General features: G+C 39.2%; 4 protein-coding genes and 1 long non-coding RNA gene across 8 annotated transcripts; all 5 read right to left on the bottom strand.

Moving 5' to 3' along the window:
- Positions 1–76544: 76544 nt before the first annotated feature.
- On the bottom strand, positions 76545–97481 carry pcdh12 (protocadherin 12). Of its 2 annotated transcripts, none has more exons than XM_067600058.1 (5): positions 93857–97481; positions 89201–89289; positions 85719–85870; positions 77631–77795; positions 76545–76982 (listed from the first exon to the last, which is right to left on the bottom strand). In XM_067600058.1, exons 1-5 carry the CDS (start codon positions 96722–96724, stop codon positions 76726–76728), a joined length of 3531 nt encoding a protein of 1176 aa, XP_067456159.1. In that variant the 5' UTR covers positions 96725–97481; the 3' UTR covers positions 76545–76725. The 2 variants fall into 2 exon arrangements, with proteins under 2 accessions (XP_067456159.1, XP_067456158.1); XM_067600057.1 differs by having other exon boundaries at positions 89201–89292; positions 93857–97479.
- A 2319-nt stretch (positions 97482–99800) lies between these two features.
- LOC137188808 (uncharacterized) lies at positions 99801–104701 on the bottom strand. Its single transcript, XR_010929530.1, has 2 exons — positions 104085–104701; positions 99801–100821 (listed from the first exon to the last, which is right to left on the bottom strand). It is a non-coding gene; the product is annotated as an uncharacterized lncRNA (long non-coding RNA).
- A 7769-nt stretch (positions 104702–112470) lies between these two features.
- On the bottom strand, positions 112471–120688 carry gm2a (ganglioside GM2 activator). The gene is made up of 4 exons (XM_067600053.1): positions 120462–120688; positions 119555–119707; positions 116576–116758; positions 112471–115250 (listed from the first exon to the last, which is right to left on the bottom strand). Exons 1-4 carry the CDS (start codon positions 120546–120548, stop codon positions 115095–115097), a joined length of 579 nt encoding a protein of 192 aa, XP_067456154.1. The 5' UTR covers positions 120549–120688; the 3' UTR covers positions 112471–115094.
- A 2560-nt stretch (positions 120689–123248) lies between these two features.
- Positions 123249–133023, bottom strand: LOC137189922 (phospholipase A and acyltransferase 4-like). 3 transcript variants are annotated; one of them, XM_067600056.1, is made up of 6 exons: positions 127846–128044; positions 127575–127651; positions 127129–127190; positions 125564–125681; positions 123883–124112; positions 123249–123450 (listed from the first exon to the last, which is right to left on the bottom strand). In XM_067600056.1, exons 3-6 carry the CDS (start codon positions 127129–127131, stop codon positions 123322–123324), a joined length of 480 nt encoding a protein of 159 aa, XP_067456157.1. In that variant the 5' UTR covers positions 127132–127190; positions 127575–127651; positions 127846–128044; the 3' UTR covers positions 123249–123321. The 3 variants fall into 3 exon arrangements, with proteins under 3 accessions (XP_067456157.1, XP_067456156.1, XP_067456155.1); XM_067600055.1 differs by lacking the exons at positions 127575–127651; positions 127846–128044 and adding an exon at positions 132939–133023; XM_067600054.1 differs by lacking the exon at positions 127575–127651.
- Positions 133024–136509: 3486 nt separating this feature from the next.
- On the bottom strand, positions 136510–139278 carry LOC137188806 (phospholipase A and acyltransferase 4-like). The gene is made up of 5 exons (XM_067598393.1): positions 139228–139278; positions 138779–138829; positions 137941–138061; positions 137392–137663; positions 136510–136933 (listed from the first exon to the last, which is right to left on the bottom strand). Exons 2-5 carry the CDS (start codon positions 138797–138799, stop codon positions 136826–136828), a joined length of 522 nt encoding a protein of 173 aa, XP_067454494.1. The 5' UTR covers positions 138800–138829; positions 139228–139278; the 3' UTR covers positions 136510–136825.
- Positions 139279–144179: the final 4901 nt, after the last annotated feature.

Genomic DNA, 144179 nt, shown 5'->3' with positions numbered 1-144179 from the left:
GCTGCTGCTTGTCATTACTTTCAAAACGAAAGACTGAAAGACTGAAAAAAGATTAAAACTGGTTTATGTTTACACTGAAAAACTACTTCTGTTTTTTATTGAATTGCATCCTCTTTATGTATTATACTTACAGTTTGCATGTTGGGTAATTTGGTGTATTTAACTGTCAGAAGTTGTCATTGCTGCACTTCAGGGACAAATAAAGTAATATTGATTGATAACATTTGATTCTATAAGATTATATAAGCATTAAAGTTCTTTATTTACCTTCGAACAGTAGTTTGTCAACAAATCTTAAAGGCCGCGCGAAATGAAAAATAAATTTTAATCCTGTGTCTCCGTGTTAATTGTTCATTTATCTCTTGTTATATGCTAAATATATGTCCAAAAACTTAGTGTATCAGAGTATTTTTACATTAAAAGTCTGTAAAACACTTTCAAATGTTTGCTGACTCATCCTGGACGTTTACAAAAGTTCATCCAATCAAATGTGACTTTGAGCGAGAAGCTAGCTTGTTTTTTCTGTCAGTTAAAGAATGTTTATGTTTATTGTTGTTTAGTTTTTTTTGCAAATTAACTACATATGAACCCAAATACAATGAGGACACTTACTACTAGGGATGTGCCCGAATACAAATACGTTATTCGGCAAAGCACAAATACTGTTTTGTTTTTTACGAATATTTGTTTAATACAATTTTTTTTTAATTATTTGTTTTTGGGAAGAAAAAAACAAAACATGTTAAATACCAGCGAGCAGGTCGGTTACAGTTGCTATCTCAGTGTCTCTCCTCTGCTCCGCTGTGACGTCTATCAGCAGGTCTCAATGAGGGGAGTCACATCCACCTGCTACATGACGCATATTTCTTAATTTGGACATCACTTTAATTTTTATCTTTAATTTTCTAAAATTATAAGCATAATAAAAACAAAAAACAGGATTTTTTAGTGTCTTTTCCACTTTTATTCGAATACAAATACAAATAATTTTGCTGCCTCAACAAATACAAATACAAATACAAATACTGGGCTCTCTGCACATCTCTACTTACTAATTAAACCAGCCTAACACTGTTTTTCTGTTTTTTCTTATAATTTGTACCAAACCGCACCACTCTTCCTGTGAGATGTTCTAAAAATGAACCGTTAAACACCTGCAAATTCAAATTTTCATATATGTTACATGATAAGAAATAAACAAGAACCATTTGATCTCATACCAGTCTCAATACATGTGAGTGGTGATATGGCAGCGGCTGACCATGTTTTATTGTTGACCTGAAGTTATTACTGTTTGCAGTGGCTACAAAGCAAAATCCACCGCCTGAAGTCATTCTGTGTTTGTTGTTTCTGTGGTTTGAGTCCAGCAGCATCCTTCTCTCACATATAATTGTTACATGAAGGTGATTTCCTGCATGAAACACTTTACCTGTTCAGTGCTTCAGTGTTCAACAGGTTTTTAGAAACCAGCTTGTCTTAATAAGACATCTGTTTAACCACCTGCATTTTATTTTACAGATCTCACCATCTTAATGAACTTTTTTGGCATATTCACTTTATCTCTCATGCCTGCCAATCACTAATTCTCTTGTCATTTCAGACTCTGCCATTCCCTCATCATCCAGCGAGTCACCGACCTGCACACCTGCTCCCCGTTCCCTCGTTAGTCCCTCACTACTCCCTGCCGGCTGGTCTGTTGTGCCACCATAGTGATAGTGTTCCAGTCTCTGTTCATGTTTGTATGCTTGCTACTGTAGTTGATAATTCCTCTGTTTTTTTGGTTTTTGCCAACCTGGATGCCTGCTTCATTCTTAATGTGTTTGCCTCTGCCGACTGCTTTGAACTTAGACCAAGTAAAGAACAAGTGTGTCTTAAAACAACAGTCTGGAGCCCAAATGAACATTAAACATCATTCTTGCTGTAATCATTCCTCCTGTTCATACTGACCATTAGAAGATCCCTTCATAATGACCTTACAATGGAAGTGATGGGAGACAAAATCCACAGTCCTCCTTCTGTACAAAAATGTATTTAAAAGTTTATCTGAAGCTAATATGAAGCTTCAGCGTCCAAATGAGTCAAATCAAGTAGATATCTTTCAATGTTACAGTCTTTTTAGTGCCAAAGTTCCTCTTTTTGTTACTGTACTTCCACCTGCAGCTCAACAGGGAAACACTGTCCTGCTGAAAAGACTGTAAATGTGTCAGATATCCACTTGATATGACTAACTCAGACTGCTGAAGCCTCATAGAAGCTTCACATCTACTTTTAAATGACTGTGTGGACACACTGTGGATTTTGGCCTTCATCACTTCCATTGAAAGCACATTTAAAGGATCTTTTAATATCCAGTATGAACAGGAGGAATGATTACAGCGAGGAAAAACCTCTTTCACTGTTCATATGGACACCTGACTGCTGGTTTAAGACAACAATTTGAAAAACTGTGAAGCTATTCTTTAATGATGGCTGCATTGCATTAGATGAGCCAGTTCCAGACTCTGGTGTTGTGCATTCACATTTATTCTAAGAAATAAATATGAATTAAGTCGGACTTTAAGCTGTCACTTTAGCATGAAAACACTGCTAGAAACTGCTGCAGCTGAAATGTTGATCCAGTTTTATTACCATAGAAATAACAGTAATGAAACACAGACAAACAAGCTCACAAATGCTAAAAAATCCTGCATGTAATAGAAGTGATGTGAGCAAGATATTCTTAGGAAATACTAAGATCTAAATCTCAACATTGTGGACATCAACCCAAACTACATTAATCCGTATGAATTTCACATTTAAGGCATCTGCACTAGATGTTTAAAAAGAAATCTTTATTGCAAATGAGCTGCATAAGAATAAATAAATAAAAGAGATGTTGCTTGTTAAAACAGAGTTAAACACTTTTTGCCATTTGTCCCATTTACTGGCTGGCTCTACTAAGAGTTTCATTCATTATTTGGTGATTTTCTTGTTGCTCGTACAGGCGACTCATCTCGGTTCAGCTTCACGGCTTCGGTTTTTAACTGCCAGTTTGCTCTCTGGCTGCAGATGAAGTGAAGAGCGTCGGGGCTGAATGTTTGTTTACATCGTTAAAGACACATGAAAAGATAAAACGAGGATAAACAGAAGAGAGGCCAAAAGATTGCTCACATCACTCTACTATCAAAAAACATCTTATCTTCAACATCACATCTTATCTCTCTTCTTTACCTTCCGCTCAAACCGAATGTCGACACAATACAAACCGTCTGAATGTAAGAAAAACCTTTTTTGCACCCGTTCCTTTAATAAAGAAAAGATGTTCAGCGACATTCGGCTTTGGCTTTAACTGAACACTGGAGGCTTTTATTAAAATAAGGATAAAAAATGTATCAACTCTGACATTTTCCTCCTCATCTTAAGATGCTCTATAGCGTAGCACGGTGGGAATGTAGGCATGTAGGAATTTTCATCCATAGACGGTCAGAAATTTTCAAATCCTGAATCGTCCTCCGTGTCTCCCGGAGGAAATTCAACAGACATGTGGAAGCCTGAAACCTGTAATTCTTTAATTAGTAGGATGGCTGAGAAAAAATCAATCAAGTGAGGAATCTGGCAGCTGTTTAGGAGACGTCATTAAATAAAAAAAAATAACACAGTACTCCTTTTTCAGCGTGGCAGACTGCTTCAGGTGTTGGCATGTCTAAAACTATTTTAAAGGAGACTTAAAACTTGGGGAAAAAATATTAATAGAAGAAGAAATAACTTTTGTTTTTGTGCTTTTGTGACATCTTTTTTTTTTTTAAATGGATACATTCAGGATGCTGCTGTTTCTACTTTGAACAAAGCAGTTTGAGACCATTTTATCTCTTCACACACACAGTTGTGTTTCCTCCACCACGGACCAAAAAACTGCTTTTTAACTTTTCAAGAGTGAGTCGCAACAAAGGACAGCTGCTTTTAAATGCAAAAAAAAAAAAAAATAGCAGCGTGGTGATAAGCGATAGAGCAGCTAATTGTGTCCTGGGAGATAAAGACGCCTGCAAAAGAGAAAAGAAGAAACTCCCTCTTGGTTATCAGCCTACTTCTGAGACTGCGGCTGGCTTGGAGTTTCTTCTCTACAAAAAAAAAAAAAAGCTTGTTAAAAGGAAATAAAAAAGGTGTGAAGAGGCACAAAGGGCGCTTATCCACCTTTCAGTGAGCCGACAAAAGGAAAAAAATCTCAGCTCCAGCTAATTACAACCGAGGTGATGAAAGAGACGGAGGGAGACAGAAAAGAAAGAAAATCCCTCCTTTTTCTCACCTGAGAGAAGGTGGAGAGGTCAACAGCCCCCCCCCCCCTCCCCGAAACTCAATTCTGAGCAGGGAGAATTGGGAAGGGGAGGGGGGGGGGTGATTTGATGGACGTGGAGGAGATTAGTGGACGCTCGTCTTCGTCGTCTTGCCACCTAAGAACGAAAAAACTAAAACTGTCTCCAAGTGAAATGAAAGCAAAGTGCCCTCGGAGCTTTTATCTGTCTCTCTTTTCCCTCTTAAAAATCTGACTGTCGCTCGTTTATTCGAGCTGTTTGAGAGTGATTTAACCTTGTGAAGATTTTGAGATGTTTGAGACAAATAAAGGCTGGGAGGGGGGGGGGGGGGGGGGGGGACATGGGGAGCAGGTCCAGGCAGGTTTTTCCTCTCTGAGTCGTAGAAACTGGGATTGTTTCCAAGGATCTGATGTCTTTATGTCTTGGCATGATGCAGCGTTTTGTGATTAATATTAGTTTTTTTTTTTAAGGATTTATGTGTGTGTTCCTCCAGCCTTTTATGTTCCGCTCAGACGCGTCTGAAAACCCCCGAATCACAATTCACATTGATTTTTTAAAAATGGACTCTGAGCTGCAGCCAAAAAAAAAAAAAAAAGGGAAACTAAAAGGCATTTTTATCAAGCAACAGAAGAGAAATCCACTGTGTCGTAATCAATCAATCAGACTTTAGTTACTGTATGGTAGCAAAGGTTTTACCCTGCTGTAATCGTTAGGGGACAAGACCCCCCCCCCCCCCCCCCCCCCCCCCTAATGTGCTTATAATAATGTAAGTGATGGGGGACAAAATCCACTGTCCTCATCTCGAGCAAAAGTTTATTTAAAAATTCATCTGAAGATAATATGAGGCTTCAGCAGTCTGAGTTAATCAAATAAAGTGGATATCTCGGACAGTTATAGTCTTTTTATTATAAAATTCCCTTTTTTGTGTCTCGACAGTGTTTCTCTATTAAGCTGCGGTGGGAGGACTGTAACACAAAGAGGGACTTTGGCACTAAAATGACTTTACATTCTCTTGATGCTGGTTACTTCAATGTTTCTCAATTTAACAAACAAACTTTTAGCCGTGGAGCCAAACGAGCTAACTTACTTTGGGATAAACTACCACTGCACATACAGGAAGTAAGCTCCAGTAAGACTTTCAAATCTAAGCTGAAAACATCTTTTCTCTGTTTCAGTCAACTGTTTTCCTCTTCAACAAGTAGTTACCCAACCTGGTAACAACCTGTAACAGGGTCAACTGTGCAGCATATGCATTATAATTACACAGTATTTGTAAATCCTGACGTGCTACTCCACCAGGGTCAACATGTGGAACATTTAAGACTCAGTTCATTGTACCCCTACGTTCACTTTAAGTGATGTCCCCCACCTTTACCTCTCCCCTCTCGTTGTTGTACTTCATGGGAGAGGTAAGCGACGTATGCTAACACATTTCTGTGTTATTTAATTTGTGTAGGAGCCTGGAGGAGTTAGCATCACAACTGACCCGGAGGATTTCTTTTATTTACTTCTGTCGTCAGTTGTGGTCAGAATAAACGGTCGCCTCCAAAGACATCCTGGTCTGAGCGTCTTCCTTATAACACAACGCTAGAAACCACCCGGTTACACAGACGCTCTTTAAGTGATGTGCACTTTAAATAAACTGAAGCTGAAGTTATCTTTTAAAGATCCTTGGTAAAGGGTCCTTGGTATTTTGCTGACCTTGAAATCGTCCAGCCCGTCTTTTCTTCCTGTTTATGTGGGAGACGTCGAGTTAGCAGCTCATCATAGACTCTTTTACAACTTTCATCTTAGCAAAAGTAGCGTTTCATGTCTTTTTTCATCTGTTGCAGTGTAATATTAATTACTAAACTTATGTGACCATTTACAAGGTGAAATACATTAGAAATATGGCAAATATTTTTTTTATTTCTAACATTATTATAGGAACAAACTGAAGAAAACACCTACTCCATCTGTCCTTGGCTACAGATTCGTGGTGTCATGTTTGCAGATCTGAACGATCCAGAGAAAGAAAACTGGGCAAAACTATGAAATTAAGAGCTAAATTTGCAATAAACTGGAATCATCTTTTAACTACATCAGACTGACAGCAGCAGGCTTGTGAACATTAACACCTCTGAATCAGAGCGAGCAGTTGAAAAACAGAGAGCAGCGGGAACAGCAGCAGCAGCAGAATCCATTTCCCAGCCCACACTCAAACATACATAACAAGCCTCAGTCTACCTGTTGTAGTAGTAGGCGGAGACAGCAGCAGCGGCGGCGGGTGCTTATCGCTGACAGCACGGCGAGTGGGAGCAAGAAGAGGCCTCCCGGGTCGCAGCTCAGCCGGTTTGTCATCGCCGACACCGCGGAGGAGAGACTCTCCACGCTGTGAGCTGTTATGACTAAAAGACCGTCATGAGGGGAAATTTGGGGGAGTTGGAGAACGTTTGGAGAGGCTCGGCCCTCGCCGGGCTTCCTCTTCAGCTGGTAGACAAACAGCGGTGACTGCGGGTCCGTCTGAATGACTGTAAATAAACAGGAACATTCAGCCTCTCCACGCTCCACTTCTTCTTCTCTTTTTCAAGAGTCAGCGCCCCGATGTCACCGTTAAATTATCTGTGACTGCGGTGACTTTTCTTATATTTAAAAAAAATGTTTACGTCCTCTGTGTGAGAGTCATATGACATCTGCTGCCAGCCCGTCAGAATCATACAGCGCTATATAGTATATAATAAACCTCCCTGCACTTCACCCACACGCCTGCAGCCACACATTCAAAAGGTCAGACTCAACAACGTGCACTTTAATGCTCTCAAAAACACATAGAGGCCACTTTCTTCTCTCTCTATTGTTCCGTTAAAGGAGGCTGCTGCAGGTTATGTCACATGACTTGGCAACAACAGCAACATTCAACACTCCCAATTACTGATATCACACACACACACACACATAATCTTATTGAAGTTCCATTTTGTCAAGTTCATTGATGTGCCAGATTAAGTGTGACGTCCGCTGAGAGTTAAATCCTGGGACAACCAATCAGCACATCAGCCCCTAATTTAATTAATAACTCCTCAGTCTAATTAGCAGACGACGGGCTGGGAGGAAAAACAGCTGCAGTCACCTGGGTTTCTCCACTCCTTCACTATCCCCGAAAAGATGAAAACGACAAGATGAGTCTCCGGGGTGATGGCGAGGGATGTTTGTGTGTGTGTGTGTGTGTGTGTGTGTGTGTGTGTTTGCGGAGGTGCTGATCAACTGTAAATCCTCAGGGTGTAACGTGCATTTGCTAGCAGCAGGAAAGCTGCGGTGGTGTTATCTGTTTGGCGGTGACAACGTTCGCGGGTGAGGGGGAGAAAAAAAAAAAGCCGTTAGGTTTACCGCCGGGATTTGATTGACAAGTTGTGGAGCAGCAGCAGCGGCGGCGGTGGGTGGCGGCGGCAGGGCCTGTCGACGCGCGCCGTCTGGTTGTGTGAGTAATTAAAAGTGATTGAGTTGGCCCTCTCACATCCAGAGGCGATAATATCATCGGGGTGCGGAGAGAAAAAACATCAGGGCAGGAGGAAACATTTCCACACCTGGGCCCAGTGTCAAGTTTTATACTCGACGGGGTTTTCTGTCGTTACGTGACAGAAGCATCTCGCACTCGCTTCTCAAAAGAACATCTGCAACATCGACACATGTTAATGAACTAAACTCCACGTCTATGTCTCTAATAACTCTAAACTTACAGCTTCAAAGTAACTACAAAAGACTGATAAGAGACAAAAAATGACCGTATATTACGGTACAAAAGCGAGACTAACGGTAAATAAACTTGTGTCATTTCATGATTTAGAGATGTGCAGGTCAGCAGAGGTTAAACGACAGGATAAAATGTTGTCAAGTCTGTCATAGAACAAGTTTTAGATATCTAGATTGCATATTAGAGATGTCCCATTCCTAAAAATCAGTATTTTTATCAGCATATTTTAAACAGCATCACATAAACACACATCCTTGATGTGCTCCACTGTCGTCCACTTCAGCCTTCTAGTGTTGCAGTGCTGCTCTCCTTTCACAACAGCCTGCAGTGCAAGCATATCGCTCATATATGTGATTAACACTTAGAGTGTGTGAAAAATTATTTGTGCACATTAGGCGAGTGATTGATTCTTGACATCCTAGACTCAGACTTAACTTTTTCTTTTTCATTGGCAAACAGTATCAGTGTAAAAAAAAAAACATTCAGTTCGCAGCTCTGTCGCGACGTTGACGGAGGCAAATCATATCAGCTGTCACTAATTAACGCTAATTCTTTGCATGACTTTATGACAGACTAACTCGTCAACGTGTTAATCTCGTCTGTCGTCGGGGTTGTGAGGGAAGAAGCTCCGCTCTGTAACACCGCCGTGCGTTCAGAGATGTTTCTGTTGTTCCAACAACTCCGACAGAGTGAGACGTCTTCCCTCTCCAGAGGATCGAGTGTCACGTCGATTTCAGGAGTCACATTCTCCACTTCAGACTTTCTCATTCATATCACTTCAATCATTTAAGCTGATCAATTTAATGGTTTTGAACCAGGACATTGGGTATTTGGATTTAGTAGCTTGTGAAAAATGTGAGCCAAAGTCAGATGGCTACACCTGTTAGCTCCATGTGCCAGATACATATCAAATAAACATGGAATATCTTCTGCTGCTGTGTAAATGTGCTTATTGGATTTGACTCAGCATATACCTGTTAATAAAGGATTGATGCATCCCTGTTTCAATAATATTCCTGTGACTATATTTTGACATTTTTTAGATTTTGTAAATCTACAAACCGCATCTCACTTTGCTGATCCAGGTCAAAGATTTGACTACATGTGCACATTAGTATGTATGTCATATGTGCACAAATGCAGTCCAGGTAGAGCTGATGACATGTTTCATTTACATTTAAGTGTCCAAGGAAGCCACACAGCTGAACCATCATGCACTATACTTGAATTTGGTAAAAACTAAATGAGATTGAGCCATTAGTAATGTAATTAATTGCAGCTGTGTTTTTCCTGCTTTGACATGTCAAATTGTCTGCTGCGAAAAAGGTCGACTGCAGGTTTTCAGTTCAGTAAAAACAAGGCCTACAAAAGGATTGTTTGTGAAGTAAAAGCTAAGCAGCCACCTCTCTGTCAAGGAGTGATCACAGTATTTTAATAAGCTCTTAACCAGTAAAATACACAGACTTGCAAATCACCAAATCAGCGCTAAGTGAGAGCTGCTGACAGGACAGCAGGATGACAGAAGTCAAAATATCTGTATCTGTATCTGTGAAGAACTTGAAACTAGGTTACATGAGAATTTTATTCTTTATCTCTACCCCTCTGAAGCTTACACTGAAATTGGGGCTTTTGAACCATTGTTGTAGATATAGTTCAAGTTAACAAAGCATAGAAAATAGAACATTTGTAAAAAAGACCCCAGAAAATCACATGTCCCTGAGTCACTGTGGATGGACACACTTATGTTTCTATAAATATATCTGTACAGAGAGACAGCTAACTAGATACCAGAGGTGTGCCTGAATACAAATACATTATCCGGCAAAGCACAAATAGTGGGTTTTTTTTTTTTTTTTACGAATATTTGTTTCATACAAATATTTTAAAAATTATTTGTTTTGCTATTTGCTGTCTATCAGCAGGTCTCAACGAGGGGAGTCACATCCACCTGCTACATGACGCACATTTCCTAATTCGGACATCAGTCCCGGAGTTTGGGATGTTCCCCAGAGATAAAGCTGAACTAAAGACACAAATGAAGCACTCTCACTTATTGTAACACTTTAATTTTCTAAAATTAAAAGCATAATAAAAACAAAAACAGAATTTTAATTTTAAGCCTCTTTCCACTTTTATTCGAATACAAATACAAATAACTTTGCTGCCTCAACAAATACAGACACAAATACAAATACTGGGCTCTCTGTACATCCATACTAGATACACTTCAAACAATGTTGTTTTTGATTGGCTACAATGGTCTACATCCTTACTTATTAAATGGTTATGGAACAAAACCCAAATTGTCTAAAACAGCAACTCTTTTGCTATTCTCAATAATAGGTAATAATAGATAATAGATATTCATGATCAACAATCTTTGATACATCAAGTGTTAAACAAACAGAAATGCCACTCTCAGATCAAGCCAGCAAGGTAAAAAGGAAAAAATAAGACCAACTTATTATATATAAATATATCAAATTTATACTCTCATCCCTAAACAAACCTACTTTGAATGTTATCTGTATCTTAACAGACAGAACATCTCATAAACTGAGGTTGGTGCTAAAAAAAACAAGTGTCCAAAATGGTAAAACTTCATCCTCTGGTGACCATGAATACCTCCAGCAGGTTTCATTGAATTCTGCTTGTTAAAGCTGCGGACAAACCTGAAGACGAGTTGAAACATACAAAGACTGGATTTGTTCCACCAACTGGCACCATTTTTCCTAGTCTTTGACAGTCAGGAAGGAACACAAACCTTACGACTGAGTAATCACACAGATAACACACTGAAACACTGCTCAGTAACCACTGGAGTTCTGGAGGAAGACGACCCTGCAAATCCCGCAAGAATGCCAATTATCGCATGTTCTTGTACCAAAACAAACATGTAGGCAACCAGCCGCTTGGACTGTTTATATGCAGTGCAGTTTGAGCTGAAAAGGCAGGACGGAAAAGAATAAAAGAAGCTCAGAGTTTATGTGAGATTCTGGATGAAGAGGCATGAGTAATGTGACTGTAATTGGAGGTGAGTGAAGTTTGTAAAACTTCAGGTTCTGGTCGGCTGTGTAGCTCTTTGATTTGATGTTATAGAGACTTTTATTCGCCTTTACAGCTCAGTCAGCTTTTCCCTCAATTTCGGTTGTCTGGTGCTCTCTCACACCACAAACCTTTCTTCTTCTTTTGTTTATTTACGGCTATGAGGAAATCAGTCGCCGATGTCAAATGTCAAACATGTTTAAAAAACTCTTTATGAGAGCGACTGGATCTGAAGACTCCGGATTAAATCTTTACATAATCACACACTATATGATTTTATTAACACCAGCTGACCCAGATTGACTCCCATTAAATCATATTTATAATTGGCTTGCCATGTGTGTCCCCGCTTTCAGCAGATATTCTGCTGTCGAACGGGTTAAAAGACGTCCCTGTGCTCAGGTTCTGCCACCAGTCAGACAAAAAAAAAGAGCACAGCACACTGAGTCTGACCTGGCAGGGTGCATAATTTGCTCATATTTCTCCCAGGAAGGTATCAGCAGATAGAGAATAAAATCTTCCATAACAATAAGAGAGAGAGAGAAAAAAAAGGATTCACTTGTTAAAACCGCTGAGCTTCCACCGAGCCTTCGGACCGACTCCGCTGTGATGAAAACCCTCTGATGGGCGAGAGGCCTCCACCTGCTTTCCTGCTGAACAAACAGTTAAATCAGAGCGAGCAGGAGACGGTGAAGTGCCCACCGCTCGCCTCCTCCGTCAAGTTGCTTGATGTCGCCTGAAGTGTAAAACAGACCCCGGTGACTCGCTGTTATGGAGACGGCAATGAAACTAGCGATGGCTCTCCTGACAAGCTCCTGCTTCAAAAGAAAATCTCTCTCTCTCTCTCTCTTCCTCTGTCCTTCCTCTAGCTCTCTCCACCTCCCAGTCTCCCTCTGTTTCTCCAGATGCATGTGAGCTAAGTGTACAGGTGAAGTGGGAATCGCTTGAAAGGAAATTGAAATATAACAAAGTTGGCGACTGTGGAGCGGTGAAGACAAATGTGCAGAGTGAAGTGGCTGCTGGACTGGAGGATTATTATTATTATTATTGTTGTTATTATGGCTCTTCTGAAGGTTGATGGATTCTGTTTGCTCTCGTTTGCAGACCTGCAGCTAGCAGGCAGGATGCTAACAAGATCAGGAAGCAAAAAAGGATGCTCAGTTCACCAGAGTAACCAGACAGCACTGGAATCCAACCACAACAGCAACCACAGAGGTGTTGTTAGGATCTAGAAACACCGTCCGGCCCAGAAATCTTTAGATTTGATAATTGCACCATTTCCTGAGTAAAATGAATATAAGATGTGAGACACTGTGCTATACCGAAAGGTTCCAGTCAGGTGCGTAGACCGGCTCTCACAACATGAAATCAAAATAAACAAAATGAGTGCAATCTGAATTCTCATTCAACTTCATTATCATTTTTATTTTCAGCAGCGGGAGTAAAACCCTGAGAGTTGATGAAGCAGTCATATGCTAGATTGAAACCTATGATGCCGACGCTTTGTTCAATTTTGGAAATTGACCAGGCTGCTCTCATAGCTTCTGCTTCTATTGTGTGACAAGGGCTCCTTCTGAACTGTGACAAACTGTGTTAACTCTGTGTCTTATCTGTCTATCTGATGCTCTCCTCTTCTTCACTCCTCCAGCAGCTCTTTTGGTGTCTTGTCTGTCTGTCGCGCTCCTCATCTCCTCATCTCCTCCTGTTCTGTTCTTCTCTCTCCTGTCCTGCTCATAAAAAGGATAAAATCAGCATTTGCCAACCAAATTTAACCAAATATCTCATTTTTAGATTAGATTACAAACACATAGACACACATAGACTTAACCAATTATTTGAACACACCAACCAATACAAAGGCAAAGTAATGTCATCCCACTTTCTTTCTATGCTTAGTTCATGTTCTACATTAATGTCATAGTGAGTGCAGGCTAGCTAGACCAGTGGTTCTCAAACTGTGTGCCATCGCACACTGGTGTGCCTTGGAATTAATCTTATTTATGATGATTTACATATTTATTATCATATGTAACAGGGTGACTTGGAAACACTAGTTTTCATAAATGGTTTGCCTTGTAACAAAACGTTTGAGAATGACTGAGCTAGACTAGCTAGCTATCTAAAGAGCCTTGTTCTTCATCAGCCTGAGCTTGTGGCCGAGGCAGCGTCCAGCAACAAGAGAGAACTCGTCTCCACCTCCTCTAACGTCGTCTGTGCCTCGTCGCCTTCATCCTTTTTCTTTTTGAAAAAGCTTCCTATAGCTTTCAAGTCTCACCTTAGTGAATTAGCTAGCTAGCTAGCACCAGATGCCAACAATGACAAGCCCTGTAACCGATGTGCTCTCTCTCTCTCTCTTTCTCTCTCTCGCACTCACACAAATTGTGTATGTGACAAGTAGTTAGAAGTAGATCTGCTGTTGAACTGATAAATGAGTATCTACCACAGTATTTGCTATTTTGTGTGGACATCAGTGGACATAGCATACTTTTTGTGATTTTGTCATTCATATACCATCCATGTAAAACATGGTCAAAGTTCCAAGACATATGTACAACATATGTAAAAATGCTGCATTCATGTCAAAAACCAGGGCTTCAGGCCGTCAAATAGCCGTCTGGTCTGTAGTCTTTGTTGTTCCACAGGCTGTTTGCATTGACCCCTCACATATTTTGGATGGGCTTTGGGCTGGAACATGTACGGATGTTTATATCTTGATTAAAGAATGGGAGAAGCAAAGAAGCAAAATCTGACTACTGCTGTTTGTTGCTGACAGAACAGAAGAGAACAGAACAGAACAGAACAGACTGTCCTTGGGTTCCTTTCAGATCGGGTCTCTTTTTATTCATTTATGCATACAGTATCACTTTCAGGTAGGGTTTCCAATGGTTTGATTGGACTTACCTTTCTTAGCCTAATGGAAAGAACACCTGACTGTTTATCATGTAGTAGCATCATATAGATACAACTCTAAGGTCACCTTTTAGGTTTTAGCATGTGGTCTTGTTGTATTGAGTTGCATTAGTCTGTCAGATTTGTTGTCCTACAGATGTAAATGTTCATACAGGAACACAGTGGGTCAAACTGTAAGAGACCTTTGACTTTATTGAAAGATGTAAAAAATATGATGTACAGTGTGTCTATGAGACTAAAACAGATGATATATATACACAGGAGATGCTGGAAGAATGTAAAGGAATGGGTTTCCAAATGTTTGTTCATAACTGACATAAGTTACTAACTAAGCAACCACAGTTGACAATAGTGTAATTGATTACATGATAGGGTCACCATTGGTTTAAGAAAGGTAAGAAGTTGTACTGTATGTGATGTACAGTTTGATTCTTTGTTGTCTGATTAGCGCTGTGTTGTTGAAGAGCTTTTTGATGTAAATCCTGGAGGGATTATTATCGTGCAGATAGTCCAGTAATAGACCAGCTAAACCTCACAGTCACAAACTCTGCAGAACAGGTACAAATTGGTAAATGAGATAAAAAAAAAAAAAGATGAGTTTATAGGAAACATACAGCTTGACAAGATGGATAAATTGTTGTCATGTCAGTGGATTAAATAACGAAGGAGGTTTGTGGTATTATGATTAATAGTGTGAAGATTACATTTCCTAAAAAAAATGATAAAGCAGAGAAAAATCCTGACATACTGTAAAAAAACTGTGTGGTTTAATAAGAAATGCAGACAAAAAAGACAAGAACACCTACACTTACAGAAAATACACAGAAGCTGAATGTGTAATGACAAAAAGCAAAGAGTATAATAAAGAGTTATATAAATCATGGAGAGCATATAGGAAGAAATTTAGTGGAGACTTGATGAGTATGAAGTCTATAATCCCAAAGCTCTACTGAAAGATGCTGCAGTAAAAGTAATAAACATTCTCCAATTTCAACTAAAGACTTTCACAAGCATTTTAAAAGATTGTCTAACTGTCTTAAATACTAATGTCATTGAAAAAGAAATTAATTATTTTATTCTAAAACTAAAACCCTGAAAAGCAGCGGGAATAGACCGAGCCTTGAACGAGTATATTAAAAGCACTGCATGCATTTTTATGTCCCTATATGTCTCTTTGTTTAACAAGATTCTGGGCTCTGGCGTTATCCCTGAAGACTGGCTGCTTGGTTTAATTGTGCCAATTTATAAGAGGAAAAGGTGACACCGGGGGTTGTAACAATTACAGAGGCATCACACTTGTCTGGGTAAACTGTTCACAAATGTATTAAATGCAAGGTTATGTAAGTTCTGTGAGGATAATTCTGTCCAGAGGGAAACTCAGGCATTATTTAGAGGGAGTTACTCCACCATTGATCTTGAACACATGCTTGATTTGTATTGTTTTAAAAAGAAAAGTCTGTTTTTATTCTTTCATTGATTACAGTAAAGGTGTTTTATACAGTTTGGAAGGATGCACTCTGGTACAAACTGTAAAAATGCAAAAGCAGGTTAATTCCTGGATGTAGTAATGAATATGTACAAAAGCATCAAATCATGTATTTGTTAATGGTATCATTAGTTTATCATATGGTTTTTTGTGAGCCCAGCAGGAGTTAGACAGGGTGAAAATTTATCACCACTGTTGTTTGCATTATTTATGGACGACGTCGAGGACTATCTACTACAGAACGGCTGTCAGCCTATTCATTTCAATGACACCGCGATAGATGGTTATATCCAGCATATGCTGCTGATGTTTGCAGATGATACAATTATCACGTCTATTATAAAAGAAGGGTTACAGAGAGCGATAGACCATATGTGTGATTTCTGTGAGAGATTAAAATTAAAGGTTAATAGTGACAGTTTTTGGTAAAGTTTGTATGCAATGGAGAAAATGTAGAGATTGTCCACTGCTTTAAATATCTCTGAGTCATTATGAATTATAATGGTTCATTTAAGAACCATTATATCATTGAGGAGCCTCCCTGCAATGTTTGTGCCATTTTCTGTAAATGTACATTTTACTTACTTGTAGATGTCACATTAGATCTTTTTTACCCCAGATGCATGCATGTGAAATGTGGAGGTTTGAATAACAGATATATTAGAAAAACTACACCTCAGATATCTTAAGTAAACCCTTAAAGTTAAAATGACAACCTGCAATAATATAATATAATGGAGTGGACAAAATATTAGGAACGCTTTTCAATATAATGCACTCCAGTACACCACCCACCACCACCCACCACCACTTCAATAATGGACATAAAGAAGAATTATCCCATTTCTGACAATGTCATCAAAAACTGAAAATGTATAAGCTTCGTAAAAGTGGAATTTATGGCAGAGCTGCGGTGATGTACTGATGGTAAAGTTTGTCTGAAGTTTGCCTCATCAGCTAAATGTACAGGCAAAACAAAAACTTTGGACACTTTCCCGAAGAGAGGAAGATTTTTCATCAGTAATATGAAATGAACCACGTTATGTTCATTCTGTGTGTGTGTGTGTGTGTGTGTGTGTGTGTGTGCGCGCTCCTCGTCTGTAACTGCTGCTGTCAATAATCCTCCAGCATGACAAACAAATCGCCTCCTGGGGAGAAACGGCGATGGATGTTTCTGGCCCGGCCGCAGTCATCAGTTCTGCTCTGCCACCTGACACAGCGACTCTGGAACAAATGGCGAACCTCCAACCAACAAGATGAAGAAAAAAAAAGGGAAAAACATTCTGTGGTCTGCTGCGTCTGACATGTCAGCGCTTTTTCCCGGCAACGGCGCCTGTCAGTCACATGCACAGGAAGTGGAAAATGAGAGAAAAAAAAGTGCCTTCATGAGCTTCGTAGAGAGATGTTTCGGCGAGCGGTGAGGGCGCTGTGGTCCGCGGGCAGCCGGCAGACTGCTGAGGCGGCAGGAAAAAAAAAAGGAGGCCAGCTGGGGAGGAACGTTGGGAGGAACACGACTCTGCCGCCACCGCCGCCGCCACCGCCTGAATCCGCTGACCGAGCAAGGCTTTGAAATTAACGTTGATAAAGTAGGCTGAACCCCCCTCCTCTGCCTGTGTGCTAAATCACAGCGGGGCAGGCTCGCTCGTCATCAGACTGAATGGGTGCAGCGGCCTACATGTTAAAAATACAGAGAGAGCTCCGGCGGGGCCACGGCGCCCCCCCCACCCCCCCCCACCCCCACCCCAACACACCTGCAGACTGAGGGAGCAGAGAGACGAGGCCTCTGAAAACTAACAAAACCTCAGAGAAGTGCAGGAACAGAAAGAAAAGCAGGCACTTGCAAATTAGCTACAAAAACATCCTAAACTCTCATACGGGCTTTAACATCTTGAAGCCATATTTTCCTTTTAAATTCAATCAAAAATCAATGTTGTGTGAAGTGCCACGGAGCAGACATGAAGGTTGGCCTTTTAATTAGCTTTTAGGAGAAACAGCCTGTGTACAAAAGGCTTTCACAGAGATCATCATGACTCATGAGTGTTGGATTGTCTGCTCTCCAGCAGCTTTTCAGCCTTATGTGTTGGCTGCAGGCGCACAAACAGTCGAACCCACACACTGACAACAAGGAAGGGAATGTCCACGATGAGGTTAGCTGTGCCAAGAAGCAGAGAAAACTTTTAATTAAACATTTTACTGTACAAAAAGTGTCTCGGCTAAGTAGCTGTAATAAAAAAAACCAAACAAACAAACAGATAATTTGTTGTTAAATCTTCAAAAACACACATGACAATACTCTGTAGTTTTGCTAAGCAGATATTGAGTCTCAACTCCGACTGGTGGTCCAGCAACCGGAAACATCTTTGGAAGAAAGTTTACTGAACACAAAGTTTGTCCAGAAGAAACTAAACCGAAGAGAGAGAGAAAGAAAGAAAGTGAGGTTTAAAAGAGAGGAAGTGGCAGCAAATATATATTTAATTTAGATACAGAAATCATATCGTTGTCTCTGTCCTCAGCCGGGAGCATTTTCAGGTTTTCTCTGCTGTCGTGGAGGTCAAAGGTCAGATCAGGCTGTACCAGGAGCCAGTGACATCAGAACACTGGGGTCGCTGCCTCCACCTGCTTCCTGTACATACGTCATGACACGATCTCAGTTATTCATCATGTAAATGTGCTTTGTGGACTTTCTGCTGAGCAGGCAGAACATGATGTAAGAGCACAGAAACAGCTAACGGGTATTAATGACGTCAAGTACGGCAGGATATATTACTGAACGTCCCACAGAGGCAAAGTCATAATCCTTCACTTCCACGAGGGACGGATTCAAACTCAGAAGGAGAAACAAGCAGAATGATTAAAAAAAGAAAAACCAACAGATGGTGAAATAGGTCAACGGTTCTTCACCGGTGTCAGAGCTGTTTAAATGTTGCTTTTTACCTAAGCAGCGCAGCCTCATCAGCAATCAAGCCTCCAAACGAGGATATTAAACGAGCACCGCGTGTTTACATGGTTTGCAGCCCCCGCAGCAGCAGCAGCAGCAGCAGCTTCTCTCCCATGGGGGCTAATAAAAGAAGAGGTGGAGGCTGAGGAGGGGGGAGGGGGGGCACCCAGTGGGGATAAACACGCCTTCGGGTGTGGGTGCACGTCGAGAGACACGGCGTGACCTTTACAGCGCTCGTTGATGAACGTCACCAGCTGAGAGTTTGCCCTTTTCCCACCTGTATCTGAAACCCCGCCGAAAATAATAATTCCCTTCTTTCCCTCCCATCTCGCTCTCTCTCTCTCTCTGCGCATCGACTCGGCCGCGTTCTGCTGAGCCATTAGTGTAATGAAAGAAAGAATAATTCAAACCAAGTTATGCTGACTATACATTAGGAGACATTTACACACACACACACACTCACATTTATCAACAATCTGTTATAAGTCGTGTGTTTTTCTGTGTGAGAGGTGAGCGCCGCGCATCTTGCTGAATTGCATAATAAGACTTGCAGAGGTTTTTTTTTTTTATCACAGACTTCTGCATCCTGTTAGAAACTCAAAATAATGATCCGCAGCACTTCTCAGTCTTTTTTTTTTTTTTTTTGTCTGTGAAATTCACCAGTGGCAGGTTTCACAAACATCTGTTAGGTTGCTTTCACACTCGACCGAAGAAAAATCATGACGCGCCGTCGCTTTTTAGTCTGTTTTGTGTTCACACCGTCTTAAAACAAATTAACTAAAAGCTGTAAATCATTTGACTCACAAATGAATCTCACAAAGAAGAAGGTGGTTATGAGCGTCATTAGTCAAAACTGCGGCGTTAATGTTTTTAGTAACACCTGTTCCTTTCCTCAAAATGTCTGCTATGAAAAAAAAGCCTTTTAGCATCTTTGGAGCCACACCTCCATACTAGACTAAGCTAACACGTACATGTTAAAGACAAACAACCTGCATGATCTGTGACATTGACCAAATTAAGTGCTCTGACTCAACTTCCTGTCTACACCAGAAGTGAGGTATGTTGCTGAGTGTACGTTGACAGCTGCTGTTTGTGATCACTTTGTACCTGCATCTGCACATTTTCAGGTCTGTGTTTATATTCTAGGGCTCTACTGGATTATCTTTGCATGATTTACAGTTTTAAAAAACTCCTTATTTATCTTCTACTGGCCCTTTATGCAGCTCCTCGGTTCAGCCTCTGTCTGAAACAGGAAGTTTTAGCTCCTGTCTCTTTAAGGCCCCGCCTCCTGATGAGCCCACTCTGCTCTGATTGGTCAGTTCCAGAAGATGGCCGACTTCCTCCAGCTAAGGAGGCTACATAAACAGACGGTAGCAGTCGGATTTCACTTCTTTTACATTCTTTCTCGTTCTTTTCTCAAATGCGATTGGACAACATGAACAATCCATGAAACAACTTCAGCAACAAAGATCATGGAACGGCTGGCCGTTTGTGGGCATGTGCAAACAATGTGACATCATCACAAGGAGGAAGTAGAGGCAACTTTGCAAATGGAGCGTTCAGAACAGGTTGAATTCCTGACTTTTGAGTTTCAGGGAGCAAACGTTCACCTCAGGTTTTGGAACTTTGACCATGTTTAACATCTAACATTATATAAAATAACATAAAGTTACAAATAGCATTATATATCACGTTTAAGAGACAAAATCATATATGGAACAAGTGCAAAAAGGGGACCATCTTCTGAAAACTAAGGAGCAGATTGATCCACTTTTAGCCCGGCTGCATCAGAGGAAGAACAGAGAACTAGCAGTTACAGTATTTCCTCCTCTGACTCGGAGCCTTTTTTTTTCTGCAAGCAGGTTTATTACATAAAAGATACAGCTATACTGTATCATGTGAGATAACTCTGCAGCTCCTCAAGGCTTTACTCCACATTGAAGACTCACACTGAAGACGCCTTTACATTACTTCAAGTGTCTTTTTTATTGGCTTTAGTGTCCTGCATCATCACCTCCTGCAGCTCTTTTTGTCAAACACACCACGATCTCCTTCAAGCTGCTCGGTAACAAAAATCCCCGCTGGCATCCTCACATCTCAGCATCCAAAGGTTCAATCTGCTCAAACACACACACACACACACACAAACACACACACATACACACCTCCTCCCAATTGAAACCCAGCTGCCACGCATCAGTGATGGGCAGGTCAGCCGCGGCAACCGCAATGAAGGACAACATCATTAAGCTCGATATCAGTGGCGGCAAAGCAAACAGCCTGTCCACTGTCATCAGGGTGATGCATTGGCACTCGCCGCCAAGAGGACGTTTTAATTGTGTCCAAACAGGCACACACATGCTGACATGCAAACACACACACACATCCTCCCAGGACCCCTGTGTGTGTGTGTGTGTGTGTGTGTGTGTGTGTGTGTGTGTGTGTGTGTGTGTGTGTGATGCTGCAGTTGGGTGTTTTGCAGAATAAACCTTTGTTTTGTGTGAGGCTGATGTTTTCATGCTATTGAACGCTCAGTCACACACACAATACATGTTGTCTGAGATCAATTTTGTGGTAACCTTGTACCGATGAACTTTCCCATGATGCATTTGGTGGCCTTTGCTGAATGGAGCCGAGAGATTGTATACATAATGACAGATGAGAGTAAATCAAAATGTTCTGACTATCAAATTAGGGCTGCAGAGAATGGCTGTTTTTACTATCAATCAATGTTATTTTTTTAGTTCAGGGATACTCAAGTACAGGTCTTAGAGGTCTACTTCACTAACAAAGACCACGCCATTTGAACGGTGTAAAAAGTAGTTTTGTTTGGATTGTCGAGGATTGGATGAGGATAGTTTATGGTGGGCTAGATGGGGGTCGATGAGAGGGATGAAGGGAGGTCGATTGCCGGGGGGATAAATGGGAGCCGAAGGTTGGTCTGGGTCGTGTACGGTGGGATGATGGGGGTCAAGGAGAGGGATGAAGGGGTGATGACCGGGGACCAAATGGTATCACAATGAAACTGGAGCGTCTAGGAACCCAGGGGTCGAGACTCAGGGTGGGGGGGGCATGTCTCAATGAGCCTTCAGCTTCGTCATCCCTCTGTTGTTCCTAGTATAGGACAAGAAGATTTACTTATGTGGAAGTATTAACCCTAACTGGCATGTCTTTGATGGTGGGAGGAAACTGGAGCACCCGGAGGAAACCCACGCGAACACGGGGAGAACATGCAAACTCCACACAGGAAGGACCTGGAGCGGCAGGGCGGAGGTGATTGAATTAGTGAGAGAGAGAGGGGCGTGGTCTTGTTCTTGAACTTTAGTTGTAATAATAACTTCATTTAATGAATTTCCACTGCATCAAAGCTCCAGTACAGGTGCATGACATGATGATATTTCAGTGCAAAAAGCCCAGACCTCTGTACATGAACAGCATTTCTGTATTAATGGGAGAAGCAACACCTTTTTTCTGTAACAAAGACCTTAAACATGAGCATAAAAAGTGAGTGATGGTCAGGTGTTCATTAGTGAGGTCTTTACTGTGTTTATTGTTGAAAATATTTGATTTTACAATTATTCTGATGGAGTCTGGATATCAGGACTTCAACTGGTTCAGTTTTGTGGTTCTTACCTTCGTTTTTTTTGGGATAGTTTTGTTCAGAACAGGCTTGTTTAGTGTCATAGTGGTGTTTTATGTTCACACTCTTCATTATTCATTGCAAATCAAGCACAATGATCTCATACTTCTGCATATTTTTCAGTCCAGTCATCGTTAAATGCATGCTTTTTACTGTCTTTTTCTTTTCTTTTTGTATCTGAATGAGATGTTTGACTTTATCAACCAGAGCTCCAACATCAGACAACAACCGAACTAACTGCAGCGGCTGAAAGATGACAGGTGAGGTGATGTGATGGTGATGTGTTACTCTAAAACCGTCCGGGCCACATTGTGGTTAAATGTTGTTATTCAGTCCGGCTACAGACCGGAGTCTGCCTGTTGAGTAGGTATGTGTTAGTCTGTGACGTGTCAATAATAACAAATACTCTTTAAAGGATCAAAGAATCCAAAACAACTTAATCATTCTGTCCAACAGTCCAAAAAACCCAAAGAGATTCAGTTTACAGTGATATGAAATGGAAAAAAGCTGCAAAACATGATGATGTTTGGTATTTTTTACTGGATATATTGTGTTATTGTGTTATTAAATGTACACATGTACCATCCAGAAATATGTCACAATTAAATTTTAACTGAAATTTAAAAAAACTACTTACTTTTTCTGTAAGGAAATAAAAAATCAGGATAAAAACATTTTTGATGTATTTGTGAAAACAGCGTCTAAACCTCGAGCTTCTGAAAAAGAAAAGTCATTTCCTGTCAACCAACCAGTGTTTTGCTCAATTGATTGTTTCACCATTAACACAAATTACAATTATTTGCATATGTAATGCATCAGAGTAGCAATGAATGTATGTAAATAAAATAAATGTTTTTAGTAACATAATATGCATGTCATTAATTATTTTAAATTGTCTCCTAGAAATTACATTTATATTCTACTAATTTGCAACAGCAATGACATTTTGTAAGCAACATAATGCCACCAGGATTTGTCAAAAATAATGCAGAAATATTGTTAATTAACGTATCTGGCAGGTTGCAAGACATTGATACTGAACATATCTGCACAATCTTTCCTCAAAGACCAAATGTATTAAGACATATATAAATACTCTGCTTGGAACAATGTGTGTCTAATATGGTTTTTCCACAAAAAAAACTACAATAATCCTGTTAAATCCTTTAAATGGCATCAACTCCTTCACCCTCATTAAAAATCTGTAAATATTTTTCATTTCAAAAGTTTTCCTGCTGGACACAAGATGTCTGGAGTCTTCAAGTTCCTACATCACACTTGTGTAAGTTGCATACTGGATCACCATTGGCTCCAAACTAGTCGTGATGTCACAAATCCTGCTCACAGGCCCGACCTTTAAACTTTCAGCGGACGAATGTAAAAACAGCTTTCTGTGAGCAGCTAAGTGAAGCTTAAACATCTGTCTGTAGGAAGAAGAAGAAGAAGAAGAAGAAGACGAAGAAGAAGAAGACATGTTGGAGTCTTTAACCTTGAGCAAAGGAATAAAGTGATGGTGTTGCTTAAACTACACACAAGTCTGAGGATGAAAACCTCAGTCCCTGGTGTCAAAACCTGCACTTTTTTATGTCTACCATCCACCCCGACCCCTATATGAGAACGACCTTTTCCTCAAGACATAACTGCAAATTTGCAGTATATAGGGGTTGTTAGTTTTCCAAATAGTTGTTGGACATGTGTAAATTTTGGCCCGATGGAGGAGGAGGAGGTCAGAAAAATCACTAAAGGTCGCCCTCACAGCATCAACATGAAGTATAAAGCTGTCAAGATGTATGAACACACTCTTGAAGCTGCAGAGTTCATCTCAGTCGTGTCAAAGTGTCTTTAAATAACTGCCAATTTATAAACCCAGAAAAAAAAGCCAACTCCCTACAAAATGATCAAGTTCATTGGTAAATTGGACGGGTCAAGAATCCAAATTAGATCAAAGCCGTGAGCTTTCCAGACTATCTAAAGCACTTTATTTGGAGACCAAGGTGAAAGTGAGCACATCTGAACTGTTGTTAATAATCCCACATGGCTTTGATTTAATAAGACTGACTAACCTGGAGGTTTGTTTCCAGCCTTCCTGATAGTCTGACTGCTTGTGTCTCTTGACCCGTCAGACGTTTTTTTTAGTGATGTCACCATGTTTCCAGATCTCAGTGACCAACTAGATGAACAGGATGTTATTACTGATAGAAACGATGGACAAAATATGTAAATGGGGACGAAAGTTGTGACAAATAGAATCATTCTTTTGAAAAACACTATATCAGCTGATATACCAGTATCGGTGTATACTGTCAACGAATGAAAAGATGTGTTCTGAGACAGAGTAGTGAAGGGAATATATTTCAACTGTAAGACGTCTTGTTCAAGTTCATCAAATTAAGCGACCAAATACGTGGTTTGACCATGTGACTCCAGGACGACACACAGGAGCATTTTCTGATCTGGCGCCCCCTATCGGCAGTAATCGGCGGGACAAAATCATTTGTCTGTGCTTTTTTTTGTTCTCCTCTTGGTTGCATTTATTTATTTTATGATTTGTTTCAAAGAACTATTTTCTAAACTCTCAAATATCATGGTTGGGCTCTAAATACAATAAAACATGGTGTCTCTATTGCTTTATGAAATGAGTTCAGTGCAAAAATATATATATTTTCTGTGTTTTCTCAAAGTATCTAAGACCGAGACAGAAATTTTAAGTATGTGGACACAGAGGACTTCTGGCCAAAATACTAATCAGAATATACAAGAAATAAAAAAAAAAATGCGTTGATGCAAATGCATTAGATTCGCTGCAGGCCAGTGAGTAAAAATATTCCAGCAGTTTGTTTGTTTTAACATATAATTCCTGTTATTTTCCCAGACGTTGTTCTCATTTGCATATCAGACTGAAACAACATGAGACCTCCGTCCCTACAACAGACGCTGACAATGATCCATTATTATACAGAATAAAACAAAGGCAAGGTCGTAAAAATAAGCATAATATCTGCAGTGTTTGTGAAGATTGCATGGCTTTATGTAAAAATTGTACCATTATTTCCCCAGCCTTCTTCAAAAACAAAAGGATAAATATGTCCATTTTCCCAACTTTAGTCCCATTTCATGCTGTTCCCTTGCTTTTCATTTCACGCTCTGCTTCAGCCTATTTATAGATGAGACGGAGAAGGGAGGCCATTACTGACAGGAACTGTGTGTGTGTGTGTGTGTGTGTGTGTGTGTGTGTGTGTGTGTGTGTTTGTGTGTGTGTGTGTGTGTGTGTGTGTGCATCCATGACATACATCCTAAAGCAGACTCACAGTCTGCATTGTGCATTTTTGTCGGTAGTTTCCCCTAAAAATCTTAATTCCAACGTGATTTTAGTGAAATGCGACTGAGATTTGAATGTTCCTTCTTTGCTATGAGCAGATATCAGTTTCATTTTGGTACATTTAGTTCTGGATCAGGTATTAAACCTCAATACTTTTGGTAACTGAAATATGTTTATAGCCACAAGTATCAAAAACTGTCTAGTACTAAAATTTGGTTTTGAATATCCGGTCAGATTTGTAATCCTGTTCACTAATTTTGATTTACAGAAAAGAAAATTGGCCAATTTTAGACTATTTTATTGTGGAAAAGTTCTTGTACAGACAACATTTAATATTTGAGCACCTTTCCAAATAAAACTCAAATTGTGTCTTATTTAATCACAATCATTTACTCACACAGGTGATGAGGAGTCACTAAAGTAGTGAATAAACTGTATTTCTCTGAAGATAAATGCTGATTGGAGCTCTCTCCGGCTGATTGGATGATCGGCAGACTTGTTACTGTTCAAACAAGTATGAAATAAAACAAAAAAACATCCCAGAAAGACACCCTCATGCAGGTGCAGACACCTTTTCCAGCCTTTTAATTGGCAACACTGTGTGCTAGTGACCCCCCACCCCCCCACCCCCCCCTCCCCAAACAACAGACTACAGACCCCACCCGTTGCTACTCATTCACAGGCTAACCCTGCAGCTCCAGAGCCCCCGAGGCCAATCCCAGCTCCACCCCTCCTCTAGATCTCCCACTGTCAGATACCATCAAAAAACCTGACCGGGGCATCAAAACCTGTGGTGTAAACGTAACCGTGGAGACAGCTGCAGCATCATTTTCTTGTATATTTACTCTGATATCTGCTGTCGACTTTGACTCGGGAGTTTTTTTTTTTTTTTTTTTCCACTTAAATTAAATGTGGCTAATAGCGGTGGGTGGGGGATTTTCTTCCTGGCGGTTTTAAAAAACCACCACACTTACTTCCTATTACACTTACAAATATTGAGCTCATGCATAATTTAACCTCCCGCTCACATCCAAAATGCTGCAATCGACTTCATTATTTATTTTAACGGCACTTCAATAATTTATGCCTGTGTGTATGAGAGCCATCAGAACAGACTGCTGCTCACTTAATTACCAAGGCTGCCAGCTCGCTGAAGTTCTATTAGCCAGGATTAGACCTCACACACACACACACACACACACACACACACGCACACACATTATTTATTGCTTTCTAATGAGGAAAGAGTTAGCCGAGCTAGCACGCAGACTCTCCTCTGTGATTATTTAAAGTGAGAGCAGATGCGAGGCTCGTCACGCAGCATCTAAGATATCAGGGCAGGATTGGATGGGATGACCAACGCACACGCTCAGATCGATATAGGATTAAGCTGTTATGTCCACTTAGAGCTGATATAATAGGAATAATGGATTCCAGTGGGAGAGCACTCTGATTTGCTCCGATTCAGGGGTGATTTATGGCCGCTGCTACTTTAAACGGGCCGCTTAAAAAATGAGACTTTTCATAATAAATACTTTCCAGAGTGCCGCAGATCAATTGTGCCCAGAGAATGATGAAGACAGATGGTTTTTCTGTATATGGCTGACTTGTTGCAGTAGACTTATGTACTTTACCATCTATGCTGCCTGGAAAAGAGACCCTATGCAGGGGGAAGATGGATTAAGTGGCTTTTCATTTTGAGTGTTACTTAGAGACAAAAAAAAAAAAAAAGAAAGCAAAGAGAGAAAAAGAAAAAGGCTCTTGCACTGGTTTGACTTTGGATGTCTGAGAGGTCTGACACAGCACAGTTTGTGCAGATGAGATGACTTTAGTATCAGATTCATAAAACCTCAGGAGGAAAAAAAAAGAAGTGAAGAAAGGAAATTAAAAAATATCTACAGTGTATGTATCTACCCAGTGCTTGAATTTGAATGACTAGACTAGTAGCCTATATAACATGCACATGCAGCATCAGAGACCAAGAATCATGCATAAAGAATGATTAAAATACTAATATTAGTTAATCTGCCTGTACAGCCTGCACATTTATAGAAGTGATGTCATGCTTTAACCAGAAGCTCAGAGGTCTGTTGAGTGCTGTGCAGCTGAGTTTTTTTTTCTTGCAATGTCACTTAACATTATCACTCAAACATAAAGTCATGTGTTATTTACCTTTATTCAACATTTTCGAATTGCTGTAAGCGGCAGCAGCAAACAAATCCCAGTAATATTAACTATGATTCATGCCTCTGCTGCTGCATGTCAGGAATGATTTGTGATATTTTTATGATTTGGCTACTTTAAATTACTTTTACCTGTATGTGTCACTATAAATAATGACATATCTATTGGTGATACTGCTAAATATGGCTAATAGTTAGAGGTTAGAAAGTCTCTGTGCTTCAGAAATCATTATTTTATAGACATTTTTAGAAACATGAGAAAAAAAGACACGTTTATACTTCATGCATCTGAGGTAGATCAGATAATTATCTAAAAAAAAGCCAATTGTGAATGCAACAAAGAGACATTCGACACAATTTAAATCTGATTTCAATTTTTATTCTAGCTACACTTTGAAAAAGTATAAATCCATCCGTTCAAAATACGTAATCTTTACTCTCAGGGCCCTTTTTTACACCCGGCGCAAAGCGGCACCAAGCGCAATGCAAGTGTCTTTGCTAGTTTAAGACCGACACAGTTGTTATTTTCCTGTCCAGCAGCCACGTTGTTTAAATAGTAAATGCACTTGCACCCATCAGAGCGACCATGGGCCTGTTGGTCTTAAAGTGAGGTGTGGTCAGGCACATTGTTAGCACACTGTTATCTTGACCAACAAAAACCTGGTCTGAAGTCAATGGTCCAGTGTTTCACTGTTATTTTAAAGCCACATTATCAAGAAAGTAATACACGGCTACATGTGCAGGTGCACAACATGCTTACACTTGTTACACACAATGAGGTGAAAACAATGATTAAACTAAAGAAGGAAAGAACTCTGGACATCTTCTAGCTGCAACCAGCAGCAGGATCAGCACCTTGGAGAGCTCATCAAGTCCTCACAACTGTGTATGATGATTTTTACATGATTAAAATTAATGATTTAATTTGCGAACAATATTTAACAAATATTCTTTAACAATTTTGAGATTGTGCTCATAATGGATCCATTTCTTCTGCAGAGAAGTGTTCCTTCTTACTACTTGGCAAATGCACCATTATAATAGCAAGGTGCAAGTACACCTGGCTTTTAAAGGGAACGGGAGATGACATTCTGATTGGTTTATTGAATGTTACGACCACAACACACTCATGATTAATTAAGAGACTAAAGACAACCCTTTTGAATCATGCACCTGGTGCTACAACCATTTTTTTCTGCCATTAAACTAGCAAAAGTGGATTTGGACACACCCTTAATGCACTTAGATCATTAAAACGGGGCCCTCAGTGTAACGACTTCAGTAAGTAATCTATGGAAGCCACTCACAGCCTCTGCAAATCTGTCTGACACTGAAATTAGCTGTTATTATTTACATATAAAGAGAATATATTTCAACACATATGGCCATATAGAGGAGATAACATGCAGAGACCCCTCTCTGATCTATACGGATCAGAGTATCATGAATGAAGCAAAACCTTTGTCTCACTCGTAGTGTATCCATGCAAATCTTTCATGTGTTTGTATTAGCCTAAATAGCTGTTAGCTACATGTAGATAGCTTAACAGTTATGGTTGTAGTGACTAAGCTGCTAAGTGCGCTACTGTTTCAGAGTTTTTAAGCCATTACCAAAGAGCTTCAGGTGCATCACCATCACTCTCTGGACTGGAGTGGTGCTTGATCTGATTTGCATGTAGCCTGGGATGCAAATAATGGACACTGTCAGTTTTGTGATGAAGATATTGAAGATGCATATGTGTAACTTAAGTGTAAACAGAAAGTGGGTTAAATCTGATCTGCATTAAATCTGGATGTGAGACATTTGAAATGAATGTTCTTTTCCAGCCACTTTTCAACTGAACTGCAGCTGCACATGTTTTCCTCCTTTCTCACTATAGCATGAGCACTATTATTTAGAAAATAGCAGTACTGACTATAGTACTCAGCTGGACAGAAATGTAATGTGCTGGTGCTCTGTAGAGGTGAGTACTGGCCCAACACAAGCAGTGTGTATATTTATGTTAAATACACATCTTACATCTGAAGGAAATGCATCACCACTTTAAAGAAGCCAGATGCTCTTAAAATGTGTTTTCACAGAACATTTCAAAGCACATACATCACGAAAATGAATGTACAAACAACATGATCCATGTAAATGTTAAATTGTACCACAATTCCTCACTTCTGTGTTTATTTGTGCAGCTGCAGCCAGTCTCTCTCCAGTATGAAGACCTGTACCACCCCCTCTGCCCCCACCCCACCCCCTCATGCTGTCATCAGCGTCTCATGAATAATCCTATTAAATGAATAAATGAAAAAGCAAAAAAAGAAAAAAAAAATTACTACAGGCTGGTTATAATGGTTTGCCAAAATCTCGTTTTGAGACATTGAACCTCATTTATCTGAGCGGACGCCGCCGTGAGCGCACTGATGCGGTAGATTTAATTTATGGCGCGTTATTAGACATTATCAGGCCGGGGATCCTGCTGCTGAATAGGAAATAACAGCTGTCCCTTTTCTCTGTGCAGAGCCAAACTGGACTGTATCGTCTTCACAGATAAGATGGCTCTGACTTTTTCTTCTTCTTTTTTTTTTCCTCCCAACACACCATTGTCATTTAAGGACATTGTATTTTCCTAATTTATTTCCTTTGTCACTGCAGGCACAGATGACATGTTCAGGTCTGAAGGATTTGGATGTTACAGCACGGCGGGGCTTTTCAAATTGAGAGAGGCATCGCTCTCCCGGAGTGCATTTATCTCTGAATGTTGAATGAACCTTCACAAGTGCCATATTTTTTTTTTTTTTTTTTTTTTTTGTGCAACAGAAAATTCATGGCAACAAAAGATTCCTGACGCAAAAATGAGACGGCGAGCCACAGAGACAGAATTATATTGATAACTCGGAGAATAAAGCAATTTCTTTTTTATCATAGTTTCATATTGCACCCTGTGCAATGGCCCGTGAGGTAAATTTACTCTTGGAGCACTTCTCTGCAATATTAGTCCTCCTCTCTCACTCTCTGGCTGCCATATTTGCTCTCTAAAACCAGTCCTAATGTATCAATTGTTCTGATCTGGCTCTGCTGGAGTGTGAACAAACAAATTGGATTGTGCCCCCGTCCCTCAAATAGCTTTCCCCTTATCCACCCCCGCCTGGCCTACAGAGGCTGTTCACTACATATTTTCATGGAACATCTCAATCCAGGCAATTTCTCTAACACACACATACACACACACACATACACACACACATGCACGCGTGCAGTGAGACCTTTAAAACCATTTCCCAAGGTCAGAACAAATGGCCAGACTGTAGTGGCGTATAATGATAAAAGCAATCAGAGCGGCTGCAGCTAAAGTGCCTTTCCAAAAAGACAAAATGGCCTCTCCATCCCCGCTGTGTGTCACTCCTTCAGTCTGCAGGGGAGGCGGCATGGCAGGAGCATCGCCACGGACCGAGCCGAGCTGTTTCGTAACGCACTCCGGCTTTTATCTGGATACAATAAACTGCCGTCTTAGAGGATAAAAGCAGGCAGACGGCAGACTAGTCTGAAACCAGAAGTGTATTTATTCTCTGCTCTCAGACAGAAACTGCAGTACATGAGCTGTTCGGGTTCATGTATGGTTTGATTCATTGTCATATGCACACACAATGAGTGGAGGATCCTCCCTTTGAGCTAAAAAAGAAGCTTTATTTAACGATTTTCCTCCTCAACAGAAGCTGATGGACAAACACAGCGGCTCTGTAAGGAATGATTCATGTTTGACCTGCATCTGCACCGCTGCTGCTTTCTCTGCATCTCATTTCTAGTTTTCTAACCTTTCAGAGTGGGCAGAAATGGTTTTGTATACCAGTTGTAGATTGGATTTTTCTTTTTTCTTTCGGTCAAATCCATGTCCTGCCCCGGTGTGTGCGGCTAGTACCGAGGTGTCACGACCCTTTTCAACCCGTATTTTTTCTTGGTTTTCAGCTCTTTTATACAGGCTTTGTCCCTACATGTCAGATGTTAGTTTCAGGATGTGCTAGGTCACTTAGAAATGTCATCATTTGGCATGTCAGCGCTACTACACAGTCCATGTTCGAGGACCATTTTTATGAGAAAAAAGATGCAATTTGAAAATGTGTTTTTGCCTGTATGTGCTCAGGTTTGATATATCTTTATATGAATGGATAGAAGAGAGAGTCGTTGTTCTAGAGAGCAAAGAACCGTGTTGATGAGCCTCATTCTGAGCCTCCACAAATTAGAAAAGCAATAACAGTAACAAAACAGTATAATCATGCACTAACCTGAACTACACTGACTGGTGATTGTGTACTGGAATTACTAACATACCTGCAGTAAGACAGTTAAAGGACAAGTGTGTCGATTTTCTATATTTTCTTTATTCTCAACAAATCTCATGTGCAGAGCCAAACCAACAATAAACTGATTCTACTTGTGCATTGTGTGTGTATCCAGAGTCTGGTATATCTTATTCCTCTGTGCTGTGGACCTCTGTATGTTTTCAGTCTCCAGAGAGTAGTTCTGTGTAAGGCAGACACCACTGAGCATGTGCGGGAATGTGGCTCCATTTATAGTGCTTTGTTAGCTTGTCGTGCTACATATTGCAACCTCTTGACTTTATACTAAAGTTCTTTACGATGTACAATGTAGCCCGCCTTACACAGAACTAGGGATGCACGATATTATCGGCACGTCATCGGTGTCGGCTGATAAAAAAATGAAATATTGGCATTGGCGAATTCTGCCAATTATGAGAGGTCGATATGTCGCCTTCCCCTCCGCTGCCTGACTGTGTCACCCCGACGGTCCCGGTGTTTCCTCCACAGGCTCCACTTCACTCAGCGCCCGTCAGACCCGCTGCTTCTTCTCATTTTAACCTGAATAACAAACCGGGGCTCAGTGCTCCGGTGGGATCCATGTGGAGAGCTGGGGCTAACATTAGATGTGAGGCTAGCAGGGCGTTAGCACAGCCAACTAGCCTCCCAGCTAACATCCAACTAACAACCGGCGGTTAGCAGCCAGTGTATTAGGTGCATTACCACCACCTTCTGCTCCAGAGTGTGGACCAGATATTAAATCCTACACATTAATCCTGTCTGTCTAATAAACTCAAAGAAAACTCAACTGCTGCACCCACCTAGCAGGTTCATTAAAGTTTTAATGCTGAGCTCCTGAACTCCAGTCTTCCTAAGTTCTTCTGCATATCTTCTGCAAAAAATCCAATATCGTGCATCCCTACACAGAACTACTCTCTGGAGACTGAAAACATGATCGCTGTTATTAGTCTTTTTTAAACACAGTCGTTTCTAAACAAACTAACATGACCAAACTCTTCACTCAACAAAGACATCAGGATTCATCCTCTGGAGGTGCTAATGATGCATAAGATGTAAAGTTTGTCCTGCGGGTGGTGCTTTAGGGTCATGGGGTCATTAAAATTGAAAGCAGGAATCTGGAAGGTAAATTTAACTGAAACATTTCAAGGTCCCAAAAGCAAGGCTAGCAGAAACACACAGAATATCTGTAGCAGATTCAAGTGTTTCAAATTTCATCTCAAACTTGTGAGTGACCCCAAAAGCACGGAGCCATTTTGGTTACAGTCGTGTGCGTTCTCCACATGAGGCGGCCTTCAGGCTCCACTGGCGGCCACTGAACCAGATGAAGTCGGGACAAGTTGTTGACAAGTGAACACATCTGAGTTCATCATCTCCGTTTGCTCAGGCGGAGGCTGCACAGGACCATTACCTGCCACAACCCATCCATCACACTGTGACCTGGCCAAACGGTAAGCACCATATAATAACTTCCATTGATCCGTGCACTGATTCCTGCCCCCCCCTCCTCCCCCCTGCACACTCACACACCTCTCCTCCATTTTGCTCTCCGCTGCCTCTGTCCATCGCTCTGAAGAAGAAGAAGAAGAAAAAGAAGAAGAAGAAGAAGCCATCAGAGAGTCTCGCCCGCTGCCAGCCGGGCAGCCGCCCTGTCACAGCCTTAATCTAATTGTGGACACGTAAAGATTCACATTAAGACGCTCAATGAGGCTTGGCGTAACAATTCTCTTCACAAGCTTCCTGTATCATAAGTTACAGGAAAAGCCCGCTCCTCTGATTAAAGCAATTTATCATCTGGCCCATTATTAAAAGGCATCCTGTGACACGGAGAGTTATCTCGCATCGCTGCGTCGCGGCCGACACACAAAGCTCAGAGGCTGCTGGGAGCTTGGAGGAGCAGAGGGAGTACTTTTACTGCAGTTTTACTGCAGTTCTGTGCTTCAGTCCAGTTAAAAGTTCTTATACTTTACTCAAGTATTTCCATTTGTGGGGATTTTGCACATTTTCTGCACTACAGAGGGACATTTTTAACATTTAACTTCTTACCGTAAGACTCATACTTTACATGTAATGTGATAGATATGAGCGTTGTTGGCTAAAAATCTCCACTGAAAAAGTTAGGGAAAGCTTCATTGGAGGAGGTGAAGGTAACCCAGCACATATTTGCACTTAAAGTTTTTATATTGACAGTGTCTAACGTGTTGGTCGTGGCTCGTAGTGATGAACCTACAGAGAATTATCAGTGACCCTGCAGCTCCTCTCGGCTTTACGGAGCTTTATAGTGAGTTTCAGCTCATTGTTTATCTGCCCGGCTGCAACTTTACTGTTTTGGTTCACTCTCAGCGCTCTCATAGCGTCGTTTTTGGCTGCAGCAGGCAGCTGTTTACAGAGAAAAAGCTGTAAAAAGCCACTGTACACTACCTGCTCAGCACCAAACGGCAAACAGACACAGTTAACTGTAGACTAGCTGGTGAACATAGTGGAGCATTTAGCAGCTAAAGAGCCAGATAACACGACAAATGAATGATAATGTTGCTCCTTAACTGCAGAATGTGGAAATAAGCAACTGTTTGCTAACAAGTTCAACGGTGATATATCAGTGTTGTGTTCACTATTTGTTTCTGCTAAAAACAAATGGTCAAAAAAACTGTTACTGCAGGTTTGAGGAAAAGATAAAAGAAAACATTTTCAGACAACAAACCGATGACATTGTCCTGCTGTCAGATCACAAAACTCTTCTATGTGTTGTTCCAGACATCATATTTAGTATCTGGAGGACTTGTTGCAGTGTCTGACAGCACCTTTAGTTCATCCTGATAAAGAGAAGTAGATAAGTCGGTCTCAAATGAAACTACAGATCATCATACACTACATGGCCAAAAGTATGAAGACAGTGAGTCTGCAATGAGGAGACCACTGCCTTAAATTCAGAGTTGTGGCTGTTGTGAAAGAATTCATCATGTTTGTCAGATTAGAAGGAAGCAAAATGCATCAAACTAGATGCTTGTTTAAGAAGCCATCATTCAAAATATTTTCATATAAACTGATGCACTAATGTTCTGAAAACAACTCGACTGTAGCAGGAAAAATCCCGACCTCACTGTTTAACCTCGGTTGAAATTGACACTCGTATCTTACATCAGTGTTTCTCCAAAGTGAAACGCCTTTATTCCACCTCGTGTCATCTTCTGCTGTGTGTCTCAGCAAATAAGAGCAATTGCTATAAACTAAAGCATGCTGAGACGCGGAGAGCGGCACGCGCGGCGTCGCCAGCCGCTCACTTCCTTGGCAGATCGAAGCTCGCCATGCGGACAGCCCGCTCTCCAAGTTAGAACCGGAGATTGGACGAGAAATGAAAAGCGATTTGCCAGCCGACAGACAGACAGACGGACACAGTCAGGATCTGGACGAGCTGTCAAGTAGTTGGTGCTTCTTCATACGAAGAGATAGTTAATTTGACCCAGCAGAGAAATTGATTTTAACTCTGTTAAATTAAGTCTTCTGAGGGACTCGGGGGCAGCAGTCTCATGGGTTCATTTTATCCCGATGTGGAGATGATGAGGAGCTGCGCTGCCAACGGCAACTTTGTCAAGAGTCTACTGACATGCTGTACTCGCTCACTTTCTCACTCTCTAATTGCACACACACACACACACACACACACACACAAGTTATACATGCACACAGTAAACCCGTGTGTAAAAGGCAGGAACTGTCCACCTTTTGAAAAATCATTGCCGAGCCCCGACCGGCGAGACATCAGTCAGCTGAGAGCAGATATGGAGGAAGTGAAATTATCATTATAACACCACAGTGGAAAAATACTTTCACAAGTCCTGCAGACACTGTTCAACTTCAGGTAAAGTAAACAATTATTATCAGTGAAATGTTCTCAAGTATCCAAAATACTCATTATTGTGTAGAAGATTAGTTCAGTCTTGGTGAAAACCATTTATCTCAGATGTTTATGGTTTCACATCAATTAAAGCAAAAAGTAAAGAAGGAAAAGAAACACGGGAAGAAGGAATGAAGAAGGGAGCGATGTGAGGAGAAGAAAAGTTGGAAGAAATGGAAGTAAACAAGAAAATAAGCAAAGATGATGAAAAAGAAAAGTAACAAGGAGACAAAACAAAGGGGAAGAAGAAATGGAAAGTGCAGGGAATTAAGAAGGGAAATGAAGAAATGAAAGAAACTACTGTAAATAAGAAGAGAAAGGAGGATACGAGAAAGGAAGAGAGTCCTGGTTTCAGATCAGTTTAGGAAGAAAAACGAGGGAGGAAATGACGGGGAAAAGAAAAAAGGAGAGTAAAAGGAAAGAATGAAGGAAAATAAAATCAAGAACAAGGGAAGAATGGAAAGAAAGGAGTGGGGAATGAATGAAGAGAAATAAGGAAGAATACCAGAAAGGAAGACAGTCGTAGTTTCAGATCAGTTGAAGAAGGAACGAAACAAGGAAAAGTAAAAAGTGAACGAAGAAGAGAAAGACACTTCATATGTCCAAACAAGAGACAAAGATTTGTCTTTTATCCACAGAAAAAAAGAAAATGTTGAGACGATGGTGACAACTGTAATCCTGGTGTAGTAACTGTGTGGCATCGGAGTCTTTATAGAAAAAAAAAAAAAGAGGAAAAATTAGGAAGGAAAAACATTAATTAATTGATATTTATATGCAAGAAGAAGAAAAAATGAAAGGACGGAAAAAAAAATAAAAACCAGGAGGGAAAATATTGGACAGAAGAAAGAGAAGAAAAGAAGACGATTATATCAATGATATTTCATACTTTACATGATGTTGAATGTGAAGCTACAAAGTAAACAATAACTCCAGACGTCAGATAAACGTAGCAGAAAGTAAAAGCTCTTTTTGGGGGGAAGCGGTGGTGGCGGTGGTGGCGATCCCTGCAGAGAAGAGGCCCCTGCTCCAAATCAGCTGATCAGGATCGACAGCACAATCCACACATATGCTGGACTAATGGGGCAAATCAGCGTCGAACGAGGAGGCGGCGAAAACAACCACATGTGACGGAACCGAGGGGGAGATCATGAGGTCTGGACGTGGAAAGACGTCTGACCAGAAATTGGTTTAACGCTGCGCTAAATTGTGTTTTTTAAGCCGGAAAGGAGAAAGTGTTTTTATTTTAATCTGTGAAACTGTCTGTGTTTTGACCTCCAGCATCCGCAGACAGAGACAGCCGGGTCGAGTCACGTCCACTTTGTCTCAACAGAGAGACGTGAACATACACGAGGCTGCTCAAATTAGTATTTTCACATGTTACACGTGCGGCGGATGCAACAATAGCAACACCTGTCCACTGTCATTTATCTTATGTTTTATTTGACCTTTTGCTTTTAGCTGGATGGTCTCTTGGGATCAGAATCTTTTTTTTTAGGAGAGTCCTGAACAAAATGGCAGCAAAATTATGTTCTCCTGAAACAAAACACACACACACACAAGAAGAAAGAGAGAGGAGGGGAAAGAAGGAAGTAAAATATCAGGTAAAAACAACTGTTTGGATTAATTTAACTAATATTTGTCATTTTACTTTTCTTTTTTTTTATAATAAAGTCCAACTGTGATGACATTAATCCCTGGTCAGGTTCTGGTGAGACTTATAGCCCCGTTCACACCTCGTATCTGTATGTAAAATGCACGCTGATGCAGGTGTAAATGGGCTTCAAGGTGAGTGAGTAGCTTTTAGTCGCTGAGAGTGAAGGGAGCAGATGGTAATACCAGAGGTCTATTTGTACCCTTTTACCGGAAAAAAAAGGAATTCTGCAGTCGCTGTCGGTGAGAAAGATGGATATGAAATATTATGTTGGTTGCCGGCTGATGTTATTTTCTCGCTTATAGAAAATCCACATTTCTAGTAACTGTAACTGTAGGTTTAAAACCGCTGATGCAGATTGAAATAAATCACTTTTATCACGCTTCAGAGGAAATAGTCTCCAAGTACAGAGGAGTTTGACAGCAATTCAATTGTTATTTTTAAAGACATTTTTGTTTTTAGAGTTTTTTGGAGTAAACTTGATCTTGTATGAATGTTTTGTAAAGTAGCCGATTATATAATGTAAGGACGAAAGGTCAAAAGTTTAATATAATAACATGGAGAAGGCGCCTGTAGTGGGTCAGCAGAGCGTAGTCTTAAAAAATAAACACAACAACACAAGTTTATATTGTGGTGAGATTGTCTACCTGATGATTCCTAACTGTAAGGATTAAAAACAAACTGAGGATATACACATGCAGAGAGGACAGAACATGTAATAACCTGCTGGTGGTTCAGCTAGTAGATCCTTCTCTCTGCTGCTTGTGCAGTGTGGTTTTAGACGTGAGTCTGTCTGTCACAGTTAGTTGTAAGTTTCTTCCATAGACTGTATGTAAAGATGGACATAGTGTTGGTTTGCACTGCAGCCAGTTTGACGCCCAGAGTTGCAGCTTATAGTCGGCGCCATCTTTTCCATTTGGTCCTTCCCAATAAGAGGTGCGATGTGTTGCCTTTCATGGTGTGGAAACACCACGCCATCTTGGACTGAAGCTAACGCTAGCTTACTGGGAACACCGAGCAGTGCACGCTTGGGCTAACGTAAGCTACTTTAGCTAAATTGTGCTAACCATTGATTGTATATACATATGGAAGATGCGTCTCATCTTCATGCCGTTATGCAAATGTGAAGCCAAAATATCTCCTTTCCAGGAGCGGCCATCTTGCTTGTGTGTCATTTGGAGCACTTGAACATACATTAGCATGAGAAGAACAACCTCAAATAACAGACACCATGTTTGAGAATAATGTATTTGACGTGTACTTTGATTTTTTTAGTTTGGCTCATGTCTCATCCACTAACACAGAGGGGACGGGATTTATGATCTATACTGCAGCCAGCCACCAGGGGGCGATCCAGATGTTTTGGCCTCACTTTTGGGGACCTGCCATGACGTCCATGTTAATATACAGTCAATGGTGTTAACAGGTCAATATTACTGAAATATTGCAACATAGTCCGCGTGTGAGTCTCAGAGCCGAGGAGAGCAGCAGGGGAACCAGCTGTCAATCACAGCTGTCAATCAATGCCCACATGGCAGATATCAAAGCTGCTTCAGATCTTATTAACAGAGCAATAATTTCCAAAATGACACTCATTAGTGGGCTTTAATTTAGTGATTGAGGCCAGAATGACTCGTTGAAAAAAAATATGGACTTGATATTTCTAGTGAGAAGAACATTGCACTTAAAGGTACTTAAGCCTCGAGACATGGTATTTGCTGCTTGGTGTAACATTAAAATAATAATTTCAAAGGAATGGCCTGCATGCTGTGTGTAACCGGGTTGCCACGTGCACCACGTTTGCACTTGGAGACAGTTGGAGCCCACGGAGTCATGATAATGCATCCATGGAGGTATCCTATCATGAGCTGAAGGGTTGGACAAGAGAGAGTTTTGCCCTGAAGGTGCTGCTAGATCAAAAATCAATACCATTTATTGTCTGGATCCCTGAATGCATTCCAATGTTCCCATTCTTTAAAAGAAACACATTTTCTTATGGAAACACATCCTATGTGTCCTTAAATAACATATCTAGAAACCTATTATGTGTGCATCAGTTAGTAGTCTTCCTTTTCTTACCTTTGTTGGTGCCATTAACTGTTAATCTGTTGAATAGCATGAAACCGTGAGCAGGAATATGTATCGTATGGCTAATGCATTCTTGTAAATGCACGACATAGAAACAAAACAAGAACCTGCTCATAAAAACATTGTCCAGCAAAGATTATTTTTTCACGGAGACTTAAAGATTTTTGCTTTGTGAAGAAGTCAAACACCATTTTAAGAATAAAACTTAGCTGGTGAAACCCTTGCTGGTGGCAGCAGGAAGACATTGGCCTCCTCTGCTCCAGCTTCCTGCAGTTTGCCTGGTGTGTCGTCTTTTTCAGAGAAGAAGAAGGCGTAGACGGCGGCGTTAATATTTACCCCGCTGAGGAAAGGGCACAACACTCTGCAGAAGCTACAGATGACTTTAAAATGTCATTTTCTAGTTCACTGCCCTGTAACTCTGCTGCTGCTTTAAAGAAAAACAAATACCAGCATTTAAATCACAGCCGCCTCAAACACTCAGGAACACTCACAACTGCAAAATGTCACAGAAACACAGAGGACGCTTCTGATGTTTACAGGGTAATCCAGTCACAGTTTATGAAGAATGATTTTATGAAAAATCCAGCTGTACTCGTCGTTGATTTCCTTCTAGTTTGATGATTATTTGATGAAAAACACATTTTCAACCTTTTATTAATCAAATAAAAATACAGCTGTGTATTTAGGCTTATAGGGTCTAAACTGATTCACAAATAGCAACTATTTATGTTACCAGTTTCACATCTGGTTCCACACAATCAGACCACAAACTGCAGCCTCCGAAATGAACAAAAATGGTTCCCTTCATTTTAGTATTAGTAATTTATTTCACTTCAGTCAGATGACACAGCAATTCCAGTTTTTACGATAAAACTGTTGATTTTAGTTTTATACCATCATCTGTGCACAAAATAAACATGCCGACTTCTAGCAATACCTGGACAAAAAAAAAAAAAAAAAGCCAGACTGAACCTGTTCTTCCTTCCCAAATGAAAACACTCTGACATCTCAATAAGCAAAACTAGCTTCAAATATTTGCAGGCTTTCACCAGGAAGTTGTGTCTTGTCCTCAAACAAGACATTTCAATATATTCAAGTGATTAATGTGGATTTTGGAGGACTGATCCTTCATTCTCTGAGCATGTCAAAGAATATAATGGAAAAATAACACTGAGTGCAAAGGAATACATAAGTTTAGTGTTGCAGGTGCAAAAACTCGGCTACATGTGTTCTCCTGGACTAGCATAAAGAAAATACAGAAGTCATTTTTGTAGAGAATGTCATAAATAAACTCTTGTTTTACTTCAGAACACAAACTAATTTGAACAACGTACACTTAATTGTGTCCACCTAAAGCTGAAACTAATGCAATTTATCACAACAGTCACAACAATAAATCATCCCTTCATGAGGGTTAATTATGTTTTAGTTCTGAGATGTTGATTCAACTTTTATTGCCTTTTTGATGCTGTATGGTTTGTGCTTGCATAATATTGAGGTGCTTCTAATGTTAAGTCCAGCCAGTAGTAGAAACTCCTTAGTACAACACAATACAGTTCAACATCACAAACTACAGCCTCACAAAATGACCATTAAATTGAATCAACACCTCTCTAAAACAGTGTAAACAAACATTGAACATCAACAGGCCATTGAGGCTCATACAGGCAGGATTTATTAAGGCACCGTTGCATTAGACTGCATTAGTTTTAACGAGGTGGAGCTAATAAACTGACAGCTGAGAGTATTTGTTGTGTTGTGTTGATGCTGCTTTAATTTGACTGTTTACTACAACTGTAAATGGTTAAAACAGTGAATCAGCTGCAACTGTGGAGCAGTGAGTGAGACCAGGAGCACAGTTTCACAATGCACATGTTAATGTTCACATCAAAACTAGGGTGACCAGATGAGAATGAGCGGGGGAGTTGGGGGATGGGTGTGGTCACGTGGCCACAGTGGGCGTGGCCTCCAGTATATTACCTTCAGTGTCAAGGAACAGTAAAATACATGAAAGTCAAAATTCAACGCTAAAATGTATTATTTTTGTTCATGAAGTCAACTGTCTGTCATAAGAAAAAAGAAACACAATGACTGTGGTGTATGTTACAGTGTGGAAATCATTATACGTTACGTAAAATTAATTTTATTATTCATTTCATCAGGATGGTTTAACTTCCCTCAGTAGATGTTTTAGCACTACTGTACACAGCTAAAAAAAAACTAAAACAGCCATAGTTCATGTTATGGCTATGGACATAACAGTGTCCCATTGTTTCACAATGATCAGTATTAATGTTTTATTAGGCTATAATTAATCAAAACTCAGGTTTCGTCTAAGTTTCAGGACAAACAGGAGAGGTTTTTACTACAATTTGGGACTGTCCTGAATTTTTTGGGACGTCTGGTCATCCTACACCTAACCAAGTTGTTGATAATCAAACCGTCCTCCTATCAGTAACTGAACTATAATTAAAAGACACTTACCAACACTATATTGCATTGGATAGCAATATTGAACAAGAAAATGTTCGTAAAAACACAGGAGTAACGCTAGCTGGTTAACTAGCAGCACTGTTGATCACTAAACATAAATTAAAGGAAGCTCACAAACATGTAGCTGCTGTTTTTACTGACACTGTTTAGCTCTTGACTCTTTGTAAAGAATCTTCTGTCCATCCCGTTTTGTAGGACGCATTTCAGTGTTGCCAATTTGTTTTGACAAAAACAATAATTTAGCTGCTAATAATAGCAAAGGAAGCTACTGCTAATGCTAATGACTTGTGGGTTATAGTTAAAACTGATGCTAAAGTCACTTGAAAGGGAAATTCTGAAGCTTTAACTTATTTACACAATCATTCAAGTCGTGCTGTTTAATGGCGTGAGCTGAGATTGGTTATTGATACCTCACACTGCAGTTAATACCACACATGCCCCCTCAAGTTTAATAGGTGTGACACCTCTGAGTAAGACAACCTCATAATGGAGGTCAAAAGATCAGAGACAGGAAAGGAAAAGTTAAAAGGTCCAAAAAGCCCAAAAACATTCATCAGAGACTGACTTCAGAGTGTTTATTTACCTCTTTCCCTTCTTGCAGCAGCACAGTCACACCACCATCACTACTAATTGTGCTCACAGTCTCCATGGTGAGAGCTCCAGTCACACACGGTGGCAGCAGCAAGAGTTTGTCGCTGTCTCATCTACAAAACAACACCTATTATATCCTCAATGCACACGTGCAGTCTGCCTGGTGTGTCTTGGGGTGGTCCAGGACTCCCAGGCTGGTCGAGCCGTGACTGAGGCTCTGCCTGGCGTCCATGACGACCGAGTCCGACCTGTCACTCATCTCCTCATGCCACCGACAGCCAGCGTCTCTGAGGCTGAAAACCTCATCCTGCTGTGACTGATGGGAAGTTCAGAGGGTGTGTAATATCTCTGAGCAAACATTTCCCTGGTCAAGCAGAACGTGTCGCACTGATCCGAAGAAAAGGGATTTCTGTTTGGTTGGAAATCCTTCATCTTATTTTCCAGTAAATCGATGACAACCTGCAGTGTGTGACGGACTGAATCCAACCAGAGACATCTGGAAGAAACTAAGACACACCGACAGTCATTACACTCAGAAATTAATGTCATTTTCTAGTCAGTTTCCTTCAGGGGGAAGATGTGTTGTGTTTGATTGCAGCCACACACACAAAGTTTCATCTTTCATAAGATTTTAACCCTTCCCATACTACTCTGCAATGCTGGTTGTTGCATAAAGGAGATGTACAGTTGTTTTTTTTCTTTACACTGACATAAGAAACCCTTCATTTTGGAGTATAGAAGGATATCAGGGAATAGCTGTGAGTCTGTTTACCTCACTCTCTTCTCATTCTTTCAGACGTCCACCTGCTAGGTTAAGGTATAAACGAGTTTTTGTAATGACAATGTATGAAATATCAGTGCGTAATGTGTTAGTCATTGGTTGTAGTGATGAACCTAAACAGAATTATCAGCGACTCTGCAGCTCCTCTCGGCTTTACGGAGCTTTATAGTGACTTTCACACATTGTTTACCTGTCCAGCTGCAACTTTACTGTTCTGGTTCACTCTCAGCGCTCTCATAGCATCGTTTTCAGCTGCAGCAGGCAGCTGTTTTCAGAGAAAAGGCTCTAAAAATCCAACTGTACACTACCTGCTCAGCACCAAATGGCAAACAGACACAGTTAGCTGTAGACTAGCTGGTGAACATAGTGGAGCGTTTAGCAGCTAAAGAGCCAGATATTTCCCTTAAGAGTCGGTAGAGAGCAAAAACAGAACTAAAAGAGAGTGAATATTGGACTTACATTCACCAGGTGGACAGAAACACGACTCCAAATGAATGATAATGTTGCTCCGTAACTGCTGGATGTGGAAATAAGCAACTGTTTGCTAACAAGTTTAAAATATCAACTTAAAATGTGATGTTAGTGTTGTGGTCACAGCTTGTTTCTGCTGAGAACAACTGGACAAAAAATCAGTTTAATGCAGGTTTAAAGTGTTGGTTTTCAGGTGTCATTGATGCTGTTTATTGAGTAAATTCTGCTACATCTAAATTCTTACCAACACATATAAACTCCTCTAAAAATCAGTAAATGCGGAATTAAGATTTTGTGTTTTGCTACACTCATCTGCAACACTGCACTCATGAATGATGTTCCTGACTGTATTTTAGCTAAAAATAGTTAAAAATAACAATAAAAGTAATTTCTAAACTTTACTCATGTATGACTCCTTTTTTAGTCACTGAAGTTGTAACAAATTGGGGTAAATTTGGAGTCATTAGGGACCTGTCTGTTTGGTTTTGAGGAAATTTAACGTTTATCTCAGCTATTATCATTAAGAAAGAAGCACTTGCATTAATTTGGTCTCCTCCATCAGCATTGTGATATGTGTTTGGGGTCAGGTGTGTCTCATTTCTACAGTCCCTCCAAAACTCAGAGCAGCATTTAATTAAATTACTTTTACAACCCCACCATGTAGACATGGAACAAATAGCCCGTTAATCTTTTCACATTAAGATGAAGGGACTCATTTAAGGGAAAGAATGGCTTAATGTGATCTTTAGTAGCCCAACATTGAGGTTTTCCATGTTGCATATCATCCTCAGACTTTTTTATGTTAATGATAAAGCATTTTAACAACTTAATTTAAAGGCTAATTGAAGCAGCATTTCTCTTAATCTGGCAATTTAAAGACAATTTGAAGCACTAATGGAGCCTGAGGTTATATTAAAGGGTTTGTGGATTATGGAATGATCAAGGCATTTTGAAGCATTTTGTTAAAGGAGGCATATTCTGCACATTTCCAGGTCTATATTTATATTCTGGGGCTCTACTGGAATATCTTTGCATGATTTATAGCTCAAAAAACTCCTTATTATCTTATACTGGTCCAAAGCTATGGAGCGGACGGTGGTTTATGTATATGTATATATCAGCTTGCAGCAAGGTAGAAAAAGTGTTCAGAGCAGGTTGAAGCCCTGACTTTTGACTTGCAGGGAGCATTTCTATATATGTTCACCTCAGGTTTTGGAACTTTGACCATGTTTAGGATAGATATCCAACATCATAACAGTATATATGTAAATAACAGGAAATCACAAAAAGCATAATACATCCCTTTAAATGATAGGACTGGCATTATCCTATCCATCCTTTATCGACAAGAAATCCCATAAAAAGACAAAGACTTTACTACCCTGTCTGTAGCAGCTCCAAGCCCACTGGCTCCTAATTAAGATATAAATCTTGTGCAGTCTCACAACTGCATAGTTTCATTTTTAAAAACAGCTCAGTAATTTCCTTAAACAGCTGGGAACTGTAGTTTTTAGCAAATGTTACTCAAACAGGATGTAATAAGGCATTTGTTGGGGACTATTTTCAGCGGCGGATTAATCCACATTTGGTGCTTTAGTGAGTATTTCTGGCAGCAGGATGGTGTGTGTGGGACTGAGGTAAAATAAACTACAGCAGGTATCTTCATGGTAATAAAGGAGCATTTCACCAGAGGTGTGGCTCATCGATGGGTTTTTAATAGTTTTTGGAGCACAATGGAGGTGGCACAGAGGGATAAGACATCAGGCTTTGGATACACACACAATACTTGCTAGTTTTGGACTTTTCATTTGATTTGTTGATAATGTGGAAAACGTAGACTATCAGCAGAGTTTCACCCATTCTCTACTTTAAAAAGGTGTCAGGACTCTTTATACAAACCATTTCAGCTAACGAATAAAGACCAGAAGAGCACTTATGTTGACAGTGTATATATTTCTATTGATTCTGGTGCCTCGGTAATGTATTTCTTTATACCTAGCCATGAATAGTTTTTGTGTTTTGTGCCTGTAAACGTGCAGATATGAAAATCCATTTCCTCTGTGGTATTTAATCATTTTCTCTCCTCTCCAAAGGCCAACATAGTGTACGTTCACCTGAATCACTTCTCTGCCTTTGACTTTTGAATGTTTTCCTTGATTCTCGTCATTTCAGAGTTGAAGAGGACCAGAACAAAAATACAGAAATCTAATGAAAAGACTCCTGTGAATACAGATAACGTTTCTTAAAGCTCTGAGAGGGAGCAGATGTTTCTGTGTATTAGTGTGATTCAGTGGAGATGCGGTGTGTGTGTTTGGCGTCTAAAGGTTTGAATCAGGGTCGTTCTTAGTTCTCCTTCCTACTCGATTTGAAAGAATCTATTGTGTTGATGGCAGACCTGGTTTTTCTAAAGAGAGGAAGGAGAGGTGGAAGTGATGGTGAGATGGTCTGAGGTTGGTGAACTCCTGACCTTTATCTGAAACCGATCAATGAAAAGCTGGTGAGAAAGTCAAATGGTCACAAGATATAGATCAGAGTTTATCAACTAGCAGAGTCATCTGATGGAAAAATATATCTTCATACACAGGTGTGTTATCATTTTATGAGCCATTAGTTGGTGTCAATGTCTGGCAAAAAAGTTGAACCAGACTCAACTTTTGCCGCAACACAACCCGACGTCATCTGGCAAGGTGTTGGGTCGGCCAATCACATAAATGCAAGCGCACATTTTGGATGTATTCAACTGTTTACCTCACTATCATCACAACAAAAGATAAAACCGTCATGATAACTTTCCAGAGTTGTTAAATCCTGTCTGTTAGTATTATAAACTGCTCTGCGGCATTTTGGCGTCTGATAAGCCTTTTAAATGTATTAATCTGTAGCTCCAACTGGACTTCCTGGATCATATTTCATTGTCTCACTGGTACCTCAAACAACACACCACCGCAGCCTCTGCACTGTTTTAACACAGAGCTGTTTTCAGTCTGAATGCTGCCTTAGTTTCCAGTGATCACAAAATAATTGTTGAACCCGCAGTAACAGTTTTTTATCCACCAGGGGGCAGCAGAAACAAGCTGTGAACATCTTTTAATTGATATGTTGAATTTGTTAGGAAACAGCTGCATAATTACACATCCAGCAGTTACGGAGCAACAGTCAGTGACAGTGATGTTATACTGTACAGATCTAAATACACATCCAAGGTACTACATCATCTAGAATGAAAAGTCTACAAGCAGACTGTCTATTTAAAAAAATGGCAATATGCTTTATATACAGTATCAACAAAACATGATCCTAATCTTCAGTTTATGAGATGTTTGACCTAAACAGCCTTTATAACAGAGGCTTAACAATAAGTTATTATTAAGATGCATTATAGGTTGAATGAAGTACCGGTCTGTGTGTAGATGTTTAAATGTATCTGTTGTAAATGAGTAACAGTGAGAAATAGAGAAAGATATCTTGACACTATTTATACAATATATGTCATTAAGCGAGCGTTCAAATTGGTCTATCGCTTGGATGTAAACATTGGCCTACTTTGAAAAACAAAAAACAATTACAGTTAGTCACTGTGGTCATGTTATTTTACCAAATGGGGTTAGAACCTCCATCTTTATGTTGGTCCATCAGCACTTGACTCTTCAACTCCTCCAGTCTACCTGCTCACACTCATTTCGAAAAGCTGACCCAACTTGTCATGTCATTTCCCGCAGATATGCAGCATATTAATATCCTTTGCCTGAGGATGACTACAAAGCTTACCTCTCAATCACGGGGGGCGCTAATGACGACGACCAGGTGTGATCAGGTGATTGATAGGTGGCATTTAACTGTGATGGAGCCCAATATACTCTGTCCTCACACCAAAGGCCCGCAGGGAGGAGAGCGAGCCACAACCTTTCAATAATCGAAAGCCTCTCGCCCGGTGAAAGGCTGATCCTTTTGTTCTAATTAACCTGTGAAATGAGTTCAGCAGCTCCCTCTATACCCGTGGCGTAAATGCTCTAATAGTCTGTGAATGGTCGAGTGAGGGAAAGAATGCCAAGAGGTTGAAGGTCCACCGGGCGATTTTCAACAGATGCTCTCTGTCTCTGATACCATTAGCATCAGAAGAGACGGAGATCAGCCGCAGTTTCATTCAAGGAGTATTAACTCCGAAATGAGACTTCTTAGATAACAAAATGACTGACAAAAGCAAGTCGCTGTTGAATATTACCAACTCTATAAAGACTCCATCATTTAGAAACAACCTGTGATTAAACGAGTGCTCTTATCGCTTTAATTATGTTGCTTTTCCATGAACTTCACTTTTTTAAAGGAAATTATGAAACCAGTGTTTCTGCTTCTGCTAAGTTGATATTTAAGTGTTTCAGCTACTTCTGTAATTAACATGAGTTATGATGCAGTGAAAATGATTGTGGAGGAAAGAAGCAGCAGGTGGGTTTAGATTATACTTAAATGTGACGGACACTGTCTCTAAATGGGTACTTAGCAGCCTCCTAACATGTAGATTAAAGGCACTCTAGACATACAGTTGGGAAGTTATTGGTAATAATTTACATTTTATGGCCAAAATTATGTGGAGACCCTTGTCCACATATGTTTCTATAGCCCCTAAGTATCTTCCAACACATTTAAATTAGCTTATAAAACCCAAAGACAACAACAACTCTTAAAGAGGGCTCTGTTGAGTTTTGTTTTGAACAAACAACAATAATACTTAAATTAAACCTGCATTAACTGATTTTTTTGCCACCTAGGGTAGTGAACAAAACACTGACATATCTTCATCTTTTAAGTTGATATGTTGAACTTGTTAGCAAACAGTTGCTTATTTCCACATCCAGCAGTTACGGAGAAACATTATCATTAATTTGGAGTCATGTCTCTGTTCACCTGGTGAATGTAAGTCCAATATTCACTCTCTTTTAACTCTGTTTTTATTCTCTACCGACTCCTGAAGGAAATATCTGGCTCTTTAGCTACTAAATGCTCCACTATGTTCACCAGCTAGTCTACAGCTAACTGTGTCTGTTTGATGTTTGGTGCTGAGCAGGAAGTGTACAGTGGCTTTTTAGAGCCTTTTCTCTGAAAACAGCTGCCTGCTGCGGCTGAAAACGACGCTGTGGGAGTGCTGAGAGTGAACCAGAACGGTAAAGTTGCAGATGAACAATGAGCTGAAACTCACTATGAAGCTCTGTAAAGGCGAGAGGAGCTGCAGAGTCGCTGATAATTCTCTGTAGGTTCATCACTTTGAGCCACAACTAACACATTACACACTGACAGCTCATACAGTGTTATTATAAAAACTATTGATTAAAGCCACTTTAAGTGTTACTCACCCTAATGAACTGTGTGTATCCTTGAAGTCTAACAAAAGCGTATTTGCATTTCTTTCCTCACACATTTCCAAAGCGATTTCTTTTTAGTATTTTACATCCTGCATTATTTACATCCATATTTACTTGCTTGCAGTCTTCTTCTTTCCTGCTTTTGCTGGTGCATTGATGCATGTCTTGGCACGTTACAACCCCCTGTAGATCAGTGGAATAGTGTGAAATCATTGGCATGTCTGCATGCATTAGACAAACAAAATGCTACTAGAGGTCAGGCACTCCACAGTGTACCTTTAACTACTATGGAAAAGAGACACTCCACTTCTGAAACACTTCCAGTGGACACTGAAGCCGCCAGAAAGCAGACAAATGCAGCCAGAACACCACACAGCCATGTTCAGTGGAGTTCCAATTAACGAAAATGTAAATTCTACAGCATACAATATGTGCTTACAGCTTTGTAACAGCAGTTAAAGGAAGGCTCCTGCGCACAAAACCAGCTTTATAAACAAATGCTCTTTCCAGTCTGGTGTGGAAGAACTTGTACAACTTTATATGTCAGGTGTTTTCTGTTTTTTTGTGGCCATAAATGATAAATGCAGCTTTAATGGGATAATAAAACTGTCACAAGTGAAAATAGTCCGATGTTAACTGTGTGTTGTTAACTACTGTTAGCATGTTGCAGAGTCTTAAAGTTGTGTCAGTTAAGATTTTTCCATTAATTTCTGTGAAGGGTGAGATGAGTTCATCAACACTTCATGCAGATAACTGGAGTCCATCTGGCTCTGAGGTTTCCACCTTTTATTGTACAAGAAAACACACACATGCACACAGACAGAAGCAGCAGCAGCAGAACAGCAGCTCACTAAACCATAAAACCTCACTCATCCTTGATAGTTTTGATATTCTGGAGTTTTTCAGCACCATCAAACCCCAGTGAGCTTGTATCTATTTCTGCAGACGGGAAGCAGCGAAAGACTCGCAGAAAAAGAGAGGAGACAAGAAGCGAGGTGGAAAAACAAAACAAATTCTCCGACATGATGCCTGAGGCAGAGAGGCTCTGCAGGCAGACCGGCTCTCCTTCATCTTCCTGCCGAACTGAGGAGAGGATTTTCAAACGCCGTCAGAAGCAGAGGGCAACCCTGCTAACAGGGAAGAGGGCCGGTGGCGACGCTGTTAGTGCAACGTGCAATCCGTACAGCAGCTCATCTCTCCGCGTGTACAGCTTTATATTTATACCCTGTTACTGCAGGAAGGCCTATGGGCCACCTGACAACACCACAATATGTGTGTGTGGGAAAGGAGACAATTGGCTGTAGGTGTGAAAAACAGTATCCAACAGAACTGCCTAACTGAGTAGTTATTTTAACCCCAACAATGACCTGTCCTTAACCAAGTTGTTTTTCTGCCTAATCAAACGTCAACCATTGTTATGTCAGATCAGGAAAGGAGTTAATTGTTCTGAACAGCAATTATATTACATTTGTAATTAACATTAAGTTAACACCTAATGAAACAACACAAAGAAACACGCTCATTAACACACATACAACATGAGATTGCATATTAACCAATGCAACACTAGAATGTACGCAAAGATCCTAGAAAATGAAAGTGATCTTGTTAACATGACAGCAGTTTGTTAACATTACAACAATGTGGGATGGTAGGAAGCTGATTTTAGACTTCCAGATGGATCTTTTGATCTATTTCTTCTCTGGTAGATGCTGCACACACACACACACACACACACACACACATACACACACACACACACAAACAAACACATGCAGATATAATCGGTTGCTTTCCAATCACTAATACCCAGGGCCGTCTCGTTAACATGCAGCTCTGGTGAAGGTTTGTTTTGAGTCCAGATACAGCCGACAATCCAACATTTACTGGCATAAATCTGCTGCTGTTGGCGCCTCAACCAGCCAAACAGAAATATAGATCCCCCCCCCCCCCCCCCAACACACACACACGCTCTCTAACATTTACACTTGCATGCACATTACCTTTGGCTGTTATTATCACATCGCATCCACTCAGTGATTCGGTGTTTTGGTTGAGTGGCCAGGGGCTTGAAGTATTGAGTCCTATTACAGCGGTCCGAGCAGAGCGGGACAGCATCAATGTAAACTCGGTAAACACCGGGGGGCCTCTGGTTGTTTCTGCTGCTCTCAGGCAGCAAAATGAGCACAGACTTCCAAATGTCATTTGGGGTTGCTGGGCAGATTAAATAGATTTGTATACGTTTGGGGGGAAAAAAAGAACAAATCTGATAGAAGAGCAGCTCCTGGCTGTTTGGCTGCAGCTAATAAAATTGGTTGTATCTCTGTCTGGATTGTTGAATGGATAAAAATAAACAAGCACCAACACGTTTTTAAATCCTCATCTGCACATAACTTTCATCTAAATCGTCCTCCAAACCCTAACTTTTGAAGAGTAATTCAAAGCTTCATCTCAAAGATCTTCCAAACATTCCTCTATATCCAAATTTCCTTCCAGAACTTCACTCCTTTCAAACATTAACCTTTATCCAAACCTCCTGCTCCTCACCTGTGAACCCGAGGAGGAAGGAGACCACCAGTTTAAGATCTTGTTCATTAATTTATTGCAAGTTTGTTTTTTTGAAAAGGTTTATTTTTTTATATCATAGCTTTGCTTTTCTTTAAAATCGTTTTGTCATGGAGTAGAAGGTAAAATCAGCAGTAAATGCTGAAAGTATGGAAACCTGATCACTGTAATCTCAAAAATGTTTCAGAATATTTATTAAATATTGTTCAAAAACTCAATCATTAATTTTAATCATGTAAAAAATCATCATACACAGTTGTCAGGACTTGATGAGCTCTCCAAGGTGCTGATCCTGCCGCTGGCAGCAGTTAGCAGCTGTCCAGAGTTCTTTCCTTCTTTAGTTTAATCATTGTTTTCACCTCATTTATTTCCCCATGTGTTCCTCATGTCATCATGTATCTGTGTCTGATGTTTGCTGGGTTCTTGACAGACACCCTCAACCTGACGGGTCCGTTTAAATACATACGTGTTTGCCATGATTTGGTCAAATAATTAGAGAATTTCATCCGTCATTACTGTGATGAGCTAATTCTGATAAATATTAGGACTAACCATTATTATATGTATTTTTTAAAATATGTTGATGGACACTCTTTCATATTGTAATCCTTTTATTTGTAATCTTTTATATGTCTGTACGCTGCTGCGTGTCCGTGTGTGTGTGACAAGCAGAGTGTATGTTGTGCACTCGCCTATGTAAGTGTATATTACTGTCTTGATAAGGTGGCCTTAAACAGTGAAACATTGCGCCGTTGACTTCAGACCAGGCTGCCTCAAGATAACAATGTACCAACAACGCGCCTGACCACACCTCATTTTAAGACCAACAGGCCCATGGGCGCTCTGATGGGTGCAAATGCATTTGTTATTTAAACAATGTGGCCGCTGGACAGGAAACTAGCAAAGACACTTGTGTTGCACTTTACGCCGCTTTGCGCCGGGTGTAAGATATTAATGTTTATCCAATTTTCTTCCAAACCTCAACCCTTTAGATTGTATCCAATGCTTCACCTTAATCCAAATTGTCTTTTCAAAAACCTTAAATCTTTATCAAAAGCTTAGATCTAAAACAGAACTAAAAAACTAAAACAGACTAGCTTCATCAACATATCTTCTTTCAAACGTTACCCTTTCTTGAAATCTTCACCTTTATTCAATCACTCATCCAAATATTTTCGCAGACAAACATATTTCAACACAATTTCATCCAAATTGTTCAGCTTCTTCTAGGCTTTCACTTGTAAATCTTCATAACATTCATGTTCTTCCAAATCAATATTGAAACCTTCATCTTCATAAATCAGTTTATCAAAATGTTAACATTACTCTAATTGCATCCCTTCTTGTTTCCAAACCTTCAACTTCACCCTTTCTCCAAACATTTGCTTTCAACCAAACCTTCTTGTTGATCCAAGGTTTCTTCCAAATCTTTAAGCTTTCTCTATGTTTTAATATCCTGTGAACCCCTTTAACTGTGTTAAATAAACTTAAATTGACTTCAGTTTTGTTCTTATTTTTTTTTTTTTGTCATTTAAATCTTCACCTTGAACTGTTTATACTAATTAAATGTCCTCATTGTCTCCGAGCTGTATATACACCTTTGCTTCCCTCTTAGTTTAAATCATTTTCTGTCATTTCTTTCAAGCCTCCACTTTCTTCCAAACTTTCAAACTCATCCAAATTTCAGTTTCCACCACTGAACTGTGCAGCCAGTCTCTAGCTGCGACTGTCATTTATCACAGTGTGAAAGACAGCAGTAATAGACCTACAGCTGTAGGCTACATCACACCGCACCTCATCTATTCCTGTTCAGTTTACACCCTCTCCCAGAGGTTTAACACATTGACAAATGTTCAAAATGTCCTCCGCTGATTGACAACAGCTCCGGCATCGACTGAAAGTCTCCGGAGATCAGCCTAGTTTGAATGTGGACTTTTTAGCAACATAAAGCAAACTTCGTAAATGGAGTCCTGGAGAAGAAAAAACAACAAACACTTAATTTTACTCGGGAAGAGACGAGCTGAGGGAAAGAGGATAGAGAATATAAGATAGACAGATGGAGAAAAATAATAATTTAAATGAACAAGTGAGAAAAAGTGCAGCAGAGGAAAATAATGAGAGGAGGATAATCCCAGGTATAGTCAGCGAGGAAGGTGAAATAGGGAAGAAAATAAAGAAAGGTAGAGTGAAGGAGGAAGGTAAAGCGAGCCAGTTAAGTACTCGCTGTTTGCATCAGGGAGCTGCAAGCCTGAATGACAAAGTCCCCATTAAACCAAGATGGAGTCTCCTGCCTGCAGCAAAGCACAGCCAGCGCTGAACTCGCTCAGGTGGATCCATTACAGAGGCGTAATTAGAGAGTGAACACATTGATTTCCACAGCCGGGTCACCGCTGCAGTTTACAGGAGAGATGCTGAAAACCTCTACGGGAAGCTAACTGATTTCTGATGGGCTCTAACACACAGGATGAATTATTACAAATGGATTTCTGCTCATGTGTTTCTCCACGTTCTGCATTAGTTTTGTTGTCTGTTTGCAGGTTGTCATAATACTGATATGTTGAGATGTTTACTGTCACAAGACAAACAGCAGATGAGCACCATCAGTGTAAAGGCTCGATGACATCAGGAAGTTGCGCCAAAATCTGTTCATTTCAATCAAATCGTGTCAATCAGCGGATTTGCTCACACACTTAGTAAATCCATGCAAATCTTTTGCACCAAGTTCAACTTCAGTGAGATTTGATGCTCAAATTTTGGACAAAAGTGCTATGATAAATGCTGCCATTTACAAATTTGCACTGCTGACCGACTGTGTTGACCTTTGAGGGAGCCACAGCTACAGAAATTACAGACTTTATTAGCTGTTACACCATCCACATTTATTTAACTGTGTGCTGCTGAAATATAAACTGCTCAATTAAGGTATTGTGAGAGAAAAAAATGCTCATTTGTGAAGGAGAGATGTTCATTGTTCAATTTATGGAAATGTTCAGCTTATGAGCTATATGTCTTTTCATAGTAATATGCTAATCAGAGCCTTGATGTGATGATTTAATCTACAGGGTCTCACTCAGGCCTCCAAGGTCTCATACAAGAGATGTTTTATGTTCACGACGCCAGGCTCGGAGATAAGGTGGTAACCTTGGATGGGTAACAACCCGCTGCCCGCATTATTTTCCAATTAGTTCATTCTGACACCAAGTGTCCTTGTTTCTCTCCTCCTTGGTGGTGTGACCTTAGCAACCCTATAAGAAGTGATTGTTTTCCTGTTTGTGCTAAGGTTTTGGTGCGACTGTATCCATGTGTACACTGTGCCAAAGGCCTCTCTGATGTCAGATATTTGTTTTCAGTAAACTTCATATGTTCAAGCTCTATTAGCTCTTGTGACTAACACAAGCATCTTTCCAGCTAGCTTGAGTAGTCGCTACGTCACCAAGTAGCACCACCTATAAAAGCCAATGATTAAAACACAAAAACTAAAGCTAAAGCTAAGCCAGAAAGCCAGATTTAAAAGATAAGTCTTTAAATTCCCTTTAAAAACACAGAGACAGCTGTCATTCTAATATCCAGAGGCAGTATGTTACACAGTTTAGGGGCACAGAAACAGAAGTTAGCCTCACCAGTACTGTAATGGGACACATAAGGAACATCTGTAAGAGAAGCGGTGGAGGACCTTAGTGATCTGGCTGGAACATAAGATGAAAATCTCTGATGTAAAGAGGAGCGAGGTTATCTAAAGCTTTATAAACAAGTAAAAGAAGTTCAGAACTGAAAGATACAGGTAGCCAGTGTAGTGTATTAAGCAGTTGGGTGATGGGATCTATTTTCTTTGTTTTAGTCCAGACTCTGGTCGCAGCGTTCTGCACTAGCTGTAGTTTTCTGATAGACTTTTTAGGTAATCCAGTAAAACAGGAGTTAGAATAATCTAAATAGTAATAAAAGTGTAAATGAGCATTTCAGCATCACTCTGATTTAAAAAGTTCTGACTTTGGCAATGTTTCTGAGATGAAAAAAGTATGTTTTAATGACCTTGTTAAAATGAGAATTAAAATTTAAATCAGAGTCTAAAATCCTAAGTTTGTGCTGTGTGTTTTAATCTGTTTGCTAAGAACACCGAGCATTGATTGCAGTTTTTCTCCTGCTGCTTTGGGTCTTATTAAAATAATTTTCTTTCACAAATCCATATGTTAATGTCAGTGAGACAGGAAGCAGAGAAAGAAATGTTTCCCAAAAACAAACTATAACTGGACTGAATGTAAAAACATCTAATCACACACCAAACAAAACTAAATGGATAAGCAGAGTAAACAAGACATTAAATAAAAAACAACTGGCAATTAACAAATAAAATCAGTGTAAACATATGTTTGGCAAAAGTGACAAAATATAATAAGAGTTCCAGCACAAATAACAAGAGTTCACAATAACAGAGAGAGATTAAATGAAACATTAGATGGTTTTTTTAGCGGATGGAAAGTATGAAAACATCCAGAATATAAACAGAAAAACATGTTGAGACAAAGAAATATATGAAAAATATAAACAATAATCTCATCCTCCCTTTTCCAGCCTCCTTTCCTGGTGTTTTATCTTCTGTTTGTTCTTTCATATATGTGAGAATCTCTCCATCTATCTGTCTCTGTCAGCCACTTTCATTTTCCTGCATCTTCTCCACCATCTCTCATTATTTCTCCCTCTCTCTCTCTCTCTCTCAGCCTCTCAGCCTTAATTGAAGCAGTAGCAGCGGGGCGAGTGAGGCGATACCTGATTAGGAGGTTAAACCAATGGTGCGGCCCGATGGCAAATCCATCTGCTAATAAAAACAGGGAGGCCGATTACAGCTGCACGATGTGCTGCGCTTCACTCTCACTCTTATTTGATTTTCAATTCAAATGTGTTTTATTGGCATAAAAATCTAAAGCCTCTTATCAAAGCACAAAACATCTGATGCATCTTTCAGTCAGTTTCCATTTCACTGATCCTGTTGCCCATTTTACAGTGCATTTTTATGAACAGGATTTTATAGTATTAAGACTGGTTCACATTATACTGAATGCATATTAGAAGCCCCCCCCCCCCCCCCCCCCCCCAGCCCCCACTCCCAATTTTACAGTTAATAGAGATTTTGCAGGTTTATTGATTCCTTTGTGCCAGCGACAGACAGCGGCGGAGACTCCTCAGTGCATCTGTGCTTGTATGAAAAAGGTCAGCAGAGGTCATTCTGAGCTCAGCAATGTCAAGAGCGAAGATAAGACCAGTGCTGCTGACTGTTGTTGTGTTTGTCACAGGTAAAGCTTACTGTATTTTGAGACTGGTAAGGCGACAAAATACAGTTTAAACTTTAAATCACTGAACATTTGTTTGGTTTGCAGATACTGTTATGAATCTGAGTTTGCTCACATGCAATGTTAATGTTCCTTAGCACTTAGTTCACTCTTCTTCACTTAGAGAAATGTACAGAATATCACAAGAGTTGAAGATAAGCTTTTATTAAACTTTACGTAGCGTTTTTCACATGTCAGGTTAGCATATGAGTGTATTAAGAGAGCTGATACAGCGTTGACACTCGCAGTACTGGAACAATAGTTACTATTTCATCTTGAGTACATCCTAAAAGTATTTTATCAATTGTTTGCTCTTAGGATTCAGTTGTCTGTGTTGTTGTATTTCTTCATATCAGACGATGATCTCCTGTCCCTATCTTCTTTAACGGCTGATGGACTGTGAAAACCAGGATCAATGATGGAAACAGATCTGGGATTTTATCGTTTTATCCCTGACAAATATCTGATTTGTTGTATTTTAACATATATTAAAGTGTCAATAAACCTAAACCTAAAACAGAAAATCCCCCATGGCCCAGAGAGCATTTTCCCCATAGACCACCATTATAAAAGAGACATCTGTAAAACTGTTGACAGGACACTTCCAACTGCAGACAAGGTCAATTATCATTCTTTGAATTATGAGTTTTTAATCCATAAAGGTTTTATATTTGTAAAACTTTCCCAGAACCTAGAAAAGTGATTTAAAGCATGTGGACACCCCTGTTCACATACATTTGCACACTTACCACATTTTAGACAATAGCATTTTTAGCATTTTGTGGCAGCAGTTTGTAACATAACATTACCCCGTGGAACAAACCAGCTCTATAAAGTTTCCCAGTTTGGTGCAGAATAACTTGACTGGTCTGCACAGAGCCCCGACCATCCGTCTCCAGCCAGACCTTATCACCCAACATCATTGTTGGACCTCGGTGATGCCAATCCCTGCAGCCATCCCTGCATCTGGTGGAAAGCCTGAAACCAGTAAAAGTAAATATAGCAGCAATATAGTGAGTTATAGCAGCAGAGTGATGTGTGGCTGTCCACATACATTTGGCCCCGTAGCGAAATTCTCTCTGGACCAAAGTGCTGGCATAGTTGTTAAATCCATCTTTGGACATCGCCACTAGCAAAGCAAAAAAATCTGGGCATTTCATCAGCTTGAATCAGGATTGAGACTCCTAGTTTGTCCAAATTAAACACTGGTGTCAGTTTGGTCACTGGTAGGAAATCTCCTCCACACAGGAAGTGACTGATCCAAATATCAGACCAAATATCCAAATCCAAATATTTCTCCTAAAACAGCCGTTCAGACTGTTTCCTCCAACTGTTTGGTGCCGTATGGGACCAACAAACAAGTTACACTTCTGAAGAATTCGGTCATCTAAATAGAGTCTGTAATATGTTGGTTTAGATTTTGCTGCAGTTGTCTTTTCTCTTGTAATATAATATGTTTATTCATGTGGGAGAAAAAAACAAGTACAAACTATTTTAACTTTGTGAGTTTCTTTTGTTTCATCAGCTACTACAGATCTTCTCTGTTAGTCCCTCTAGCTGAGGTTATACTGTTGTGTTAATGGGGTTTCTGCCAAGATGTTTACACACACACACACACATACTTTTTACTGCCGCCAGTTGAGATTGGGGTTCTTCCCCAGAGGATGCCAGGCTGCTCATAAAACTATATAAAATGTGGGATTAAACCTCATTTTGTGTGTGTTTAGACCTGTGTGCAATGGACGTCTGAGACTAGAACTTTTGAATTGTTTCAATAAAGAAACTTTAGAGGAAAAGATTTCATAGCATCATCCTAAAGGCAGCAGACTAAATCCCTACCTGCTCCAGGCCCTGACCTCTGACCTCTGGTTAGTGTAGGAGTAGGGAGGTCAGTCATGGATCAGGTGCTGGAGGCTGACATAGCCCGGAACAGCGGGAATCAGAGGGTTAAGGGCAGCTCCTTGTTTGGCCAGAGAACGTGACTTTAGCTGCAGAAACATCTTATTATTTTCCTGCTGCTGTTGGAGGATCTGTAAACCAGCAGGAAGGTGCGCTGACCGCTGAGAGTCTGCAGAGTCCTCCTTCAGTCTGAGCTTCTTCCTCTCTCCGGTTTCATGTGTTCATCACCGCTGGAGATATCCGAGAAGTGAGTCACAGGACAGCGTGTAAAAATGGGATCAACAGAAGGGCTGTATTTTATTTATAAACCTGCGATCTGTGTCTGGAAAATCACAGGCCTTTGCATTTACACCTGGTATTAATATTCTCATTATCTCAGCTCTGCCTCCAGGTGTGTCTCATGTCAACTGTGACCCAAAGTATCTTTTTTCGGCTTCAAGTCTATTTCCTTTTGAGTCGCAAGTTCCTTGACCGTGACTCGGCTGTGATCATTGTCACCCAAACCCCTCAGGATTAGTTCTGGACTGTGAGGTGATTTTGGTGTCCACAGTCAGAACTGCAGGTCACTTGGTGCCCACTGGCCCCCGGGAGACTATTTCCAATACACAATAGGAAACAGCTCTAAAACTACCCCGAAATGACTCTGTACTATCAGAATTTGATCCATTCAGTCCAATAAAACCTGAGAAGACATTTATGTGTGCAGGGAGAGAACTCAACTGACTCAGCTGGAGAAGGACTCTAGTGCACATTATATATGGGCCCAAAATCTGATTTTTATTTATTTATTTATTTGTTTTTTGAGCTGCTGAGGAACTTACGCTTCCCAATACATCTATGGTCTGAACACTGAGTTTGCAGCACTACTGCATCCTGCGTAGACAACAGCTACGCTTCCATCCACCTGATTTGTGCGCAAATTTTCAGCTAAGTTTACATAAAAAAAACAGTATAATTTGACTATATCTAAGCTTATGTATATGAATGTACACCACAGATAGATGTAACAGTCTGTGTATGTGTTGCCCTTTAGCCACTGGCATGTTGTCAAACCTTATGGAAGTGTTTATTGTTGAATATTTACATAATTAATTGTCAATTTATGTTAAAATGTTAAAATGACAAAACCTGTTTCCAGACTTTCAATATTTTCAGCAATTCAAAAAGGATCTGAGATGTTCTCATTGATATCAGTTTCACCAAGTCAATCAGCAAACAAAAAGTGTCGATGACATAGACGCAGCTGTGCAGGTTGTTGTAAGTCAACTTACAAAAATATTAACCCTTAAATTGCTATCTGCTCCTAGTTAACACGACTGTTAGTTTCCCTCGACAGATACATCAGTTACTACCGACCGGTTCGGGCAAAAACAACCAAAAAGAAAACAGTTGATGTGAACAAAATGTCAGACTGAAAAATAAAACGAAACAAAATGCCAATTCAGTCTCATTATTGGGAGAAGATGCTTAGAACAGTGAAGTTAAAAACCAACATTTGGGAGAAAACAGTGTTGTTCCAAATAAGCACAGAGGGATGAGGAGAGACAAAGAAAGGAAAGAGGACTGAGCAGAGGATCAGAGAGACAGAGAGAGAGAGAGAAGTGAACCTGGAAGATAAACCTCCATCAGCAGCAGCAGCTTAGACTCTAATAAATGTTTGGTGTGGAGTAAATTGCCTTCTGGCCGCTGGTGTTTGACCACAGTCTGCTCTGTCACTGAGCTTTACAGCCTCTGAACTCACATCTGAAAAAAACCCCATCTGGGCCTTTCACACACTCACTCACGCACACTCTCTCTCTCTACTGCCGAGGCCTGGAGAGCAAATAAACATTTATCTACTCTGTGGACGCAGGAATATAGAAAAACATGTTAATTCTACAAGCTCAGACATCATGCTCTAGCCAGGATTTCTTCATCCTGATGCTCTTCCTTGTCCTTTTATTTGTTCAGGGTTTCACTTGACTTTTTATTTGTATTTATTTCATACTCTACTGTGACTCCAGCCGCTCTTACACAGATATAAAAAGCTGTTTTGAAGCCGGTTTATCTCGGGCTTTGTGTGACCGACTACAACAGAGCCGATAGAAAGCCGGCTTTATGCGTCGAGTAAAAGGAGAACTTCAAAAAGAAATAAGTCTGATTGGTTCAACCTATGAGGCTGAATGCGTGTTTATCAGTGAAATCACCTGGTGGAGGATTTGGCAGCAGTAAAAAACCTGCAGATTTTGAGGCCCAGCCCAAGTCTAAAGGAATGATTTGATTTACTGCACAAAAAACACTGGAGGGAAGCTACATACAGCAGCAGCAACATCACACACTGTAGTTTATTCTAACACACACACAGTTCTGCTGCCCAAAATACTCATTAGAGCATAAAATGTATATTAATCCACCGCTGAAAATAGTCTCCAACAAATCCACTCTTTCCTCCGGTTTGAGGGACGTTTGCAAAAAAAAAAAAATTACAGTGGCCTGCTGTTTCAGGAAATTACTTTGCTTTGTTGAAAATAAAACTATATACTGTAGCCGAGAGCCATTTTTAAAGATTTACCTCGTTGGCAGGATGAAGACGTAAAACCAATGGAGCCTGAGGCTGAGTGCCACAGACAGAGTAGGGAAGTCGGAAAGTATTGAGAGAAAGACTAATGCATGTTTTTGTTTGTTTGTTTGTTTGTTTGTTTTCTGGTTGAAAATAAGAAAAATGTAGAAAAACACCAGCCTTATTCTTCAAGGCTTTTACATGTGAATCCAAGTACAGCAACAAGAAATTAACCATCAAACAGAAAATATATGTCAAAGGATGGATTGAAGAGTAAATTCACACAAAGTCAAAGGTTTTTTTATGCTGGACACATAATCACATAGACTTATTTTGGCACATGATGTTAGCACAGGTGCTTTTCTGCTCAAAATTAGCTTATTTCTGTCTGCTTGCATTTGTAAGTTTAGTTCAGCTGAATTTTCTGCTCCTCCCTGATTGTGACGTAATCAGCTCCGAGGTGTATTTCATACATCAGCTGCTGCATCGAGTATAAATATCACAACACTGCTAACTGTAGCCTCAGTTTGCACCTCTCACACAGACCTGCTGGTAGCGTTAGCAGGTCTGATAAGAGATGAGGTGGTAGTGGAGAAGAGGCGACGTTGTACATGAATGAGAGATTTATTCCTTTTCTGTAGCAGTAAACACAACACGCTGATAACTAACCGTGCTATATTCAGAGCTTTACAAGATATTCAGAGCTGACGGCGGTAACGTTCACCCGTGATAAACAGCAGGGCTACACACACACACACACACACACTGGACCATAAATGAGATTCTAGTGACGGTCAAAGCTTTACATCACTGTTCATGGTCATTGGTGTCCACTTACCTCCCGCTTCACACGCTACATAGCCACGAGGTCCCGCCCTCTAAAGTCGGTGCCGTTTTTTGGGAACTAACAGAATTTCAGTGTGATACCCTTTAAAACTAAAAGCAAAATGCTAATGTGCAAATTTATACACCGAACAATTCTGACATATGACAGCTGATAATGAGAGTTAATAGCAGCAAAACAGAAAAAGTAATGAATGCAATAAATTAGCATGAATGCCAGCAAGGCCTCTTAACACTTGTTACAAACATAGAAACCCAGAGAGAAAATCCCAAAGTGCTCAAAGATGCCAAATATGTCAGACTGAATGTTGTGGAAATGTGTTTAAAATGATGCACAAAACATCAAGATTATTTCCTTTTAATGGGAATGTGCAGCTATAAGAAACATGGAGTCTTTAAATGTATCTCAGTGTTAACATATAGGCAAAAATCAGGGTTCAGATGATTAAAACTCAAAGCTCAGGAACCATCTTGGCTTCTATTTTCAAGTAAAGAAGAGAAATCAGAGCATGGATGTGTGAGGGATGTGTGAAGTGTCAGTGTCTCTTCCTCCAGCTGGAGTAAAATATTAAGAGCTCATCATTCTGCAGCTGTTCTGGTGGTTTTGGACAAACACCGGAACTAACAGCAGATCTTTGGAGCGTAGCAGCCGTTAGCATCGACGCTGTTCCAGGCAGCGAGCCGTTTACATCTGTTGCTGCAGTCGGGCATTCTCCTCATCTCTCTCTCTCTCTATCTCTATCTCTCTTCCTCACTGTGTGTGTTTGGCTGTTTGTTTGTTTGTTTGTCTGCTCTCACTCTCAGCCACCTGTCACACGCAGTGATTTTACCTGGCGGTGAACGTCGCGCGCTGGCCCGAGAAAACACAGCCTCGTCCTTCTCCTCGCTGGGAAAGGTCAGCTACTTTTTTTTTTTTCTCATTAATACCAAACTAATAAGTTTCCCAATAAAGTGATGGAAGTAGTTCCCAAACTGTGAAATATTTGATAGTTTGAAGGAGAACTCAAACAGTTTTCCTTTGAAACACAGGATTCCCTTGTTGAAGGTGTTGAACCTTGATACTTTGATACTGACTGAAACGCGGAGAAACTGTCAAGTACTGAAAGCTTCATTGAATGTTTGCTCAGCCCTGCTCAGAACTCTTCTTTACTTATTCATCATTCATCAGCAAGCTCCTGATTTTATTCTGTATTTCATTCAGAGTTATTGGATGCCAGTTTTTGTTAAGCTGTTGAGAAATAGAAACAGCAGCATCAGTATTTTCTAGCAGCTGCCAAAAAAAAAATGACATACAGTTTGTTTGCAATCAAGTCAACAAAGATCTCTTTTTTATTGACTATTCATTCAGATTTGACGCTGCTGTTAGGAGCCTTGTGATTGGAAATGTGTTGCTTAAAAGGAAGCTTTAATCAAAGATTCAGATCCTACAATTTCTCATTTCAAGGGTTCCTTCAAATACATCCAAACAGACTAACGCAGCCCCCCTTTTCACCCAGATCTCGAAGACACAATCAGTATATCTATTGAAATAAATGAAGTTGATTAGTTAACTCAGGTTCAGGAGCATCGACCCACCCTTCTTCCTCATCCCCTCATCCTCTTTTCCCCTTCTGATCCAACCAGAACTCCCAGACTGAGTCTTTTCAAACTTCCTCATTTCCATTAAACCTTTAATCACATATTGTTGTAGCATGGTCCTTGCGACTGAACATGATATTATTTAGTTTATTTATTTGTATCCTAAGACATAATGGATAAAAGGAATGAGATTGTGCTGGTGAGATTGAAAACAAAAGTAAAAGATATCTCACCGAAACAGGAAAAAAAGATCAAAACTAACTAAATTAAACTTCAACTGTGATTGAAGTTTATCAAAGAAGAAGAAATATAGCACAACCAAAGAAGAAAAAAATGACTGGAATAAGCAATAATTATTAGTTGCTAATAACAAGCATAGCACACAATTGCTAAAGAATATAATAGAAGAAAAGAAAGAACTCCACGACATACAAATTCCAAGTATTTCGGCTCTAAATATGAATATAAAGTTTGTGACGGAGGGTTGCAATATGCTGCTACTGATTCTACAGGTGAGCTCCTTTTACCAGATAGGGAAGTTGTTCTAAATCTTGGAAGATGCAAATGATTTACATGTTATTTGTGTGGATCACTGAATTGATCTAAAAAAATCATTTACATTTCATATTCAGGGAAAGCTGGTGAACTGTCATCTTCCTGTTGTTAAAGAAAGAACTTTTTTTTCTCCCCCCCCCCCCCTTTTCACTGACGCTCGTACAAATGCCAACCAACCTCTCACCAAACAGCGGCAGTCCCATACCGATCCGGTTGCCGCGGTAACAGCTGTAAACAGTCCTGTCCTGCATGCCCGTCCCCAGCGGGGAGCTGACAGTAACATCTGAGAGGATCTTGTTATTGAAATGTCATTTATTTGAGCAGAGTTTGGTGCAGAGCTGTAGCTGCTTCTCTGCGGTTAATGATGACAGTCCTGCAGCTGTTGAGTTTGTTGGTCAGTTTGTCGCCACGTTGGCTTTTAAAATGTTTCTCTGTCATGAGTTTCTATATCTAATACCAACAGTATTAATGCAGAGGATACTTGAATACTCCTAAAGCAGATTTGTTGACTCACCCTGTTCTCTCTGTCCAACATGCTGTTTGATTCATCATTTACTTGTCTGGTTTTTTTTTTTATTGATCATGTTATCTGTAAAGGAGGGTTCTTCCCTGTAAAAACCCTTCGGTCAGGTTTTTGAGTGTAGAAGCTGCAGATATAAAACTCCTCATCTGACTGATCTTTATTTGTGTCTCAGGTTTTAAAGCTGCAGCTCTTCATCCGCAGGCTGCTGCTGCCCTCCAGTGTTTCCTGCAGCCGCAGCATCGACTCAACCACCACCGAGCAGCATCTCTGCTGCTTTGACGGACGCAGTCATCGTATCATTAAAAATGTTCATTTTAAGCATTTATTCTCCTCTGTTTTTACGTGACACAACATACCTGCCGGTGGTGTAGAAAACTGAGGAAAAAGACAAGAAAAAGAACTTAGAAAGTAAACAGAGAAAGGTGCAGTGGATGTTAAAGAAGCAATAAAATGAGTGGTTATAAAATGAACAGGATACAAAAAGAACAACCAACTTTGAATAAATAAAAAACAAAAATGCCAAATACCCTGGAGATTCCTGTCAATAAGCCGTTTATAAAAAGTTCCACAAAGAAATTGCTTGATGCTATTAATAATAATGTTTATAAAGAATTTGTGTTACAGATGAAAAATTGATTAATCTGATGTCGGGCTGCAGCTAACGATTACTTTCTGCACTAATCGTTTTGTCTATAAAATGTCAGAAAAATAGTGAAGAATGTCTGTTAAAATTCAGGGTGACGTCTTGAAATGTCTTTTGTCTGATCAACTGTCCAAAATCCAAAGAGTTTCACTTTATTATCATATGTGACAAAAGAAAGCTTCAAATCTTCACATCTGAGAGGAATCTGACAGCAAATGTTGATGACATTTTTGCTTTGATTATCAGAATAGTCGACGATTAATTATCTGTCGATTGACTAATTGATTAATCACTGCAGCTCTAGTCTGATGCTGACTGAAAACAAAGGCCTGTCTTCTTGGTTGAAATGTAACATAGAGTTTCTGTTCGTGTAAATTGTGGTTTATTACAGCTGGACTGGACGGATGAACTATTTTCATTAATTAAACTTACAAATGCTGGAAATATTTGATGTTTGGTGTCTTAAACAAAAACACAAACTTTGTGATAGTTACAAAACAGAAAACTGATGCAATGAGAGTCGACAAGGTGCGTCTATTTGGAGTTGTAAGCTGACTTTTCATAAATCATTTGGACTGTTCAGGGATCAACATGTTGACCTCCTTACAGAACTCATGACTGGGAAGATTGTTCAAACTCAAACTGAAACACACATTTTCATGATACTTTTATTGTACCCTTGTCTGTAAATGGTTTGTGTTTTGTGATGTTTTGTATGTATTTTATTGTTGAGTTTTATGTATTTTAAAGGTGCATCTAGGGACAAGTTTTGCAAACTACAGTAGCTGAGGCTATAAATGCTGTGATATGTGGGATCAGTTCATGCAATACACTTGTAAATAAATAAACTTTCCTTGTATACTGTCATATGATTTACTAAGAAATCAGACTGTAGATCATCTGTTTTTACTGTGATCTGCTGTGTTCATTGTAATAACAATGAAGTCTTTCATTCAAATATTTCTGTTACAGTGTTACATGTTTATTTCAGACATCGCATATGGTGTTTTGATGGAAATGAGTCATTGTTTGGCAGCATTATTTGACAAGGATTTTTATTTTAAGATACATAAAAAAAAGCTAAATCAGTAACAAATCTATGTAATGATCTGATAAACTGCATGAAGTAATTCCTCATTTCCAGTTATTTTCATTTTGTATGCTATATGTGATTTTACAGCTTAAATTAAGAGAATTTTGTCTTCAGTATTGCACACTGAAACACATGAAACACAGCCAAAACATGTAAACAAACCACTGCTAGCATCATAAAACATTAAAGGACCAATGTGTAAGATTTAGCGGCATCTAGTGGTGAAGTTACAGATTGCAACAAACTGAATAACCTCACCTCCACTTCCAAGCATGTAGGAGAACCTGCAATGGCCGTGAAACATGAAAGGTCTTCTCTAGAGCCAGTGTTTGGTTTGTCCATTCTGGGCTACTGTAGAAACATGGCGGTGCAACATGGCAGCCTCTTTGGGAGAAGATCTGCTCCGTCTGTAGATATAAAGGGCTCGTTCTAAGGTAACGAAAACACGATTCTTATTTTCAGGTGATTATACACTAATCAAAACATACTTACGAATATTATATTCTATTTCTGCCAAGTCCGTTCCACTAAATTCTGCACACTGCACCTTTAAAAACAAGTTTCTCTACGTTGGTAGATCAATAAACTACTGAATAGTTTGTTGATTAGTTGTTATAATATAAAACGCGTCAACTTGAGAAAATAATTTTGATTAAACCAACCAGAGAGAATTCAAAGTACCGTTTGCAGTTGTTTGGCTGCATTTGATTTTGATTAGTTCAAATATTCAGTTAATGTGTTAAAATAAGTCATGTGGAAGATACGATTCATCACCATCACTGTGACATTTTATTAAAATATGAACTTTTATGAATTTTTATGAACTTTTGAAGCTTTAATTTTGTAAAATACTTAATCATTCTTCCATTTTGGCTGAATTTGTGAGGAAAACTACAAGCAGGTATAGTAGAGCCGCTGATAGAAGCGAGTGCATCATAACATTTAGGAAAAATCAATTCTTCCTAAATGAGGCCTTTTCTTTATGCACTTCCAACTGATTTGAGAGACTTAGTAACCTTGAAAGTTGCTATTAGAGAGACAACAGTGCCGACACGAAGTTCAATATATTTCCATTCTGCTCTGTCCGTCAGCGCCCATCTAATTCATCTAAAGTCTGCGTGCTATGGGGCACTTTTTCAACCTGGACCCAGTTTTCTCATCTTTTTGTGTCTAAGGTTCTGATAGGGACCACGATGTTTGAAATTGGTCCAGTATTGAGCACTAAACGGGCTGCAATGCAATGCTTTGGCGCAATAGCTCCCCGTCAATATACGTCAACTAAAAGTGTTTTTGCCACTGACAGACTCAGATTGTTATTATAAATGTCTGACAACATTATGAAAAGAACCATAGAGAGAAATAAAATGGTTTTCTTTACCATTCGCATGATCCGGTCTGTCTGTTATTGTATCTAACAAAGTCTCGGTTTTTGGTTTGAATGTCTGACTGTGTCAATAGAGTCGACACCTATCTGTGTTGTCTAGGAAGGCCCTCTCCGACCTTGGTGACCATGGTGACGCTGATTTACCCTTTATCAGAGAGGTTTCTGCTTTCACCAAAACATCACAGACAGCTGGAGTCTCAAGGAGAGGAGAGGAGAAGATGCCTCCTTCCTGGTTAAGAATTACAGCATGACCTCAAGGCCCAGACTTGACCCAGTGCAACCCAATTCATAACCCCTAAAGATGAAAAATTCCATAACAAGTTGAACGTCAAAATCAGACAGAAGTCGGACAGAAAGCGTAGCTTAGTGTGATCTAATAGATTTGACTTGATCATGACTTGGTTTTATATGTATTACCCATGACACATTAATGATATAAAGTAAGGATAATGTGTTTTAAAAATGAATATGTAACAAGGCACACCTGTATAACCAGCAGTAATTGATTCTGACTGTGGGTTGGGGGTAGAGTGACGGTGAGGCCTTGGACTGTTTTTCTGCTCCCCTGCCAGCAGTGGCACCGACTGTTTCCTGTCTTTTTAAAGGGTTCAGTAATTAGAGTTTCGCCACAAGCCCCACATATTTCCCTTTGATCTTAGCATATTTTATATGAAATAATTTTTCTGTGATGTGGTCTTTTGCCCCTCGCTGAGACTGGTTGGTGAATTAAAAGCCTGCGGGCCGACTGCACGGCACTGCGGTGTGTGTTACAAATGTGTCATAATGGCTGTAATCAGACCTGAACAGATAACATAGAAAATAGTTTCACCTTTTTAGCAGTTAATTAAAGGCTGGTAAATCTAATTTCCTGATGTCTGAAGTCAGCATTGAAAAAAAAAAAACAATTTCCTCTTTTATACAATATGTACACAAAAAGTTTCAAAAGTATTATGATACTAAGTTTGAGATGAGTCAGTATTGATTGAAAAACATGATCAGTGATCAAATAAAATGCAAGAAATCTTAAAGAAAGCACCTGACTTCATAAATATTGTATATTGCATGAAGGTTATTGTGTCGTTGTTGTTCTAGCTGGATTTATGTTTAGTCCAAATTAGGAAAATCAAGATTAAACCTCAATAAAAGAGATAAATAGATCATATTTAAGGTCAACTTGCACCAACAGCATTTTTTAATCATGTTTATCCATCAAAGTCTAAATATGTTTAAATATATGTGCACAAATATAGCAGCATATGTATATATATATATACAGACAGGTGACAAATTAAGGGAAAAGCTAGTACAGGCCTGAATGCTTGACCCCTACAGTGATGCGTTGTTATGTTATTGTTATGTTAGCTATGTATATATATATATATATATATATATATATATATATATATATATGTATATATATGTATATGAACTGCTAAGTGAATACCTCAGGCAGCAGAAACCCGATGATGCAGAGGAGGAGGAGGAACCATCATGGAGGGACAAGCCCCTACACGGCATGTACCACCAACAGATAGAAGAAGTGGCTGATATCAAGAAATCCTACTAGTGGCTGGAAAAGGCTGGACTGAAGGACATCACAGAAGCACTAATCATGGCAGCACAAGAACAGGCACTCAGTACAAGATCAATAGAGGCGGGGATCTACCACACCAGACAGGACACCAGGTGCAGGCTGTGCAAAGATGCTCCTGAGCTCCTCCAGATCCAGACTGACAAGCTGGTGATGGCGAACCAATCGGACATCATGTTGATCGACAAACAACAGAAGAAGGCAGTGGTGATAGATGTAGCAATCCCAAGCAACAGCAACATCAAGAAGAAGGAACACGAGAAGATCGAAAAATACCAAGGGCTGAAAGAGGAGCTAGAAAAGATGTGAGGGGTGAAGGCAACAGTGGTAATGGGAGCACTGGGGGCTGTGACCCACAAACTGGGAGAGTGGCTCCAGCCGATTCTAGGTACAACATCTGAGGTCTCTGTCCAGAAGAGCGCAGTCCGAGGAACAGCTACGATACTGCACAGAACCCTCAAACTCCCAGAACTCTGGTAGAGGACCCGAGCTTGAGGAAGACATCCCCCCCCCATACACATACCTATATATATATATCAAACCCCACATTCTGTACATTTTAAAGTCCTCCAGTTGACATTGACAGTGACTATGAGCATATAAAGTATCAGTGGAAGGAAAATAAATAAACCAATAAAAGACTGAACTGTATTTCTGTCCTCTCAGCTCTGCTAAGCTGCTTCTTAAAGCTGATGCTGAAGCTTATCAGCTCATCCAGCTACTAAAATGACAATCTGCAGACTGAAGACTGGAATCAGACGGTCATGGAGCTGCAGGAAAGTCTGCTCAGACATTCTGATACCAGACTGATGGATCAATAACAGTCATAATTCACACTGAAAGGGACTCATCACTGGAATGCAGGTGTTAGCACAAGGTAAATCCACTAGTATAGCACATTTCATACACAGAGGCAATTCACGGTGCTTTACATAAGGCATAAAAGGACATTTAAAGGCATAAAAATACAACAAAAAGCATGTATAACTGACTTATAATACTATGAATTATTTGTTTTAGTCACACTTTGTCCTTTTTCCAGCTGTCATAATCCATAAAAATAAAAATACAAATAAACTCATCTGGTTTCCTTCAGTTGTTACTTTGTTCTGAGCACTTTGTAGACTTTTTGGTGCCCTGGGTTTCGCCTCTCAAGCTTCATACAGGCTGATCTAACTAGAGCTGCAACGACTAGTCGATTAATTGAGCAACAGAAAATTAATCAACAACTATTTTGATAATGAAATAGTCATTTTCAAAGCCAAAATGCCAAATATTCACTGTTTGCAGCTTGTAAATGTGCGGATTTTAATGATTTTTGTCACACATGATAGAAACTGTTTGGATTTTGGATTGTTGATCAGACGTCACCACGAGCTCTATGAAACTAAAACAGGCATTTTCACTATTTTCTGACATTTTAAAGACAAAACAATGAATTGAGAAAGGAATCAGCAGAGCCCACCAATTACATCCATAGTTTGATTTGCTTTTTCGGTGCCTAAAACTATATTTCAGTCTTACAGTCTTTGTGTTCTTTATTCATTTTATTTTATTTTCGTGTTGTTTGTGGTTAAAGATGTGAAAACAGCTTTATCTCAGTCTCAGTTCTCTATCAGAGAAACTAAAGTGCTGTAAGGATGAAAAACCCCGTGATTTAATTGTGTTTCATTGCATCCCTGCTCTTCTTACACCCTCGAATCCTTTTAAAATACGACTAATAACATCAACTGTATCCCGTCAGAGAAAGATATCAGTGTAAAATCACAAACAGGAGACCATTTCTTTCTTTTTTTTTCCTCTTTTGTTTTTAATACAAACAACAGTTTATTTCTTCCGCCTTAAATGATATTCCAGCTCTTTCATCATCTGAGATGACTGGAGCAAAATTAAACGCCTGTTGCTGTAAACGCTGTTTCTGTGCGTCTGCTTTTTATTTATTGTTTCTTTGCACATTTTCCATCGAGGCTCGGCTGTGTGTTTTATTCTGCAGCAGGTGAATCTACTTTTCCTTCCTCCACATCAGCTCCTCCTGGGATTTCCCCTCTCCGGCCTAAACATCCTCACATTTCTGCCTGAAATGAGTTTATACTCCTGTTGCATTATTTGAGTTTACGGATAAAATACTAGTGTTCTTTTAATCGAGTTTTTATTGGATTTCTGGTTCCCTTCACGTTCAGTAACTCACAGGTGGCACATTTAATAGCAAACTGTGAATTAGCAGCTTCCTGATCTATTTCCCGCCACAGGGCTGCTGCTGCTCCCACTCCTACCTGTTTACTTTCTTTCTATTAAGGAAGAAAAGTGTTTGTTTTGCTCTTTTTTTTGTTTGTTTCTCAGTAAATCTACGACTGCACCTTTTTTAAATTTATATCCTCCACAGGCTGCGATCGTTTGAAAATGCTCGGAGCTCGTTGGACGTCTCCTGAGCTGGACTGAGGTTGATTGAAGTGAACTCCTGCAGAGTCAACACTATGTTTGCTGGAAAAAAAACAAAAGAAACTGGTCAATGAATGTATCTCAACGTCCAGAGAGTAAAATAAAAATCGAACAATAGAAAATGGTGGATGAGGAATGCAATATTTATCAAGAAGAGAAGTTTGGGGGAAAGGGAGGAAGATTGGATCCTATTCAAACTCCAGTTTTTATAACCATTATCTTAAAGAGAAACAATCCATACCAAAATTTAAAACTGCATTAATTGATTTTTTGGCCAGTTGTCTTAAGTAGAAAAACAAAAATGAACACAACACTAACATATCATCACCTTTTAAGTTGTTGTGTTGAACTTGGTAGATGCTTATTTCCACATCCAGAAGTTACGGAGTAACATTATCATTCATCTGGAGTCGTGTTTCTGTCCACCTGGTGAATATAAGTCCAATATTCACTCTCTTTTAGCTCTGTTTTTACTCTCTACCAACTCCTGAGGGAAATATCTGGCTCTTTAGCTGCTAAATGCTCCACTATGTTCACCAGCTAGTCTACAGCTAACTGTGTCTGTTTGCTGTTTTGTGCTGAGCAGGAAGTGTACAGTGGCTTTTTAGAGCTTTTTCTCTGAAAACAGCTGCCTGCTGTGGCCAGAAACGATGCTATGAGAGACACTGAGAGTGAACCAAGATGGTAAAGTTGCAGCCTGACAGATAAACAATGAGCTGAAACTCACTATAAAGCTCCATAAAGCCGAGAGGAGCTGCAGAGTCACTGATAATTCTCTGCAGGTTCATCACTACGAGCCACAACCAACACATTACCAATGATATTTAATACATTATTATTATAAAAAAACATAGAATATACCTGCTTTAACTATTTGAAAATAAATAAATAAATAAAGAACTTAATATTTAACTATATGTCAGGCTTAAAAGTAATCAAAGTCTGTGACAATCTTAATTTCAATTAAATAATATAAACTCAAATTGATATAAATTGATATAAATCAATATAAATATCTAATTATTTAACCCATGTCACTGTTACTGTGGCTTCCTCTGCCACTGCCGCTGCCACAGTAATATTATCAAACAAGGCTATTATTATTACTATATATTGTTGTATTGTTGTTATTGTCATTATCATTATCTCTCTCTCTCCCTCTCTCACTTTCATTCACTCTCCCCCCCTTCCCTTTTCCCTATCGCCCCTAATCAATCCATATTGCTCTTTACGTTTATTATCTCTTTCATTGTAATATGATGTTGTCCTTGTTGTTGTTAATCATTATTTTTGTTTGTTTGTTTGTTTATTTGCTTGATTTGTCTTTTATTTATTTGTTGTTGTTTTATTCTTTCCACTGTGTCTCGTTGTCTGTATCACCAATAAAAAGAAAACTATCTGTGAGCATCCTTGAAGCAGACTCTGTCAACATTTAGCAGGTGGAGGTTGTTCAGGGTTGATGGATCAACAAAATATCAGACTTTAACAAAAGGAAATAGATATCCATCTCTCGTGTTAAAGGGTTTGTGAGCCACTGCTCTCGGTTGTTGCTCCGATCGATGACCTTTGACCCCTTCTGAGTCGATGCTGTGGCTGGTTTTGGTCTGGTGTTTACAGACAGCTGATGTTGTCTATGAACAAAAGTCAAAATTTAAGGCATGTGATGACACCTGAGGCTCTGTTTGCTGAATGAAGACCGTGAAACGCGGTTGAAGGCTCAGAAAACCTGCAAGTGGACACTTGAGTTCTGTGCGTCTGCTTTCGTTTTCAAACATTTCATAAAACTGACTCATACCAATTCATAATATATAGAATTATAAATTATGAAGTAATTATGATGTTATAAATTCAAAAGAATTACTAATATTTTTTAAAAAATCATATTCTCATCAAAACTCAGTGATATCTGTATATTTGCTTCATAAAATACTTTTATATATATCAGGTTTGAAAAGTTGACTGATCATCTTCATCATCATAGCAAAAGAAAACTGTTGTTCTGAAATTAAACATTAACATGAAGCATCAGCACATGTTGAGACGGCAGCTTCTTCTCTCTGTTGATGGTTGTTACCTGAAGCTGCCACTAGATGGAGCTGATAATTATATTTTGGAAGATCTATGTAACATCCTGAGTGTAAGTGTGTCTCTCAGACACCAGAGGGCGCTCTGCACAAAGGAAACATATCTGCAGTCACCACACACACATTTATTTATGTCACTTGTGACAACGGTGCATTTTCTTACATTTATCATTCGGGAGGTTCACCCGAAACCTCAAACATCCATCATTCTAAGATTAACCAAAAAGAGAAGCTTTGTGGTGAACAAATATTTGATCCCAGTGAAAGAAGGCGAGTCCCCATAATGTGAACAGATGTCTGTGTGTTCAGCAGTCACACACACACACACACACACACACACACACACACACACACACACACATCAAGAAACCCTTTAAGCTCAAACATCTTAAAATTTGACATTTTTCTAATGAACTTGGTGGTTTCAGGCTCCTTTTTTTACACATCAGATGACATGAAAACATGACGCACACTGACCTTGAAACATGATGTACAATTTTTTAATGAAAATGTTACAAAAGTTATTTTCACAGCAAAAAAAAAAAAAAAAAAGTTTTACAAAAGACTATTTACAAAGTGCTGATCATCTGATTTGTAAAATAACAGTAAAAAATAAACAAAAACCTACAAATATGACAATTTTGGATGCAAATAAAACCAATAACTTAAAAGATAACTGGAAGGTTTTTTTGCTGTTTGTAATTCAACAGTTAATATTTAAACACCATCCTAATAATCAGTAATCTATTGTCTGAAAGTTTGACTTTCATGACGGGACTTTCAGACTGAGCTACTTTAATGTCAACAAACACTTTTTTCTCTGTCTGCGTTCAGCTGGTTGTTGTTTAGTCTTGAGGAAAAACAAAAAAGACAAAGCGACATTTCCTCTCAGTTGCCGGCTCACTTTCTGCCGGCCGAAAAACCCGAATCACAGCTGAGTTTATTACGTCCTGACAGACACGAGTTCATCCGTCAGTAACTCTTAAACCTGCTTTATGTGAGGAAACATGGAGATAAAGTTCAGTGCTTTCAGGTGAGACATGATGGACAACAAGGCATATTTTCAGCTCTCAGATTCACCATTAAAGTCTTCTTGTTATTGACGTTCCTGCTCAGCTCCTTCCTTCACTTCCTGTTTTCCTTCTTATCATTGTCTGTTTTTCCTCCTTCGCACTTGTTTTTCAGAGTCAACATGCTGAAACAAAAATCTGTCCAAATATTTATTCTTACTTTCTCTTTCAGTCTACAGACTCTTCTGTCTTTTTACTGTGTCCACTTTCCTCAGGTCCTTCCATTCGCTCTTTATTAAACCTGAATTGAAGTGCCTGATGCTTCATGATGTATTGATGTATTGTATTTTCCACACATCTGTGTTCATAAATTGGTCTCAGTTTGTTGACGTCATCACTCTATCTCCCCAAATCATTGGTCTAAAACATTTCTCAACAATTACTGACTAAAATTGAAAAAGTTCAAATTTCCCACTGCTAGTAAAGCATTAAAAATAACTAAATCATCAGTATGTTGTTTGTTCTGTCCAAGATAGTTTGTATTTTGGGATGCAGTGTAACCTGGTTCTATGCACATTTTCAATTTCAGCAATAAACCAACCAATCAGGTCTTTTCTGGTGCAGTTAGGAACAAGCTCATCATCTTCCTCTGCCAGAGCCGGAAAAATAGTGAAAGGACAAAAAAAAAAAAAAACAAGTGTGACTGAGATTGGTGCATCTGGACAGGTTGTTAGTAAATCAGCTTTCTGAATCTGAATCTCTTGTTATTGAAGAAGAAGAGCTGAAAGTGACGCATCCTGTGAGTTTAAAGTTGAACTCTGACGATTTTACACATCAAAGTGTGTTTACAGGCGTTGCTGCACTAGAATACTACTGTGTGTAAAAAAGTAGTATAAAGCCTTTTGTGTCTCCAGAGGGAGCTGATAAATCTGAAATCTGATAAATCACCTCGAGTGATGTCACTTGAGTCGGCGTCGGTCAGGTTTGAAGACTACGAGTTTGAACATGAAGCTAATCTGGAGGTGCGGAGTTAGAAAGAAGTGATGTTAGCAGACATCTGTAGCTCCTCATCTCTGCTTGAGGCTAGCAGCTCCAGGCTACGTTAGCCGCTTTTACAGTAGAGTGAATGGAGTTGCATTGTGGGTAATGTAGGCACCAGGTTTTGACAAGGAAGAAGAATGTGAGGAATAAAAAAGACAACATCTGATCGATTTTGATCTTTTTTTTGTTTGTTTTTTTAAAACTGTCCACTGTGAGTCTGATATGTTATAAAACTCTACGATAACAAATGAATAGTGGCTTTATTTACAGTTTTAAATCATATTTAAGTATTTTATCACATAATGCCTCTAAAATCCCAACATACCACTCAAACACTTGTGAAACTGTTTCTGTAACTTTCGGTTCCGAGCTGCATCTCAGTGTTATTTCCAGTGTTCAGTGAACAGATATTTATTGAACACTTATTGATAAAGTCCTGAGGGTGCAGCAAGGCCAGGCCTCTTCTCAGTGTTCCCAGAGTTCCTTGCTGCGTTGCCTGCAGCAGGTGCGGCGCCGTCCAGTCCCAGCGAGCGCCGGTACGCTGCGGAGAGTCGATACAGGACGTCGGGCCGGGGGCCGGGATGGGCGTCGGCCTTCTGTGTCATCAGCATCTCAAACAATGTGCTGACCTCTGACAGCAGGGTCCCACCCAGTGGACCGTCCTTCTCCGGTGTTTTACCTGAGAAGAGGAAGAGGATGGGAGGTGTCACTCGGCTTCTATGTCTGAGCTGATATAATTAGAAAGCTATTTGATTAGTTGACCAACAGAAAATTAAACAGCAACTGTTTTGATAATAAAAATCATTGTTTTTAAGCAGCAATAATGAATATTTTGTGGTTGCAGCTTCTCATATATGAATATGAGCTGGGTTTTTTTTTTTAGTCTTTCACGATAAACATTTGAGTTTTAGACGACTAGCGACCGAGTGACTAAGTCAACTTTGGCTCTGGAAAGTTGCAATGGACTCACTATTATTCTGACCATTTATTGTTCAAACAAGTCATCAAATACTCAAGAAAATAAACTGAAAATTAATCTATAATGAACAAAGTAATTAGTTAAAACCACACATCATTGTACAAAGTGTCTCTTATCTTTAAATAATGACAAAGTTGTGTTACATTTTGGGGGTTATTAATTTGAAAATCGTAGCAATTGAATCATATGATCCTCAGTTTTTGTCACATTATTGTACATTTACATCAATATTTACAATTATTCAGACCAACTTTATTGACAAAGTAACTGAGCTTTAACTGTGGTAATTATACTTTAAGAGATCAACAGTAATTTTCCTTCTTTAGCAAACAGCTGTTTTTGTTTTACCGAAGGTGGAGAAGGAGGAGGAATCCAAGCCTTCCCGGGGCAGGACTTCATCGTCAGGGGACGGAGGCCCGTTGGGGACAAAAACGTTGTCATGGTAATCGCCAGAGAGCGGGAGGGAGAGTCTGGCCATCCAGGACGGATCGTTGACGTCTGAGAAGACGTCATCTGCATACAGAAAGAGAAGGAGAGACCTGCATAAGATGCTTGAACTGCATTGTTCATACTTGCCTTCACATAAGCACAGCCTGTCAGAATGGTTCAAGTACTGAAATGATTGATTGACCAAAAATGAATATACACAATTTTGATAATCAATGAATCGTTTCAGTCTACTTTCTCTGGCTCCAGCTGCTTCAATGTGAGGATTTCCTGCTTTTGTGCAGTTTATATCCTTGTAAATTGGATATCTTTGGGTTTTGGACCTTTAGTTGGACAAAACAAGGAAGTTGAAGATGTGACATTGGAAAATTGATGGGAATTAAACAATCAAATAATTTATGGGGGGAAAATCCTAATGAATTGATAATAAGAATAATAATTTGAGGATATCATAGATTAATTCATCCTACACTTTGGTCCAGAATATCATTCTGTATCTCAGGGACTACTGACCGGATTTCCATGAAATTTATTGATAATATTCATGCTCCCCAGAGGATGAACCCTTTTGATTTTAATGACCCCGACACCTTTCCTCTAGCGCTATTCCTCAGGACAAACTTTGTATTTTTAAGCTCCATTACTGGTGCTGCTCTAAGGTCAGTAAGAGCATCACTTGTATGATCGCTCTCTTGACATTTCACAGCCAGCAGATGGATTTAATAGTAGACTTTAATGCTAAAATCACTACCATTAAATCCTGCACTCAGGTTCACACCACAAATGAAACACATGAGTTCACTTGGAAGGACTGAGGGTATGTTCAAACCTGCTTCGTCTGGTTGAATCAGACTCTGGTTCGTTTTCGTCCTTAGTGCAATTTGTTTGGGCAAATTTGAACACAGTAATCATCTCGGCTGTGAACCAAAACAACCTTATAAAGACCTTTTAGAGGAAGTGGGAACACGATCCGACCAAATTACAAGGTGTCCTCCCGTAGCCAGGAAATCATCTGTTGCTAGCAGCTAGAATGAAATAGATCCGACCTTGACTATCAATGAAGTATGTTGCATTCTTGCTATTTGACCAGAAGACCTTCTTCAGGATTTTCTTCCTGTATTTATGTTCCTGCTCTCGCCTTAGACACAACTGACCACTTAGTTTACCAACTCATCCACTGATTTGGACCAGAGCAACCAGAATTTGCAAAACTTATGGGTTTGAAAACACCCCGACTCTCCTTTTCAGATGGTCTTGGTCAGGTTGTTTAAACCACAACCAGAGTTTGATTGATAACTTTCTCACCAGCTTAAACAAACCAAACCAAATTACTAAACATACTTGTTTAGTTTGAACCAAAATTAAAGAAGTTTGGTGTGAAAGCGTCTAAGAATAGCACAATCATCAGCCTTTGGGTAACACTAGTTGGACTTAAGATTTAGACTTCCCAATATGATCAAGTATTTAAAAATTCCAAATCTTGTCTCACAAGTCCCAGTTTTGTTGGGTGATTGTGATTTTAACATCTGATCTTCCTTCAAGGCTTTGTTTGTCTGTTTGAAATGTGTCCGATACAACTGGATGTGTGCAACAAGACTCCAGGTTATTTTATTTATTTGCACCTGTACGTAGATTTGGTTTACAGTAGGACAACAGACAAACAAGATAAAGGCTCAAGGCTCCAATAATCAGGACTGAAAAAGAGAAAAATAACAGTAAAAAACACTAAAATACATCAGAATAAATAAGGTAAAATACAAGGTGAAAAAGAAATAAATAAACGTTGCCTCTACAGCATCTGTGCTACGTCTTACTCATCAGAGTGATGGCTGCTGGAACAAAGCTATTTTTATACCGCTTTGTTCTACACCTTGGGAATATAAACCTCCGTCCAGAAGGAAGAAGCTGGAATTCACTGTGCAGAGGGCGGTAGTCGTCATCTGAAATCGAGCTGGTTATCCGCTGTAACCGTCTGGTGTACAGGGATGTTGGGTTAAGCTGTGACTCATGGATCAGCCCACTAGACCGTTTAACAAATTTGATTCAGAGAGTTTCTGTTCTTTAAAGATAGGGTCCCAAACCGCAAAGAAAAAAGATAAAAATCGAATGAGTAAAAGCATGACTCCTGCTAAGAGACTCATTTAAAAACTCTCTGATCGGATATATTTACAGACTGTCCTGATACACCTTTCCACTGTTACAGAAGCAGATCACAGATCAAGTATCTGACTGTTGGACGAGGACGAGGCAGGAACAGGAGGAGGAAACTGCACAGTGGTTTTATCTGGCTGCTGTCAACAGGCTTTTCCTGCCATCCATGGCGTCCTGCGCGCTCCGAACGTACGGCTACACATCACGTCCACATTGCCATAAAAAAAAAAAAAAAAAAAAAAACCCTCCAGCCTCCAGTCTGACATTCCAGTCACTTTCAGAGGCATAAACGCCGGGTGTGTCTGAGCAAAACACACAAAAGCCAAGTGTATGAGTCACATACAAACAGAGCCGAGATGATTATACGTCTCATTTCATTTATTCATTTACTGTAAAACACGCTGTCTACTGCTCAAAATGTGAAAGAAATTCAATTTCTTACATACGTAACAACCTATTTTCTCTGACCTTATCCTCATTACCTCCTGTTTATATCCTGTTTTTTTTCCTCGCTGTGTCTTGTTATGTTTGTGCAACCACTTGATTTTCTCTCAAGCGTGATCTGATCTAATTTAATCTACAAACCGTGAAAGATCTTTTCGGCACGTTGTTGGGGTCAGTTTGTCTATGGTGAGGGTGAGATAAGCCGAAGCAGTGAAAAAAATAAATGAGTAAGAAGTCCGGCAGACAATCAAGACAAGTTGTAAATAAACCGACAGTTTATCTAGATTATCTAAAGCACTTTATTTGGCGATAAAAGTGAAAGTGAGTGCAGCATAATCACTCATTACACACGAGAGGAACCTCTAGGTCAGACAGAAGTTAGTAGAATTTACAACACACTGTCACTGTGATACAATATGATCATATCCGATAGAAATGACGTCCAAAGCACCAAAAAATATGAAGGAAAATTGTAATAAATTAGAATTATTCTTCAAGAGAGAAACTGTGAATCATGAGGAAGTATTAAACTTTATTTCTATTTCCTTTCAAAACCAAAATTATAAAGTGCATCACATGTGCGCAGAAAATACAACATCATAGACTATAAACAGGCATTTCAGGGAGCGGTCACACATGGAGAAATAAAACTACATTTAAAATAGAAAGTACAATATCGAGTACAGTGACCAGTCCAGTCAAACTGTTTATATGCTCATTGATTTTCAAAACAAGACTCTGATTATTTCAGTTTTTAGTGATTTAAATGGTCGTCAAGCTCTACTTGTGTACATGGAGACTTGTATTAAGATGCATTTCAGATACATTTCCAAAATTTGGGATCTTAAGTTTGACACTTTTCTGGAAAAAGTACCTGTCAGCGCAGACAGTTTCCACCTGTAATGCACTTTAAAAGTTTGTTTTCAAATGTCATTTTTATTTGAGACTTCACTATATATTAACCCCCATCTTAGTGCATCCTCTGATATACACAAAACCCACCCTGAATCATGTCTGCATACTACTTTATTTTTACCTTTCTTGTTTTTATGCTTAGACGTGTTATTTTGAAAACCTGGAGCTGGATCTCCTGTCTGCTTTCTCTTGTTTTATACTTAAGTAAAAGTAGAAAAACAGAATTCTGGATTTAAATTGTATTTAAATAAAAGCAAAGAAGCATTCAAAGGAAAATGTACTCAAGTATGAAAAGTTAATGCTCCATATTTGAGTGTTAATCACTGACAACAAGGTGATTTGTGTCAAACATTGCTCCTCTTAAGGCTGAGTAAATCCTTTAAAGCTCTTTAGATGATGTTTAAAAGTTTACATTTTCCCTGGATACAGACGGATAAATGTAGTGGAGTAAGAAGGAGAATATTTCTGTCTGTCAGCTCACTGATCAGCCTGCTGAAACTCTGCGGTCTCCTTCATCTAACCATAACCAGATGCAGAGCATTACCTTACTAACACACACACAGTATCACACACACATTCATGCTTGCTTACACCCGGTGTGGTATAAACCGCCCCCAGAGTTAAACCCCCTTCCCTCTTTTCCTTCCTTTGTTTTGGCAGCATTTGACCACAGAGCCACCAAACACTAAATCCTCTTTAAATTACTGAACGCATCGAGTTTCAGCTCTGAGAGCTGAGAGACATTAATCTCTGTCTCTGTGTTTAACCTGTGAATTAAACCTCACTTTATCCATTTTATCTAGAGGTCCAGGTTCAGCTCTGAGCCTCTAAATAAACCAGAGTACAACACAGAAACACAGGACTGTTTGATAGGATTTTATCAGATATAATTCCAGTACTGAATACCTTCTTTCTTTACTGTCAAATCAATAATCAAATGTATTTATAAGTGTAGCTTTTAACATATGCAAGTAAAGTTCACAGATAACTGCAACTCAGACATTCACTTTAGATCTGCAGCCACAATTTGTTAATGCTGCAGCCTCATGAAAAGATAAGTATTATGTGTGTGTGTGTGTGTGTGTGTGTGTGTGTGTATCAAAGCCTGGTATATATATTATTCCTCTCCACCGTTGCACTGGGTGACATGTTCCTTCATTACCATGCAACACACACACTTTACAATTTAGTTTATTTTGACTCAATCCCACAAACGCTGGAAATATTCCCTAGAGCACCAAATGTGGATTCATCCGCCGCTGAGAATAGTCCACTGAGAATTTCCTCCTGTTTGAGTAATGTTCTCTAAAAACTACATTGCCCAGCCGTTCCAGAAAATTACTAAGCCTTTTGTAAAAATGAAACTATATATTTGTGGTTTTTTTTTAAAGATAAAGAAACACTTTGTTGGTCTTTTCAAAGACCTTTTCCTACTTCAGTCACACAGAAAATGTGATGAATCACTTCCTTACAGACATGTGCAACTGTAATAAAAACATAAAATTAAAATGTGACAAAACAGTATCATGAATTTATACTTTACAAGCCTGGAAACAGGTTCAAATTCCCAGCAACAAAAGGAGAAAACACACACGCTGTCATACATGGAGCTGCTCTGCCCTCAACACCTATAATATCATCTTCAGACTTGAACAAAAGGGTGTGTGTATGTGTGTGTGTGTGATTCATCATGACAGTCTTGAAGAAGAAGCAAAGAAGAAGTTACAGGTCGGAAAAATAAGAGAGAGAGAGGAATGTGTTGCCCCGACGGCTTCATCAAAGATTCAACACTTACTCATACAGATCTGTCACTTCACTACTCCGGTGTAAGTTACACGATAATAGAGCCTGCGGGGTAGAGGTGAGTCAAGCATCACGCGCACCTACACAATACGTACTCCCACTCACTCTTTTTTTGTGAAGCTCGCCCTACCATCATCAGGCAGTAAATCCCTCCACTTCCCCGGAGGCCTTGACCACCACAATACCAGGAAGAAGCTGTTTAACACACACACCTACGGTACTTCACAGACGCAGACACAAACGAGTGCTGGCCTACATACAACTGTGGAATTCCCAGATTAACAAAGAGTCTTATGTGTGTTTAAAGTTTGGCAAACCTCCTATTTAAACTTTGGTAAAGATGGTAGTCATGGTTCAAAGATAAAAAAAGACACGAATCCAGATGTCATGGACGCGTCCACTGACTTTACTTCACAGTCTGGTTTTACATGGCGAGGAGTTGACTGACTAGAGCCAAAACTGTTTTAACAACATGATCTGAAAAAGTTTTCTGTCTCGACAGCATTGAAAACAACATGTTAAATCAGAATCAGTGACATCTTTTTAGAAAGGCCTTTATTTAATTGATATCACACTGTTTTACTTCCAGCATGTCTTATTTATTTTATTACTACTGTTGATTATTGTACAATTTTTGTATCACTATTATTATTATTATTATTATGATTATCATTATTATTAATCTTATACTTGGGGTATTTTATTCTGGTTTATTTTGTTTTATTTTAAATGTCTGAGTTTACTGCTTAATCTTAGTACTTAGCCTAAATGTTTTAACAATGTAAAGCACTTTGTAACTTTATTGTTTATTATTATTATTAAAGTTCATATGATTAATAATAACAACGACATAACACCACTCATGCTAATAACATAAAAAACTGATAACACTAACACACTAATAACCCTGTCATAATGCTAACATGCTAATAAAATGTACATGCTAATAACACTATCGTGAATCGTCTGCTGTCTCTGGAGTATTGAAAGACAAAAATGCTAATAACATAATAACAATGAGATGCTAATAAAATAAAAGTGCTAATGCTAACATGACAATAACTGTTATGTTTATTTTACTAACACACTAACACTAACATAAGAACACTGACATGCTAAAACTTTTTTGCTAACCTTTGACCCAAACAGACCAAACATGCTATAAAAAAACAATAACATAATATAACTAACATGGAAATCTTACAAAAATAATAACACTAATATGACAACACTATTATCCAAACATGCTAACACTATCATGCTAACACACGAGTAAAACTCATGGTAATTACAGTCAAATACAATAACACTGTGATGCTGAAACTAACTCAAAACTACTGTGAATGTTTTGAACTGATTCTAATGAGTTTATGTTACAAACTTGTAACTATAAATGTTAATGTTGGTTTAATTTTCTTTCTTTTCCATTACTGTAATAAATGACTATTGGCAAATAATTTGCTCTATATTGAATACTATAAGATAAAATATACTTGCACTTGTTTCCAAAGTAAAAAATGTGGAATTATTAGTATGAATTTTCTGCCATAAAAACATGTTTACAGTTAAATCTTCAGAACATTATGAGTTGTAAGAATAAACCCCTGATGAGTGGAGTGTGTGGGTGGATGGATGTGGATGTATAACATGCCACTGTGTTATTTCCTGCTTTCTTCCTGTTTTCTTACATTTGTCAGTGTGTGTCCATTGTAAGTGACCAGTCTGTATGTTCTACAGGGGTCAAAGTTCAGCTGCTTTTGTTTTGTCGAATCAAAGAATTTCTCCAGGAGGTCGCCGCGAAACTCAGTCACACCCAGGGTGCAATTAACCAGGGGAGGTTGTGGGGATTTCCCCCCAGTCTATATATCCCTGCGTCTGCTGAGTTATTTTTATCTCTGGTGGTGACAGAAATGTATCTGCTTTATTGTGATTTAAACTGCTTCACCTATAGACCATGTAGGATATTTAAGATAAAAGGGCTGCAAGGTGAGAACAGTCTATAGTGCAAATAACAATAAGAAATGTCTAAGTCTGATAAGTAAACATATACTGTAGCCTATTTATTTTTATGATGACAACACTTTGTGCTATTTGCATGTTTGGATTATTTTCTATTCAGTATTGAAGTTTGCTGCACATAAAGCTGAATTAATTAGTGATTTGCAAGAATGACATTAATAACTGACATATCTGGCCGAGTGGTGCTGTCCACAGTACTGAAAGGAACGCTGGAGGATTTATTTGTGGTGTATTAAATTAGCATTTAACCTTTTGTTTTGCTGTATATGATCACATCTCCTATGTGTCTGCATGAGGAAAGGACAAGACGTGAACTTGACATCGCATTGCACAGTGAAAAAATTGCGCTACTTGATGAATTTTGGCTTTGGTCAAGTTCAGGTTTTGTGATTGTTTTATTACAGTTCATGTTGAAGACAAACTCAAATTTTCAACTTTTTCAACAACCTTATAACTCAATATGATCTAAGTTATCTGTCGCTTTGCAACATTTAAGATTTGAGATTGTCCATTATTGACACGTTTCAGCAACAACGAGCTCAAACCCCATTAATTGTCTTTTAACTTCCTGTTTACACCGGAAATGGGAAAGTGTGTGTGTGTGCGTGTGTGTGTGTGTGTGTGTGTGTGTGTGTGTGTGTGTGTGTGTGTGTGTACCAGGGTTGTTGAGCAGGTTGTTGAGTCCCTCTTCCAGCTGCAGGTCGATAGGTGAGTCTCTTCCTGGTTCCCAGTCCACGTCTCCAGCCTCACTCTCGCCATGTCCGCTGTCTTTAGTGCTCTGCCAATCAGAACAGTCCTGACCTCCATATCTGTCCAAAACACACACACACACACACACACACAACCTGTCAGATGGCATCAGAAATGACACATTTCTCCAACAAACACAGAGAGGATCAATACTCCTTAAACGTTCATGAATCCTCAGTCTAGATCAAACACATCAACACACATCTGAATGAAGCCTGTGTGTTTGTTTTCATCAGTTTTCTCACAAACCTGACGTCTCTATAATTAGGCTTTTTGATCAAATAGTTACTTTTTTTCAGCCTAAAATCATAAATTTATCTCGGGATTTACAATCTGTACAAAATACAATACCATCCTTACACCATTGATTCAGAAAAAGAAATGGAGGAGAAAATAGAGTGTTATAAAGATGAAAGATGAAGAAATTTGCTGTTTTGGTCGAGACAACTTTGCAAAAATGTATGATTCAAGAAAACGTTTTGATATGAAACTTGAAAAAGAAAGAAATTGTTGTATTGTTTCCTGGATTATGCAGGAAAACCCTGAAACACACTATTAAAGTGGAATAAGAATTTACAGATAATAGAAATGGACACTTAAACCTTCCTATACGATACGAGGCCAGAGGTTTGATGTAGATAAAACGGTGATAAAATGCCTGAGGTTTCCTGTGACAAATCCATTGATAACCACAAACACACACACACACACTCATAGTATCAGAGTGTGACTGCCGGCAGGCTCAGACAGGAAGTGCCAGTGAGATAAAGGTGATCTCAGAGAGGAGTAAACATACAGCCTTCTGTATTCCTGTACTGATGATTACGATCTTATCTGACTGTGAGGTGAGATGATTTTTTTTTTTAGTTCAAATGACCTCATGAAGTGTTCATGGATCATTTTCCTGATATGGAAAAAAGACAAACTTCAAAAAGTGGTTTGGACTGAAATAAAAGTCTGAGGTACTTACCAGCAGCACATTGTTAGTCGATGACTTCCAAAATCCCCACAAATGACCTCTACAAAAAATGATTCATGCAACTGTTTGCTGATCTTTTAAAGTATATAGTCTCACAAGTCCTCACAAGTGCAGTAAAGTGTTTGTATAATGTGTATGTATATTTGTGTTGAAACAGTGCCCCGTGTGTATCCAGGTGATGTCAGATCTAATCTCATCGCCAAGGTGATGCGGAGGTAGGTGCTTCCTGTCAGAGACTCTGAATCACTCAGATAGAGCTGCTATAACCTGCCTATACACACACACACACACACACACACTCACACTCATACACACACACACACACACACACACACACACACTCATACACACACTTTTGGGGGTTATGAGACACTCTTCCTGTGACATTGACTGTTTGACTTTGTGTCCTGTTTGTCTGTTGCTGTTATTTCAGTCACAAAAGGTCAGTCGGTCAGAGACACTGAGGAAGACGTTAATCGGCTCCAGCTTCTGCCTTTCACCACCTCATCGACTAAAAGCAAAAGTTCTCTTTGAAAGGTTGATACGAGCAGAGCTTTTCTCTCGTTCTGTCTCTGCTTTTACCCTGATAGGAAACATGTAGGAACATTTTCCCCGAAGTGGAAAAAGGAAAACTCTATTTCTGTGACTACAGTGCAAGAAACAAAATACATTGCTGGTCCATGCCCTCCAGAGCAAGTCCCCAGCATGACCAGTACACAGAAAAATGTGCCAAAAGTTGTGGTGAGGATTCCTGTGGGAGCCCAGTCTTCATGTTAAATGATGTTTTGACCAATCACCAGGCCCTTCAGTGGGTTATCAGACTGTCTATAAATCTACACCTGACCTAACTTACTTTTAAGCTGCCTTTAAATCCTACTCTCCCCAGGCAAAGAGCAGATACCCAGCTGCTTGACTAGGCCTTATGTCCACACTGTCACTGCTGAGGGTAAAATAAACAACTGCTGGCCTCGCTGGCTCGATAGGCAGTGTTATCTTAATGCCATGCCATCTGACAACACTATGGTTTAGTGAAAAGGCTTAGGGAAGCATTGTCATATGGGTTAAAAATACTACTTTGTTTAAGGTTAAAGCTGAAGGCAGCACGTGTGATAAATCTGCCCCCAAGCATTGTAAAGTTGTGCAGTAGATCAGCACCATATATGCACGACTGCCCACTGGGTTTACCTCGATGAAGTCACATGAAAATGAGGCCAGCCTGCTACAAGTTCACCCGATTCAAGAGTTGTCTGATCTCACAAACACAACCCGAACTGTCTCGGTTCAAGAGAAACACCTGTGAGTTCTTATAAGAGGTGGCATTCCTCCTTAATGTCTGTCTGTCTCGGTATCAGAGGCAGCCTGCTTTGATCAGAGAGTGCAGCAGTGATCACACAGTCTGAGACCTGCAGCCAGCTGGCTCCCAAACAAACCTCTGATGATGAAGAAAGTGATGGAGGAGATTCTTTCGTCAGGATTTCAGTCTATTTTGAACTCAAGTGGAGTTTTTACAAGGTCAACAGGAAGAGACTGCGGTTGTGTTGAGGGACTTGTGTAAGTGTACTGCCCCATCAAAAATATTCAACAAAATGCATATTGAGGATATGACTAACATGCTTTAAATTGTACATCAACAGCCACAGGTGCGGGTTTGAGCGTTATCTGTAAAAACTGAGTGTTTTGAAATGTTTGCTGTGGCGTCAGATCTTTTAGAAAACAACAGCATGAAATGTGTTAGTGGTGAAAACAGAAAAACCACAAGACAGCCTCTCTGTCTGTCTCCGTCTTAAATCACATGGTCTCACAAACCACAACACATAAAATGACAGTAAAATTGAAATGAACTCTCACACAGTAAATGATACAAAATCCTTCTTTTTCCGTGTTGCTACCACTTTTATATGTAAACATGTAATGTCACATGGTCTCAAAAACTCAAAAACAAATGAAAATCATATATTTTTCTATCATACAGTATCATGAATTTCTATTTATGAAACAATGTGATTTAATTTTTAAAAAAGGCTCAGTTTTGGGTTAAATCACTGTTGGTTTAAGTTGTGTTTTGTCAAGTTTATTCCACTACCTTTTGTTCCCATATTTCTCATACAAAAATACAAATTTTCCACCAGATCAGACTGACTTTTTCCACAATGTAACTTTAAATTACAGTAAACATATGTTTTGTAAATGTTAATACGTCAGATTTAGAGGTAAAAACCTTCATTATTCTTTCAAAATGAAAGCTGGTTAGAACAGACGGTGGCTTGAAACAAATACAATCTGAGAAGGCAAATTAGAAAGCAGAAGGAGCTTATTGGTTTGGCTTTGTTGTGGTTGTGTGCTGTGGCTGTAGTAGAAAAGGAAGAGGAGGAGGAGGAGGAGGAAGAGGAGGAGGAGGAGTAAGACTGACCTGCCAGTGCGATGAGAGTATTTGTTCCCGCGGAAGTTTGGCCGCGGCTGCAGCTGACCCTGACGCAGGAGGGAGAGGAGCTGGGAGATCTGCTGCAGGGAGGAAGATGAGAGAAAATGGTTAGAATTATGACTTTACACATTATCTAAAGACTTTTAGAAGATTAACGACACCAGGTGAACATCCTCAAAAGAGCAAAAAGGCTTCATTCACCCGTTCTCACACCAGTGGCAGCGAGCTACCATGCTAGGTACCATTAAGAGCATACTGGTGGGGTTCAAACTGCCAACTCTGCCATTGACGGATCACCAGCTGAGGCTCAGCAGGCAGAGTGCAGCAGTAGTAATTCTGCTTTGCTGTCACTGAAGTAAAATCTAAATCCAGGACTTTTCATATTTTTCATACTTGTACTTAACTAAAGAACTACTAAAGTTCTTCTGCCACTGGTTTATTTTTTTAATTTTTGAAGTTTTTAAAGGACAGGTTGACACGTCATGGGTCCTTTTTGGGTTCGGTGCAACGTCCCATACCTCTGGAGGATCTCTTAGGTTTAGATTTCAAGAAGTGGCTCAGTTTGAGGTGCAATTTTAAGTTGATAAAACATTGCTGACATTCCTCTTTTTAATTGGCAAAGAGCAAAGTACAAAACATTCAGGTAGCAGGCATTTCATTCTTAGCTGGTGCTGACAGTTGGTTCTGCTGGTTAAAGAGATTATGTCAGGTGTCATTAATTATCGTTAATTCCCTAATCAACTTGACCAAAGACCAAATATATACTTTTGACTGTTGTCAGGTGAAATTGTTCTCTGCAGGCTGGTGTCAGCGCTCGTGGATTTTGAGGTTTCAGTAGTCAAAATCTTGCAGTTATTTTTTTTTTTTTTTTGCGTATCATATATCAATCATTAAGGTTTACAATCAATAGTACAGAATTCTGCTGCTCAGGTTGTGAACATTAATTAGACTCCCACTTAAAACTGTAGTGTGTCGGCCTTTTCAACCAACAAAAGGCTGATTAAAGATTTCAATTAAGTCTTAGAGTTTATATATATATAAAACTACACTCAGCACCACTCAGCCACTTCATTAGGAACATCTGTGCAATCTGATGCAATCCAACACAACATGAAACTTCTACATTTTCAGTTTTTGTTGACATTGTAAGAAAGGTGATAATTCTACTTTATCTTTATTGTGTTACAAATATTTTGTCCATTCCATTAACATACATGAGGAAAGCAAAATATTAGGAACACTTTTCAATATAATGCATCCCAGTACACCATCACCACCACCCACTACCACCTCAATAATAAACATAAAGTAGAATTATCACCTTTCTGACAACGTCAACAAAAACTGAAAATGTGTAAGCTTTGTAAATATAGAATTTATGGTGGAGCTGTTGCATTAGATTTGACAGCTGCTCCTAATAAGGTGGCCAGTGTGTGTATGTATAATAGGATCTGATACTGGAGTCAGATTGAATAAATATTGAACTCTTACAATCTCTGGACCTCTACAGGACAAACTCTCTCCTGGATCTTTGTTTGGTTTTGTTGTTTTTTTTTGTTGCTGTATTTATCTGGACCAGTGAGAGTGTCTCTCTGTTTGTTTAGCTGGTTGAACAGAGAGTAAAATTGATTTCAGCAATGCTCAGGTAGAAAGTGAATAAACGTTTTCCTTTTGTTTTTTCAGTTTTACAGTGTGAGAACTGACCGGCTGCGTCTGTCTCACTGCTCAGAGTTTTCTGCTGACAGCTCTGTTGTTATAGCGGATACACACTGCACACCAGGGAGGAAAAACACACACACACACACACACATACACACACATTAGGGAAGGTTAGTATGTGTGTATGTGCATGCAAGCTAATATATGACTTTGTTTTAGCATGACATTTGTGTGTTTTTGCACGTGCATGCTGCTGCAAAGACAGGAAATGGCCTCTACGTAAAAGCCTATTCTTCTCTGGCCGATTTCCTTCCAGGATGGACTCTGAAATATGGACGAGTGGAGGAGGTAGGTGTGTGTGTGTGTGTGTGTGTGTGTGTGTGTGTGTGTGTGTTGAGGTGGAGGTGAACAGTAAATCCCCTCCTCCTCCTCCTCCAAGGCGTCCAGCAGGCCTCTTCCTCTTGCGACCTCGAGGGAGGAGAGAAACGTCTGAAGCCAGAGGAGTGCCAACTGGGCCGATAGGGAGGGTAGAGGAGAGAAGGATGCTGGGTAAAAAGAAAAAACGCCTCTTCCTCACTCTAATGGGATTCACGTGAGGATGTCGGACCTAGCTCTGCGCTCTTTGTTCTCTGTCTGCTGGGCGTTGGCAGAGACTTTCGCCCTTGGTGACGCGGTTCTGTGTTTCCTCCAGCACAGCACTTCTATAGTTCAAGAGTATCTTCAGAGTTTCTGACGCCACGAGGAGCCAAATTCATACGACTATATTATTATTCAGTTGTATATGAATGTTATTTAGGTCATTTATTAAATATATGTGGTAGTTTTGAAGATCTAAATAGGTTTAATCCTCATCCAACGGTGGCTTTATCTGTACATACTCATGTTTTGGTCGAGCATTGGTCAAACCCACAGATCTTTTATTTTTACTTTTACTTTAATTTTGATTAAACGTAAATTTCTAATATTCTGAGTCAGATTTCATCCGGTTTGCTCCACCTTTTCATTTGGTCATTGAAGGGGGACTTTCCTACGTTTCATTTTTCTTTGTGTTACCGGTCCAATATGAGTTAATAACTTCATATGCCAAAAGTATATCAGGGTCTGATTCTGTCTACATTCCCTCCAACACTTAGATGAGCTGAATGAATCACATTAAACTTTTCCTAATTTGATTTACTAAACTACTGCTTCTGTGTCCTCTGAGTGTATTTCTGTCATGAGAGATTGGAAGAATTCAGTCAAATAAAGCTTAATTTTAAAGTATATTGCTGGTGTTATTCTATATTTCTGTTACGGTCAACAAATCCCATGAAGAGACTAACAATGTGTTAGCACTCAGCTCTAAGCCTACTAGATTCTACTGAGGATATAAATCTTTAAAAACAAGTCAAATTAATTTTTTAAAAGGTTCAGTAATTTCCTAAAACAGCCGGTCACTGCAGTTTTTAGTTAACGTTACTCAAACAGGAAGAACTATTGCATTTGTTGGGGACTTTTCTCAGTGGCAGATTAATCCACATTTGTTGCTCGAGTGAGTAACTGGCAGCAGGACACTGTGTGGGACTGAGTCAAAATAAACTACAGTGTGTTTGTTGGTGATGGTAATGAAGGAACATGTCACCCAGTGCAGCGGTGTGGCTCACTGATGTGTTTTTAATGGTTTTTAGACAACAATGGAGCTCCATGGCACAGAGGAATAAGATATAGCAGTATATGTATTGATAGGTTTTGGAAAACTCTTTAATTTTGTTGCATTACTGTCACCGCAGTCCGACTGTAATGGTTAAATGTGTGTATGTACAGTATCTGCTCGGGGTCAGTATCCTGCTCTGCACTTTGAGTTGCTGTTTTTAGTCTGAGCTGTTTTTCTTTCCTCCTGCTGCAGCTCAACTCAGTAAAAGTGATTTTGGGTCATTTGTAAGTGACAAAGCAGCGTGTCAGAGTGGTGTTATCTTACACCACAAACACATCACTGCTTACTTTGGCTGGCTTCACCCCCCCCCTCACCCTCCTCGGACACCCCCATCCTACAGAGAATAAGAGGAGTGCAACACACCCCACCCCCCTCCTCTCCTGGTTTCAATATGAATCTGATATGTGATATTCAGTAAAAAGGACTGTCAAAGGACAGTTTCTTGAGACGGATTACTGTCAGTGACACATGAGCACCTGAATAAACTCTCTGCTTTTTGGCTTCACAGTCATCCGTCAGCTAGTTATACCCCCCCCCCCCCCCCCCCCCCCCCCCCCAACCACACACACACACACACACACACACACACACCTCCACCCGGCCCAAGCCTCCAGGCTGTCTGAGTAAGTCATCATACAGGAGGCTAAAAAAGCAGAGAGGCTGCTGGGAAAGTGTAAGGGAAGCTGATGTGTGTGTGTGTATGTGTGCATGCATGAGTGTGTGTGTGTGTGTGTGTGTTGAGAGGACTCTTAATCTCTTCTCTCTAATGGACTTCACTTCAGATTAATCTCAAAGCCTGCAGGGGGGAGACTTAATTACTCCAACACTAACTGTAAGCACATGTTGAAATAAATGTGATCACACGTTTTAGATGGAACTAAATTACATTTAAATTAGCGCCAGCAGCAGCAGCAGTGCGTTAGCCCTGATGTTTAAGCTATAGCAGAGAATGTAAATATTAAGACATGCAAATTTAGTATAATTATTAATGCAATGTAAATGGAAACATTTATGAAATCCACTTGTAATAAAGCTGATATTCTCTGTCTTGAAAAGAACTTATGAGTTTAATTCTTGTAACATAAAACTGAGTTTAAACTCAGCATTGATTAAAACTAATACATTAAAGTTTGTTAGAAAATACATCAAGCTGGTTTGCACACTTCCCAGCATGCATTGTATTTGGATCAACTCATACTCTTTTGTCTTATCTTGTGAATGCTGTAAGATGTGTTGAGGGAAAAAATTAAAGAGGTGGAAGAGCTGGAAAGAGGTAAGATACCAGGACTCACCTGCACCTCTGGTGAGGCTGAGGAAAGCTCGATGGAGTCTGCAAACGCAGCCATGGACATTCGAACCAGGTTTCGAAGCATCTGCCGGTGTTCTGCGTCGTGCCCTCCTCGTCCCTCCGAGGTCCTCGGCCTCCTCAGAGTCGCCTGGGATGCTGAACACAGCGGCTCTACCTCTTCGACTTTAGGTTGAGTCTGGCGCTTCAAGGTGCTCGAATGTGAGACTGAGGAGGATGATGAAGGGTTTCTGGCTTTCCGAAGAGTCCGGTATGAGGTGGCTGGCGTCAGAGGCAAAGTGCCGTCAATTTCGATATTTCCAGGTTTGCGGAGCGTTCTGCAGTGTTGGGCGAGAGATTGAGTGGGCTCTCCTTCCGAGTGGGCTTGCGAATGGAAGCTTACGTTCATTACTGATGGTGTTAAGGTGTACTGACTCTCAGTTTGATGATCCTCTGACATCTCTGGAGGCGGAGCCAGTGGCTGGGCTTCGCTGTCATCCTCAGGAGGCTCCTCCTTTCGCCCCCTGATGACGGGAATAAGCTGAATGTCAGACTTCCTGATGTTCTTCTGCGGGCGCCGCGGGTGGCGGGTGTAGGTCGACTCGGCCTGTCTACAGTTATAAGCCCGGTTGTCCCGTTTTTCAGGGCGACAGAACGTCGTCACTAAAGCAATGGCTAGCAGTAGCAGTAGGCATGTGGCGCCAAGGCAAATCGCCATCATCATGGTGAAGCTGAGCTGCCCGCGGTTACCAGGTGATGAGTTCTTCAGATGGTCCTTGAGGTTGATGAAGGTCACCTCCAGCGTCGCCTTGGTGGCCAGGCTGGGAGTGCCCATGTCAGACACTGTAATCTCCACTTTAAAGGTTTTCCCAATGAGCGCTGTAGCGTTTGTGGTGTTAACAAACAGCTGGCCTGTAACCTGATCCAACCAGAAGAGTCCGTAAGGGTTTCCATCAGTAATCAGGTACTGGAGTTTTCCATTCAGCCCCGAGTCTGGGTCTTCAGCCTTTATGGTGGATGCGAGGAATCCATCAAATCCCTCTTTGACTGAGTGACTGATCGGCAAAGTTGCGGATCCTTCTTCTATTTCGTTTCCCAGCTCGGTCACAATCTCCCCTTTGTCTGCATTGACAGGTACGCTTAAAGAAGCCAAACCCTTTCTGGGTTTTGGCTCCTTGATGACTGGGTAGTTGTCGTTCACATCCTGGATTTCGATTTGCACAGTGGCGGTGGTTGTAAGAGGTGGATGACCCTGGTCAATGGCCTCCACGATAAAAGAGTAGGCTTTGGATTCCTCATAGTCCAAAGGGCGCTGGACACTTATGATGCCACTGGTTGGGTGAATATGGAAAGATTGCATGGGGGTTTTTGGGTTGCTGGAGTTATGTATGGAGTAAGACACTCTGCCGCTGAACTCCAGGTCGGCATCATGAGCTTCTACTTTGAGGGCGTGGTAGCCTGCCACGTTGTTCTCTTTGATTGAAGCCTTATAGAGGGAGGTGGAGAACACCGGGGCATTGTCATTCTCATCCAGAACATGAACAGGCAGCTGTTTAACACAGGACAGTGGGGGATCTCCATAATCCTGTGCAAGGAGCGTGATATTATACTGCATAACCTTCTCTCTGTCCAGGCTGCCATTAGTTACAATCATGTAATTGTCGCCATGGATCCGTTTGAGGCGGAAAGGGCCGGATCCTGGCTGCATGTGAGCTCTCACTTTTCCATTTTCCCCTGAATCTGCATCAGAGACCATCACCAGGGCAAGGAAAGTATCCTCTGGTGCTCCTTCCAGCACAGTGGCTACAGGTGAGTTGGACTGAGTCCAGGTCATGTGTATCCTTGGTGCGTTATCATTAACATCCGTTAGCTTGACGTGCAGTTTGCAATGTGAAGGAATTGCATTGGGTCCGTGATCACGAGCTTGTATGATCACTTCATAAGAGTGCTGAAGCTCATAGTCCAGAGGTGCTCTGAGACTCACAGCTCCAGTTTGTGGATCCACATAGAAGAGCCTCTGGACCTCTGGATGTGTATGCTTACTAAGTGAATACTCCACTTCCCCATTGGCACCCTGGTCTGGGTCAGTGGCTTTGAGGTTGATGATGGTTGTCCCACGGGCTGTATCCTCAGATAGCTCCACAGTGGGAGTGCTGTCCTCAAAGGTGGGGCTGTTATCATTTGAGTCCTGAATATTAACACGGACTAATGTGCTCCCAGACCTGGGGGGGTTCCCTTTATCCCATGCCACCAGGGTGAGGTCAAAGGAGGCCTGAACCTCCCTGTCCAGTTCTTTGATAACCACCAGCTCCGCCTGCTTTGTCCCACCTGGAGCAACTGTCACATCCAGAGCAAAGTGCTGGTTGACGGACAGTGAGTAGGTCTGAAGGCTGTTCGGCCCTGCATCAGGATCCACTGCGCGATCCAAAGGGATTCGCATTCTGAGGCTAGCTGTCTCTGAGATCTCTACTTCCTGCAGGGCAGTGGGGAAACTGGGACTGTGGTCGTTCAGGTCCATCACCTCCACACGAACCCGCAGGCAGTTCACTGCGCCGCTTTTCCTGTAGAGGACACTGAAGGCCAACTCACACAGGTCCGACCCCCGGCACAGTTCCTCCCTGTCCAACCGGCCTTGGGTGGTGACAACCCCTTCTCGAGTGCTGACGGAGAAGGGAAGGGCTTTTCCGTGCTCTACAACCTGGAAATTCTCCAGGGGACCTCCTTCGTCCCTCTGGCGAAGGTCGTCCACCAGACGGCCGACCCGAGTTCCCGCCGGCTGCTCCTCCCAAACCCGGTACTGGATAGTTATTGATGACGGCTCAGAGGAACGAGCCTCAGAGACAAGATTCAGAACCAGAAGCAGAGCCAGCAGCATAATGATGAGAGGTAATAATCTCCTGTCTACTGGCTAAACACACATTTTTTACAAATCACCGATCTGAACTATAAAGAAAAAACACTAAAAATGTAACTTGAAAGTCACTTTAAGTCTTCTTTTTTGAAATAGAAGTGAAAAATATCTGTCTGTAACGAACATATGACTAATCCAAATCCAATTTTTCTTCAAGATAATTTATTTTCCTTTTCACAAAACAAAAAACCACATCCAAACCAATGAAGAAGACTGTTGGTTTTGTAAAGTAAATGCCTAGAAAAAAAAAAACCTGGTCAAGATACAATTATAAAAACCTATAATTAAGATATCATCCTCTCTTTCTTCAAACACTACCAGCCTCTCTCTGCCTGCTGTTGTTACTCACTCATACAGCTGCTGGCGTCCAGCCTCTCAGTTCATCCTCCTCAACTCAGGAAAGTTTTTCTCCAACTGAGGAAGTTTGGATGTGGGTTTCCACATGTTAGCGGAGCCCTGGCCAATCTGAGTAGAGGAGGAGGGTCATATGCAAATTGATATAGACTCAACACAAAGAAAAAAAAAAAAAACCCTCTTGCCCTGAGGAAATTCAGCACAACTCTGGAGTGCTTTTAAAGAAACATGACACCACCTCCCTGTCACTTAAAACTTTTCTCCCCCTTTCAGTCTGCATAAACTCATCACGGCCTGAAGTCTGGGCCCTTAAATCATTTGGAAAATGTGTGTTAAGTTGAATCCCAGAGGGACTAAAAGGCCACAGCAGGACATATATCTGAACTCCAGCGCAGTGACGTACGGTCTGGACTCCTGACAGCAAAATCACAAATAAAGATGGAAAGATTGGCTGTCATCTTAAATGCGTCAGTCATCATTAACGCTCTGCTTTATGTTAAACTCTCTCTTGGCTTTCTATTAAAATATAAAGAGCAAATTATTATATTGTGTATAATAATCCCAGGTTTGATATGTCCACAGTCAAAGACATCTTAAACAATGACTGGCTTTCTCTTCTCTAAATTAACTGGTTTTGTTTTTGGTGTTGTTGTATTTCCTTAGAAATGAACACCATGACAGTTGTTTTTCAGAAGACAAAAAACAATCCTTGAAGATTCAACCAGCTATGAAGTGAATGTTCAAAATTCAGAAGACTGTCCTTAATGTGACAAAACCCACATTCCAGCTTTTTCCCAAATATAATTATGAAGAGTGAGAGCATTCATCTCCAACCGCAGGCTACCGAGGTCAAAACATTTCCAGAAACTCAAGGCAGACGCTCATTTCAGTCATTCCTCTTAAAAGTTTGTTGAATAGTGAGAAGAGTTACGAGGACTTTGTATCAAATAATTAAACTGTAATGAGGCCTAGAGGAGGAATGGTAGAGAAATGATCAAACTTAATGAGACCTGACGATGTTTAAAATGGCTAATACATTGTACATTTTTATGTATACTTGTGATACACTGTGTAAAATGGTAAGATACTGTACTGAGCTTAACACACAATGCAGGCTGTGATTCATTAAATCTAATACTGACAAATGACACAGACTTTTAAATTTACGGATAGTTGGAGCTGATTTCAGCAGCTACTATCCAGTGCTGACAAAGACTGCACTGTGTTTAATTAGATTATAAACCTGGCAGACGCCAAGTCAAAACTAAAAAAGTTCAGCAGCTGCAGATCGACTGGCGGAAGGTAAATGTTTTCCCAGCATTCACGGTGGTTATTTTTCATTTTTGTCCCCAGAATATCCCGCAGGCTGAGAGTAGAATCAGGCCAAGGAAGGTTCAAGCGTATCACTTTTCTCTCAGCTCAGAGGGAGGGAGGCTGTTTGAGGTATAAAAACATCAGCGCTGTCATCAACCAATGAAAGACTTCCACTGGACGGAGAGACGGATGACTGGAGGGATAATGGAGAGGAGCAAGTTGCTACTGATGGTTCGATTCCCAAATATCTGAGACAGAAAACACAGGATTCACTGTCACTCATGAGATCCATTTAAAGTTTGTGTCAAAATGATGATCACAGACTTTTAATGTTCTGTGGAAAATTGTAATTGATTAAAATTAGCTGCATAAAACAGCCACAAATGTGAAAGAATAAGATATAAAATGCACCCAGAAGAATACAATCAAATGGATGGAATAATGAAAAAACCAATTTATGAAAGTGAGATGGTGAGTTTTAAACTGTTACTGTACATATACTCATCACTTCTTATCCAATACAGTGGAGATAAGAGACGACCTTGTCCTGCATCTCAGTTTTTGAAGGGAAATATTTACTTAAATGTGCAATATGTAAGAATTATTTAAGAACTTTAGTTTAAAACATTCAGAAGTTATAAACAGAATGCGAAGGAATAATAAAATGTGACCTTCCTCGACTTTCTCAGTTGCCTATTAAAGCCTGTGGATTGATAACTATGTAGAGGAGTCATGACTGGGAAAATCCAAAGGATGCAAACGTCTATATGAGTGCTTTGCCTCTTTCCTCCCCCCCCTACAGCGCTGATAGGGAGCAACACTAGCTAATGTTAGAAATGAGGAGTCCACGAACGTCTAATCCTGAGCCGGCTTTCTTCCTGAGCAATATCTGATTCTTACATATTGCATCTTTAAGTTTCATTGCCATGTATTGTTATTTAGTTGCTCATTTTTTTGCTTCACAAGAAGGAAAAAAATGAAAATGGAGGTTTTGAGACAGAAAGTCTCAACAACTGCTGGTCAGATTTCCATGAAGCATAGTAAGAATATCGACGCCTCCAAGAATGTAAATAGTTAGACGGCTTTTTGAGTTGAATTGTTGTCTAAACTTAGTCTTTTATCTAGTTGGCACTCTATTTACACTCACTAAGAATATTGAGTCGACTGATTTTTTCCTCCAATTCAAATACTCACTTCAGCTCTGTGTTTACTCAGCTGTATGTATATTAATTTATCTGAATTTACAGTTGTTGAATTAAGCCCAACTTAATATTACATGATGCTCATATCAACAAAAAGTCAATGAAACACTTGAACATTTACTATTTGGACTTTATTCTTCCAACATTTGTAAAAGAAATCAATTAATCAATCAATTAATCAATCAAACTTTATTTGCATTGATTCCATACAGGTTAGTATCATTCAAAGTGCTTCACAGATGATTGGCAAGCCGATAATAAGACAGAACAAATGCAGACAGTAAACAATTTGAGACTGACACACACGAGAAATAAAAAAATATGAAATATGTAATAAAACAATAATAATATTAAAATCAAGTGACATAAAAAACTAGATAACATAGATCAAACAAAGACAAATAAAAATAAAGAGGGGAATTAAAAAATAAAATAAAATAAAATCTTACAACATGAATACAATAAAACAAGTGAGTAAAATAAAATATTTCATGTCTATAAGAAAGTAAAACATCTACTTCCTGGAAACAAAGCAAAAACAACTTCCATCAAGTACTGAACAACATCTAAAAATGTGTTTAATCCTCTAAAAGGACACTACAGTGCAGCTTTAAACTTATATAATATAAACCTCTTATGTTACTAGAAACACAACAATAATTCTACCTGAATGTAAAAAGAGTTTAGAAACATATAAATCTCAAACAGAGGTGACAGTGATGTCATCAGTCGTCTGTTCACCCAAACCTGAGCTGGAGTTAATCCAGGCGGAGCAGAGGTCAACCAATCAGATTAGATTATCAGCAAAACAAACACCACAGACCTCCTGTCTACAGCCAATCAACTGGCATTGTGTGTGTGTGTGTGTGTGCGTGTGCATGTGTGTGTGTGTGTGTATGTGTGTGTGGAAGAGAGAGAGCGAGAGAGAGAGAGAGAGACTGCATTCCCAGTTGAATAAGAGAATGCTTTTGCAGACATTCTTCTATGCAACCACACACACACACATCTGTTTCTAATTAATTTACCACCTGTATGAAAGTGTGTGTGTGTGTGTGTGTGTGGTCAAGACGTGACATGTCACCAGTCCTCCTCTCTTTCTCTCTCATTTACTGTTAATAGGCGATCATATCATTTAGATTTTTTCTTTCTCGAGCTGCGAGGAGGAATGTCTGGATGAGATCTCACAGTTTTCTACAGGAAAGAAAAAAAAAAACAGCTACTGCATGAAGAACATCTGTAACAGCTGCAGTGATTCAGGACAGATTTGTGGTTGTGTTGAATAAAAATTTACTGTGTAACCTTTTTCCTCAGACATGGCTGATAAGCAGCAGTGCTTGGCTTATCTCACACACACACACACACACACACACACATTTGAGTGGTCTGATAACTTTCATGTGGAGGTTGACGTTCGACACCTGCAAGTCTGATCACCACATTTCTGCTGTGTGTGTGTGTGTTTGTGTTTGCTTGTGTGATTCAGTAAAGCAAACGCAACACTGCCTGAAACGTATCTGAAATTACAGCTCAGAAGGACAAACAGACACTAATACAGCCCTTATTCTGAAAGGGTCAACATGCATCTAACAACCTTCCTCCTGACTAGAGTTGGATCCTGGAGAAGTGGTGTTTCTGTCAGAAAGATTGCACATAATTTAACCGACTCCATGAAAAGAGAGAAAGAAAGAACGAGAGGAAGACAGATAGAGAGAAACGGAAAGCATGAAAGTGCAGGCGAGTGAGAAAAAGGGAAGCGGCGTGTGAACGGACGCAGCAAGAAGTGAAACAAAAGCAACTTTCATCTGGTGATTATTGGATGTCATTCAGTGTAATTCCCCGGTGCATCAGTGAAGTGTTTGAACTACACTGCAGTGACTTTATTAAAGGTCCAACCTGGTTTCAAACATACACGGTGATGCTGATCAGTCTCCTCTTTCATCCTCAGCTTCCCATCTCTTACTAAGAAGCTGGGTTTTTTTTCACCAGTAACACAAATATAAAATCACTGGTGTTGTATTGAGGATAAGGAAATGAAGCTCTTCAAAAATGCTGACAACCCAACTCTGTCTCTGACTCTCTTTGTGATTACAACTAGCCTCGTGTAAAGTGCCAGAACACACACTGAAGAACACAATAAAAAAAGATCAGATAAAGCGTTCACCACCTGGGTCGAGACCTTTGAATCCGCCAAGCTGAGTGTAACGAGTTGACATGTAGGTCAAATATAACGTCACCCTGATGGCAACAGAGGAAAATTCACTTGCAAGAACACGTCCAGGAGAAGTCAAGATCATTATTACCATTACTGCCCCTTGTCTTCAGGCAGAGTACATCCTGCTGTAGCCGTGTCTTGGCTTGCTTTTCATGGTCATGTGCTGTTGCAGGACCAGGTCGTTGATCTCTAATCTGATTGGCTCAACACATGTGTTTGACTGGAGAGAAAGCTTGATTTGTTTTGTCATTTTTAAGGGGCATATGAAGGATTTATTTCCCGCTTCACTGCAGGAAAAGCACAGGTGTAAATAATAACATGAATCATATCTGCTTTCCATTCATGTGTGCAGGTTTCATGGCCCTCCTATTGTACGTGCTGATCTCGCTGGCGTCACTTACCGGGACGCCTGAATGTAACAGAGCCATTGTTGATGTTATATTAGTTCCACTTGTGCTTTTCCCACCATGATGAGTCAAAATGGTCTATTGTGAGGCAGCATCCATCACTGAGATTAGCACTTGACTGCTACTTTGCAGAAAATACAGAACGAGACACAACAGTAGCTGCGTCCAGCTGTAACGAGCTGCAGCCAATCAGCATTTACTGCACTTTGTGTGAACCAACGAACCTCCAACACATCATCATCAAGATGAACAACACCTTTTTACCACCATCCTGTCTTCTGGAGAACTAATAGTTGCATTTTTCAGCAGTTTCAGAGCTTCACCTGTGTGTGTGTGTGTGTGTGTGTGTGTATGTTTATATGTGTGTGTGACCCCATTAGCAGCCATTAGTGGTCCAGTCAACAGTAAATTCACCTTTTGTTTGGCCTGAAGCCTCACTGAAAGCAGCAGCGTGTGTGTGTGTGAGTAGTTAAAAGCAGGATGTAGCTGATCTGCTGACCCACATGTTGCCAGATAAGGATCAGAGTGCAAGAAGACAAATAACACACTCTACTGTGAGTGTGTGTGTGTGTGTGTGTGTGTGTGTGTGTGTCATTCCATTCATTTTTCACATTAGTTTTGTAGGCCTGGATGAATGTTTTTATCAAACTTGATTAGCAGAAAGAGAAGCATAGCGACTGAGGAGCAGAATTGAATTACCGATTGAATAGAAACTTCTGCATCTCTCTGGTCGCAGGGTAAGTTGATGATAGTCAACATTTTTCTTCTTGGCAGTAAGTCCGATGAAAATACCAAAACCAAAGTCTGATATATCTTCTTCCTCTGTGCCATAGACGTCTGTTGTTGTTTAAAAACTATTAAAAACACATCAGTGAGCCATGCCGCTGCACTGGCTGACATGTTTCTTCATTATGAAGAGTTTGGTCTCGTTAGTTTGTTCAGATCCAAAGACTAATAACAGCGATCACGTTTTCAGTCTCCAGAGAGTAGTTCTGTGTAAGGCGGACGTCACTGAGCATGTGCGGGAAGGCGGATCTGTTTACAGAGCTTTGCTAGGTTGTTGTGTTACAGATCACGACCTCTTGACCTTATAATGAAGTTCATTATAATGCACGATATGGTACAAAGTCAAGGTGTTGTAATATGTAGTGCAACAAGCTAGCAAAGCTCTGCAAACGAAACCATGTTCCTGTGTATGACTATAATAAGTATCAAATGTGTTTTTCCCTTTGCTGTACAGTTTTACTTATTTCTAACATTCAAGGATGGAAGTTTTTCTCAGCTGATTATCATCATACATTAAAAACATTATAGTAAAGTTAGCTAGTGAGGCTACCAAAAAGTAAATTAGCAATGCTTTTATCTCCCTCCATGCCTCTTGTTTTGCACATCATGAAGGTCCCTGAAGTGTTTTTCCTGTTCTGAATGTCTAATATTACCTCTGCTGCTTTTATCTTGTGATTGAAGTCATTAATTTATGTAACACTTTGTACATGTGATGGGAAAGTCTTACTAACAACAGGGGAAACAGAAATATAAAAGCTATAAAAAAAAACCTTTGTGGTATAAAAACCCATCCACCTCGACATGACCTTCAGTACTTTCCATTAGAGTCACGTCTCATTGGTGGATCCCACATGACAACAGGTGATGACACGGGTCTGTTGACACCCAATCAGTGACCGAGCTGAACCCGTTCACCTCCCGTGCTATTGTCCCGGAGTGTTGATTTGTTTGTTAACCTCACTGCTGTTTCCCTCCTCTTCATCACCTCCTCTTTGTCTAGCTTATTCACCTCTCTCTCTCTCTCTCTGTGTCCACCCTCCATTCTTTACCTTAATCATTGCTGCAGAATTTTCTCTCCTCCTCGCCTCCTCACCTCCATCCTGCCTCCTTCTCCCTCGCCTCCTCTGCTGCATCTGCGAATGAGTTTCCTGCTGCAGGAAACAGCCTGATGGTGGAGGCCAGAAACAGGATGTCCTGGACGGGAGAGGAGAGGAGACGAGAGGAGAGGAGAGGAGAGGAGAGGAGAGGAGAGGAGAAATAAGTAGAGGAAGAAAGGAGAGGAGAGGAGAAGAGAGGTGGAGGAGGAGGAAAGGAAAGAAGAGAACAAGAGAGGAGAGAAGAAGGGGAGGAGAAAAGAGGAAACAAGGAGAGGAGAGGAGAAATAAGTAGAGGAAGAAAGGAAAGGAGAGAAGAGGACAAGAGAGGAGAGAAGAATGGGAGGAGAAAAGAGGAAACAAGGAGAGGAGAGGTGATGAAAGAAGAAGAGGAGGAGAAAAAAAACAGAAGGAGGAAAGGACAGAATGGAGGTGAGTTTAGGAGAAGAAGAAGAGATTGAGGAGAAACAGACAAGAGAGAAGAAGAAGAAGAAGAGAATTATATAATGTTTTTATTTTTATAGCCAAAAATCACAAATCACATATTAGTCTCAGCAGTCCTTAGACCCAAATAAGGGAGCAGCTGTCAGGTTACCATGGAAACATATACAAGTTCACATATTTATGTTTACCTGTATGTACTGGTTTGTTTATTGTTTGTTTATAATGTAAAAGCAGTTTACTTCTGCTCTCAGGTCATTGAAATGTGGTGTTTTTAACAGCGCTGCATATGTACTGGATCTATTTTATATCTTATTTATTTTTTAAAGGGACCAGGCATGTGAGTGGTGTTGCCAGTGTTCACGAAGAAGAAGCCAGTTTTCAGCTGCTGTCTCTTGGCCAGATGTTGGTTTAGTCATTAAAACAACAACAAAACAGAATCCAAACAGTAGAAAGCTGCAAAATAAAATCAAATAAAGCAGCTGAACAGAGGACAGTAAATAAAACCACTCACAGCTTCAGTTATTGATATCAACCTTGTCTCTCTGACTAACTTTACCATCAGCGTCGCCTTCTTAAATTAGCAGCGAGGGTTTTTGGCACCAGAATGGACGTTTATTGTTGTTGTTGCCTTGTTTTGCAGACCACAAATGTGATGAAGATTTCCAGCAGGATTTGATACGTTAGGGTCCAACATTTCAGACACATTTAGGTCAGATCTGTGCTCCACAGATGAATCTGTTTACTACTACTACTACTGCGGACTGTCATCTCATTGGCGTCTTCCTTCCTCGACTTTTGACATCCTCATCCGTACCTGCTTTCTCATATATTGTGTTTGTTTGTTTCCACTCATTCATGTAATCCTGGCAGTGATGATGCGTTTTACACTTCCTGTTTCTTTAGAATAAACAGAACTGGATGCAGAAGCTCCACAGCAATGAGCAATAAAGAAGATCGATTCTACTTCTGCTGCTTTAATATCATCCGATCGAATCTGCTTTAAAAGGAGTGCGCGCAATAATGTGACGACATATTCCGCGTGTCTCTTTTCATTGTTATATTATGGGGCTGTTGAATAAAAGCGACGCGCTGAAGTGCAGACGGAGGAAACAGCGGCCTCAAAACATTTCTCTCTGTATGTTTAATGTGCGTGTGTCTGCGGGGTTAATTGTTTCTTCCTGTGATTGTGGATCTTCCTCCACCTCACCCAGACCTACTGACCCCCTCAGCACACACACACACACAGACACACACACACACACACACACACACACACACACACAAACACACACACACACACACACACACACACACACAAACACACACGATAACTTTCAAATCAAATATAACACACAAAATATTATAGATAATAGAACAAAGTGGAGTGTAAATCTATCCTGGTGCTTTCAAACCTATAGTTGTTGTTGCTTTGATCCAATCGGTTCGGTTTCTTTTCACACAGAAAAAACCAAGTGAGCCAAAATGCATCAGTCAAAGTCACATGAGATCGTTCTCTCCTCTCATTGGTCAGATGTGTCTGGGGTGGAAGCGGGAACGTCGGGTCCTGATAGAAGATCATGTCTGGCAAGAGATCAAGAAGGCAACATGTCATTGCTAGTTCAGGTCAGCTAGCTGCTAGCAACTGTTGGTTTCCTTCTTCCCAGCATGCAAAGCACACCTGGCTTCAGGAGCTGTTTAGCTCAGACTTGCAGAGTTTGTGTAACTGGGTCTCAGTTTGTTTTCAAACCTGTATTGTTCAGTTCGGTTGAGTCAGACTCTTCGTTTTCCTCCTTGATGTGATTCATTCGGGCGGATCTGAATACAGTAATTGTATCCAGGTGTGGATCGAAACAGCTGTACCAAGACCCCTTAAAGGAAAGGGTCAAGCTTAGAGACCTCCATCATCAGGATCAGAGTAAACACTATGTTTAGGTTTTTTTAAAGGTTAAGTGACAAACATGGTCATTTTTAAAAATGATCACGAAATGACCAAAACAGATATCAACAAGGTTGGAAAAAAGGCATCAAACAGCTGTTTCCCGAGTTAAAGTCTGATGTTTTGTTGACCCCTGACCTTTCACAAGATAAGTGAGTAACATGTATTACTGTTGATCTGGACTTGCTTGCTGGTTCAACACAAAGACCCAAAAACCCACAAAACTGTTAGAAATCTGTTATAAGTTTAGGTCAGTTGATCATTTCTCTATGTAAGCCAGAAAGACAACTGTAAGTATAAAAACAGCCCTCAAATTTACATTTGACATGGTTTATAGTACGTACGGGGACTTTCATGATCCTAATTAAGGAATAATTTCTTACTGACACATTGTTTATTGACAGAGGAAGTAAATCCTCCAGTCCTCAAAGACACAGTGGTGAAGGCTCAGACAGTTTTTTTTTATTTATAAAGAATTACTGTAGATGACCTTTTGACTTATTTTCAGTAATTTGCTGTGTAATTTTTTTTTGTCAGATTCATGTGGGATTTAAAACATAAAATTACCCCTAAAACTCAAAATCATGTAGTGAAATAATTCAGAACAAAATGCAAATGATGAGAGAAAATGATAATAATGATCTTTCTCTCCTCATTAAAACTGGTTCATCTTTCAGGTTGGTTTGTTCTGTGAATCCACAGAGAGTTTCTCTGCTATAATTTAATTATTCTGTATCTTAATAAAACTGCACACAGAGCTGTGAGAGAGACACCCAGTTCAAACCAGTTTAACGTCAGTGACACTGACAGCAGTGATCTCCCAGCAGCACTTCCTGCTCATTTCTACACATTTCTTCAACTTTAATCCAATTCTCAAGTTTCGGGCAAAAGAACAACAAAAAATATTTACTTTACTTATGTTTTCAGCATGAACAACACAGTGAGGATGCTTCAGTGATGCTTTAGTGGTGTGATATATTTCCATTAACATTTACAGAGGAAATTGAATTTACCAGACTTCATGTTTTCATCTCATGATCATAATTGTGTCCTTATTATTAGATTTAAAGAGGAATTCCTGAGATCAGGGATCATATTCAAAGAGTCTTATTGCTAATAGTTGCTATATTACTGAAATTCTATGATTACTTTGAATAGATTCTTCTCATAATAACATTAAACAGGTTTAAAAATAAAAGCTCATCATGTCAGACAGCCTTGAAGATGAAGAGCGTGTTCAGAGGAGAGAAGTGACGGGTTGAATTCTACATGCTGAGTCATTGTTTGTAGGTGAATGTGAGGTTCAGTGAAGTGTTCTCACATTACAAGTGTTACTGTAGTCTATTGTCAAGTTTTCATCCAAATGTGCTGCAATATTTAACCAAATTTCCAGAAAATCTGCAAAAGATAATGCACTTTTATGCGTGTCTCCATTCACTACTGTTGTGCAAATATTAGGAGCTGGTTCATCAAGATAAACTGGACTAATTCTCCGGTCGGTGCCGTTGGAGGCCGCAAAAAAATAAATCTGTTGATTATTTTCTCAATTAATCCATTAGCTGTTTGGTCCATGATGTCAGAAAATGGTGAAAAATGTCGATCAGTGTTTCTAAAGCCCGAGGTGACGTCTTCAAATGTCTTGTTTTGTCCACAATGGAAAGATATTCAGTTTACAGTCATAGAGGAGGACAGAAACCAGAAAATATTCACATTTGAGAAGCTGGAATCAGAGAATTTGGATATTTTTTTCTTAAAAAATGACTCAAAATGATTAATCGATTATCAATAGTTGACAATTACTATAGTAGTCGGCAACTATTTGATTAATCAGCTAATTGTTGCAGCTTTAACAGTTGCAGAAGAAGAGAACACAACTAGATGATGTTGTTTAAAGAGCAGCAGTCAAATCAAGTGAAAACCAGACAGTCTTCTTCTCTTCATGATCATCATCATTTATTCACTACGTCTGCTTCCATTGCAGTTTGCTTTTGCCGTCATTAAACATACACATACATATGTATATGTCTGTGTTTGCGTGTGTGTTTGTGTGCGTGTGTGTGTGTGTGTTTGTGTGTGTGTGTGTGTGTGTGTTTGTGTGTGTGTGTGTGTGGTGTCCACATGCTGCGGTTGTGAAACCTTCTTGCTGGTTAAATTGCTGCTGCTGCTGCCAATGTGTTGCACTTCCTGACTGAGATTAGTCCAGAACCAAGTGGTCTGCAGCTGTCTTACTTTCACACACACACACACACACACACACACACACACACACATACATACACACACACACACACACACACACACACACACACACACACACACACACACACACTTTAAGGTGCTTTGATGGAAATTTTAACCACACACATGTTGGCAGTAATTGGGGGGGAAATTCTCATTGGCTTTGGATTATTAAACATCCAGTTTGTGTGTTTCTGTTACTGTTCGACATGCTGCTTTTCACAGTGAGCTGCGATAAACAACAAGTCTCTTATTTACTGAACAGGTGTTGAAACAGATACATGTAAAATAAAGACACTGTTGCTTCAGTAGTTGGGAGCTTTTTCTCGTCTTTGTTTTGTCTCTTTGACGTTTCTCTAAACTGATATCAAACAGTTTAACACCGTCTCACGCAGTGATGAACTTGCTGTTATCAGACAGCGAATAGGGTCCTTAATGCTGCTATAATTGATATTTTTCATAATAATAATGTATTAAATATCAGCGTGTTGGTTCATAGTGATGAACTTACAGAGAATTATCAGTGACTCTGCAGCTCCTCTCGGCTTTATTGAGCTTTATAGTGAGTTTCAGCTCGTTGTTTATCTGTCAGGCTGTTCTGGTTCACTCTCAGCGCTCTCATAGTGTCGTTTTCAGCCGCAGCAGGCGGCTGTTTTCAGAGAAAAAGCTCTGAAAACCCACTGTAGATGATCATATAAAGAAATCCGTCACAAGCTGATGTCGACTCGAGCTGAAAGTAGAAAAAAACGTTGGAAACGTAGCGTTCAGAGCAGCCTGAAGCTGCTTTTTGCTCACAAGGATTACGTCTACATGTTTACCTCATTATTTGACACTTTGACCACATTTAATATGAACATCTGACATTGTAACATTATATATCTACGACTGAAAATAAGGAAAAGCATAATAGAGCCCTTTTAAATCAGTTTGCTGTTATTTTAACAAGTACCTGCAGGTAAGAGTACATGTAACAGAGAAGCTGAAACGTTCCCTCATGACGATCGATGTCAGACGAAACATCAGATTTTTGTCGACATGACTACTTACTTATTTCTACTTATTGTGCTCCACTCAGACTAAAACTGTAACGAGAAGGGAAACAGCACCAAAATGTTCAGAATGCCGAAAGAAAAAAATGAAAAAATGAAAAACACTCTGAGGAAACTTCATCACCTGATAAAAAAATCTTTAAATTCAAGTGCAGCTGCTTCTGTTGCCGACCGTGACGAAAACAGTCGCTCAGTTTCTCGTTATAACAAGAAAATATCTTGTTTTAACAAGAAAAGAAAAAAACTAGAAGTTTCTCATTATAATGATAAAGTGCTTTTACTGTGACAAACAGACCAAAGCAAAAATTAATTTTAGAATTAAAATTACTATTAAACTTCTATTAAATCCACCTTCTGGAAATGTACTGTATGTAACCATGGTAACGCACCTGCCCTACCTGTCTGATCTCCTTATTCATAACATGACGTCCAGTTATAGTTTGGACTAATAATATTATAATGAATAATTTCTTCATGAGCTCTTTTTGAACACCGAAGAAGAAGAATCAGCAGCTAAAGAGCAACAACGTGCTGCGTAAGTTGCACAATATAACAAGTTGTTTTTCTCGTTATCAGAACGAATCAATTTATAACAGAAAGGTTTTCTCGTTAACGAGAATTCACTGTTTGAGACTAATCCCAGACGTTCTGGCTGTGTGTGCGGTTCTGATCAGCTGTTTGGGAGAATCCTGGTTCTGTGTTGCACCTGTAAACACCAGAACCTGAAAACCTTGTGATCTGCCAGCTGGAGTTCTGGATAGAAACCAGGACACTTTATCATGGAAACACCTGATCCAGGTTTCTGAACATCGTCTGTTGGTGGAGAAATGAGAGGCTGAGATGTTGAGGAGTCAAAACACGACTGAACACAGACGATCAGAAACCTGAACACACCGGAAAATGAATAACCATGTTTGTCATGTTCCAGGTAAATATCCTATATTTTCCTATAATATGATTAAAACTAGAATAAAACTCAAAACCTGGATCCTGATGTGCACGTAAACACACTCATAATCGAATATGTTTGTGTACAATAAGCAACTATATAAAATGTTTGTATGTTTAACTGTATTTAGCAGCGATAGAAATGCTCTTTATGAATGAACATGTATGCCAGATATAGATATCACATGGCACATACAGTAGTACATACGTTACGTTATGTTATGTATGTTTTATTATGCATGTAATCTCAGATAAAATCCACATGCTGTGCAGCTGCTGCTTCAGACGCTGGTGGCAGTTAATCAGATGTCTTCATTCACCACAAACAGACTGTCTAACGTGGGACAGAAGAGATGACAGAGCAGCAGGAAACTGTTGATTTGACATTTCTAGTTTGTTTCATTTGTGCTGACGTTCATCTATCGGAGCTGATCTCTCCATCACTCTTTTATCTCTGATGAAACCACAAAACAAGCAGTTAACTTTTTACAGGAGAGCAGCGGCTTCAAAGTCAGGAATCCGCATAAGGCTGAATAAACATTCAAGTTTTTATTTAGTGTTCTGTGTGATAAAGATTTTTATGCCATATTTCGGACAAGATCATGATTCTGCAATTCATGTTTTCACATTTTGGGAGTTTTCAGCTTTATTGCCAAGTTTATAACGTGTTAGAAAAGTAATCAAATGTATAAATGACATCGCTTTAATGAAGTAATTATTATAGTTGCAGTACTTATTGCATTTTTAACAGGGTAACTAGTAATCTGTAACCTATTACATTTCAGCAGTAACCCTCCCAGCACACTTCACACACTTCTTTTGCAGGCAGAATTGGATTTGTTCGCTCCTTCACGTGTAATTCCTCACTTTCCTGCTTTTGTTTTCTGGCTTCTTTGCTGCTTCCTGTTAACATTCACTGCTGCAACGACCCAAAATCTGATTACACGCTCAGTAAAAACGTCTACGTTCTAATAAAGGAAGCAGGACTAGAATATATTATTATTCCCTCATCAGTAGGAAACTCTTTGAATCACAAAGGAAGAGAAAGTTTGCATTATATGGCTTTAAGTATAAGGAGACATACTTCTTTTCTTGGTTTGAGCCTCATAATGCAGCAAAATCTTAATGCTGCAACTTACATTAATGCTCTGGTGGCTGAATGGGAGCAAAGTTTCCAACATCCGAAGAGTGGCAGCAGATTAATCAATTAAAATTAATTACACATGGTATCAAAATCACGTCAGTCGTCACATAGGGGTAGAAAGTTCAGGCGTCCACATACTTTTGGCCATATTGTGTATCAGCTTGTGTGTGGACACCAGATTATCAGAGGAAATGCTGCCACCTTGTGGTGAAATTATAAACTGACATTTATTAACAACAGGGATATTTTCTCATACCTTTTTCTAAACACTCATGTGAAACTAACATTTAATTGCAAAAATAACATTGTTTACTTTAAAAGTGAAATAAAAGTACAGAATATGTGGATAATTTTATCATTTTTATCAGGAAAATTCTACATACATCAGTGTAAACCCAAACTGTCCACTAACTGTGTTAAAATTACACAACAAAGCCTATTTACCTATCTATCTATCTATCTATCTATTTACCTATCTATCTATCTATCTATCTATCTATCTCGTCTCTCAGTTAATGTTGTAATAATCTTCTTTCTAATTATTAAAAAAGTCTGAACTTTGTTGACAGAAAACATACACAATTTATAGGATGAAGTTTATTAAAAACTGTACATTGTGTGAAATGAATCTCATGCATGACGACTGAAATGTTCAACATTTGCGATCGTCGTTATTATCGATGTAGAAAATTGATTATTATTAATTGATATCAGCCTTAACTCCCACAGATCATGTTTCAATAATTCATTTTAATCTGTTTTAAGTCCTGCTACAAATCCAGTCAGGTACTTATTTAAAATAAACAAAGTTCAAAAAATAAATCAATAAAACAATCTAAAAAGAATCTCATCAAGAAGACAAACATCTCTCATATAAACTGATTAATATTAATTAACTATTAATGAGCTGCATGAGCCTCCAAAACCCTTTTCACCATTTACAAAAAGAGACAATCAGTGATTGAAGGAAAGAACCCAAAGCACTTAAAAAACCCTCATAGCATCACCGACCAATGAGAAAGCACTTCAGAATATATGAAGGCAATTATTATTATTATTATTATTATTAAAAAAACAACACAAACAACACACAGATCAAAATGTTCCCAAAAAAGTTCACAGTGAGCAAACAAACTGCAAGATTGAAACTACGTTCTGAAGCTTTGCATTTTATTTTGATAGGCTAAAAAAAAAAATGAAAATCACTGCAAACATTATTTTTATGTTTGAGTTTTCCTTCTTCACAGCTGCAGCTCTTTTTACAACGTTTCTCCAGGTTTGTTTTCCAGGTTTGAAACCTTGTAAACAGTGAAATGAAAACTGTTGGGGAAAAAAAGTTTTGAAATGTTGAGTTTCTTGAGTTTCAAAAGGGCGAATCTTCATTTTAAGGGTGTACATCTGCACTCATACTGCAGAATGTTCTTTCACAGCTGAGTTTACAACAAAATCTGCCCACACAGCTGCCAGCCTGCGAGTCACATGATTTCTGGCAGCTTTTTCATCTCGCAGCTCTGGTCTGAAACTCTAAAACTCTGAAAACAGACAGTCTGAAAACTCCTGGAGGCAGAGGCGTTAAGCTGCAATCCGTTGTACTGGGAACTAGAAATAAAACGACCTCCGAAAGAGAAAAGTGCAACGGAACGGTCGACATTCAAGTCAGAAACTCAGAGTCTGTTTCTGTGTTGTAAACTCAGCTCTGGAACAACAGTCTGCAAAACGAGTGCAAACGTACATCCGCAAAAGTTTCAAAATGAAGATTCGTCCTTTCGAAACTCAAGTTTCAACGTTTCAAAACTTTTTTTCCCAACATGCTGTATGTGCATCAGTTTTCAGACCATTTACAAGGTTTCAAACCTGGAAAACAAACTAACAAACCAAGAAAACAATGAAAATGTTGGAGAAGGAGCTGCAGCTGTGAAGAAGGGAAACTCAAATATAACAATGTTTGCAGAGATTTGAATTTCGTTGTCAGCCAATGAAAACATGATGCAAACCTTCAAAACTTAGTTTCAATCTTGCAAAACCTTGTTTAATAGATTTCAAGCTTTCAAACAGAGTTTCAACCTTTCAAAGATTTTTTTTTCACTTTCCAAAAGACATGATATTCATGTCATAGATTTAAGGAAGTGCAGAAAATTCCTCCAGTAATCTTTATCACTGGATGAAAGAACAGAACTGAAGTGATGTCGTATCTACATTTTTCCAGAAGTTCTGACAAGAGTTTCAGTAATTGAATACATCAGAAAAAATGGACCAGAATGCAGTGCAGCTGCAAGGCATGATGGGGTTTGTGTGACAGGATGAATTATACTTCTTCTCTCTTCTCTTCTTCATCCATTATTCAATCATTTGAAGAGCAGAACAGTTGGCAAAAAGGACTAAAACTCCCTTTGTTGAATTGAGAAGAAAACACTGAGATACTATTAAAAACTAAATGGTAGAGCAGACACACACACACACACACACACACACACAGAGAAACTCATCAGTTAACGAAGCTGCGACGTGTCTGCTAGTTAAGGGATTGATTCCCTTTGAAGTTTTGCCTCTTGGAGAATTTTATACATTATTTCTCATAAGTCAGAATCATATCTGCATAAAATAATCTCATAAAACTCATGTTGATCAAGTTTTACAGGGAAAACTGTACATAAAATTTGCCATATTGGAAAATAAAAAGTGTGTTGATTATAAGTAAAAAAAATTAAGAAACTTGAAACTTGGATGAAAATGGATGAAATGTAATATTTAAGCTATTTTATTTCTTCTATTCTTTATTTCTTTATTATCTTCTTTCTTCTTACTATTTACACCAGACGTTTCATGTAATGAGATGTACGGTAGAACATCATGTTTGCTTTGATTGTTATTCTTTAGATTTGTTTCACAAATATCTTTTCTTTCCCTCAGTGAGATGAATAAACTCTGCAGCAGAGATGCAAACTGGATAACAGCTACTATTATACTATTATTATCAACCTACAACTTCATGTATAAAATAAGAAATATTTCCGTTTCTCATCATGTTTTGTTTCTCTCGTCTTCATCTGACATGAAAACTTTTCATAAACCCCGTCGAGGTTTATCACTTTCACTGCTTTGTGCAACTTGTGCTTCTTTTTTCCCAATTTTTGATCACTTTTATGTGCAAATAAACAAAAAAAAAAAACCTCTCAAGCTCTTCAGACTGGTTTTGGTTTGTTGGTTTAGTTGGAGTGGAGGGAAAGAGCGATTTTGAGACAGCCCAGCTCGCCGGCCTCGCTGCCCAGGACGCCCTGGACCCGGTAGTTCCCGTTGGTGAGCCAGTAGGGCAGATCCATGTTGGGCAGGTGGAAGTCTGACTGAGGCAGAGAGTACGAGCCCTGAGGAGACAGTATGACACGTCAAATCAAATAACTGTGTAATTAAAAAGCACATCAAAAACACAATATTACAACTTTAAATGGGCACTCATATAGAGCTGCAACTACTATTAATCATTTAAATCATCTTTCTGGATGCCAAATGCCAAATATTCCCAAGTTTCAACTTCTCATTTGTGAGGATTTACTGCTTTTATCTGTTTTATGTGATAGTAAACTGAATATCTTTGGATTTTGGACTGTTGATCAGACAAAACCAGCGATCCGAAGACGTCTTTTAGGCTTCAGGAAACTGTGATGGTTATTTTTCATCATCCCTCACTACCCCTTTATGAAGCACTCTCTGGTTTTGTTATAGCGTGTATATATTAGGGCTGTGGTCAACCAAAGAAAATCTTGGTCGACTGAAATCGTACATAATCTTCAACTTCAATGTCAACAACGAGCAGCAACACATTTCCCCGTTCTCTATTTCTCTGTTTAGCATCTTCAGGTTATGCTAACCCATTGTTGCTAACTTTGGAGCTAACCCCCTTCACTTTTCCAGCACTTGGGGAAACAACAGACGTGACTTTTTTAGCATTTATTAACTGACACACTCTAGTCTGTGCTGTACATTTACTGCCAGACTGACAACTTACCGCTAACCTTTTCCTCTGCCCCGCTCGCATCCACCCTCACTTTCCTGCTCATCGCTCTTTCCCGCTCGCTACGCAAAAATACTACGCAATGACGTATTCCTTAACGGAGTTACGCTACCAATAGTTTCCCAGGCAACGACACGTACCGGAACAGCGCTGCACAGACACTCCCAAACGCTATCGATTTCTGAATGAATGGATATTTGGCGTTATTTTTGACATTAAAAAATATTTTTTTGGCCTGGCGGAAGTTCTTGTTGTTATAATTATAGGAGAAACACTGATTCAGGAAACGCTCCGTAAACGCTCGGTAAACGTTGAGTACAGTTAGACCCAGCAGTCTCCTAGGTTGGGCGAGTTCAAAGTTGTGAAAACAACGGTTGTGTTTTGAATACACCCCCGTTGTTTTCACATATAATTTGTTAGTATGTCCCCCCGCCGCAGGAAATAATGGATTAATCCTGGAAAGCTGTTGATGTAGCACTTTTCTCTTTATGAAAATAACACGGAGATTACTCAACCAATGAGAATTTAATCGGACGAGAGCATATCGACCAACTAATCGACCAGTCAACCAGCAGACTACAGCCCTAGTATATATATAGGGAATATTTTCCACTGGGGAAATCATTGAAGCAGCAAAAAAGACGTTTATTTGTGTGTAAGACGTCGCAGTTGACTCACAGGTTTGAAGGGGCAGTGGCAGGGCAGGCCGTAGCTGTGCAGCGGCTCAGGACAGTCCTGACCAGGTGGGATCAGCTGGTTTAAAATCTCACAAGCATCCCTGTAGTGACAACTGCCCAACTCCTCCACACAGGGAACCTTCACCCAGAAACCTGCCACCTCCTTCTCCAGAGTCACATTCACCTGGAGAGAGAGAGAGAGTGAAGGAGGAGACAAAAAAGGAAATAACAAACCTGAGGAGTGATGTTTTCTATCAAATATAAAAGATACAAACATGGAAGGACTCAAAACACAAAGATGCAGTACACACAAGGGTCAATAAAGGAGTTTTAATAAACTAGGTCGACCAACAGGAAACAACAGTGGTATAAAAAACACACACACACGCACTTTATCAGCACAAAGTGTGATAAGAGAGGAAGGAGTTATGAGGAAGTCACATCGCTCTCTGGTTACCGACAGTAGCAGTGAGACAACTGTTAATGTTTTACACATCAGATCATGATGACAAATGTCAACGACAAGAAAACAACTTTTCAGTCTAAACTGACTGATGCAGGAGTTCATGTAGGATGAAATGACAGCAGCTGAAGTTTTCTACTGTTTGGCAAACATGTTAAAGTGATTATGATTATGATTGATCAGTAGTTTGTCTCTTCACAGTGAACTCAGACTATTGTCAGCTTGGCTTCATGTCAGTTTAAATGAATGGAGTATTTATTAGAGCTGAAATGATTAAAAGTCTATAAAAATTAATCAGCATCTAGAAGTCATTCAATACCAAACAGTCATTGTTTCCAGTGAAGATGTTTCTCTTTGTCCTAGGTGACAGTAAACAGACATTTTTTGGGTTTCAGACAGTTGGTTTGATGAAACGTGTCATGTGAACACATCGTCTTGGGCTTAAAGAAACTGTGATGGACATTCTTCCCTATTTTCTGACATTTTATGGACCAAACAACTAAGCTATTAATTAAAAAAAAAAACAACAAAGTAATCAATAATGAAAATAATCATTACTTTCAGTTCTATAACTGATTCATTTTTTAGTCATTTAACAAGTAAAAATACAAAACACTTCCTGCTTAACAGATGCAGACAGTGCGATGTGATTTCTGAGCTCTGGTAACATGTGATGAGACTCAATGACACAATGATTAATTGAAGGATTTCTTTGCAATTAAATACCTGTTTATTTTCTCTTTCAGCCACCGCAGGACAAGATGTTTTACTCCTTAAATAACTTAAATAGAATATGTGGTGTTTTAATCATTGTCCAGTATTTAAAAAGATTAATAAATTCAAAATGTTTAACCTCGTTTTCCTGCTTTATTTCATCCTGTCGACTGTTTCAGGTTATAAATTTGATTGATTTGTAGCCTCCGATGATAAAATCTGTAAAAACACATTTTTAACACAATAACACACATTACAGTTAACAGTCTGAGTAGCATTCAGTCTTTTTTATGGTTTCACTGCATGTTTTATCTTTTTTTGTGTGCACGAGTCTCAAATTCTTTTACTGTTTACATTTGTTCTGTCTCATTTTTAACCTGTGAGTCATCTGTAAAGCCTGAACCAGAGGTGACATACAAATAAAGTTTAAAGTGTGAAGTGTGTATCAGACAGTTGTAAGTCCATCTGGTATGTGTTATCGACAGTCCAGTTCTTACTGTGTTACTATAGTAACAGCAAATATCAGCGTCTCTTGCAGGCTTGATAGTCTAAAGTAAATATCAGCATCTGGGGTTCAAATCCAACCTGTGACTTTTAGTGAATGTCAACAGTTTCTCTCCTTCTTGTTTACTGCGTCATGCTGGATTTCATGGATAATTTAGTAACTGGTTGCTAGCAGGTCTAACGAAGAAGTAAAACTACGGTAACCATAACACATTTTGATCTGGATCAATCTGCATGATGACCAAAACCAAGACAACTGCTACTATCTTTACTTTATGCAAATCAGAAACAACTCTCTGCTTCATCCTGTACTGTACTCGTATTCATTCATTATATAACTGAAGAAGTAAATCACTGAGATGCTTTTATGATACAAACAGAGGAGAATAAGTGGGTCAGTTTTTACTGTTACACATGTGATCGGAGACAGATTACTGTACACGTGAAAATCTGCTGAGTCATTTCGTTTCTTTTACACATGACTGCAGCTTTACAGCATCATAAACCCACTTCTGCAGGGTTCAAAATAAACAAGACCTGCAGGCAACGCTGAGGGAGAAGAAGAGGGAAACAATTCACACGTTCTTTGGGATCTGAAACTGCAAACTTCCTGTCACAAGCTTTAACCTCGATTTAGGGGCATTTCCAGAATATTTTAATTCCAGACAGAAGGGAAAAGAAACTAATCACTCAAATTAAATAAGATAATTTAAAAAAAAGTTTTTGACCTATCAGAAGACAGTTTTGCAGAAGTGGTTGCCAGAAAAACCAGACAAGACTTATAAGACTTCTAAAATTGAATTTAGGACATAAAATACTGATTTAAGAGTTGTCAGGTTGAATAACAGCATCAGATACTTTTTCAGGACATGTGCAGGCGCTTTAATGTCTGTCTCATTTCCTCTAATTTTTGCTTATTCTTATCATATTTTTTTTCAGCCTCTCAGTTTCCTTTTGATTATGAATCCAGTGAGTTTACTTGCAGCGTCTGATCTGCTCACATGCAGCTCACAGGATCAGCAGCAGATCCAGACACGCCTGATTCTGCTCCACACACAGCAGAGGAGCAACAACAACCTGCTCGCTGCAGACAGCCGCGATGTTACACAACACAGTTAAACCAGTCTTGAGCAACACAGCAAAAAAAAACACACCTAATGATTACTTCACCAGCTGAGGAGACTTCTGCCTTCAAATCTGACTTTACGTATAGACTGAAGTGTCTGTTTTAACAAAGATAAGCCCTGAAAAGTTCTTATGTTGGTACTGTGTGTGTATAGAAAGCATCGGTGTACTTACAGACAGAGGAGCGGTCAGCTCAACAGACGTAGATCCGGAGGCCGAGGCCGTCAGGTCACCCGGGATGGCGATGGGATCCGGAGACACTTTCAGACTCTTCAGCACGGCTGGATCGTCAGGCTTCCCACAGTTCTTCCAGTCAAAACCCAAAATCTGTCCACAACACACAGGGTGAACCAGTCAGTCAGTGTTTTGACATCATTTGGCCAAGTCTTACATTGTAATTTATATTTTTGAGTGTTTTTCTGTCCTTCCAGGGAAACATAAATCAAGATATTTAGCAACTGATTCTCTGTTTTTTCAACTTATGAAGGAGTGTTAGGCATCGTAGCAGAATCCTTAACACTGTTTAAACCCACTTCCAGCTTCGTGAAACCTATATTTTTCTCATGAAAACTGAAAAAAAGGGCAATTTCACTGATATTCTTCCATCCAGACCACATTAGTCCAGGTATAGATCAAAAACCACTACACCTAGACGTGTCAGATCTGGACTAGATGACCAAAGTCCAAAATTTGTGAAACTTTTATTCTATTTGTGAAAAACACAAAAAAAGATTTTACTGATATTTCTCCATCCAGACTACATTAGACTCTTTCAGTTTTCAGGCTTTTTGCTACGATGTCTAACACGTCTTCACTTGTTTCATTATTTATGTTTCCTTTAACTCCGAGTAGGAAGCTAATTTAATCACTCTTGTGTTTGGTACTTGTAGTAAATAAAGCTTCACTTCAGGACTTTGACCCAGATGGACTGTCTCACTTCAAATGTACTGTTGGTTATTTGTTTAAGATAACAGCTGTTATCATTGTATATTTCAGTCAGCTCAGATTAAAGATTAAAGGCGGCTGTAGATGTGTTAAAGACATTTAAAGCAGCATAAACAGTGTAATGTGTCAGTCTCACCTTTACGTTGGTGACTCTCTTGCAGTTGACCTGAGTTATAACTGCATTCAGACTCAGTATCACCGCGAACATCAAACATTTATCCATCCTGCTTCCTCTGAGCGCAGAAAACGACACAAGCCGGAGGATGAAGAACCCGCTGCGGCGGCAGACAGACGTTAAACTGACCGTTAACAAAACACAACTGCAGAAAGTCTCTGTGCTGCTGTGCTTCCGTGTTTACTGTGAGTCACGTGACCGCCCCGCTGAGTCACGTGAATTTTTTTTACATTTGATGATTTTACTGCGAAATAAAAGTGTATTTGTTTCAAATAATAGTTACTATATATAGTTCAGGTTGTTGTGTACCCATGGAAATTAAAACACTTGATCTAATTATTATGGTTTTAGAACAATGAGCCATCAAAAAAATTAGTCCTATGACACAACTTACCCCAAAGTAGGGGTAGAATGAGCATGGGGATGGGGTAAATAGTGCTACCAAAAATACTGATATAAAAATATCACAAAATCAAACAATTTTGAGATAATTTTGAACTTCATTGATGCCATCAATTTAACAAAGGCAAAAATTCATACTTTTAATTAAAATTATATGTTTGTGTCTTGTTGTTCAACATGTTACCTAAACATTTTCAGTAAAGATTAAACTGTGATCTTTGTGTGTTAGCCACAGAAAGAATGTGTGTGTAAATGTGCTTTTGTGTATACAGACCAGTGACAAAGGAAAATCTGGTCCAGGTCTGAATGCTGGACACCCACTGTGAGGGGGTCTGGGGGCTCTGTTATGCTTTGGGGGGCATTTTGCTGGCATGGTTTGGGTCCACTTGTCCCCTTAGAGGGTAGAGTCACTGCAAATCAATACAAAGTTGTTCTGAGTGATCAGCTTTATCCTTTGATGAAACATTTCTATCCTGATGGGAGTGGTCTCTTCCAGGATGACAATGTCCCAATTCACAGGACACAAGGGGTCACTGACTGGTTTGATGAGTATGAAAATGATGTGAATCATATGCTGTGGCCTTCACAGTCACCAGATCTCAACCCAATTTTACACTTATGGGAGATTTTGGACTGACGTGTTAGACAGCGCTCTCCACCACCATCATCAAAACACCAGATATCTTTTTGAAGAATGATGTTCATCACTCCAGTCGAGTTCAAAGACTTGTAGAATCAATGCCAAGGCACATTGATGCTGTTCTGGTGGCCCAACACCTTACTAAGACACTTTATGTTGGTTTTTCCTTTAATTTGTCACCCGTCTGTATGTACAGCATGTTTGTGTGCTCTTACAGGTTTTAACAGACAACATCACATCACTCAGATTCTGGCTTCTCTCAGTTGGCTTCCTGTTCATTTTAGAATTGATTTTAAGATTTTACTGATCACTTTTAAAGCACGTCTGGGTCTGAAGTTCCAAGCTACATAACAGATATGCTGACCCCGTAGATCCTCCGGTGCCTGCCTGAGGAGATAAGGCTCGCAGAATCAGTCACTTCTTTTAAATCACTTCTTAAAGCCCATTTTTACAGACTTGCTTTTATGTAATGTTGTCTTTAGATCATCTTTCTTTTAAACTTTTTATCATCTCTTTATTGTTTTTCTTTGCTATTTGGCTACCATCTTTTTAAGGTCAGATCTGTTATTGTTTTCTGTTTCATGTCTTTGCTTTGCATTGTACTGCTTTTGCTTTGTCTGTCAAAGCACTTTGTAAACTCTGTTTTTAAAAGGTGCTTTATAAATAAAGTTATTATTATTATCTTTAAATGACTCAATAAGTACTTTTTTGCCAGTATGTGGAAGTGTGGATCTTGAAACACTCTGTAATATTTAGAAGTGTTTTCCCAGAGGAAAGGAAAATTCAAGATATGATCTCTTCTTTGTCCAGCATATTTCTCTTAGATATAACTGAGCTCAGTTTCACATCGATATGAGATTTTGACCATTTTCTCCTGCTTCTTAAATTCAGCTACTGAGAAATAGTCTCCCTCCTGTCTCCCTCTTGTAAGATCTTAAAATGCCCTTTTTTTCCTCTCACTGCACTGATCTTTATTTATCTGAAATAATCAGCTGTTGAGATAACAGTAAGATGCAAAAGAAAACATGATTGGCTTATAAATGAGCTTGCACAATATCAGAAATTTGTCTAGTGATCATTTTTTAAATATTCTTTTTCAGTGCACATCAGGTTTGGATGGATTGTTTACATGTTTTATTCGTATTATTCATATAACGGCAAAATCCGCAGTTTAATTCCGGCTGTGGACCTTTGTTGCATGTCATCCCCTCCATCACTCTCTCCCTTGAATTCCTGTCATCTCTCCACTGTCCCTATATTAATGAATGACTAAAATGCACACATCAGGCATACATAAGATGTATTTGATACCAAATGTAGACAATATTTGTGTTAGGACAAACAAGTCAGAATTCAGCAATCTCTAAATAAGATGATAATTTATTTCTGATGAGACAAAGAAAAGACTACTGTGAGCAGCAATTTTTTCCTCTGGGTGGCCACTGGGAGGTGCTGCGACCATTTGAATTTTGTAAAAATGAAACATCTTGCTGTAAATCTTTTTGCAGCCCCGCCACTGGCTGACAGCAATCACACGCAGTTATATATATATATATATATATATATATATATATATATATATATATATATATATATATATATATATATATATATTCTATAGTTATATAATGTTTATATATTAAGTACAATGTTAGTAAGTCCAAATAACACAATTTAAATGCATTAAATCAGAGTAGATATGGAAGTATACTTGTATATGTTTATTTTCACAAGGGTAGGGTGGGAACATTTGGGAACATTTTTGACACAGGAATAAGTTCAGGAGGAGTGAGACTTTGAAAGTGATGTTGATATTCCAATGAGAGGAGTTCCTATAAATCTACTAGCTTTCATTACACCATCTGCGACGGCTACAGCCCCGGGCATCATCATCTTTGACTTCATCACCTGTGCCAGCAGATAACACACAGACAAACAAAACATGAATTTAGTTGTAAGAAAGTTAGTATACTGATATATTAAAATAATCCATAACTCTGGAACTCACTTTTATTGTAAATCTGATTTAAAATCCCCACTCACATATGAACACATGAAATACTGTATTGACTGGTAGATAGTTATTTTAATGTAAATCATAATATTATCCCCTCTTAAGTCACATCACAATCAATAACAATACATTCAGTTATTAAATAAATATAATTATCCTTTTAAAATCTCATTTGATTATGATACAGTATATGCATATATTAATGGGGAAAAATAAACAGTGTATTTTAATTCATTTAATTTCCTGGTTCCTTTATTTATTTCGACATTTTAAATCCATATAAACCATCCAGAGGCAAATTCCATATTGTGGATCCACCTACATACCTGCAAAGACTCGGCTTTGCCGTAACGGCACCAGGTGGCAAAGTGCTCACAGTTCCAGTCAGAGATACTGTACTCCACATCCTTACCCACCCACGAAAGGGCTACTTCCACAATTTCCTTTATTGGCCTTGGTTTGTATGTGTCGTCGAAAAGGTTTTTTACTCCCCACTTGTCGTTGTTGACCACATCCTGGAGTTTTTCTTTCTTTACTCGGGCATTCACGAAACCTTCTGAAAGCCAGATGAAACCAATCAGTTAACTAAACTTCAAGAATGTCTGAAGGACATAAAGAACTTGATGACCTGCAATTTTCCGCTACTAAACTCTGACAAAACTGAAGTTATTGTGCTTTACCCTAAACAGCTTAGAAACATATTTTCTAATGATATAGCTACTCTAGATGGCATCACCCTGGTCTCAGGCTACCTTAGATCAGGATATGTCCTTTAACTCCCACATAAAGCACATTTCAAGGACTGCCTTTTTTCACCCACGTAATATTTTCAAAAGCCAGGCACATCCTGTCTCAAAAAGATGCAGGAAAACTAGTCCATACATTTGTTATTTCTCGGCTGGATTATTCCAATTCCTTATTATCAGGCTGCCCTAACAAGTCTCTAAAGACTCTCCAGCTGGTCCACAATTCAGCTGTACATATACTGACAAAAACTAGATCATATTTCTCCCATTTTAGCTTCTCTGTATTAGCCTCCTGTAAAATCCAGAATAGAATTTAAAATGGTTCTCCTCACCTACAAAGCCCTTAATGGTCAGTCAACATCATATCTTGAAGAGCTCATATTACCCTGTTACTCCACTAGAACACTGCGCTCCCAGATGCAGGTTTACTGGTGGTTCCTAGAGTCTCCAAAAGTACAATGAGAAGCAGAGCCTTCAACTATCAGGCTCCTCTCCTGTGGAATCATCTTCCAGATTCAGTCCAGGAGGCAGACACCCTCGCTACAGTTAAGACTATGCTTTGATAAAGCTTATATTTAGCGCTGGCCAGGCTCGCCTTGTACCAGCCCCTAGTTATGCTGCTATAGGCCTAGACTGCCAGGGGACTTCCCATGATGCAGTGAGCTCCTCTCTCCTCCTCCTCCTCTCCATCTGTACGCATTCATGGCTTCTTCCCCAGAGTTTTTGCTATAGGCCTAGACTGCTGGGGGACTTCCCATGATACTGTCTGCTCTTCTGCCTCCTCTCCCTCTATACATTCAAGTCCCATTAATGCATGTTACTAACTTGGCTTCTTCCCTGGAGTTCTGTGTTTTCTCATCTCACAAGTATTTCCTCTCTGCCTTGAGAGCTGTGGACTCTGTGGCTGAGGACTGCCTGCTTGACACTGCTGCTACTATTATTATTATTGGTCATATTTCTATCATTATTATTATTACTATTATTGTTCTCTCTCTCTCTCTGTCTGTCTCTCTCTAGCTGCCCACCCAGAGTCTGGTTCTGTTCAAGGTTTCTTCCCGATAAAGGGGAATTTTTCCTTGCCACTGTCACAAAGTGCTTGCACAGGGGGGAAATGTTTTGTCTATGTAAATTTAAGAGTATTGACTAAACCTGCTCTATGTGAAAAGTGGCCTGAGATAACTTTTGTTATGATTTGGCATTATATAAATAAAATTGACTTGACTTGACAGTACTGGCACTGAAATATAAAGAAATTACTCACCGGGAGCTAACAAGTGAACAACGTACCCATCACCAATGTACACAGCCCAGTGCTGATAGATACCACGGATGATTTCTATCAAGTCACCAGGACCTGGCTCCTTGGCTATCAAGGCACCCTTGGATTTGAAGATCAAGAAATTAGTACATCTGGATACAAATCAGATCAGATTTGACATTGCTGGACTCTAGCAGAGAGAGAGTTACCGTACCTGTGTTCAAACATACAGACATGAAGAGGAAAACATTTCATCTGTAGCTTTCAAGCTTGTTTGCACTGAGCGTCTAAATTATATATTGAACTTCATTTGGGCAATTTGTCAGTTTTTTTGTCCTGCATTCTTAAAGGTTCCTTGTAGAGCTTTTTTGTGGAGTTTTTGACCTCTAATAGGGCTATGGAAGAATTTTTTATGAGCAGGTGAGTCCCCATTTTTGGAGTTGTGCACACGGGTGACATGATACAAGTCCTACAAATCATTTCACAATATTCCCCGGATCTACAGGTGGCTGTAATCTGCAGCACAACGCAGAAATGTACAAATGAGATCCATAAAAACATCTTTCCAGAAGCTGTTGCCCTACCAAATAGCTGAACTTTACATTTCACATCCCTCTTTTCATCCCTGCTCTTGTCACTTTCACATATTTCATCAAACTGGATTTAACATTGTACATTGCATTTGACATCCACTGTTACATAATTTAATTAGTTATTGTACACACACTTCTTTTCTTTGTCCATAGCACAGTTTAATATTTCCTTTGTACAGTCAATATTTCACTTCTAGTTTTATATCCTATTTCAAAACTATTATTATTCTATTCTGTAAATAGATTAAAATTTAATTTAATTGTAATATTACTTTGTTTATTTTAATTTTATTATTATTACCTTACTTTTGTTCTATTTTTATTCTTCTATGTTGAAGACTCATTCTTTGAATGCTGCATATTTGGCTAATAAAACAGATTCTGATTCTGAAAAATGTAGTGAAGAAGAATAATACTATTGTTGCTCCTGTCTGCCAGGCGCCGACACTAAACAATAAGATTCACATAATTCCTACACAAACAGCAGTTACTATAAAACATGTAAAGAAGAAAATCAGGAACTAACTGTTAATATAGTAGCTGCAGAATGACTCTATGTAGCAGATGATGATTTAAGAACAGATTGTTTGATACTGAAATATCTAACGGTCAGCTCCATGATTGTTGTGAATCTCCAAAATGACCATTTAGTGAGAATCATTTTCAATGAACTGATTCAGGTGTTAAATGTTGCAGCGTTGTTTTTCTATTTGCTTGTGTTTTCTCAAGTTGAAGTGTTATAATCACTCTTGGCCACTGTAAAGTTTTCTTCACAATTTTCTCATGAACTACTGTACAGGCACATGTATCTCATGATTATCTAGCACTGACTCATCTGTCATGCAGACACTGATTCAGACTGAGAGGTAAAAATTCTAACCATTTTCTCTTAAACAAAATAAGTGTTCAGACTTGGGAGAGGTATGTGTACTCTGACTATTTACTATGATTCAAGTAATCATGGGATTTACTCACCATTGTGTGTGTTCTTAGAGTTTTGGCCTGGTTTCACTTTCACTTTCCGTATCACTCAGCACCTGAAGGAACAAAACATTGCATATACAAATGATAATAAGTAGTAGTGTGTGTTGGCAAGATTGGCAAGTAGATAAATAAGCTAATATTCATTTATTTCTTTTCAGTGTAGTAAATTAATATGAATTTAAACAGATATTACCCACGATATGTCACATGTATTTCTTATGGTTTACTGTGGTTATTTTATATTGCATGATTTTTGCGTGATGATTACTGAGTACCTGCGCCCATGGACGTATAAACATATTAATAATAATACATTCATGCCTGCACCTGGTTGATCTAAATTAACAAAAATAAAAAAAGGGGTAGGACTAGAAAAGTTCTCTACTTCATCCTACGCCTTTTTCGAACAATGAAAGAATATTATTTGTGTGGCTTACTGAAAGTTTGATGGTTTTTTTGTTGTTGTTTTTTTGTTTTGTTTTGTTTGTTTCGTTGCCAGTATCTTTCATTTTGTCTGGAGATTGAGACAGAGAGGAGAGACGAGAGAAAGAGACGAAAAAGTAACCACAAGCTCCCCAGCGCGAATATAAGAAGTCTCCAAAAGTCCTACAGCGCGACACATACAACGATTGTTTGAGTTAAAGAGAACAAAGCACTCTTGGACACAAGCGGTGAAGACTAGTTACTGTCGTTTTTTCCTCTTCTTACCAGTAAGCAGCGGAAGTCGGCGGCCCACAGAATATAGCGGCTCCCGAAAGGACGAGTGAGCAGACCGAATGAGCCTCGCGACCAAGGAGACCCTGCGTCTCCCTGCGTCACTGCGCGGTAACGTCAGGCCAGATTCCCCCGCGACACGTTGAGCAAGGGGAAAGTTTCTCCCCTCTCCCTAAAAGGAAAAGAATGTACACTGTGCAGCAAAGGACACTATTAGGGTCAAAGTTTATTACTTTTAAGATTTTCTACATTTTAATATTTCATAGTTTAGCGGTGTACCTTTACTTATTAGTTTAGTAGTACACTTATTAGTTTTATAATTTTAATGTTTTGTAGTGCAACAGCTTTAAAGCCAATTGTATTTATTGCAGTTTGTAATAATTTGTAGACACAGCAGTCTCTGTGTGTTCCTCGGTTGTCCCAGTGTTGTTCTCCACCAGATTCTGTAAAAAACCCCTAAGTCCTCCCTTCTTCAACCCAATCCAGCTACCTGCGCGTTCATGTGAAAGAGGAGGGGTTGTTAATTATGAGTGACATCATCAGAACCATGAATTAAGTACTTCATATGATATGAGATGAAACGGTGAAACCAAATACCTGCAGAAAACTTCGGTTTAAGGAACAGAAAAAAGTCATATTCAACGAAGTGAAATGTAAACGAGCCTGTAATCATACAACAGAATAAGATGTAGAAACACTAGAAATAATTTCTACATATTAAAAGTTGGCTAAGGCTTAAAATACATGTAGCAAATAATATATATGGCTTAAGTATAGAGGGAGTATTTTTGCTATGTAGTTGGATGATGAAGAAGTCCCCCACGGATTCTGCTCCGGACCTGCTCCCCTTGCTCCAGCTTGCCTCAGGTCCTGGTCCCCAGCTACCAGTCCAAGCTTCCCCAGAGCCTGAATTCCCTTTTCCTCGCCTTAAAATAAATCCCTTGTTCCTACCATATCCCTGTCGCCTCACCTGTGTCTGCATTTGGGTTCACCTGATCCGCCCCACCTAATATGAAGTACAGATCAATGTTATGTCATTAATCGCAATATGAATAGATCAATAAAGCAAAATTAGGCCTACAGCATGGAAAAACAGGATGAAAAAAATGCAGATAAACTAATAACATATGAAGAATGTGATCAGGAGGGTGACTTCCAGGTGATAGACAGGACCTGAACCACATGACCTCTCACCATGGAGATCTGGAAAGTCTTTATCTGGTCCCAAACGAACTCTGGAGCGGTTCATTTATATTAGGAATGTGATCCGACCACCATTTAATCCAAGTAAAATCATCAGTAGCTAGCAGCTAACTGGAGAGTGAGTTGAAATCCGACCTGGATTGTGTAATGAAATCTGCTGCATTCTTGAAATTTGGGCAGATAGACCTTCTTCAGGACCTTCTACCTATACACTCAGTGTAGCAGCTAGTAGTACATTTAAATTCTCAAACAAATAACTTTTTATCATATGCTTTTGTGATAACAGGGCTGACACAATGAGCTCATCTCAACTCAAAGGAAAATCATTAAAGGAAGAGGACGCTTGTTGTTTCACCATCAACTTCATAAAAGGCTGATTTCACTTCCTGGAAATGATGCAACTTTTGGAACAGTTCATTATCACTGCAGGGGTCTTTTCATTCAAAGTAACAGGGTTGACGACAACTGGTGGACCCGACTGAATAGTTTTTGTTTTTGTTTAACATTTTAAAGAATAAAGAATTATTATTATTTTAAATTAATAATTATTAAAGCAGAAAAATCATACTGAGGGAAAGGCAATTTTTACATTTTTGCAAGATGCTTCACAAAAGTTTAAAACTCTTTAAAAACAAAAGAAAAAATGATTATTTTTTGTCGATTTGAATGAAGAATAAAATATAAAACATTATATATATATTATATTATATTGTCCCTTTGTAATTGATTAATTAAAAGTTAAAAAAAAGAAATAAGCAGAAAATGCTGTTGTGAAACATCTATAATAAGTTTTCTTTTTTAATTTTTTTTCTTTTCTTTGTTTCTTTCGTTTAGTTATATTTAGTGTTGCTTTTGCCTCTTTTGGTTCAGAATATTTTGACTGATTGTAATATTGGTTGATTTGTGTTGTGAGACGAACGCACTGCGCCTGAAGGACCTCGTCAGGTGTATTAATGCTGTCTCTGTGCCCCCTTTATTTAACTTTAGGTACCAGGGCTGTACTGTGTGGGGGCTCCAGCCGTATGGGTTGTGGTGCACCTGCATGCAGATAAGTATTACACAGCACCTTGGGGTGTTAGTTTGCTGTGTGTGTGTTTGCAGTGGTGGCAGTGCTGTGCAAACACATGGTGATATAGTCGTGAGAAGAAGAGGTTATCCTGTACCAGTCAGCCTGGCTTGTTAATCATATGTTTTTGTTTTTCTTTAGAGTGAGGAGTACTTTGAATATATATTTTTTTATTATACGCACAGACACAGCATCATCGTGAGGGTGTGTGAGGTATTTTAAACTCTTAAAATAACTACTTGACAGATTTTAACTTAATTATATTAATAAATTGGTCTCTGGTTGTATCACAACATTACTGTTGTTTTTTTAGGTTGATTTTTTGAAATCAATTTTGATACAATTGTACTCGAAGCCACATCTCTGTTTAATTTCTTTACACTTATCTGTGTGTTGACGTGTATAGAGTAGGTGGTCTTGGGGGGAGCCCAGGTTAAGGTGGGATTAGCCTTACCCTCCAGTTGGGCAGGTCACACTAAGATAACAGCTTGTACTACACAAACGTTTTAACCTGAACACTTTTATTCTCACTGCAATGGAAATCTAGACCAGTACTCATAAGAAAAAGTCACGAGGACAGATATATTTTCTCTTAATTGTGTGTCTAGATTAAACTATAAATTCTTCCTTTATAGCTCCTTACTGCCCTACAAAGGCTAAACGAGTAACTACAATTTTGGTCAAAACTGAGTTATGACTGAAATTGAACTTTTGGATATCTGTTTTATTTCTGACAAAATCTTCCTGGTTCAATCTTGCTCTGTTCTGCTAATCTCACTCAGTGCACTGGATAAAATTGTAAATGTGTTTGTATTATCCTCAGTGTTTTTTTTTTTGTGTTTTTTTTTAAAAAGAGTGGCCTTGAGAAAGGAACGAGAAACGGGGATGTGGGGTGGCAAGAATGGCTGTGGAGAAATGATAGCCAGGAGAAGGATTGGAAATAGTGGTGTAAAGTGACCAGGTGCAGTTATAAAAAATAGAATGACTAGATAGAACTGGATATGCCAGGCATGTCCAGTTCAGCCCAAAAAACCTATTTTTGGGGACTTTGGGTCTGCAACAGGTAACGTAGAGAGATTATAATGGTGTAATTGGCTAGTATGAAGAGGTTGGACAATAGGCGTGCCCTATATAAGACAAAAGATATAAAACTGAGGGCTGCCTGAACATATGTGGTGAGCCTTGTGTGCACTATATATTGTTCTCCTTTTTTGCCGGCATTAAAGTACATTTTGCTGTTCTGAACTCTGACTCCTGATGATTCTTCTTTTTTATCATCAAAGAGACGTTTAGTCCTTGTGCTGATCTGAAACTTTTTTCAACTGAGATCCAAAGATTGGACACAGTAGTAGGACAAATGATATTAGTGTATCTGAAATGATGTATATTGATTATTTTTCATTCTGGTTGTGCTGCTGGTTTTCGTTCTGGATGAAAATGTAGCAATGGAAGTGTTTATCTATCTGAGACAGCTGATACAACATCAAAATCTGATTAACTATGATACCAGCCATGTTTTTGGTTTGAGATTTTATGGGGGGCATTGGATATGATTGATTAACAACTATTGTCGTGTCAGATTTTCATGTCCGAGTTTCTAGGCTCAGGACGTGGTCTTTTATATCATTTGGGTCTACATTAGTCACACTTTTTGTCCAACCTCTTTATACTAGCCAATTACACCATTATAATTTCTTTACATCATCTGTTGCAGATCCAAAATCTCTAAAATAGGTTTTGGGCTGAACTGGATATGCCTATGCCTATCCAGTCATGCTCTTTTCCTTTTTTATAACTGTTTAGGGTCACTTTACACCATTACTGCCAAATCTTCTCCTGGCTTTATTTTTCTTACAAGTTACTCTTGCCATTTTACACCCTTATTTCTTGATCCTTTCTTGAGTTTATTTTTTTTTAAAAAGCAAAGTTTAATACAAAAGATGACGTTAAATATAAACACACTTATATTTTGTCCAGTGCTCTGGGTGTGTTTTCTGTGATGTATACATACAATATAATAATAATTCAACACCCTTCTACTTAATGTTTATCATCTTAACAGTAATCATTTGCATTGCATTGTGTCTTTCTCTCAGCACATCATAAGTCTTATACAATTACACCACATTATTTGTATCAAAATTGTGATTTAAAAAAAAAGAAAAGAAAAAAGTGTAATTCCCTCCTCCATTAGGCCACATAGGGTAGCCAACAGAAATCCCTCTGAGTTTTTTGACAGTTACATTTCATTGATGCAGCTTTCTTGTCAGTGTGTAGGGCCTTACCTCTGTCACATTCCAGGCATTATAGAAAACCAGTTCACAAAACCCAATCAAACACTAAGTTCTTCTAATTTGACAGGACTGTAGATGTAGGAGTCTATAGGAACACTCCAACATTTTGAGAAATACACCCATTTGCCGTCTTCCCCAGAGTCAGATAAGAAGAATGTTATCATATCTGTGTGTACAGCCCCAGAGAGCGGTCATGCCGACGTGGCATAGCACGAGGACTGGAAGGAGTCGGGAGCAGCTATCGTAGCTCCGTCAAAAGTGAAGAAATACAACTTCCAACAACTCCAGAACTGATGCACAGAGATAAAATTTATATCAATCCTCTCGTCTGACTCTGGGAAACGTGGCAAATAAGTGTTTTTCCCAAAACGTTGGAGTGTTCCTTTAAATAAATTGCAGTGTCCAAATTACACTCCAAATAAAAGACACAAAACTGAAGCCAACGAATTACAGACAATATCCAAAACAAAAGTCAATCAAAAGTATAACTCAATATAGTTGATTTCTCTGTAAAATCTACTTACTATTTTAACTGCTGCTGCTGTGTCTGGGAAACAGGAGGAAAAGGAGGAGAGCGACTGGTGTTCCTGAGATAAAGAAGACCAGGGTATGGGAAGTGGGAGGAGGCATAATGGTCCATATATGGATAACAAACCAGTTCATATAGGGATTGTTTATTTCCTGTCCTTTCAAGGGAATTTGTTGCCACGGTCTGTACGGAGCCTCACATAAATACATAAATACAGTACACATCCACAACATAACTACATGAAAGACATCCATACAGGATATATCACCATACATAGCACATATACAGTCATCAAGGTATTTTGTTTAGCAATGTTATGCTATGCTCTGCATGTAATAGCTTTGCTGTTGAGGTCTGATAGGCTGGGGGTGGGGAGGCCGATAGTTTTGGAGAATCACACATATGCCTCTCATATTGGAGGCAATTAACATGGTGAAGAAACAGGGGGAACAGTAGAGGAGAATGAGTTGAATTATGATTTCATAGAGCAGGAGTAGAAGGTGCTTCGAGTTTGTGGATGTCAGTGATGTGATGTTCAAAGCTCAGTTTATTGTCCAAAGTGAGTCTGAGATATTTGAAGCTCTCCACCATCTCAACAGTCTCATTAATGATGCAGGTGGGGTTGTGGGTGGAGCTGTGTATGCTGGAAGTGTTAAAGAACAGGTCTTTGGCTTTGTGTCATGTGTTTAATGCTGGCCTATCGACACATTTCCAATGTCGGTATCAAATCAGGGGAGTTTTAAAGCAGAGGCTCAGTTACCGTACCTGTGTTCAGACATCCAAAAATGAAGAAGAAATTTACTCTTTACCTAATTTACATATTCAGCTCAATTAAGGCAACTGTTCAGTTGTTTGTCCTGCATTCTCACAGCCCATATTTCCTATTATTCCATTCTGTAAATAGATTTTAAATTTAATTGTAATATTGCTTTGTTCATTTAATTATTATTATTACTACATTACTTTTATTCTATTTTTATTCTTCTATGTTGCATTTGTGGGAGTTAACACCAAGGCTCATTCTTTGTATGCTAACCAAGTAAAGATGGGTGTAAACAACGCAGGATTAAAAATACTTAAAAAACTCTGTTTTGCAAATATTTTATGAAGAGATCACAAAGACATAACTTTTGTTTGTTTACAAGAAAACTCCACAGAGCGCCTTTAATGTTTGTGCATTATTGCGCTATTGTTGCTCCTGTCCACCAGGCGCCGACACTAAACAATAAGATTCACACAATTCTTACACAAACAGCATTTACCATAAAACAAGTAAAGAACAAATCAGGAACTAACTGTTAATATAGTAGCTGCAGAATAACTCTATGTAGCAGATGATCATATAAGAACAGATTGTTTGATACTGAAATATCTAACAGTCAGCTCTGGATTGTTGTGAATCTCCAAAATGACCATTTAATGAGAATCATTTTCAACGAACTGATTCAGGTGTTAAATGTTGCAGCGTTGTTTTTCTATTTGCTTTTGTTTTCTCAAGTCAAAGTGTGATGACCTCTCTTGTAAGTTTTCTTTACAATTTTTCTCATGATCTACTGTACAGGCACATGAATCTCATGATTATCTATCACTGACTCAAGTAATCATGGGATTTACTCGCCATTGTGTGTTTTTAGAGTTTTGGCCAGGTTTCACTTGCCAAAAGACTCAGCACCTGGGGGAACAAAACATTAACAAATATTACTCAAGAAAAGTTTGCAGAGATCAGACATCCTCGTATACAGAGAGAATAAGAAATAAAAGTGTCCTACCATAAACTGCCCCACCTCTCTAAATCCCACTTGAATGAAGAATGTAAACAGGTCTGGCCGCCTGACTTCCTGTTATGAACAAGACACTTACAAAAACCCCTCAACTCCGACAATACCACTCTGGGAATTTGACCTGAAGAATTCCCAACAAATACACAAGTTCCTTTGTATCTTAATACAAAAGAGACCATAATTGTTTCATTGGTTAGTAAAAGCTGTAATAAAAGTTGCAATTAGATTGCTTTGTTACAGAAATATATTCTATAATTTTAAAATATTACTACGCTGACAACATCACCAGTACAGGGGGAGGATGCCAGTGAAACCCATAGGAAGTGTGTGTGTGGACAAAATATTATGTCCACCCATCAGTGGTGGAAGAAGTACTCAGATCTTTTCCTTCAGTAAAAGTACCAACACAGAAATATAAAAAAATACTCCATTACAAGTAAAAGTCCTGCATGAAAAATCCTACTACAGTAAAAGTACATAAGTATTATGAGCTTGATGTAGTTAAAGTATTGCAGTAAAAGTACATAAGTATTATGAGCTTGATGTAGTTAAAGTAATGCAGTAAAAGTACATAAGTATTATGAGCTTGATGTAGTTAAAGTATTGCAGTAAAAGTACATAAGTATTATGAGCTTGATGTAGTTAAAGTATTGCAGTAAAAGAACATAAGTATTATGAGCTTGATGTAATTAAAGTATTGCAGTAAAAGTACATAAGTATTATGAGCTTGATCTAATTAAAGTATTGCAGTAAAAGTACATAAGTATTATGAGCTTGATCTAGTTAAAGTATTGCAGTAAAAGTACATAAGTATTATGAGCTTGATGTAGTTAAAGTATTGCAGTAAAAGTAGTGGTTTGGTCCCTCTGACTGATATATTATTATATATGACATCATTAGATTATTAATAGTGAAGCATCAGTGTTAGAGCAGCATGTTACTGTTGTAGCTGCTGGAGGTGGAGCTAGTTTACACTACTTTATATACAGTTAGCTAGTTTAGTCCGTGATCGACTGATCAGCTGCCGCTGTCATCAGAGGAAAGGACGTCTCATATCTCTAAAAACATATTTCCTCATTTCCTCTCTCCTCGCATATTTCCTTGTGTCTCTCCTGCATCCTCAATGGGAGGCTTTATGACGCAAAGAAAAGAAGCAAGTGAGAGAAATGTGGATGCAATTTAATGGACTTCAGTTGCACCTAATGTAAGAAAAATCTCCAAACTCAGATTCCCTCTGGGGATGTGCTTAACATATTTAAACATGGAACAAGTAGCACCATCATGTAGCCAGTTACTGGTAAGCACTGGTTTAACTGTTGAATACATGGTTGAATTGCATTTAAGTGGTCCGTTCACACAACAGTCCTGCAAATTTTGATTGCATTTCACCTGTAAGTGGTGCTACAGTACAAATAAAACTTTAAATGACTCGGTGAGCAATTCTCTATTAGCACAGATTTTTTTTGTCATTAATTGCGACTGTGGATCTTGAAATACTCTGTAATATTTAGAAGTGTTTGGCCACTGGGAGGTGCTGCGACCATATGATTGTTTTTTTAAATGAAACATTTGCAGCCCCAGCAGTAGCTGGCAGCAACCACAGGCAGTTATATATATTCTACAGTTATATATTGTTTATACATTAAGTGCAATGTTAATAAGTCCAAATAACCCAAATTAAATGCATTAAATCAGAGTACATATGATAGTATGCTTGAATATGTTTATTTTAAAGTGTAGGATGGGAGCAGCTGGACCCAAATGCAGGACACAGAAGCCAGCAGGAACTTGAGAATATATCTTTATTCGAGACTCAGGAACAGGATACAGAAGTGCAGGCAAAACCAAACCAAACAAATGATCCAACAAGACAGAACTGAAACACAGGACTAAAATACTAACTGAACTAACAAGGAGATGTGGTGCAGGTGGGGAGATGGGCGGAGAAGCTCAGGTAAGGGGAGTGAGATGATGAAACAAAATAACGGGAAAGAAGCTGATTGGCTGGAGAAAACACTGGGGACAGGGCAGGGCTAACAAGGCTGATGGGGAAAAGCGGGCTGGGAGGAGTCCAGGAAACAGTGCTGATGGAGGAATAAGTTTAAGGGGAGTATTGCACTGAGGGACTTGATGACATGTCTCCTGAAGCAGTGGGATCTAGAATAGTAGCAGCTCCCACTCTAACTACAGCCTCTGCAGCCTTCAGCACCTGTGAAGATAACACACAGACACACAAAACATGAGTTTAGTTGCAAGAAATGTAAAACACTGATATTGAAATCCCCCCTCACATATGAATACATGAAATACTGTATTGACTGGCAGATAATAACTTTAAAATCATAATAAATCATAACACTTCTTTCCCCTGCTGGCAATTGTTCTTATATGAAGAATACCTTTTTATGATTTTAAAGACAATTGTGAGGCATAGAAATATTTTGCAGTATTCATCACTTGTAATGTGACTGTAACTTATGTGGTTTTCCGGTAGTAAAACATCCTGCTACTTCCACCTTAACCACTGACAGAAAATATTATTTTCATGACCAAGTGTTCCATGTGTATTTTACTTCATTTAGTTTCTTGGTTTCTTTATAATTTGACATTTTAAATCCATATAACTCATCCAGAGGCAAATTCCAAATTGTGGATCCACCTACATACCTGAACAGACAGGGCTTTGCCATAACGGCACTCGGTGGCGAAGTGCTCACAGTTCAATTCGGTGATACTGTACTCCATATCCTTACCCACCATCGAAAGGGCTTCTTTCACAATTTCCTGCTTTGGCCTGGGGTCCCACTTGTTGTCGTGTATGTTACTTATTTTCCAATCATCTTTGTTGACCACATCTTTGAGTTTTTCTTTCTTGACTTGGCCCCTCACAGAACCTCCCAACACAGTTGATGAAACTCCTAAACTGTCTATTTCTGAGTCTGTGGGCATGACAAAAGGCACACAAGTTATACAAGGTAAATGTGCTGAAGATTGTAACATGTTTTATGATGAGTTTTGTATGTATACTGTTGAGTTTATTATTTAAGTTTATGAAAGTTGAAGAAAATGTTGGTTAGTTTAACCAAGTAAATAATCAAAGCCTGCCCTCAGGTCTGCAGAACAATGCATCTTGGCTGCTATATGATGGTCTTTACTGGGACTGATCAGTGTTTGAAAGTAGCAGCACTGGCACTGCAGTGTAAAGAAATGACTCACTGGAAACCAAGTGAACAATGTAGCCACCACCAATGTACACAGTCCAGTGCTGATAGCGACCACGGAAGATTTCTATCAAGTCACCAGGTTCTGGTTCTTCCTCCTTGGCTGCTGAAGCACCCTTGGATTTCAAAATCAAATCAAGAGTTCAATCAGAGTTACTGTACCTGAGTTCAGACATCCAAACATGAAGAAGACATTTAATCTGTAGTTTTCAAGCTTGTTTGCAAGTGTCTAATTTACATATTCAGCTCCATTTGGGCAATTGATCAGTTGTTTTGTCCTGCATTCTTAAAGGTTCTCTGTGGAGTTTTTGACCTCTAGTAGTGCTATGGATGAGGTATATTAGTGGGTCCCCGTTTTTTGGCGACAGGTGATGCCATACACAGTTAATATAGTAGTTGCAGAATGACTCTATGTAGCAGATGATCATATACGAACAGATTGTTTGATACTGAAATATCTAACAGTCAGCTCCTGGATTGTTGTGAATCTCCAAAATGACCATTTAGTGAGAATCATTTTCAATGAACTGATTCAGGTGTTAAATGTTGCAGCGTTGTTTTTCTATTTGCTTGTGTTTTCTCAAGTCGCAGTGTGATGATCTCTCTTGGCATCTGTAAACTTTTCTTCACTATTTTCTCATGAACAACTGTACAGGCACATGTATCTCATGATTGTTTCTCACTAACTGTCATCTATCATGCAGATACGGATTCAGATGGAGAGGTAAACATTCTAACCATTTTCTCTTAAACAAAATAAGCGTTCAGATTTGGGAGTGCTATGTGTACTCTGACCATTTACTATGACCCAAGTAGTCATGGGATTTACTCACCATTGTGTGTGTTTTTAGCATTTTGGTTTCACTTTCCAAGAGAATCAGCACCTGAGAGAACAAAACATTAACAGATATTACCCACGAAAAGTTTGCTGAGATTTAACATCATCGTATACAGAGAGAATAAGAAGTAATAGTGTGTGTTGGCAAGATTGGCAAGTAGCTAATAAGCCAATGTTCATTTTTTTATTTTCAGTGACGCCAAAGTAAATTAATATGAATTTAAACTGGCCTGTTTTTGTCATCAAATGCTCATTGGATTTTTTTTCCTGTTAAAGATTTTCGCCTGTCTAAGATTCACTGAAAGGTAAGAAGCAATTGCTTGATAACATCAACACATATCTTCCAAATATCATTCCTCAAAGTAAGCAAGCACACAACAGAACTGTTTTTATCTTACCTTAAAATGTATCTGCAAGTTTTAACACAAAGACGTACCTGCTGACCTGTGTTGTGTTGAAGTCGTTTTGATGATTTGGCAGCTCAATGAAACTGTAACTGATTGTGTGTAACTATGCACCCTTGGAGTTTAAATTTATTTGAAGTGGGAGGATCTTCAACTCAGATCTGATTGGCTGGCATATTTTATTACAGGTGTGTTGTTTAAATACAGGGCAATGTTCTTGTAGCACGTCCCATGAAATGCAAAGCAAAACTTAACAGTCATGTCACGACCATGAAACAGAAAGTAAAACAGAGAGACTGCAATATGTTTAACCATTAATATGAATAGATCAATAAAGCAAATTATAGTATGGAAAAAAGGATGATAAAATTAAAGTTCAAGGTCAACTTTATTTTTCTCTGAAGGGGAATTGGTTTTGCAGCAGGAACTGCAACTTAAAACAAACATGAAATCATCATCCTACAAGTAGGCCTTCATACTCATGATGGTCAAGCTACCTCCTTTTCCCTGAGTTGAGGAGGGTGATGGCTGTGGGGATGAATGAGTGTTTGTATCTGTCTGTCTTGACTGAGGGGAATCTGAGGGTGGTGCCAGAGGGTAGAGAGTGAAACTCCTGATGAAGAGGATGGGTGCCGTCTTCACCACCTGACTGTTATACAGAACAGACAGGCTACTCTGCTGGACACCGTGTATTCACTCTTTTTTCCAGTGTATTCTTGGATTTGATATTTAGACTCTCACACCAACAGATGGGGTAAAATGATGAAATTGACTCTATGTAGGATTTGTAAAAGGGAGTCATCAGGGACCTGTCAACATGAAACGTAGCTTTTAGTTTCAAGTATTTTTGTTGAAAGCAAAGCTTATCTTTCACTTTCTCACAAGAACAAAAACTTAGACCCACTCAGGTGCACAAACAATGTTGCCTAAAAGGAAAACTTGGGTATTTGTCAACCTGGACCCTATTCTCCCATCATTTTGTGTCTAAGTGACTAAAGGGGGCAACAAAAATCCGTTGTTGCAATAGCGTCCCATCAATGTTCATCCACTAAAGGTGTTTGTTTTTGCCTCTGACAGACTCAGAATGTTATTATAAGTGTCTGACAACATTATGGAAAGGACCACACAAGAAATAAAACTGAAATCTCAGTGTTGTTATCAAAATCAGTTAAATATTCAATATTAAATATTCACACACACACTCACAGACACATGAAGCAGACCGCAGGGCAGAGAGGTGGACACAGCGAAGTGAAGAGAACATTTTACTCGATTTGACAACTACACTCGTTACTGTAAGTGCAATAAAAGCTTTGTGAGTAAAAAGCCAAGAAGTACTTTATCAAACCACCTGATCAACAAGCATAAACATGTAGAAAAGTGATATTTTCAACTGCTTTGCCCGCAGTGCCCCATCCACTGCCGGCATCTTTTACATGACCACAGTGCGTGGGTTAGGGTAATAAAACAAAAGCTGTAACTGTTAATCTTAGTTTACCACGTATCTTATCTTATACTCGCTGAGACGACCGCCCTCTTCTCCAAACCAGCACCCCATCAAGCAACTTCCAGGTGCTGACAAACCAAAAGGACCTGAGCCACATGACCTCCTCTCACAATAGAGACCAGGAAAGATAAAAAAAAAGGCAAGAAATACAAAAAGAAAAGAAATACAAGCTGAGAGTGCCATGGTGGAACTGCATCATACTTACAGTAAAATACAGTACATCCACACACACATACTGGGCAGGGTGCAGTGTACCTTCATTTGTGAGACTAAATGCAAAAATAAGTTTGGTGCAAAGCTCAGTGGTCTAATGTACTTGTACTTTGGAAGGCAAGCATGAACATGATTTACTGTAAATTGGTTGTAGAAGCAGAAAACAGTTATTCCACACTCACCCATATACAAGATCTCCATTAATCCATGTTTAAACAAATGTTCATATGTTGATTTGATTTTAGTCATTCATAAAATGAAACATGTTGCGCCTTCGCAATTGTTTAGTTAAAAGTTTTAAAAAAAAATGAAATATAAGCCTAAAGTGCCATGATGAAACATGCATAATACTTCATCTGAGCCTACTTTATTCTTCATCCTTTATTTGGATCCCCATCAGCCTCTACAAAGTGGTCGCTATTATTCCTGGGATTCACACAACGACAGCAACAATAAAACAAACAGCAATTTAAAATCACATTGATCAATAAAACACGAAAAAGCTAAACAAACCAAATATTATAGAGATCAGAAAATAAGTGGAATAACTCTGAAAAGGTAGACAATATGAACTTACAATAAGATAAACACAGGATTGTCAAAATAGAAACAAAAAGAAAATAAGAATCACGTCTTCCCTATAACTGGATCATTAAAGAAAAAAACAAAAAAACACCTGTCTTATCTATCTACATCTCTGTTGATAAGCACAGACGTTGTGATATCTAGACCATGAAACAGAGAGCCAAACAGCGAGATTGCAATATGTTTAATAATTAAACACAATTATCCTTCCTGTTCTACGGTTTACTTCACAGTTCATGGTGTTGGACACTGTAAACTAAACAGAAAGATAATGATGAACATTTGATAATAAGATCACACAAAAAGGCACAACTGCTTTTATATTGGGAGATTCAACCTGTTTCAGCCATTATTGTTAAAAGTAAAACTTATCTCTCACTTTCTCACAAGTACAACACTCAGACTCACACCAGTGCACAAACAATATTCCCTTAATGCTGGCTTTATGACAGAGGTCTGTTAGTTGATGTGACGGATACAGAAAAACAGAAGACATGTTGTTTTGTACCCTGCTGTGGAGAGTTGCTTGTAATTACTGTCAGATAATGTTTATATAAAGTAATGATTATTAAAATTATGTTTTTGTAAACCATTCTCACATGATCTTATTTTTTTGTACAATATAAATTTACCAGGGATCTACTATAAATAGATTGAATAATCACATAAAATAAAAGCTTAAAGCTTTCAAGATACCATTAATGGGTGTTAAAGGAGGGTAATTTGAATGTAATTTTACATAATTTTTCTGTGTTTTACATCCAGAAATCTGTACTTTGATGGGGAGTACTTGTGGATGGATTGGATAATCCTATGGATTTACCAAAGATTACTGTATGAAAACAAGAGAATCATTTAAATTACGTAATTTTAAGGTAGTTCTGCGATCTTTTTCATTTTTTGTGCAGATTTATACATTTGTTTCTCCTCGTCTCTGCCCCGGTAAACCCACCAGCCTTCTGTCCCTGACTCTGAGTTCTGCCTGCCTGTTCCCTGGTCTTTGTCCGCTGTGGGAGTGGAAGATCGGGGTTCAATTTCCGGTGGAGTCATACTCATTAGAACTGTTTCTCCGACCGTGCTAATATTGCCTTGACATCGTGTGAAATAAAGACTGCAAAGTTTATACCAGTGTCATTTGTGCTGCTACTGGGTCCATCCTATACCCGTTACAGTTTTATAATGAGATTTTCTTTTTATTTTACAATGGTTGGACTGTAAAAATGTAGACAAAGTCCAAAGTAAATATCAGTATTTTTAAAATAAATCTCTGTAGAATACTGTTATTTGACGGTAAGTGTTTGGGAACTTTTGCTGCCAGAGTTTTTACCATTTTTTTATGTTTTTTTTTTTTGTTTTGTTTTTTTTGTTTTTTTTTACAGTGCACTTTCTCTTGGTCAACCTCCTTAATATAGAAAGATTGTGATGAATCTGTGGTGATGCTAACCTGTGATAATTTTGCTGGTTCAAACTTTTCAGCAAGCTCCTCTACTGACTGAATGAAGTAATTATTAAATTCATTTGCAATTTCTATACTGTCAGTGCTAATCACTCCATTTACTTTCAGCCCCATTACTGATTTTTGTTATCTAGGCTTAACTTTAGTAAGACTGTTTAGGTGTTTCCAGCGAGAGGTGCTATTTCCTTCAGATTCCACAATCTGTTGTGTAAAGTATGTAGTTTTTGCCTTTTGCGGTTCCCTAACCACCATATTTCTCAGACCCTTAAAAATGAGAAAATCCGTATTCAATTTGGTGGACAGTGCAAGATCTCTTTTTTTCATTAACTGGCAAATATCATTATTCAGCCAGGGTAAAGAGACTCTTCTTCGCTTGCATTTAAAGATTTGTGTATATTTCTCAATCAGTTCTGTGAGTATTTTTTATCACAATGACGTAGGTGAGTGAGTGAAACCTTTAGTTTAGAAAGTTTATCAGGTAACATTCATCACTGTTCCTGCTGTAAAATCAAACAAAACATTTTCCCCTTTGAGAGAGAAAGTGAGAGGGACTCTGGATTTCACAAAGGCACATAAATCCTTCCAAAGGCTTTTACAATGGTGACGCTGACAGTTTCATTAGAGTCCTGAAGTGGCAACAGTCTTGACAGATATTTGTAAGATAGTGACTAGAGAGATAAAATCTGTGAATGAACTAAAAGAAATCTATTTTTAGTGTTTCCCTTCCTGGCAGGTGGTTCCCAACCTGGCCGAGGCTCAGGACGCCCATAGTGGTCATGAGACGAATCCAAAGGGTCAGAAATAAGAAAAAAAGAAAGAAAGAAAGAAAGAAAGAAAGAAAGAAAGAAAGAAAGAAATAGGCAATAAGAATAAATATGTGTTGCTTTATTTCTTGTGAATATTTTACTTCAGGCCTCTTAAAATCATTCAGTCAGTCTGAGAAGAAGAAAATATCATTTAACTGGTCACAACTTTTAGTTTGTCACAAACAAATCTATTTTCATTCCATATGAATTTATTTATGTAGTATTTTTAGGTAGGTATTTTTTATTCACAGTGTTTACAGTCTACCAGAAATAAATAAAAATACTTTTATTTGACCTCAGTATTTCTGAAATCTTTATTACAGTTATTATTACCTATGAATTACTAGGCCAACTAATACTGACTAGCAGTGTCATGATGATGATGATGATGATGATGATGATGGCTTTTTTTCACATTTATTTAT

This window comes from Thunnus thynnus, chromosome 9, assembly GCF_963924715.1.
Source record: "Thunnus thynnus chromosome 9, fThuThy2.1, whole genome shotgun sequence".
In the NCBI taxonomy this organism is placed as follows: Eukaryota; Metazoa; Chordata; class Actinopteri; order Scombriformes; family Scombridae; genus Thunnus; species Thunnus thynnus.
This window is presented reverse-complemented; position numbering and strand designations above follow the sequence as displayed.

What these genes read in the sequence shown, in the direction of transcription:
- pcdh12 (XM_067600057.1), bottom strand. Translation starts at nt 96,724, where the DNA reads ATGCTGCTGGCTCTGCTTCTGGTTCTGAATCTTGTCTCTGAGGCTCGT. An exon ending in TACTCTCATCGCACTGGCAG is followed by an intron (nt 85,871 to 89,200) that starts GTCAGTCTTACT and finishes TGTTTTGGACAG; the next exon opens with ATATGGAGGTCAGGACTGTT. An exon ending in CAACCTGCTCAACAACCCTG is followed by an intron (nt 77,796 to 85,718) that starts GTACACACACAC and finishes TTCTGTATGCAG; the next exon opens with ATGACGTCTTCTCAGACGTC.
- gm2a (XM_067600053.1), bottom strand. Translation starts at nt 120,548, where the DNA reads ATGGATAAATGTTTGATGTTCGCGGTGATACTGAGTCTGAATGCAGTT. An exon ending in AGAGAGTCACCAACGTAAAG is followed by an intron (nt 119,708 to 120,461) that starts GTGAGACTGACA and finishes TGTTGTGGACAG; the next exon opens with ATTTTGGGTTTTGACTGGAA. An exon ending in AGCTGACCGCTCCTCTGTCT is followed by an intron (nt 116,759 to 119,554) that starts GTAAGTACACCG and finishes CTCTCTCTCCAG; the next exon opens with GTGAATGTGACTCTGGAGAA.
- LOC137189922 (XM_067600055.1), bottom strand. An exon ending in TGTTCACTTGTTAGCTCCCG is followed by an intron (nt 124,113 to 125,563) that starts GTGAGTAATTTC and finishes TCTGGCTTTCAG; the next exon opens with AAGGTTTCGTGAATGCCCGA. An exon ending in GCAAAGCCGAGTCTTTGCAG is followed by an intron (nt 123,451 to 123,882) that starts GTATGTAGGTGG and finishes CTGCTGGCACAG; the next exon opens with GTGATGAAGTCAAAGATGAT.
- LOC137188806 (XM_067598393.1), bottom strand. Translation starts at nt 138,799, where the DNA reads ATGCTAAAAACACACACAATG. An exon ending in CATTGTTCACTTGGTTTCCA is followed by an intron (nt 137,664 to 137,940) that starts GTGAGTCATTTC and finishes TCATGCCCACAG; the next exon opens with ACTCAGAAATAGACAGTTTA. An exon ending in GCAAAGCCCTGTCTGTTCAG is followed by an intron (nt 136,934 to 137,391) that starts GTATGTAGGTGG and finishes TTATCTTCACAG; the next exon opens with GTGCTGAAGGCTGCAGAGGC.